At 37.2% G+C, this 144179-nt stretch overlaps 5 protein-coding genes and 1 long non-coding RNA gene across 7 annotated transcripts in view; 3 read left to right on the forward strand and 3 right to left on the reverse strand.

Moving 5' to 3' along the window:
* The window catches only part of LOC121389459 (T-box transcription factor TBX20-like), a 20635-nt gene extending 12934 nt beyond the window's left edge, over window positions 1-7701 (forward strand). Inside the window, exons 3-7 of one of the 2 annotated variants that reach the window (XM_041521095.1) lie at window positions 2469-2742; window positions 3112-3273; window positions 4176-4252; window positions 5712-5821; window positions 6241-7701. In XM_041521095.1, coding sequence (XP_041377029.1) covers window positions 2469-2742; window positions 3112-3273; window positions 4176-4252; window positions 5712-5821; window positions 6241-6545 — 928 coding nt within the window. In that variant the 3' untranslated portion in view covers window positions 6546-7701. The remainder of the gene's footprint in view (window positions 1-2468; window positions 2743-3111; window positions 3274-4175; window positions 4253-5711; window positions 5822-6240) is intronic. The other variant, XM_041521096.1, reaches the window with a different exon arrangement.
* Window positions 7702-18415: 10714 nt separating this feature from the next.
* Window positions 18416-20734, reverse strand: LOC121389106 (cAMP and cAMP-inhibited cGMP 3',5'-cyclic phosphodiesterase 10A-like). The gene has a single exon (XM_041520721.1). The coding sequence runs from the start codon at window positions 20732-20734 to the stop codon at window positions 18416-18418; it is 2319 nt and encodes a 772-aa protein (XP_041376655.1).
* Window positions 20735-38683: 17949 nt separating this feature from the next.
* LOC121388226 (zinc finger CCCH domain-containing protein 18-like) lies at window positions 38684-85315 on the reverse strand. The gene is made up of 20 exons (XM_041519493.1): window positions 85182-85315; window positions 67983-70172; window positions 64083-64133; window positions 60217-60358; window positions 59335-59414; window positions 58281-58367; window positions 56752-56897; window positions 55946-56057; window positions 55036-55103; window positions 54006-54134; window positions 53256-53357; window positions 51684-51773; window positions 50485-50571; window positions 48262-48315; window positions 47554-47610; window positions 46700-46873; window positions 45510-45736; window positions 44484-44737; window positions 41435-41564; window positions 38684-39200 (listed from the first exon to the last, which is right to left on the reverse strand). Exons 2-20 carry the CDS (start codon window positions 70149-70151, stop codon window positions 38917-38919), a joined length of 4443 nt encoding a protein of 1480 aa, XP_041375427.1. The 5' UTR covers window positions 70152-70172; window positions 85182-85315; the 3' UTR covers window positions 38684-38916.
* LOC121388227 lies at window positions 66044-80013 on the forward strand. The gene is made up of 3 exons (XR_005959954.1): window positions 66044-66294; window positions 66881-66882; window positions 79972-80013. It is a non-coding gene; the product is annotated as an uncharacterized LOC121388227 (long non-coding RNA).
* Window positions 85316-87795: 2480 nt separating the features above from the next.
* LOC121388645 (beta-catenin-like protein 1) lies at window positions 87796-118229 on the forward strand. Its single transcript, XM_041520078.1, has 16 exons — window positions 87796-87854; window positions 90275-90436; window positions 98320-98426; window positions 101070-101209; window positions 101556-101653; window positions 103394-103487; window positions 104516-104607; window positions 105549-105621; window positions 106792-106850; window positions 107613-107761; window positions 108684-108862; window positions 110121-110218; window positions 111608-111688; window positions 112588-112725; window positions 114577-114649; window positions 117084-118229. The coding sequence occupies exons 1-16, from the start codon at window positions 87825-87827 to the stop codon at window positions 117170-117172; spliced, it is 1662 nt and encodes a 553-aa protein (XP_041376012.1). The 5' UTR covers window positions 87796-87824; the 3' UTR covers window positions 117173-118229.
* An 11215-nt stretch (window positions 118230-129444) lies between these two features.
* LOC121388394 (cytochrome b-c1 complex subunit Rieske, mitochondrial-like) lies at window positions 129445-138141 on the reverse strand. Its single transcript, XM_041519702.1, has 4 exons — window positions 137863-138141; window positions 135507-135650; window positions 131514-131816; window positions 129445-129805 (listed from the first exon to the last, which is right to left on the reverse strand). Exons 1-4 carry the CDS (start codon window positions 138056-138058, stop codon window positions 129642-129644), a joined length of 807 nt encoding a protein of 268 aa, XP_041375636.1. The 5' UTR covers window positions 138059-138141; the 3' UTR covers window positions 129445-129641.
* Window positions 138142-144179: the final 6038 nt, after the last annotated feature.

The raw sequence follows: 144179 nt of genomic DNA on the forward strand, positions 1-144179 counted from the left end.
TACTAGGCCTTCTTCAAAATACATACATATTACGACAGTAATATATTTTTGCAAGTTAAATATGAACAGAATAAATATTATTGAAAAAAAAAAAATAAGAAAGAAGAAAGGAAACAGAAAAAAAGAGACGCAATAAAGTATTCGATGTGTTCTAGAATTAGACAGCAGGTTTGATAAAGGAAAACACAAAACAATGACAACACACAAACAAGGCATCACTTAAATCCGTAATAGTTATAGTGACTACTTTTGTAATATATTGTAAAAATTAATATGCTTATTAATTCTAATAATTAATAGTTTTACTGATTACTGTTGTCAGTTCTTGTAAATATTAATACACTTATTGATTGTAATCATAATATTCCGAATGCTTCTATCTAACCTATCTGTTAATAGTCTAATTGCTTCAAGTTAGATGTATTCATATTTTGTACAGTATTCTAAATATTAATATTCTGAATGCTACTAATAATTAATGCCAACTGTTTTTGGTTATTGAATATTTTTGGTATAGTTGTAATCATTAATATTTTAATTGATTTAATCATAATTACATTTGTGTGTTCTGATTATTCCAATCCATTAACGTTCTGTTTTGTTTTTAGCATTAAAATTCGCATTTATTAAAACTAGCTGTTTGTTTCATTAATTGTATTTTGCAATTTTTATTATTATTTTACTTATTATTCTTTTGGTTGCTAATAACGAGTATTCTTCTTAGTTCTAATAATCTATTTTATTCTAACCATGAATATTCTTACTTGTTCTGTAATATTTCAGTTTGTTTTAATCATTGATATTCAAATAAATTATTCAGATAGATTCTAATACTCTGCTTTATTCTAACTATTAATATTCTTACTGGTTCTGTAATAGTCTAATTTGTTTTAATAATTAATATTCAGATAAATTATTCAGATAGATTCTAATACTCTGCTTTATTCTAACTATTAATATTCTTACTGGTTCTGTAATAGTCTAATTTGTTTTAATAATTAATATTCAGATAAATTATTCAGATAGGTTGTACTAATCTACTTTATTCTAACCATTAATATTCCTACTGATTCTTTAATATTCTAATTTGATTTAATCATTAATATTCAGATAAATTATTTAGATCGCTTCTAACTATTTATATTTTGACTGATTAAAACCATAAATATTCTGATTTCTTCTAAACATTAAAAGTATCATAGATCATAACCACTGATATTCTAAACTATGTCTAATCAGTGTAACTCCGATTAACATAAACAGTAAAATCACAATTTATTCTATTTACTAGTTGCTAAGTACATTCTAATTCGTTCCAGCGATTTCTATTCTCATAGATTCTAAATACTAGTATTTATATTTTAATTATCCACAACTATTAATATCTTGGTTAATGCAAATGATTAATATATCATCGCTTTAACCATTAATATTAAGACTAATTTTAACATTAAAATTAGGCGCGGATTTAGGGGGTCTAATTGTTCCGAAACAATAGCCGATGTATTTTTTTTTTTTTTTGGTCCCAGAAATTCAGTTTTAGACATATTGTATATAAATAAACTGAAGTTATTTCTTTTTGGTAGTAGATTGTCATTTGGGTGTTTGAGGTGGATAATATATTGTCTTCGTCAAATGCATGTTTAATTGTTAACAGTGATGTCTTTAATACCAACAATAGCAGGGTTGTAGCTAGGACTTTTTGTGTGGGGGGGGGGGGGGGGGGGGGGCAACTGAGTAGATAATAGTCTAAAAATCCTTAAACGGTTAAGAAGAGAATTTTCTTTTAGTGTTTATAATTTTTTCCGGATTTTTTCTGAGGGGCAATCGCCCCGCCCCCTTACCCCCCCCCCCCCCCCCCCCCCCCACCCTCCCTAGCTACGGTCCTGCGATAGGCGGTTTTCGGCAATTTTCGCCTGCTGTTTAATAAATGCTAGCCAATCAGTCGTCCTTTTTGAAGTATGCAATAAAATAAAATTTAAAAATGCATTTAGTAGTAAAGTTTATAAAATTATCAGGAGCGGGGCGAGACGTAGCCCAGTGGAAAATTCTCGCTCGATGAGCGGTCGGTCTAGGATCAATCACCGTCGATGGGCCATTTGGGCTATTTCTCGTTCCAGCCAGTGCACCACGACTAGAATATCAAAGGCCGTGGTAGGTGTTATTCTGTCTGTGGGATGGTTTATATAAATGATTCCTTACTGCTAATGAAAAATTGTAGTGGGTTTCCTCTCTAAGACAGTATGTCAAATTTACCAAATGTTTGACATCCAATAGCCAATGATTAATAAATCAATGTGTTCTAGTGGTGTCGTTAAACAAAACATAAAATTATCTGGATTTCTGTAGGCATGAAATTCAAGGTATAATCTTTACATTTCACAAGAAACATTAAAACATATTTTGGTTAATTATACAACTTTGAGACTGCCCCTTTAATATGTACATGTATTATTTTTTTTTCTAAGGCGGATGTTCCCCACATTACGAGTTTCGTTCACTGGACTGGACGCCAAAGACCGCTATCTAGTGTTCATGGACGTGGTACCAGTGGACAACAAGCGCTACCGTTACGCCTATCATCGATCTTCGTGGCTGGTGGCGGGTAAAGCCGACCCGCCCCTCCAGTCCCGACTCTGTATGCACCCGGACTGTCCGTTCAACGGGGAACAACTACAGAAGCAGACGATATCGTTCGAAAAACTGAAACTGACCAATAACATTCTTGATAAGAATGGCCAGGTATGTGTTTTATTATAGATAACTGTATTAAATTGCCTTTTTAACGGCATTCATCATTTCATTAAAAAAGAGGTTTTTTTGTGTGTGTTTTTAAAAAAATTAATTAACAACATTTGATGTATATATATATATATATATTACTTTATTTTGTATAACCTTAAAATGTGTTCTGGGATTTTAGTGGCGTTTTTTTTTTTTTTTTTTAAATACATCTTTTTTGTTTGTTTGTTTGTTGTTTTGTTTTTTTGTTGTTGTTTTTTGTTTTGTTTTTTTGTGTGGAGTTTTTGTGGGGTTTTTGTGTTTTGTGTTTATTGTTGTTGTTGTTGTTGTTGTTTGGTATGATACAACAAAAAAACTTCCCCATTTTAGATTGTCTTGAACTCCATGCACAAATATCAGCCACGAATTCACCTGATGAAAGAAACGGAAGACCTTGTTCTGCCGCTGACCAGTCTAAACAACACTCAGGTCAAAACGTTCATCTTCCCAGAAACTGTGTTCATCGGCGTAACGGCATATCAGAACCAGTTGGTAAGTGAATCGGTGCAGTCCAATTCGTCCCCCCCCCCCCCCCCCTCTCTCTCTCTCTCTCTCTCTCTCTCTCTCTCTCTCTCTCTCTCTCTCTCTCTCTCTCTCTCTCTCTCTCAATATATCTATCTATATTTCTCTCAATATATATCTCTCTCTCTCCTATCTCTCTCAATCTCCCTCTCTCTATCTATCACTGTCTATCTCTCTCAATCTATCTCTTTCTCTCTCCTCTTTCTTTCTCAATATCTCTAACTCTCTCAATCTATCTTTCTCTCTCCCCCTCTCTCAATCTCCCTCCTCTCTCTCTCTCTCTCTCTCTCTCTCTCTCTCTCTCTCTCTCTCTCTCTCTCTCTCTCTCTCTCTCTCTCTCTCTCTCTCTCTCTCTCTCTCTCTCTCTCTCTCTCCGACTTTAAAATTAAGATTTTTTATTTTTTTTTTTTTTTTAAATGATTTAGTTTGAATCACATTAGCGTTATGTATCTATTAAAATTATCAACGTCGTTGACACTGTTTTCAGAACTGATTGTATCGTGATAAAATAATTTGCGGATTTTGTTTTGTTCTCCAGTATACTTGTAACGTCTAGAGCGAAGAGTGATAAATTTAAATATTTGCAATATTAAACTACATATACACCGTAGTGAATGATTTTCTGCGCGGGGAGGGAACTCTTTTTGGGTTGGGGGTATTTTTTTAAATTTAATTTAATTTTTATTTTTATAATATTTTTGACAAAACTGTTACTGCTGCGGTGTTAAGATGCCTGTTGAGACCTAGCTGGGAATATATCGAAACGGTAATCTTCAATGTCTTCTTGTGAAATAATGTCTATAGTAGTTAAAAATCACGTGTGGTCTTTCGAATCTGCCAGTGAAACTATTAAGGGTTATTTTATTTTCCAGATAACCAAGTTAAAGATTGACAGCAACCCGTTCGCCAAGGGATTCCGAGATTCTACGAGACTTACCGATTTCGATCAGTAAGTAAATATTGTAGATAACGTCTTCTTGCTTACCGTGCCTTTCGTGGCACTTGGCTTACACTGACAGTGTTTGTGAGTTACGCATCACATTGATTAGGGCACAGTTCCAGTCTATTGGTAAGGCTTGTTGTTTTTATCTTTTTTGCATCATATTGCGTGTAAATCGCAATAAATGTCAGCACTACCGATACGTTTGACCCCGACGACAGCCGCAAATCATTTCTGCTTAGACGGCTTCGGATGTCACGCGGGGTAGGGTAAAGGATGCGCATAGCATGGAGCAGGCACCGGTCTACAGCCAGGAGGGAACCAGTCGGCTGGCTATTCGGTGCAACTTCTGTTTGACGCTGTGGTACTTCCGGTAGACCACCACGTGAAAGCAACGTGCAAATATTTCAATGACTTTGAGAAATCTTTCAAGTTTGAGACATGTTTAAAACTTTTAAGACGCTATGTTATTAATTTGAGAAAGAAAATAGCAAAGCGTTTTATGTATATGGTCGAATTTGTATTAGATTTAAGGCTTGTGCAGGTATGTTTTAACGGAATAAACTTTGACATGTTAAAAAAAAAAATTCACTGAATTTTTGTTGGATTTGACTACATTCGAACATTAATTTTGATGCAGCGTATAATACTGTTACTTTTCTAGATATCTAAGCCATAGACCATGTTTACACAGATTTCTAATTGGCAAAATGTTTTTAGCATTTTACTACATTTTAACATTAATTTAGGTGCTTATTGTCCGTCCCACAGGGATCGCCTTTTTTCATACAAATTGTTTTAAAAATTGCACTCAAAAATATTTTGGGTTTTTTTTTTTTTTTTTTTTTTTTTTTTTTAAATACTTTTACTTTTCTTCTTACGTCAAACCAGGCTGAAATTATTTACAAAAACATTTTTGTATGTTGATGGGATGGACTATAGTATAATACTATTTCTGTCCGTCCCAGATCAGCTCACTGGCCATACCATTCATTTCATTTCAACTTATTTTCGTGCTTATATCCAATTAAGGTCCAAGCACGCTGTCCTGGGCACACACCTCAGCTATCTTGGCTGTCTGTTCAGGGGTCCGTTCCACGAAGCGATCTTAGCACTAAGATCACCTTAGTGCATAAGGTAGCTATGTACTTACGGTGATCTTAGGGCTAAGATCGCTTTGTGGAACGGGGCCTAGGACAGTGGGTTAGTTGTTAGTTGGTTAATGGTTAGTGAAAGAGAAGAGGGTGTAGTGGCCTTACACCTACCCATTGAGTTCTTAGGAACTCGCCATGCCAGAGACCGGACCCGGGACGGACGTGCCTGAAACCATTAAGGGTATATGGGCACGTAAATGTAGTTCTAAATCCAAGTCCCGGAGATCCAAGTTACTGACCATCTTTACACACATTTCAAATTGGCTGTTGTAGAAACTGAGCTTGATGTTTGTTTTTCTTTTTCCCATCAACAGAGATACAATGGAGGCATTGATACAAAACCATTCGTACGCGAGATCGCCCCTCAGAGCCCTCGTGGATCCGGACTACACCGAAGAGGCATCACATAGTAAGAAAGACACAAGTACATGTCATTTTTTAATTATTACTTTGCAAACCCATATACAAGCAGAGGGGCAATTGAGGGAAGGGTGTGAAGGGGTACTTGATTCTTAAAATGAACGTTTGCAAACAAACAAATAATTCAAATATGGTGATGCTCGTTTTGAGGTGAATATGATTTTTATATGAATTTTTACAACTTGGTGCTTAAAAGCTTAAACTCGTTTCTTTGGTACATTCTTAAATTATTATTCTTGTTTTTGATCATCAGTACGTCATCATCATCATCATCATTATCATGCTAGGGTATCGTAAAACATCCATTCTTACATTCATCATCATCATCAACATCATCATCATCATCATCATCATCACCACCATCATCACCATCACCATCATCATTATTATTATTATTATTATTATTATTATTATTATTTGCAGATCCGCAGCTGTTTCCGGTTCCTTTCCTATATCCATGGCAGTGTCAAGGATCGGCGTGGTCGCCTATTCACTCAGGGAGTCCGGACAAAATACACCACAGTTTCTTTGGGAGCATTCTCAATCACTCAAACCCAAACTTTGTGGGGGCCAATGACCCCCATTCCATGAGGACAATCCACGAGATGTTGTTACGAAGTGCTATGTACTACAACGCACTGCAGACGAGTTCTAAAGCCGTTAGTTCCCAGGGACTGAGGTACCACCCCTATCTGACGGCAGAGAAAGTCAGACCAGGAGATCCGTGAAATCTGGCAGATCACTATAAATAATTTAAGATTAAACCATACATATTATTCATCTTTGGGGAAAGTGGTGGTTGCTCGACTTGTACACCAGGGTGCTACATATCATGCAGCGCGTAGATGATGGTTTATATATTATTTATTACTTGTTCCCTGTCACGTGAGTGATTACGTCAGTTAAAGGGATCATATCACTTTTGCAGCCAACCAGCGAACTGTTGTAATTCGAGAGGAATGGTCGTTTAAAGAGACTACTACTAGTTCCACCAGTGGCAGATTATGCTTTAGGTAAGGGGAGTTTCCGAAATAATATGTAAATGTTTATAATTTGAAATTATAAATTTTACGTGAACATCAATTTAGATCTACGTGGTGGGATTGTTTAGTTTTTTCAGCCGGGGAGGGGGCGGGGTCCGTTCAACTGGGAAATCCCCCATAATCCGCCCCTGTCCACTGAAAAGACTTCCCCATTTCTTTATTTCATTTTGCTGGAATCAGAACTGATTTGACTGTTAGATTATATATAATTATGGTGTAAAAACTGGGTTGATTCCTGCTTCTAGAACTGAATACCATGTAGTGTGTTGCTTGTATACTATTACTAATATACTGAAGTTTAATTAGAGTTGCTCCCCTTTTCGGATTTCTCGAAATAAAGAGTGGTAACATTTTAAAACTCTGGGCCCAGTTTCACAAAACATCATAAATTAAACTATAATTCTTATTACTACTAACTAACATAATTTGAAGCATACACATTTCAGTTTTGTGTTGTCCTTAAAATGCTCCATCTTCTGTAATTATGCACTTTTCTGTGTGAAATGGATGCCAAAAACATACATTACGTATCACCGGTACAACTTCTAGTCGCAGATGTAAACTTACTGTGTTTTGTGAAAGGGATCACACATGGAGAAATTGTTAATTTTTTACAGAAAAAACAATGACATCACAGGGGTAGAATTGCTCGGCTGTAACTAATGGTGAGATACCTGAACATCACACATGTCTATCGTCTCGAGTCGCTGTCTGTAGTGACAACCGGCCTCGGTGGTGTCGTGGTTAAGCCATCGGACATACGACTGGTGCTCCAGGTTCGGATTTAGACCTTGGGGGCCCGGGGCACTTCAGGTTCGGGGGCCCCTCAACATAGAAATTAAATTACATGACAAAATAAAAAAATGAACTAATTTTATAATTATTAAATTTTTTAAAATAAAGGAAGTCCTTAGTCGGGGGGGGGGGGGGCCTCTGGCAGGGGGGCCTGGGGCAATTGCCCCCTTTGCCCCCTTATAAATCCGGCACTGACCGGCCTCCTATCAAGAGCGAGTTTTAACGACTCAATGGGTAGGTGTAAGACCACTACACCCTCTTCTCTCTCACTAAGGACTAATAACTAACCCACTGTCTTGGACAGACAGCCCAGATAGGCGAGGTGTGTGCCCAGGACAGCGTGCTTGAACCTAAATTCGATATAAGCATGAAAATAAGTTTAAATGAAATCAAATATAGTGACAGTGGTCAGTGGTGGACCTACGATTGACACAAATTCGGTCTCAAAACAAATCGGATCTCTCGAAGCGCTTTTCACCAAAATCTCATGGTGATTTTTCTTTCTTTTTTTTTCTTTTTTTTTTGAAAATGGGTTTGATGTTGCTCACGCAATTAAAATGAATACGTCAAATGTTTTTTTAACATTAATATGTATGTACATGTAATTTGGTCATGAATCGATAGCTACAGCTGAGTGAAATTTTAGTCCATATCAATGTTGTACGAATTCATATAAATCTATAAAATGTGTTTTAACCATAACTATGAAAATCGTATTTGTAAGGTTTTAACGTGTGAGCCATTGTTATATTGTTGACTTGTTGTACGGTACTGCGAAGGATGTCAGGTACTATTAATAACGTTCATTATTGTATATATGTGTGGCAACATATTTTGTAAAAATAAAATTAATAAAAGATAAATGACAGAAAATATGTCTGGTACATGTTGAAAATGTGATAAATGCGCTATTGTCCAGTTACTTTTGAAAAGTATGGACTTAATTCTTGAGAAAGAGAGAGAGAGAGAGAGAGAGAGAGAGAGAGAGAGAGAGAGAGAGAGAGAGAGAGAGAGAGAGAGAGACAGAGACAGACAGAGAGTGAGAGAGCGAGGCGAGAGAGAGGTGGGGGAGGGGAGGGAGATTGAGAGAGAGGGGGAGACAGAGAGTCCGATAGAGATAAAGGAGAGAGAGGGAGTTGGTGAGAGTGAAAGAGAGAGAAATAAAGATATAGAGTATGAAAAAATGAGAGAGAAAAAGGAGAGTAAGAGAAAAAGAAAGACTGGGGGAGACTTACACATATATTAGTGCTACTGAGTTCGCTTTGACACAATGTGTTTTGCGGTTTATATTAAAACTGTTATTAAAAAAAGTGTTCAGTGTTGATATTGTAAATAAAAAATACAAATATTTGACATACAGTTGTGTTGTGTGTTTTAATAAGTATTACTTTATTTGTGAACATGTGTTCGACCTCCATTGAATATGGATTTGTTTCTCTGAAACCGTAATTTATAGATCGGTGATCAGACGACCCTCCCCACTACCCAACCCCCGCAGTGCAATATTAAGCTATTCATTTAGGTGTCCAGGGAAAATGTACAAAACATTGGTCCGTTAGGTTCATATTCGAATACACACAGTGGCGGATCCATAAAATCCATTTAGGGGGGCCCCAATGACATGAGGCGGAATGCCAAGAGAGAACTTTGAAAATGAAAATTAAAGCCGCACACCCTAGTTCCATCCAGCGAAAATAAATTATAATTTGGTTAATCTACAAACCTGGAACACACTTAGATCACGTTTTTATCAAATGGAGTGAAAAAGCAGGTTTTATATCGATAAATACCATGGGAATCCCCATGTCCCAATTGCTTGAAATAATTTTGAAAGTTAGTATTCTGATGTCACCGGTAGAAGCACAACAATGCCTATGTCACGACAAATTTCACAGACTTGGGGTGCGTTCGTTTCACCTCTCCTGGACATGTTCCAACTGTTCTGTCCTGGTTGTATCCCCTCTCCAGATATCGTAAGACTTAGCAAAATTATTGGTTTTAAGGGTTTGTAACGTTTTGTATTGAGACACTTACTTGTCTGAACTTTATTGTTACTGAAAATGTTCACGAACTGTGAAGAAAAATCTCACAAATGAACAACAACAAATCGGATGTTGATTGCGCGAACCGTGCACGAGAAAACAAACCGAACCAAAATGATAACGGTCACGTGATATACCAACGTCTGTGACATTAAAAATAGATTGGACCTCGCTTGCTTAACGGTTTTTTCTCGACAACACGTTTTGTGAAAAAATTCAAAAAATGCATTTCGTGGTTTTACAAACATCAGGATTACCAAAAAGCACTTCAGGTGAATGGAAATGTGTATTCTAAATAATAAAATGTAAGTAAAGTGCAATTTTATTTGTGAAAAATGGGGTTTAATAGCGAAAAACAACGCCGTAATGGTTAACAAATAAACGTAACTAGGGTGTGTCCCTTTAATACATAATAAAATTATAACTCGTAAAATTTAGGGAGGGGGGGGGGGGGGGCCCTGATTGGGGGTTTTCTCGTTTCAACCAGTGCACCACAACTGGTCAAAGGCCGTGGTATGTGTTTTCCTGTCTGTAGGAAAGTGCATATAAATATCACTTGCTGCATTAGGAACAATGTAACGGGTTTCCTCTGACCATGTGTCAGAATTACCAAATGTTTCAAATCCAATAACCGATGATTAATTAATCAAGGTGCTCTAGCGGTGTCGTTAAACAAAACAAACTTTATTTATTTTTAATATATTTCAAATCGAACTCTGGGTTGCATGCCAATTTTATTAATTGTGCATGCATTTCAATTCAATTTCTACGTCAGAATAATAAATTCTGTGGGAAAAAAATACTATAACACTAAAAAGGAACCATAAGACTGCTATGTTAGGAAGTCCAATCGCTTGGTAACTACCGTGCAAAAAGAAAAATCAATATGGGTTGACCACAACACATTTAAGTTATTGACCCATAAGCCAGAGCACCGCCCCATTTTTTCTTTATATCATTTAATAATAAAATACAACAAATGACATCAAACTACATGTGCTGGGTTATTTAAATTATACATACGTCAGCCTACTTGTAATCACCTATGAAAGATTTGAAAAGGCCTTCCAGTATTTTATAAGAATTTTTTGACTGAAGACATATTTCCTAAACCGGACTATATTACACAACAGTGCACCACGACTGGTATATCAAAGTCATTGGTATGTGTTGTTTTGTCTGTAGGAGGGCGCATATAAAAGATCCCTTGCTACTACTTCCTCTCTAAGACTATAATATGTCAAATGACGAAATGTTTGACATTAAGTAGCCGATGATTAATAAATCAATGTGCTCTAGTGGTGTAGTTAAAGAAAATAAAGTTTATCTTTATATTACACAATATAAAGACACGGGGAATGGTGGGGTGGTGTGATAAGACTCAAGAATTTTAATTATTTTTAATGTTGATTTTTTTTTAAATTATTGTTTGCTTTTGGTTTCTGTTCGTTTTAATACTCTTTAATTTTACAACTACCTTTTAGAAATACATTCTCGTAATACGTCAAGATGTTTCACAAATCAGAAAATTTCAACTAACCACGAACAAAGGCATTTACTGGTGTTCAGATAAGTTTTGAAAATGTTTTTGTCTTTCGTTTTGTTTTGTTTCGTTTTGTATGTTTGGGTTTGTTTTGTTTTTTGTTGTTGTTGTTTGTTTTGGGGTTGTTGGGGTTTTTTGTGGGTTTTTTTTTTTTTTGTGGGGGGGTATGGGGGTTTGTTGTTTTTGTTGTTGTTTGCTGATGATTTGGGTTTTTAGTTTGTTTTATGTGTGGGTTTTCGGGGGGGGGGGGGGGGGGGGTGTATTGTTTTGTTTTATACACTCAAAAATAAGATTTACATGACAAGATATGGAGGAAAACAATTACATTTTCGTAAATGGAATTAAGTTTTACTACATGTATACGAGTCAGAATTACTAAATGTTTGACATCTGACTAAAATATAGCAGACCATGTAGATCATAAATTGCATCTTTCTTTCTTTTTTCTAGGAAGGGGGGTCATGAATTGCTCCTTTTTTTCTCTTCTGTTTTTTTTTTTCTCTTTTTTTTTGTGGGGGAATATTTAGGATCACTGGAGTATTAAAGGGACATTCCTGAGTTTGCTGCATTGTAAGATGTTTCCGACTAATAAAATATTTCTACGATTAAATTTACATCTACGATCTGTATATTCAATGTGTTTCTGGTCGTCTCAATATTTGTAAGAAGCCCAAACTGGATTTTGTTTTCAAATAATTTCGTAACAATATTAGGGGAAATACAATGAAATTTAACCTAGTACAAATATTAGAACGATCAGAAACACGTTTAATATACAGCCACTAATATTTTATGCAGAAAAATATATTTGATATATAATTACAGTCGTTAAAATGTCTCTGTTAGTCATAACATCTTAAAAAGTGCAGCAAACTCAGGAATGTCCCTTTAATAATATCTTTCACAGTATTGTGTGGTAAGCTCGTACAAACATTATAACCACGAAGTACGTATATACAAAAATAAATATTCCAAGCTAGAAACCTTAGTGCTGAATTTGGGACGATATACACTTAAACTTTTAATATTAAAATAGTAGGGTGTTTTTTTGTTGTTTTTTTTGTTTTTTTGGGGGGTGGGGTTGTGTTGTTTCGTTTTTCTTGTTCTTTTCTTTATGTCATAAGCGTACGAGACAGGGGAGCAGGGGGCGTGGAAGAAAACCTCCAATTCGGGCAAAAATTATACAGATATTCGGGAAATATATGCTAACCTGAGACATTTTTACCATGTATTTCCATCAAAATTAGTTGTAATCCATGTAAAAATGCGTAGTGATTCGTTTGCCGCCATAGATAGCTGTTTGGTAGTAATGCTAATATGAATAAATGTTATGCAAATTCAGGCATTTTCGTTTAATTCGGGTAAAAGCCAGCCTGCCCTCCCCCCTCCCCCTATTAAAATGGGAGCCCGTACGCCTATGCGTTATGTTTGGGGTTTTTTCGTTGCTGTTCTTTGTTTGTTTTGTTTTGTTTGTTTGCTTTGTTGGCTGGGTCTTTTTAATATACTTTTAAAACGTAAACAGCTGCCCTCTTTGAGAATACAGAACTGGAGATATGAAGAAGAATTTTTTTAATTTTTTTTATGACATCTTTTCAAAATCGAATTAGGGTATTGCGACAGCATGTACGAAAAAATATGCCCGAGAACATACGCCACCCACCCACACTTGAGTCCCCACTCCACGCCTGACGCCTACAACAAACAGAAACTCTCCGACTTGATAACAAACCTATACATCGTATACCGGTGCCGCCGGCGTGGAATTCCGGCCGAGTCTGCGAAATGGTTCGTGCAAGACTTTCTGGCTTGGCCTCGTTTATCTGTTAGCCTTCCGACTCAATTAGCCACTTGATACAGTGACAGTTTTATTCATTGCAGCTCACACGTATCACCTTCTCCCGAGAGTAGTTAGATTTCAGCCGCCGGTATACGAGACTCGACTTCGTACAATTCCGTTCGGAACACCTCGGCAGATTACGGAAGCGTCGCCATCAATCAACCATTTTGACACGTGCCTACGTTCACTGAATAATTTTTACACGCCCGTCTGTGATGGGACTTATTATGGTATGGCGTTGTCCGTCCGTCCGTCCGTCCGTCTGTTAACTTGCCCAGACCATATCTTGCATGCAGATGCATACAGGACCATCAAACCTCACATGTAAAAACGACTTGGGATGGTGTGTCACATACAATTAGTCTGCGATATAATACACTGTGATACAAATAACTCAAATAATTTGTCTTTATAAATGTGTCAACCTTTGAGTCATTAAAACTCGCTTAGGGTGGAAGCCGATTTGCATATGAAAGATCCCTTGCTGCCAATGGAAAAAAATAATGGTGTAATGGGGCATGCATGTGCCCCCCCCCCCCCCCCCCCCACACACGTGCGGAGTGCTACTGAAAATAGGATGACAATTGTTGTGCGGAACTAGTTGTCACAGTCGCTTCCCATTCTGTTTGAAACCAGCGATTTTAACCCCAGTAAATTTAGAGTTTGTTTCGTTTAACGACACTACTAGAGCATATTCAAATTTATTAATCATTGGCTAGTGGATGTCGAACATAGTTTAGTTATTCTGACACATTCATTACAGGAAATCCGCTACATTTTTCCATTAGAAGCTAAGTATCTTTTTATATGCATTTTCCTACAGACAAGACAGCACATACCACGACCTTTAATATACCGGTGGTGGAGTATTGGTCGGGATGGAAATCAAGCAGAAAATAAGACCACTGAAGAGATTCGACCCTTCCTTCTGAGCATATATGTTGCTTAAAACGTGGCATGTAGCAGTTTTAGTCACATGTGTTACTATTGTCATTGTGATTTGATTTGGTGGTATTCATCCTCTAGGGAAAAAAAAGAAAGAAAAGAGTTTTGTTTTGCTTAACGACACCACTAGAGCACACTGATTAATTAATCTAGTACTGGGTGTCAAACATTTGGTAATTCAGAGGAAAACCGCTACATTTGTTCTAATCATGATCAGTTGTGGTGCACTGGTTGGAACGGGAAAGCCCCCAATCAGTTGAATGGATCCACCGAGGTGGTTCGATCCTGTGACGCAAGCACCTCAAGCGAGCACTCAATCGACTGAGCTAAATCCCGACACACTTCAAAATTTTAGACAGAAATATCACCCATGTTCTGAGATGTCTGGGGCAGGATCTAGCTCAGTCGATAGAGCGCACGCCTGAGATATGTGGGTTGTAGGATCGAATCACCTTGATGGATACATTTTCTGATTGACCAACCAATACCTCACGATTGGTGTATCAAAGGCTCTGGTAAGTACTGTCTTGTCTACTGGGAAGTACATACATAAGATATCTTGCTGCTGGAAAAATGTAGTGAATTTCCTGTTAGAATAACCAAAATTTATGTTTGACATCCTATAGCCGATGATCAATAAATCAATGTGGTATAGGCCTAGTGGTTTCGTTACACAAAATAAGCTTTAACTTTTAACTTACGATTGGCAAAACTAACCATTTCATTTGTACTGGCCAAAGACACGATGGGGCACTGAGGAGGACTGAATTATAGATTTATATTATATTTAATATAAAACAGATTTTTTTTTTAAAAGAACTGTATAAGGTCGCAGTGAACCAATGCGTCGCCGATGCCGTTTTAAATAGTGTTATATATTTAATTAGTCTTGAACGCAGAGTTAATTCTTGTTACAAATATAATTCAGTCGTTGAGTACATGTATTTTTGTCGAGTGGACGCAAATGATCGCCAAATTTGTCCATTGGCGTCTTTGACATACGTAAGAGAATGGCTGTTTTTAGATTACTCGATTCTTTAATCGGAGAGATGACGGAGCTCTAAAAGCTTAAACAAGCCACGCCCACATTCTGTGTATGGGCGGAATACCGCGCTGTGTCGTCGTAACTCTTATTATTGTAGAAAATTGGTTTAATGTGAAATTAGCAGTCAGGGTTTCTGCCAGAGGGTAAAATGGGTATGGCGTCATACCCTTTTTTTTTTTTTAATTTAGATATTATTTTTTTAAAGTTAAGCTTTTGACAGAATTATTCTTATCATTACTGTATGATTTTCTTAACCCTAACCCTAAACTTAACCCATTTTCTTTCTGGGGGAGGTCCCCCATACCACCTGTTGAATGTGGTTGGTTTCAATTCTATAGCGCCATAACCAAAACAGAAACACTGGAAGTGATTTTATATAATACACTTTCCAATAGTCAAATTAGTGCATTACCTTGACCTTTGGAGTATCAGGCGTGGGCACCGGTTGAGAAAATTAAAAGTTAAAGTTTGTTTTGTTTAACAACAACACTAGAGCACATTGATTTATTAATCCATTGGCTATTGGATGTAAACATTTGGTCTTAGAGAGGAGGAAACCCGCTACATTTTTTCATTAGTAGTAAGGGATATTTTATATACACGACACCACTAGAGCACAGTGATTTATTAATAATCGGCTATTGGATTGTTTACATATAGGGAGAACACCTGCTACATTGTTCCATTAATAGCAAGATATCTTTTATATACACGATCCCACAGAGAGGGTAGCACATACCACGGCCTTTGATATACCAGTCGTGATGGACTGGCTGGAACGAGAAATAACCCAATGGGACGACAGACAGGGATCGATCCTAGACCGACCGCTCACCAGGCCAGCGTTTTACCACTGAGCTACGCCCCCCCCCCCCCACCCCCCACCCCACCCTCCCTCGTGGTTCATTCAGTGCGTTTAAAGTCTTAACTACAACCTTCCTGCAATAAGGCTTAAAACGGACTTCACTGAAGTCATTTCGCTCGAGTATCCGGTATATTTTATTGCAGTAAATGTTTACCATTACTCGGCAATTATTCCCGATCTTTTATAACCCTATCGTTTACGTGTCACAAGGCCGGCCCACCGAGCCTCGATTGTTGCCTCCTGGTGGTGTGTCGCCTCCCACACCGCCACCTGTGTGTGTGTGTGTGTGTCGCCCTGACCATTCTGGGATCCGCCCTGACACAAGGGCAACGTCTTCTGGGTCTGCTGATAGTTTAAAAACAGATAATAAAATAAAATGTACAAAATTTATATCTTTATGAGCTAACAGAAAAGTCTTCTGTTTAACTGCAGCCGTATAATTATATAAAGAGTATCCTATTCGCGAGCTGTGCAAATTACAGTGAATGCTATCATCCGCGAAAGTCGACATTTAACACGCCTCGATAACATCGGAGAATAAAAGATTTGCTTTTTTCTCCCCACCTGTTGGGTCTTCCATTTGGGGCAGTTCCGAGAGTTCCTTACAAGGTCGGGCTGCGCTAGTGCTACGTAATGATATGTTTATTGTTTACACCTTGCAATACGATAGACGGGTAATTTTCACCTTAACGGGGTGTGTGTAAAACATACGAGGACATTAATGGGGTCTCGGTCGTAAATTCTCTCCCTTGAAAACGGATCTCGCACGCAATAGGACCATCCGAACACTTCGCCGGTGTGGGCAGAACAGTCGACTTTTGTTTGATGACTTTTCGTCTCAAATTATAGGCGGATCAAATTGGCGTTTTACGACTTGCCACTCGGGGTGTGTGGCGTGATAGGAGTGTTATCGCCAGCGCTGCTTAGTCTATCGCAGTGTTTTGTTAAACTGGGGTGGGGGTCAGTTGTGGGTGGGGGGTCAGATGAGAGCGGGGGAAAGGGGCAGTGAAAAACAGGTGTTAGGTCAGAGACGTTTTTTGATCAGGAAAGTTAAAGTTTGTTTTATTTAACAACTGTTAGGTTAGGTAATTGTATTTACGTGCCTCCAGAGGCGTATCTAGGGGGCCAACCCCCTAAATTTTGCGAGTTATAATTTTATTATATATTAATTTTCATCCCCTCCAAACCTCCCCCAAAGTTCCCGTGGCATTCCGCCTCATGTCACTGGGCCTCCCCCCCCCCCCCACCCAATGGATTTTCTGGATCCGCCACTGGCCTCTGTCCAAAAAAAAAAAGGTTCAGGCACAGAACAGCTGTGAACATAGCCAGAGTACCCTGCCATTTGAGAACTAGACGGACATTTGGACGGTTATGACCGCTTTCTCAGCCAGAGATATCTCTATAACGAAAACACGGAATGGCTGCCTATCACAGGGTAAAAACCCCGCTCTAATACAACAATAATCCTAGGTTTGACACTAAATACCTTTACATTGATCATTTTCGAGTTCGCCGATAACAAATATTTCACATAGTAAACACTAATACATACACTACAGGAAGAAACCCGACAGCACCTACGTATTTAACCGGAACATTGTTCAAATAGTATTTATTTATCTTTATCACAAATTTACATTTCTAACGAAGTTCACCAGTTTATAATAGTATTTAGATTATTACTAAGGTAAGGATAAATGGCGGATGGCCGACAAATAGGAACCGGTCTGCTGTTTCGGTTAACGTTTTAAAATGAAACAAGCAGTTTGAGAGTACTGTTAAAGCAATACTGGTCCCTTGTCGGGGTTAATACATTTTCATTCCTCTTAAGTTCAAGGGCATGGCTCTCTTAAAAATGGCTAAATCGACATGAAAGTCAAACATGATTTGCAATAGTACATGTACATTGTAAAGCTATAAAGCTATATATAAAATTTCAGCTCAGTATCTTGAGCGAAAGAAGAAAAAAACCCGTCCGAAATACGATATGCAGGACAAGTGGAAGGACAGGAGGATGATAGACAGACAGACGTAAGGACGGTGGCGAAACCTATAGTCCCCAATGGTTGGACCAGTAAGTAGCCGAACAATAATCCCAGTTGTTAACGTAGTCAAACGGTTATAGCTACACACGTTAGAGTAGCATGTATAGAAACAGGAGTGCACCGAAGGTAAGCTCTTACTTTAATAATACGTTTACCGTTAAGTTGAAGAAAGGTCTCTAGCGTGGATAGTATAAGATGATATTGAGCAAGAACATTATTTTAGTTTTCATTGATATTCCATTGTTTTATGACCAGTTTTATAAAGCTGACACCTCTTGAACTAAATTCACATAGTATCGAAAAGCACACCAATTTCCTTTGACATTAGCATTACAGTATTGTTAATTCTTATTTTTTATAAAGATACATTTTCTGTCATTACGAATGATCAATTTAAGTCCAACATTGTTGGCTTGGGGTTGTTTTTTTTCCTCGTTCTTATTTCTTTTGATATATACTACGAATATGTTTAGTTTTAGCATCTCTCTCTCTGTCAGCATCGAGTTTCTGCCACCGACAAAGATTCGATTCAGTGTTCTGCAGTAAAGGTTTCGTACCAGGGAGTATGCGCGCCAGGACCGTGTACAATGGCTGACAGATGAACTTAATAAAACCAACTTGCTGCTTAGGCGTAACATCCCTGTTATTCCTGTCCATTATCTCTGCGGGTTGGAGTCCGCACTCCTTCTCCAGATCACCTTGCACGTAAAACTCCTCATAGATACGCATCACCATGGCTTCCTGCGTGTCCCAGGGCTTCGTCACCACGCTCAGATCTGCCGCGGTCATCATCAGGGACCGAAGTAGTCCTTTGCAATGATCGTTCCGTAGGTTAAACGAGTCCGAGTCAAACAGTGCGGACACCTCTTTCTGAATTTTGAAGTAAACAGAAAGGTCCGTGGCGATGATGGCATCTCGGATGATGAGCAGCATCTTCTTGTATTCGTGCGAGGGTAGAAATGAGAAGATCTCGTGACCCTCCAGCTGCAGAATGGTGACGGCGTGTTTGTAGTGGTGGTGCTCCATCACAGACGTTCCGTACAGGTCCGCCAGGGGCAGGTTGAATTCTTCATAGAAGACGTTGTTGTAGCCGCGGTGGTCCAGGTCGTGGCACACGCCGGCGATGACGAGAGCCATTGCCTCGCGAGTTCCGAAATGCTCTGGATTTGTCTTGATCATGCAGTACAGCCCGTGCGCCACGTTGAAGCCGTGCACCCAGTTATGGTACGCCAACGGCCGGTAATTTTTTCTCACTGTCATAATAAATCTGCACAATTTATTAAAATCAAAGATATCTTTTCCAAACAGTTCATGTATCATGAATATGAACAACTGGGGTAGCTGCTTTTCGTGTAAATGTGGGTTAAAATCGTACGTAAAATACAGTCTTGGGATCGATTCAACCGGTATATCTTTTTTCAGAATCTTGGCTTCCTCTTCCGGCGCGACGATGTGGTACTGAAGGACATCCATTGCTACTTTGTACTGCGTCTCCGACTGCTGCAGCTGGTTGTACAGTGTTGAATAATGCAGGGCCAGAGCACAGTACACTGCGTACGTCTTGAAGGCATCTTCGTCTGCGTGCGTGAAGTGATCGTTCGCCAAGCTGTTGATCATCTGCACCACCCCGACCACGCGGTATTTGCTGACGATCGGCATGCACAAGATATTCCTGGTGCGATAGCCGGTCTGTTTGTCGATCTCGGGGTTAAAACGAGGGTCCCTGTACGCGTCGGTGATGTTGACGATTTCTCCAGTTTTGTACACGTGGCCGGCGATGCCTTCGTCGCACCGAAAGCGAATTTGGTGTTTTTTGGACAAGATGTGTTTTCCATCTCTCTTCAAACCCTCGTCGAAGAAGTCCGCGTACAACTGTTTCTTCTCCTCATTCACCAGGAACATGGAACACCGATCGGCGTTCACCAGGTCCTTACTGAACTGTAAGATGTTCTCGACAAGTTTGTCAATGCTGATCATGTCATCGAACAGTTCTTTTGTGGTGTCCATGAGGAAATCGTTGAGCTTAGACTGAATAACGAAGACATTGTTTATTTTCGATTCGTGTAGAGATGCAACCATCCAACCAAGCAGCGAGTTACAAATCTGCTGATCCCGTTGACCAAACGACTCGTCAAATCCACCCCTGCACAGTTCTATGACACCGAGCAAGTCACCGGAGGGAAACACTAGTGGGACTGCGAGAACGCTGCGTACATCTCTCTCCGGACGTCCAACGCCCTTCGGATACCTGCCATCTTGAGGTAGGTTCTCAATAAGAAGCGTCTCACAGATGAAAGCGGCCTCGGCGGACACCGTCATTCCCTTCCCAATGGGGCCATAGAACTTAGTAACACCCCCAAATTCGTATTCAAACAAGTCTTTGTTATTGTGGCACGGAATATACAAGGCAAACCAGTCCACTTGCAATGCACTTGCTACGATTTCTGCGGCATTATAAAGAATTCCGCTTAGGTTTTCACTTTTGCTTTCTTTTAATATCGTCTCGGACTGGAGTCTGATTGATGGGAAGCTGTACTTGGAATACAGATCGCTGTATCTGTCGGCCGAAAATTCACGATTGGTCGCATCCAATATGTTTGACTGTTTTCGTTGAAGAAGCTGACGAAGATCGTTCGCGGTTCTAAGACTGAGAATAATTTCATCTAGTACCTTGGGATGATTTTGAACATAGGTTTTCACAGACGACGGTTCCAAATTATAGATATCAAGGTGTCCCACACCCAACATATTTTTCATTTTAGGTCCTTCAATAATATCGACACTTGCAAATGAACATGGTGCACAAAAGTCTGTCAGAAAATTCCGGGTTACATAATTCATTTCTGACGTCACATAATTGTTTAAGCTGGTGACGTCATCTTGACATTTTCACTAGTGACGATGAGTCATTGGCGTAGCCGGGATTTTATAATGGGGAGACCCACATTGCGGGGAGGGGGAGATGGGGGGACAACCACACTATTATGTTATGGAGCGATGGATAACAAATATATAAAAATGTTGGGGGGAAAACAAGAGGTGTGACGGGAGTGGCATTGCCCCCATCCCTCCCCCGGCTACGCAAATAAGAAAAGTGACTTTCCTTTTGATAATTTGTGTGTAGTATTTGACATACTAATGTTAAAACAAGTTACATTTTGGGGATAGCCATGTTATATTTGATCATTTACGATCGCAAAGTGAGCTTATTGGCGATGCGAAGTCAAGATGTTAAAACGGATATTAGGACCGTAAAACCAGCATTAACGTCCGCTGGTCAAACATAACATAGTTATCAAATATTTTAATTCGTTAGGGTCTAAATTGCCTTTCTCTCTTTTTTTTTTGTCTTTTTTTTTTTAATAGTGTTAAACGTTTGGACCTGTAAAGTGCACCGGCTCGAGCGTTACGTAACATTTGAATGACCCCAAATATGTAAATAGGCTATTGGGGGACATCCGGGGCGGGATTTAGCTCAATCGGTTGAGTGCTCGCAGGATCGAACCACCTCGGTGGATCCATTCAACTAATTGGGGTTTTCTCGTTCCAACCAGTGCACCTAATACATGATACATGTTGAAGTTTATTATTTATAACATAAAATATATGGCATTCCGCCCCATGTCATTGCCCCCCCCCCCCCCCCCCCCCCCCCAAAAAAAAAGAGGATTTTCTGGATCCACTACTGCCACACCAATCCACATTTATGAACACAACTCCAAGAAGAGTAATCGAATCACGGGTTTCCCACTGACAATGAACATTAAATATGAAAAATACCGACAGTATCTATACAGATAAGGTGTATCGAAAGACGTACTATTGACTCCTTAAATCATATTCATACTCACTCGTTGTTTACACACGTACGTGTGTTGACAATTTCAAGACATACGACTGGCTGGTCCTAGGTGATGACATCTTCATAAATCAAGGCTAATATTCGTTCCTCGTATTCAAGTTTAATAACTGAACTGCATAATATAATCAATTTAAAAATGTGTTCATGTTACATTATAAACCGGGATAATGACAACATCCTTCTCTCAATCAACGAGAGCGTACGACACTATTACTTAATCAGTCAATCAATTAATTTTATTTGCCATTGGCTAAAACTTACAAACACAATGCGTGATCATTTTATGCAACATTAATCACAATAAATGACTGGTACATTAACAATATTATAAATAATAATAAAAAATACCTACATATAATATACATATTATTAGGAGGAAACAAATAACAAATTTTATTTACGGTTATATGGCGTCAGGCATATGGTTAAGGACCACACAGATATTGAGAGAGGAAACCCTCTGTCGCCACTTCATGGGCTACTCTTTTCGATTAGCAGCAAGGGTTCTTTTATATGCACCATCCCACAGATATGGTAGTACATACCACGGCCTTTGATATACCAATCGTGGTGCATTGCCTGGAATGAGAAATAGCCCAATGGGCCCCCCGACGGGGATCGATCCCAGACCGATCGCGCATCGAGCGAGCGCTTTACCACTTGGCTATGTCCCGCCCACTAAGAGGAAACGAGTACTAGAATTATGATAACAACTCTTTGCGTCTTTGCATAGAATAGTAAATATATTTTGATAAACCTAGTGCTCACTTGTTTGATGTTAAGGATAAAAGCCTTACAAACTTATAATAAGACGGCCAAGCACAATAATATTTCTTTATGAAACGTAGTCTTATATCTCTGTAACAAGGACAAAGAAGTAAAACATGATATTCATCCTCAATGTTATTTGTATTACATAGCGTGCACAGTCGTTGTTCTCTTGGGATGTAGGGGCGGGACACAGCCCAGTGGTACAGCGCTCGCTCGATGCGCGGTCGGTGTGGGATCGATCCCCGTCGGTGGGCCCATTGGGCTATTTCTCGTTCCAGCCAGTGCACTACGACTGGTATATCAAAGGCCGTGGTATGTACCACCCTGTCTGTGGGATGGTGCATATAAAAGATCCCTTGCTGCTAATCGAAAAAGAGTAGTCCATGAAGTGGCGACAGCGGGTTTCCTCTCTCAATATCTGTGTGGTCCGTAACCATATGTCTGATGCCATATATCCGTAAATAAAATGTGTTGAGTGCTTCGTTAAATAAAACATTTCTTTCTTTTTGGGGGGGATGTTATTAAGTCTTCCATTTTCAGTGTTAATATCCAATATACCACATCTAATATTAAATAAAGCCATAAGATATTATATACAATAAATTGTATCTAGATATAATTCAAAACAATAATCTGTCTTAAACATACAATAGTTTTTTAAACGTAAAAATGTTGACATTTTGCAAATGAATGTTGTATATATTGGTCTCGTAACCTTTGTCTGATACATTCATGTGACACAGCTGATGCAGTCTCGGTTTTCCAGATAGGAATGGAGCCGAGTTCTTTTAGCAGATTTTTAACATGCATCGCCCAATTTTTACATTTTATAATAGTGTTAGAGTGTGTTCTCAATATTTTATACATATTGTAAACTAGAGAATTATTATTACGGATTATTTTAAACCAATACATTAATATTCTCTGCTTACATAAAACAGAAATTGGAAATCTCTGAAAGCACAACGCTGTTAGGTGTTCTTCGTTTTGCATTAAGAATATGCTTACAAAATTTAATTTCGACCTTTTCTACTTCAGCAATATTTTTATTAATTCCACACACTTCGGATTCATAGTTAGTACTGTTACAGGCTAGCGTTGGTTAACACTTGATACGCTAGCGTTGGTTAATACTTGATACGCTAGCGGTGGTTAACATTTGATACGCTAGCGGTGGTTAACATTTGATACGCCAGCGGTGGTACGCTAGCGTTGGTTAACACTTGATACCTTAGCGGTCAGGTGAGCACTAGCGTTACATAGCGTGTCGGTTTTCTTCTAGTAGCGTTAATAATATACGTTTTTATCAACATGCAGCGTATTCTCGGCGTATTTTATGTAGTATATTTACGTATAAATTTAACTGCGTATTCACCCCGAATAAAGACGACATACGTTAATGTATCCTTGACGTATCTCCCAACCAGTATCCCACGACTGATATATCAAAGGCCGTGGTGTGTACTGTTCTGTCTGTGGGAAAGTGCATATAAACTATCCCTTGCTACTAATGGAAATATGTCGCAGGTTTCCAGACGTATGTCAGAATTATGAGATGTCTGACATCCAATAACCGATGATTAACTAAATCAATGTGCTCTAGTTTTGTCGTTAAATAAAAACAAACTTTCACTTTTCCTAATCGTTGAATGTCCAGCTATATGACTTGCAGGTGAATTGTTTTTATCTGCACGTAGGATGCCTGGTGAGAAACAATTTGCGGGGTTTATCAAGTTGCGAAAACAGAAGCTATCAGCGAGGCTTTCAAGTGCTTGCTTTCCGAAAGTCTTCATCCTTAAAGTGTGACACCTGACCACGATTGCGGCTCTTGGAGTATTTCCGGTGCAGGTGTTGATCTGTCGATGGCAGAGTATCAGTGATGAAGAGAATGTGCAGCTATAACGGCATTGGTTAGGAGAGAGAGAGAGAGAGAGAGAGAGAGAGAGAGAGAGAGAGAGAGAGAGAGAGAGAGAGAGAGAGAGAGAGAGAGAGAGAGAGAGAGAGAGAGGAATGGAGAGAGGGAGAGACAGACAGACAGATACAGACAGAGAAAAAGAGAGACAGAGAAAGACAGACAGACAGACAGAGACATACAGAGAGAGAGGCACACAGAGACAGAGAGAGAGAGAGAGGGGGGAGGGAGGGAGAGGGAGGAATGGAGAGGGACAGACGGATACAGACACACACACACACACACACACACACAGAGAGAAAGAGAGAGGGGGAGAGAGAGAGAGCAACAAAAAAGTACCCTGTTAAGTTTTAATGTGCCCTTTTTGTCTACCTGGACAAGACCCTCTATTTTTATGCCCCGATTCTTTTAATGCTTAATGCCTCTTCTATATGTCACATAATACATGTTTGGATAAATTGAAAAATATCACCAAAAGCATCATCAATCTTGTAATTGTAGTTACCCCTTAACAGTATTGACAATCAGCTGTTATAAAGTCAATTATTTTATTCTGTGGAGTATCAGTCACATAGCTGAAACAGGGAGCCATTTGCATCTGAATGAGTAACTCGTGGTTGAACAAACCGTCGCTTGTTGTCGATTCTTAAGACGACACAATGCGCTCACAATCACCCTGCTTTGTCACAAGTGCAGAAGTTAGTCAAGTGGGAAATTTGCGGCTTAGCGCGGTTTCCTCTATGAATAATACAAATTGTTTTAGCGGTTTCTTTGGAACACTTTGCGACAGTTCATCATGTTCCAGTGTCGTTTGCTTAACCCTTGTGGTGTGAACCTTGGCGCTCGTCACTCGACTCGTGTTAATGGTCTGCCTTCCATCTGTTAGGACGATTTCCTTCTCATTTACTGCAAGATTACAAGAGGCTCTCATTTTTAATTTTTCAATGGCAGATGCAAATTCTCGATTGTTGTTCAGAAAATTGGAATGATGAAAGTTAAGGAGATGCTGCGGTTATTTTGTCAATAAATCAGTTAAGAAAAATGAAACACAATGCACGCGTCTTTGAAATGACAATTTGGAAGCCATCAGCTTAATTGTAAGAGCAGAAGCCAAGATGGTTACACACCATACAAGGAAAACGTTTTATGAGTTGTAAACAGTAAAAAAAAATAGCCAGTATCAAAAGTAAATATATAAAAACGAATAATTAGATTTTTATAAAAAAAACAAAAAAAAAACACCATTTTTAATAGATTTATATATGTATGTATATCCACCCACACCCCCACCGCACCCTACCCCACACCCACCCCCACACACACATAACCATAAATATTTCCTGGACCCGGTCCTGTATGATCTTAATTTGTACCATGACTCAAGAAAATTACATTACGCGGTAAAGGGTGGGTTTATTTGGGGTGGTCTTTCAATGTTGGATCCAATTCGGAAAAGAACAAAAAACTAAACTAAAACAAACCAAACAAAAAACCGTACAAAAAATCTCTCTCTCTCTCTCTCTCTCTCTCTCTCTCTCTCTCTCTCTCTCTCTCTCTCTCTCTCTCTCTCTCTCTCTCTCACACACACACACACACACACACACACACACACAGGGCATTTGTTTGTATGTCTTTATTTGTTTTTGTGTTTTTTTTTGTTTTGTCCAACAATATTGAAATTCTACTAAATAGGAGTGAATTCGGACGTCATACCTTAAAGCAATCGGCGCAAACAATTTCATTTTGCTGAACTTTCGACAATGTTAGCGTTTAGGATAGGTCTACAGATGATGATGTCAATCACACTGTAATTATTCCATCTGGATCTTGGACTGAAGTGCAAGGTTCGGTAGACTGTTCACTAACATGGTCTCCGCCCACATTAGACACGAGGAGCCGCATGCGACCATTAGACCTGTCACACCGTCGAGCAGACGATCATGGCAGACGTGTGGAAGGAGAAACACGTGATGAGCTCGTGATGAGGTGTTTAAAGTGTTGGAAGTGCCAATCGAAAACGGCATTCCAAGAGCATAAAGCCTAAAATATCAAACACCATAAAATGTTATCAAGCAGATATGTGTTAAACAATTTGTTTCCAGCGGCGGGCTGGTACCGATCATGATGATTAAATATGAGGTGGGAGGAGGGAACTAACTGATATATGCTCGACCGGCCTCGGTGGTGTCGTGGGTAAGCCATCGGACATAAGACTGGTAGGTACAGGGTTCGCAGCCTGGTACCGGCTCCAACCCAGAGCGAGTTTTTAATGACTCAATGGGTAGGTGTAAGACCACTACACACTACACACTACACAATCCACCGTACATACAGTCCAGATAGATGAGGTGTGTGCCCAGGGCAGCGTGCTTGAACCTTAATTGAAAATAAATTGAAATAAAATTATATGCTCGAGCAGATAATAAAGGAAAAATGGGTATCATTTATATTAATAATAATTATTAATATAAGAAGAACAACAAGAACAAACTACAACAACTTTCAATGTGTTATTAATTTAAGCAATTAAGTTTGGTACAACAACAACAAGAACATTCAATTTAATTTGTTATTAATTTAAAGAATTAAGTTTGGTGGGTTTTATTGTTTTAATACTCTGAAACTCAAAAATGTTTAGGTCTACTTGCAAACATGCCGACACACTTTAGGCTGTAATTTGTTTAAATCCCTAAAAAGCAATTAAAACGTAATTTACCTATTTAATTCATGAGTTAGCATGTTTTGTGGGCCATTATTTGGTTAGGCTAAAACTCTGCATTTGATTATAAAGTTTCGCTAAATTGTTATAAAAACACTTGGTTCAACCCATTCACGAAAAATATCAGTTAATCCACATAGAGAAAACGTTTTTAAAAAACCTATGGCTCCTAAGTCCCCATAAGTCATTTGGGGCTTTGGGTATAATATAATTCCGTTATATTTTATTGACGAAATCTTTGTTTAAATATTATGTTTCATGATACTTCAAAATACTTCAAAATACATCCCTTGCGCGTGCTGTAACCTCACCGTGGTGCAGGGGTGTAACATAGCACTTGTGTAAATCCCCTTGTTTTCTTCGAGATACAATTAAAATTTTGAATAAAAGTCAGTATCCGTCTGTGATATTTGTATTTTTGCACAGTTCTTTACACTGTGTTTTTATTTAAATCTTGAATTTTTATATTGATGTTGATCATCACTTTATTTGTTTGCATTACCATAGTCTGACACCCAATAGCCGATGTATTTTTCGTGCTGGGGTGTCGTTAAACATTCATTCATTCATTCATTCAAAATACATATTTAATATTATAGCAATAACGTTTTGTTTTGTGTGGATGAAACAGGATTAAAAACGTAAATATGTTTTAAAATCAAAGAAAAGGTAAAACTAATGTAAATTTGTATAAATATGTTTTGAATATTAAATATATAGGGGAAGAAAAAGCAACGCACAAAAAACAATTTGTGACTTAGTTTGTGTAGGCTTATTCTTTTCTTTCTTAAAACGACATCTGTATTTATTATTTAATAGTTTTAAAATATCTGATGAGAAAGTCATTGCAATAAAAGTGTTATTAAAGGGACATACCCTAGTTTTTAAACATAAAGAAATATGTTCGACTATTAGAGCCGTTTTTGACAATACTTTACTCAGATTTTATTGTTGAGATTATCCATTTCCGTACGTTCGAAGTGTTTTTGGTCATCCTGGTGTTTTTAATATCACAAAATGAATTTCTCATAGTTTTAAAAACGCACGTGCATGTGAGAAATAACAGTCATGGAGTCGACTAAAAGTCTATTTTTAGAGGGTATTTTACTATTTCAAACTCATAGACTCATGTTTCACTCAGTTGTAACTTTATCCAAATGTCTTACAGGTTTGTAGATTAACTAAACTTAGTGTGCATTTTCATGGGCTGACACTAGGGTTTGTCCCTTTAATGTAGCGAAAAGTATAAAAGTGTTAGTATCACTGGGTAATACTACAAAACATGTTTTTGTTTTGGCCGACTCAAATAAAAGTTCAAAATGTCATTTAAAAACTGAAATGTGAGGTTTTGTTGGCACTAATTGTCTATTGCTGAAAAACTTGGTGTATGTTTGTTGTTCTTGTTATTGTTGTTGTTGTTGTTTTCTTATTGTTGTGGGTTTCTTAAACGTTGTTTTGTTTGTTTGTTTGTTAGGGCGAGACACAGTCTAGTGGTAAAGTGCTCGCTTGATGCGCGGTCGGTCTAGGATCGATCCCCGTAGGTGGGCCCGTATATCAAAGGCCGTGGTATGTACTAGTCTGTCTGTGGGATGGTGCATATAAAAGATCCCTTGCTGGAACAATGTCAGTGGCGGATCCAGGAAAATCAATTTAGGGGGCCCAATGACATGAGGCGGAATGCCAAGGGAACTTTGAGGGAGGTTTGGAGGGGGATGAAAATTAATATATAATAAAATTATAACTGTCGCAAAATTTAGGGGGGCCCGGGCCCCTGCCCCCCCCCCCCCCCCTCCCAGATCCACCTCAGAGGCTCTGAATGTAGCGGGTTTCCTCTAAGACTATATGTCAAAATTACAAAATGGTTGATATCCAATAGCCGATGATTAACAAATCAATGAGCTCTAGTGGTGTCGTCAAACAAAATCAACTTTAACTTGTTTGGTTGGTTGGTTGGTTGGATTTCTTTTTTAATTATTATATTTTTGTTTTGGTTTATATACATGTGTGTTCTGTTCTGTCTAAACATGTAGATTCATCACGTATATTCCCGAGACCATCAAATACGGCACTTTTTTTTTTTTTAAATACGGTAATAAATAAATAAATAAATAAATAAATAAAAGCAAAGCAAAGCAAAGCAAAACCAAACCATTTAAAGGAAGGAAATGTTTTATTTCACGACGCACTCAACACATTTTATTTACGGTTATATGGCGTCAGACATATGGTTAAGGATCACACAGATATTGAGAGAGGAAACCCGCTGTCGCCACTTCATGGGCTACTCTTTTCGATTAGCAGCAAAGGATCTTTTATATGCACCATCCCACAGACAGGGTAGTACATACCACGGCCTTTGATATGCCAATCATGGTGCACTGGGTGGAACGAGCAAACCATTTGAATGTCCGCTGCAACGTTTAGCACATAGAGCAGCAGGATGATCGGTTAGATCACAAACTTGGATTTGGTAGCTTTTACATTTTGATATCAAGACTTGGGACTGATCCATAGACGAAACCAAATTGACCCTGGACTCCACCGCAGGTGCCCACACACTCCCCTGAATCCACCCTACGTCAGGTTTGAAGACATCAAGTATTGTTTCTCGTGTGTATCAGATAACAAATGCCAGGCAAACAACATATTTCCTAGTGTCAACGGGAATACATCTATCTTTGCTAATCTCTGTAGTGAAAGCATTGGGTCCCGGCCATTCGATACATGGCAGTTTGCGACGTCGTAATCCCTTGATCCCCTCTGTCGCAATTAAAGATGTGAAGGCGCTGCTCGCACAATAAAACACACAACTTAATAGCTACTCGTTATGTGTGATCTTGCGGAGACGAAGAGCTTATAAGAAGGAACATGTTTTCTAAAGAAGCTTATCCGACGATACTTCGGAGATGTCCAACTTCTCGTATCACTGTATGAACTTCTTACACATGGGAAGATCTAGGGGAGGCCCCAGCCACCCCACTAAATTTGCGACAGTTATATATTACTCTTCAAAAGAAGAAACGCAAAACCACATTGTCGTAACATTTGGAGAATTGATTTAATTATTGAATGGTGAGTCCGATAATTACCAAATGTTGCAGGATTGTTCACAATTCACTCTAGTCCATTGTGAGTAAGTGATAGGACACACCACCAAGGTCAAGGTCATCTGGAGTCAATACCGGGTGTGGCCTCCGCGTGTGTTGACAACTGCCTGGCACCGCCTGCCCATTGAAGCAACCAGAGTACGGATGATGTCCCGGGGGATGGTGGCCCACTCGGCCTGCAAGGCTGCTGCTAGCTCGGGCAGGGTCTGAGGCTGTGGTTGTCGCTGTCGGAGGCGTCGGTCCAACTCGTCCCATAGATGCTCAATTGGGTTCAAATCCGGTGATATCGATGGCCAAGGAAGGACATTAATGTTGTTGTTCTGTAGGAAAGCCGTTGTGAGACGTGCTGTGTGAGGCCTGGCGTTGTCATGTTGGAACACTGCGTTTGCGTTGGCCATAACTGGAACGATGTGTGGCCGGAGGATCTGGTCAATGTAGCCCTGTGCATTCAGGTTGCCCTGCACGTGGACCAGGTCAGTTCTGCCAGTGTGTGAGATGGCTGCCCACACCATGACATTACCCCCGCCGAATCTGTCCACTTCCTGCACGCAGTTTGCCGCATAACGTTCACCACGACGCCTATACACGCGACATCTTCCATCATGACGTCGGAGCAGAAATCGGGACTCGTCACTGAACCATACCTGTCTCCATCGCAGTTGAGGCCATTGTCGATGAATCTGGCACCACTGCAGTCGGAGTCGACGGTGTTGTGGTGTTAAGATGACACCTCGAACTGGACGTCTGGCACGAATTCCTACCTCACGTAGGCGGTTCCGTACGGTCTGGTCGGATATCCTGCGCAAACCTGGTATTGCTGCGGCTGTGGAGGTGGCAGTAGTCAATCGTTCCCGAAGGTGGCGTACCCGGATGTAGCGGTCCTGCCCGGGGGTAGTGACCCGTGGTCGACCGGATCTAGGGAGGTCACGTGTTGATCCATGTTGCTGGTAACGGTCCCACAGTCTGGAGATGGTGCTTGGGGACACATGGAATGCCCTGGCAACGGCCGTTCTGGATTCGCCTGCGTCTAGTCGGCAGATGGCATTGTTTCTCTGCGGTTCACTGAGACGTGGCATGTCCTGGATTGTCAACTGTCGGCCAGATACAGAGGCCAGGCAAGCGAACACCCTGCACTTTTATACTGTCGGTGTTCATGTTGCACGTGCAGACAACGCACGTGCAGTGGTGACATGGTTTGCACGTGGCTGCGTTTTTGCGAATATTCACATTTTGAAACTTTATTTTACAGTAGCTGCGTTTTATCGAATGTAACCGTGGGAATGTGTTTGGGACATGCAATGACCTTATATTCACAAAGCATGAACCGGTAGGAAACATAAAATCGGAGTTATAACCCATTTGTACCCTTTTGCGTTTCTTTTTTTGAAGAGTATATATTAATTTTCATTTTTTACGATCCCCCTCCAAACCTACCCCCAAATGTCCCTTGGCATTTCGGCTCATGTCATTAGCCCCCCCCCCCCCCCCCCCCCAAATGGATTTTCTGGATCCGCCACTGTTACCTGTCTGGGATATGTTCCGTGCACTTTCCTTAACCAACCAACCGTCTAGCTTTCTGGTGACGCTAAAGTTGGTGTGTCCAACGGCACTAATAAACGAATCTTGTAAAACTGGCAATCTGCTGCTCTTATGAAATGACAGAGTAAAGCATCATCGGCATTTCACTACTTTTCAACTTATTTTCGTGCTTATACCCAATTAAGGTTCAAGCACGCTGTCCTGGGCACACAACACAGCTATGTGGGCTGTCTGTCCAGGACAGTGGATTAGTTGTTAGTAGTTAGTTATGTACTTTCCAGGACAGGAAAACTCATACAAGCCTTTGACCAGCTGTGGTGCACTAGTTGGAACGAGAAAAAATGCAATCACTTGAATGAATCCACTGAGGTGGTTCGATCCTGCGACAACAAGTGACAAAGCATATTGAAATTACTACTGCAGACGTTTTCAGGATGCAAGAGACAACCAATCAATGCTGTATACATAAATAGAATACACTATATATGCATGTAGTTATCTGCTATAAAATGAAGCACAACAAGCGATATTTTATATGCACTTTCCCCCAAGGACAGAACAGCACATACCATGACCTTTGATATACCAGTTGTAGGGCACTGGGTGGGGTTATTTTAAATGATTATATAATAAAAACATACTCAACATTGCAGCTTTAACAATGAAAATTTTATTTTGCTTTGTTTTTTATTTTTTGTATTTTGTATTATTATTTTTATTATTATTATTATTATTATTTTATTCATTTACATAATTATTAATGTATGTACAACAAGATGGCTGAAAATAAACAGACAGAAGACATTTCCGATCAATATGAGCACTTTTATTCATGTGAAACAATACATTTGACTCTCTATCACTGCATATGAAACAATTGTTATTTTGCTCTGTGTGGTCAGGTGAAAATGCATGAACACACACAAAACAACAAATTCACTATGATACAAAGCTAATACATTCTTTCTTACTTACACTGTAGTAAGACTAGAAAAAAAGTTAATTTTATTTGCACTAGTTACAGTACGATATAAAAAATTTACACACAAAACAAAATGTCTATTATTCTATGGCAATACAGCGTTTATATCATACATTTCAAAAACCGAAAACAAAACATCTCAGTATAGAGTGATACAGAAATGAAAACCAAATATTGCTATGTTTATGGTGTGAAAATTTACAAGTGATGAAATAGGGCAGTACTTAGTGGGTTTAGGGGAGTTGGGAGGGTGGGGGGTGGGAAGCAGATGCCTCCTGACAAAATAAGGAAAAGTACCCTTTTCAGTTTAAATGTACCCTTTTTAGTTTAAATGTACCCTTTTTAGTTTAAATGTACCCTTTTTATATTTCTATACCGATTTTTCTTATTTCTGACCCACTCCAACATCCACTAGTTTTGGTTACGAACAGCCCTGAGAAAATGTAATAGTGATATTATAAATGGCCCTTACACATGTTCTTTGAAAACCTAGTCCATAAAATGTGGATGGACATGAAGACAAAAGTGATGAATATTTTGGAAATGGAACACGATGTAGTAGAAGTAGAACGCATGTATTACAGGGTGTATACCACCAAATCAAATCCCATAGACAATAGTAACATGTGTGGCTAAAACTCCTACCTGCAGCATATCAATCAACATAAACACCACAGATATAAACACTACCACCCTCACCCTTAAAGTGAATTAAAAAAAATTTGGGGCCAAGCTGCTCATTTCTGAGATAACGGGTAGTCTTGGACTACCCTTGTTACGTCCAAAATTTGAGTACTGGTTTTTTCCCCACAGGTACCCCATATATGTTTCAAGCACAAGGTTATTTGACACAGTGGTACTAGATGAAATAAAATTGTGTACATTTTTTGCCCAGATGAAACTTTTTTTTTTTTTTACAACCAACACTCACATTTATCACCAATCACAGGACTTGTGGTGTTCAAAAGTTTGGTGCACTTTGAACTTTGACCCAGCCAGAAGTTAATTGGTTTAGTACTACCTACAGGAGTTTCATAAAGAGTAACAACAAAAGACTAACAAAGAAGAGGTGTGTTTTGTTTAACGACACCACTAGAGTACATTGATTTATTAATCATCGGCTATTGGATGTCAAACATTTGACTAACAAAGAAAAACAGTATATATTCACATTTAATGAAATCTATCACAATGAATGTTTTTTATCAATTTGCAAAATTAAATAATTCTACGCAAATACATGAAATAAGAACACTGGTGCAAAATGTCTCATTCTGCAATAACAACATGTCTGAAGCTAAATAATTTTCATGAAAACAAAATGGGTATTATTTGGAAATTTTGTCTGATGCTGGTATTTTCAATTCGCTTATAAACTACAAATTATTAATATTTTGCTTATTTCTTATCTTTAAAAATTGAATCATATATCATATATTGTAAATGTAAAAGTACCTTGAAAAACACAATGTCACTAGTTAGAATAAACAAAATATTCAAAACTAATAGATACACAATATATGTGAAACAATAAACACGATTAAAAAATCTAAACTAATTGGAAACTAAAGTGGTGTTTTATGAAGAATTAAGCATCTGGGCTGTTGCTTATAAAACTTTTCGAGTCCAGACTCAATCTCTAATGACATCATGTGCATACAATTTGTATGGCGTTGTCATCACATATTACTGTCTCAGACTATTAGTCTAGACTCTTAAATGTTTTATAAGCACCAGACCTGGTCAAATTTGTAAAGTTCTGATCAAAGTAAACTTGAAATTTAATCTACATAAAAACAACAATCAGTCTAAGCCATTCTGAGCACTACTCCAGTATAAATTCCTGGGGTGGGTCGATGGATGGAGAGGGAACATTAGGTGATTTGTTTTATAGAAATGATGGGAGGCAACTTAACATTTATTTTATGGATAATGAATCATGAAGAATGCCAAATTAAATTTATTATTTCTAAGGTTTTGAAAAAAATATCTTACCCTACTCTATCCCTTGTTGAACCGTCTTGGTAACATATTTATAACTAATTACTAAGAAACCTAAATATTCTAAAACTTAAAAGCATACAAATTATTTTATTTTAGTTACAAAAGATATTATTTACACATAATTTATTGCTTTTGATACAATTTTCAAAACAAATAAGGTCACAAAAAATGTCTGCTATAACAAAATTAAGGCGAGCTGAAGATCACTATCCCCAATTAGTGCTAGGCGAGCAGACATTTTAAGTTTTAAATAAAATATATTCAAAATATTATTGCAAGGCGATTAATTTTCCACTCTCCAAAAACTTTCCTGGAGAGTGTGGAGTGGGAGTTATTTTGTTGGCAAAGACTGATATAAATGTGACTAAAGCAAAATAGTCTGCCTTTAAAAGTAGTCATTATATGCATTTAGGGCCAACCACCATACTAAAAATACCTTTCTCCCCACCCCTACAAAAAAACATGAATCTCCTGAAAATGCAATTATCTCCCCTTACTTTCAAAGTGGTGGGGGGTAAAATTGTTTAATTTTTTAAATGTTTAAAACTGCCCTGAATAAAAGCAAAACAAAATTTCAATATTTACCTGCTTGTGCAGTGTTAGAGACCACTGTTATTTTAATCTGACTAAATAATTTATTGTAATAATTTATATTTTGTTAAAAATATAACTGGGTTTTTGCTATTTTTAAAGTTCAATAGATAATTTGGCAAAAGGTTTTGCTCACCTAATCACTGGCTATTCGATGTCAAATATTTGTTCATTCAGACATGAAGTCTTTGAGGAAACCCGATACGTTTTTCCACTAGCAGCGAGGGATCTTCTGTGTGCCCCATCCCACAAACAGGACAGCACGTCATACCAAATGTAAAGAAGTACCAGCTTAACTTCCTCTCTTCAAGCCACTTCCTGTCTGGCTGTAGTCTTCATGTTCTTAATGATCTATCAGTGTTTAGTTGTTGACAAAAACCAGTTCACCACATTTTCACTTGATGGCAGGTGGAAAACATTCTGTTTTTATGAAACAATTTGTCAAACACTGGAGTATTATACTTATTTATAAATTTCATTCTCCAATTTTGTGTTCTTAAAAATACTTTTATTGTTTTTCATATTTTGAACAATTTAATAAATTGTATATTTATTTTATTACAAGCCATAAAAAATGTCTGTAATGTTTAAAGACACCACTAGAGCAAATTGATTTATTAATCATTGGCTATTGCATGTCAAATATTTGGTAATTGTGACATGTAGTCTTAGTGAATGCCCCCTGCATTTTTCCATTAGCAGCAAGAGGTTTTTTATATGCACTTTCCCACAGGCAGGACAACACATACCACGACACTTGATGTATCAGTCATGGGGCACTGGTCGGGATAAGAAAAAAACCAATCAGTGAATATGTGCAAGAAGCTATAGTAACCATAGGTGATTCCATGTAGTAAAAGGTATATCCCAGAGTTTAAATAGTGACAAGACAGTGTCTACAGCCAGTTAGTCGAGAAGTCGATCGGACGATATGAAGTGAGAGACAAGTTGTCTACAGTATCTGTAAGTTTTCCTGTCAACAGACTAATCTAGTAGCAAATCAGTCATGACCACATGATGCATTTTAAGTTTTGTATAAAACATAGTGTTGTAACTTTCAAGAAAGGAGTCGTTTGGGTGTTTTTTGTCAGTTTTAAACATAGATCAATCATTAAAATCAGCATCACTTCAAAGATTCAAGATTTGTTACTGTGTATTGAAGAGGTTCTACTGTTTAGGAGTCTTCGAGAGTTGAATTTCAGTTCCCCAACGTGACCGGTCTGTTTTTCTAGTTCATTGTCATTATATCCCCAACATTTTTAAATCTGCTTTCAAAGATTGTCTTCCTATCTCATGTAAACACTGGAATGCTCTAAATTATCAGTGTTAAACAGACGTAAACCAACTTCGCCAATCTCAGCGATTCAAGAAGTTCCCTTTCATAATTCTCATTCCCATGTCAGGACTCCTAGATCTTCCCTCATTTCATCGAGACTTTTAGAGTAGAAACCTTCAAATGGTTGAGAGACTGAGACCAATGTATTAACACTTACTAAACTACAATTAAGTTGGTTTGGTTTAAGGAAACTAATGGAGCATTGATTTATAAACTATCGGATATTAGATGTCAAACATTTGATAATTTAAAAATATAGTTGGAAACCCACTGCATTTTTGCATTAAGTAGCAAGGGACATTTTGTATGTACCATCCCACAGACAGGATATACGAGAAATAGCCCAACGGGTCCACCTACAGGGATTGATCCCAAACCAACTGTGCGACAGAAGATTACTTTACCAATGGGCTACATCCCATTATACTCGACTACAGCTGCATAACCCATTAAACAGCTAACAAGTCAGTGCCAAAAATGGCATACATTAAGCTACAAGGTACTTTTGAAAAAAAAAAAAAAGCTATATCCATAAAAAAAAAAGTTAAAAATAATCAAGATTGCGACTACTATGCAATGTTGCTGTGTGTCGAAAATGACTTGAAAATTCAAATATATTCCATTAAATTTGTTTAATAATAATCTAAAATTTCACCAACAAAGTGAAACAAAATAATGGAATAGCTCATAAAAGTTTCCAAAAAAAAAAAAAATACAGCAATTTTGAAGACAGGAATACTATAAAGGGAGGCAACTACTACTGTTTTCAGTATTATGATCTGAGATGAAATCTGCATTTTGAAAAATGACTATCCAGTATCCAGTTTTAGCTACAAGAACTATTTTTTCTAAATTAAGCATGCTATATTAAGGTGTTGTATTTTCATGGAATAAAGTAAAGGCTATATTTTTCTTAATAATAATTGAAAAAATTGTAGAAGGCACATTTTTAGTGTTGACTGACAAAGGCAGTGTTTTTATCTTTGTAAGTAACCAAGATAGATGGGAAACCATGAAACTAATGGTAATTTTTATTTGAAAAAAAATAATATATTAGGTTCAAAACAGCACAATTGAACTGGAAGTATTTCTTCCTAAAGACTGAAATATCTCAATTATTTTTTGCAATAGTGGATGATTTCTAATAAAATGCAATTCAGTATTTGGTATGGTCATTTTAAAAATAATTTTTCAAAATAGGACCAAGATACAAGTAGTTATGAATCCATTACTGGTAATAAAATAATGTGTCTTGGACTGTCAGATACTCCACAAAAAAGATGACGTCCCTTGAAAAAAAACTTCTTTTGTTTAACACCACCACTAGAGCACATTGATTTATTAATCATCGGCTATTGGATGTCAAATATTTGATAATTTTGACATATAGTCTTAGAGAAAACACGCTACATTTTTCCATTAGTAGCAAGAGATCTTTTATATGCACCATCCTACAGACAGGATAACACATACCATGGCCTTTGATATACCAGTCGTGATGCACTGGCTGGAACGAGAAATAGCCCAATAGCCCAAGCGACCGCAAATCACGTGAGCACTTTACCCATGGGCTACACATCCCGTCCCTCCACCTAAAAGAAGTGAATCTTGTAATAATGTTTAAAATTTAATTATGTAGCTTAAATCACTATTCACTGAAGTAGCATTTTTAGGTATAACCTACAATGCCTCTCAAGCATGCTATTTGTTGGGTTGACGTGCAATAATTTCTAATCATTTTAACTTGCATGTAGCTGTAATTATATGGAGGACATTTTCACAATATAACTCGACCATTTTCTATAAACTGTTACTGAATGTCACACAGTGAGAAGGCACCTTTACTTTCCAAAGTTTACCAGGGTAAGCACAACTCAAAAAGACATATTTAAAATAGAGGTTTTTTGTTTTTTTACCCCTGTTTAATATCAGGTCATTTTTAACTTTACAGGCATAAACATCAAAAGTACTTTTTCATAGGCAACAAATGGAAAATATGTTTAAAAATCCACTTTTATTAACCCTGTATCTACATAACAGTATTACTTCTTTCATTGCAGACCTGGATCTGATTTCAAAAAATTACTATGTACAGAGAAATCACATATGTACAACATCACGTCATTTTAGACTTTTTTCTTGCTATGGCATCCTCAACCGCCTTCAACTGTTTTAACAGTTCCTCCCTTCGGGAGAGTGTGCTTTTCTTAATTTTGGGTTTTTCCGGCACAGGTGGTGGAACGGGTCCTGGCACGGCAGGTTTCGTCGGTGTGGGAACCTTCGCCTGTGAGGATGGTTTCAGTGGAGCCTTCATCTGTGCAACAGGGACCTTCGGTCTTACTGGAGGTGACTTGGCTTTCTCTGATCTCACTACAGAGGTAGGCTTTGTTGGTTTATCACCTGAAAAAAAAGCACATATTACGTGTAAATCCGATACGTCGCAAAATTGTTTTCCTGCCTTATCAGATAACTTTTAAAAAAGAAAAGGAACATTTAAACATGGTTATTTGGTGTACAATGTATTAAATGGTTATTTTGACACCAGCTCGAAAGAGTGAGTGGAAACTGCCATCTAGGCTATTCCTACCGATAAAGTAGCAAGGGATCTTTTATATGCACATTTCAACAGACATCAGAGTACAAGGAATATTTTGGTTTTTAAATTTTGATTAGCTACAGTTTTTATCAAGTGAAAATTTATTAGCAACTACCATTTAACATTACAAAGTTGTCTAGTGATCTCTGACACTTACACAGCAAATCGCAACACAATACTAACAAAATGTTCCCTGGAGTACATAGCACAGCCTTTGTTTTATCAGTCAAGAGGCATTGTATCACTTTAAAAAACAAATTTAGTTCAAGTCCTCATCACTTTGTTCAATGGATCAGAAGATATTGCTACAAACTGCACAACCAAAATTCTGGAATTTAAGCATCATTTAAAAAATTTTAGTAGTGGGGCTAAAACTGCTACAGACTGAACAGATAAAATTCTGGAATTCAAACCATCATTTTTGAATGATTGAGTCAAGATCCAGGCATTGTATTAAGTCAAGGTCCAGGCACTGTATTAAGTCAAGGTCCAGGCACTGTATTAAGTCACGGTCCAGGCACTGTATTAAGTCACGGTCCAGGCATTGTATTAAGTCACGGTCCAGGCACTGTATTAAGTCAAGGTCCAGGCACTGTATTTAAGTCAAGGTCCAGGCACTGTATTAAGTCAAGGTCCAGGGCACTGTATTAAGTCACGGTCCAGGCATTATATTAAGTCAAGAAAGTTGAGAACGTTATTTCATTCTCCACAAAATACTTTTTAAAAAAACTACACCACTTAAATTTGCATCATTTGTGTGTTATTCAAATTTAAAATGCACAAACATTTATAAAGATCAGTACAAGATCAGTGATGTGAATGAATAAAAAAAAAAAAAGTAATACAGATAGCAGGGAATAATTTGTTGTGGTTCGCATCGCAGTTTGCTAGTCATTCTAGCTCACGTGTGAACCAATTTCGCACTATGGATCGCTGTTACTGCAAACCAAATAATATAATCGTTTTCGCAGTTGTAGCAAAATTACCATCGTGTTTTTTTCACTCTTTCAATTGGCAAAGTTCGGCTTGAATAATTCAATGTTAGAATGTCACATTCAGTATTCAATCGAAATTTCAATGACGTCACGTGTATTCGATAAAACTCGGAATTAATACCGGTAGTTGACTTTCTGTTCTAAAAATAACTTTTGTGCTGACGTCACTTGTGCAAACCATGGATCAAAATGGTTGTTAATTTGTCAACGGTAAACGCGTGGATTCGCAAAATTGACCCAAGGGAGAAGTGGATACATCCTCTAATACTTTCAATCAAGGTACACAAATCATTTGATTAAGGTACACATCAAATGATGATTTATTCACACTCCGCAGTATATGTTATTGCTTAGAATACATCCTGAAGACATACAGTAGATCACAAAATCTCTTGGGCTCTGAAGGGATTCATTGTGCTGTCCATAACTTACATGCTTGAGCCTACGTGGAAATTGCTAATTAAATTTACAAATGTGCTAATCAAATCACAAAATGATTAGCAGCAACTGCTAACCATTTGTTTCTGTACAAATTATTGCCTGGATAGGTTACCAAGGTTGGTAATTTATGGTAACCTGTACATCAGTTACCACACTGTGTGCTTATTTCAATGCCTGAAGTTCTGACCAGTTTCATCAGGGGATCTGAAAATACTGCTGTAGACTGAACAGGAAGCAAAGAAATGTTTTATTTAATAACGTACTCAACACATTTTATTTACGGTCATATGGCATCGGACATATGGCTAAGGACCACACAGATATTGAGAGAGGAAACCTGCTGTCGCCATTTCATAGGCTCCTCTTTTCGATTAGTAGCAAGGGATCTTTTATATGCACCATCCTACAGACAGGATAGTACATACCACAGCCTTTGTTTCACCAGTTGTGGAGCACTGGCTGGATCGAGAAATAGCCCAATGAGCCCACCAATGGGAATCAATCCTAGATTGATCTCACATCAAGCGAGTACTGTACCACCAAGCTATGTCCCGCTCCCACAGACTCTGAACAGATAAAAGTGTAGAAATCCATCAAGATACCTGCTACTGGCTTGTTGACCGCTGACACTGCCACCGACGGTGGACGTTTGGCCGGGGGTCCTGCCTGGTCACTTGCACGTCTCTTCAACCCGGGGAGGCCGGGAACACTGGGAGGGCCTTTCTCACTGCCCTACAAGACAAATATTGTTTGACATACACACCTGGAAATTAATTAAGCTCCACCTGCATTGGCTGAAACTAGAGATAGCCCAAAGGGCCCACCGATGGGGATCGATCCCAGACCGACTGCGCACTGTTCAAAAAAAACTTTTTGCGATTGTTTTGTCTGTCATTAACTGAACTCACAACAATTGTTTCATACTATTGATTAATCCAAAAGGATAGTAAACACCAATAGTTAGTCAGAAAAATTCCATGTTGTTAATATATCACTTTTTTCGATTTTGCTAAATTTTAAGATTGCCAATATTTTATGATTTACAATACTGTACATTTTCTTTCAAATCTACGGTTTGTGTCTTTTTCTCCAGTATTCATTAAATACACAGGCTACATTGCCAAGGTTTAAGCAGTCATTCACCAATTTGTCAAATGTGAATGAAACTTGAATTTGGCAAAACTATTTCTTTAATAATTCACCAAAGAGAGAAAGAAGACCTGCTTCCAGCATACAGTAAAGTTTGGTTTGTTTAACGACACCACTAGAGCACACTGATTTATTAATCATCAGCTATTGGATGTCAAACATTTGGTAATTTTGACATGTAGTGTTAGAGAACACCCACTACATTTTTCTATTAGCAACAAGGGACCTTTTATTTTGAATTTCATTGCTATTTATTTCCGTGCTTATATCCAATTAAGGTTCAAGCACATTGTCCTCGGCATACACCTCAGCTATCTGTCGAGGACAGTGGGTTAGTTGTTAATTGTTAGTGGTTAGTGAGAGAAGAGGTTGTAGTGGTCATACACCTACCTAATGAGTCATTAAAACTTGTTCTGGCTGTAGCTGGTTCCTATCAGACTTATGTTCGATGGCTTAACCACAACATCACCGAGGTCTTTTATATGCACTTTCGCACAGAGAGAACAGTACATACAATGGCCTTTAATATATCAGCACTTGTTGGACAGGGACATTTTTGATTGAATCTCAGAATTAGCTCCACTGAGGTGGTTCGATCCTATGATGCAAGCACTTCGGGGAGTACTGTACTGACTGAGCTAGATCCCGGCCCACTAGGACAGTCACTCCTATTAAAATGTAACAATGGATCTTTTTATGTGTACTTTCCCATGTACAGAATAATACATACCAGGAATGGAGCACTGGTTGGGATGGGGGAAAACCCCACAAAGAGTGATCAGGTTATTAGCAAGAGATCTTGTATGCTTTTACAGAGTACACATCATCAGTATTCTCACTGCTCCATTTAAGCAGGGCGGCCCACCCCGCTATTGCATTTTGCCGCCTTCCTTTTACGTTCTCCACCATCCTTTATTTTTCTGCGCCCCTCTTTATTTTCCAGCACCTATCTCCGCTATTTCCAAATGCACACTTTTTTCCACATAACAAAACAACAAAAAACAACTATCAGTCTGCACACTGGACATCAAATGAAACAAGCCACGCTGTGTACGAAAAAGCAACTGACGAATCATTTACGACAGTTACCGTACAATGTAATTTAACAGTATTTTTAACAGCCTCTGTTTTGTCCCATACCTGTATCCATTTGTATGTTTAATACAAACAAGAAAAGTTATATTTTATTTGAGCAAAGAATGAAAGAATGAATGAATGTTTGTTTAACGATTGAGCAAAGAAAACATTTTTATTTTTTACAGATTCGGCAATCTCCGATTGAAAAAAAAACCCTCACTTATTTGGCGCCAAATTTGTAACATGATCAGAACGATCATTCTGTCTTTTGTTTTCACTAACTGTCGTCTGATATTTTGTCCTCAATTGCAGATATAATTTGTTGTAACTGATGATTTTTACTTTGTCATTTCCGTCATTCTGTTTATTCAGCAGTTCTTTATAAAATATTATAAACTTTTCATTTTGGGGGGATATCACCGCTTATAAAAACAACGTAAAATAATTTATCTTGGGTGCCAAATAATATATACACCATCTGTACAAAAACGAAACTACTTTTTATCAGCTGGCGATAATATTTCATCACAGCGATCGATTCATTCGATGAAGGTGGAAATAACAAAAAATGTATCCGACATTAGGGGATCACTTTACAAACATCTTGAAAGCTTTATTGAAAATAACATTAAAACTTTGATCGGTTCAGCAAAACGGGAACTGCCCGTGAATGTCAGACCGATAACATCTTCGGCTCAATTAAAAGACCAGTCTGCTTGTATTTCATATAAACTTGCACTTTTTTGTAGGCAAAATAAGAAGTGTTTTTCCACAAAGTCAACCAACACACAACAATATGGTAACCAAGCTCCCCCCTCCCTTTTTTTTTTTTTTTTTTTTTGAAGGATGTGGTGCTGCGCAGCCGCCCTCCTTTTATTTTCACCCAGCAAGAACACTGCATCATATATTGCTACTACCGATATTCAAAGAGGTGAACACATCTATAGTCCGTCCTATCCTACAAAAATTTGTTTTTTTTAAATAATTTCAGTTTGGTTTGATGTAAGAAGAAAAGTAAATGTTTTGGAATGAACAAAAAACCCACTATTTTGTGTGTAATTTAGAAAACAATCGGCTCAGAAATAAATAATTTGTAGTAAATTCCATAGTACGAAAAAAAAGGCGTTCCCTGTGGGAAAGACTACAGGTGTATAAATTATGTCATATTTTTATCTTGAATGCTGTAACAGTGGCCTGAATAAAATATGCTCTTTAAAATATATTAAAAAAACACCAAAAAAACCCCAGCCAGTTAATATCACTACTACCGATATTCAGAGGTGAATACATCTAGATATATAAACACATGCCATATTTTTATCTTGAATGCTGTAATAGTTACCAAGGAGTGTTGATAAATAAAATGTTTAAAAAAAACAAAAAAACAAAAACAATAAAAAAACACAAGTTGATAAATATGTATACCTTACTGACGAGCAGTAACTTGATGCTCTGTTTCTGCCCGACGAGCTTCATGGGGTCTTTGGGTTTGACTGGAGTGGCCGGTGCCCTGCCTGACTGATGGCGGTACCCGGCCGAGGAGTTGTACAGTCGGCTGTCCGAGCTCTGGCGACCGCTGGGTCGGTGTTCCGTTTTCCTTGGTCTGTGTTCCGACTGGTGTTCAGGAGCGCGCGGCCGTCTCACCTCCTTCAACGGAGCCTTCGGCGGCTTCTTCTCATCTACAAACAATTAAATTTCTCCTTCATCTACAAACAATTAAATCTCTCCTTCATCTACAAACAATTCAATCTCTCCTTCATCTACAAACAATTCAATCTCTCCTTCAACTACAAACAATTCAATCTCTCCTTCAACTACAAACAATTAAATCTCTCCTTCATCTACAAACAATTCAATCTCTCCTTCATCTGCAAACAATTAAATCTTTCCTTCATCTATAAACAATTAAATTTCTTTTATCAATACAATTTAACGGCTACCGATTTATCTAGCCCTAAAAATATAATTTTGTTCTTTTTATTAAAGACAATTTGTCAGGAAATGTCACATTATCTGCAGGAATGACGGAGCACACACTTTATAATTCGGAATCAAAAATATCATTCGTAGTAAATGTTAAGACAGAGATGAATTTTACTTGTAGAATGCAGGAAATTGCATTTCTGGAAATCTAGGTTTCAAAATTTTACAGAGGAGAATATTTCCGAACCCCTGTAGGAACTTTTGCGTCCTCGATCTTTCTTGCATCCATATATAAAATCAACACACTGTTCTATGCATGTACTATGCAGTCACCTGGAACTTTCTTGCATCCATATATAAAATCAACACACTGTTCTATGCATGTACTATGCAGTCACCTGGAACTTTCTTGCATCCATATATAAAATCAACACACTGTTCTATGCATGTACTATGCAGTCACCTGGAACTTTCTTGCATGCATATATAAAATCAACACACTGTTCTATGCATGTACTATGCAGTCACCTGGAACTTTCTTCACCGCCGGTTCCCCGTTCTGTCCCTTCTGTAGATCTCGATACAGGTGGTCGGAGTCGGCACTGCCACTGGAAGTCGTTGAGCCAGAACTGCTGGACCGAGATGACACGCTGCTCATGCTGCGTGATCGCGAGCGGGAGAATGACGAAGAGGACGACCGACTGCGAGAACGAGACACACTGCTGGCGCTGGTGCTCACTGAGCGAGGACGCAATCTAGAGGTCAAAGAGGGTTTAAACAATATTTTATTACCGCCATGTTTGTCGTTCTGGAATCGGGGCCTCTCCCTTAATGTTTACAATACAAAGTTTAATTTGCAGCCAAGATGACAAAAATAATAACTTGATATTTACAAATAAAGAGAAACAAATGGAGAGCAAGAGAAAGAGAGAGAGCGAGGACGCAATCTAGAGGTCAAAGAGGGTTTAAACAATATTTTATTACCGCTATGTTTGTCATTCTGGAATCGGGGCCTCTCCCTTAATGTTTACAACACAAAGTGTTTAATTTGCAGCCAAGATGACAAAAATAATAACTTGATATTTACAAATAAAGAGAAACAAATGGAGAGCGAGAGAGAGAGAGAGAGAGAGAGAGAGAGAGAGAGAGAAGAGAGAGAGAGAGAGAGAGAGAGAGCATCCCTATAACAGATCAGTGCTTCTATAGTTTTAATTACTATTTGTGCATCCAGTTTTTATTCAAAGGATCGCTATAAATTTTGGATGGGTTCCTGTTTAACAGATGACTAAAACACCAGAAAATGTAACACAACAGACCTGGAAGTAAATTCAAACTTCCACATAATATTGGAAGCACTTTGTAACCCAAATTTCTCGTTCCAAACAGAACTCTACATGTGTAACAAAGGCCATGATACGTACTATCGTGTCTACAAAAGATCCCTTGCTGCTAATCGGAAAGAGTAGCCCATTTTGTGGAAGCAACAGGTTTCCTCTCAGATTATATTTGAGGTCATTAACCATATAACTGTACGTAACTAAAATGTGTTGAATGCATCATTAAATAGAACGTTTCTTTCTTTCTTTGCAACCTAAGTTAGTTTAGCAACAACAGAATGCCCATCAATTCGTATCAAAGCAATCTGTGTGCTTGGTGTGTAAACAGTATTAGAGAGAAGAAAGTGTGAGGCACTTATTTACAAAGAGTACATCACTTACTTATTAGCTAGCGGTGGTGGGACTTTCTCTGGCCGTCTTGCCCGGTTGTTTACATCTGTTGGTGCAGCTCGGGCCTGCTTCACAGGTGAATGGGTTAAAGCTGAAGGCAGAGGCTTATCCGGATACCTCTGTTTATGTTTTATTGTCAGACTAACGGCACTGCGTGGCTGCTCACTAGAAAAAAACACACAAAAAAGATTAACAGGTTATAATAACCCAGTGTGAAGACAGAAAATTATCCACTCACACTTCCTTGCTCAAGAGTTATCTACTGCATCAGACTTTAGGGGCTTAATTTACAAAGTGTTTTTGTCTTGCACTTGAAACTATATATATTTATAATATTTACAAAAACAGGCTTTGTAAATTCAGCCCAAGATCTTAAAACAGTTTGTTTCACCCACCCCAAACAAACTATTTTCTAGTATACTATTTGCATTCACCATATGAGCCAGTCTTTTCACTTTTACATAATAAGACCTTCATGCCAGTATTTTTTAAGTTCTATCAGTCTCTCTTTCTCTGCCCGTGTCTCTCTCTCTCTCTCTCTTTCTGTCTGTGTGTCTCCCTCTCAGTCTCTCTCTCCCTCCCTCCAGTTCTATCATGTCACTCCAACACATTCTTATTTTCCGAATGAAGATCCATCAAGACTCATCCACACCACTATGCATGCTTAAACTTTAACAGTTCAGGTCCATTTAATTTTTAACAATTAACACCAAATTTTCCATTCTGTATCTACCTGGTTATAGAATGCAATGCCTCTATGTACTATAACAGATCATTCGGTAATCTGAAACGATTACACAGATAAAAGTTGGATTCGTTGTCTAAGAGAGGAAAACGAAGCTTACACTGCTTTAGTGGGTGGTGGCTGCCGTTTGTCTGGAGGCCGGGCAGCTTTGACAGCACTGCAAGCAGAGAAATAACACAATATTAAACACAATCAACCCACAAAAGCTTTCTACTGTCAAAACAAAAACAATGTAACTTAATGATAACCACAAGACCAGTGGACCTGACCAACTAAATGGGCATTAAGTATATGATTCACTGGACATCTGGCTGATTCGATATACAATTGTGAAAAACTTTGAAAATATTTTCACCACATTAACTTTTTTTTTTTTTAAATACCTGCACCGAATAATCTGATATGTGCCATAAGTACACCTAGCAACTTCATATGGAGTATATTTATCAGCAATATCTAAAAATACTTGAATTCTGAATATACCTGATTAGGAAATGTTTTATTTAACGACGCACTCAACACATTTTATTTACGGTTATATGGCGTTGGACATATGGTTAAGGACCACACAGATATTTTCGATTAGCAGCAAGGGATCTTTTATATGCACCATCCCACAGACAGGATAACACATACCACAGCCTTTGATATACCAGTCGTGGTGCACTGGCTGGAGCGAGAAATAGGCCCACTGATGGGGATCGATCCCAAACCGACTGCGCATCAAGCAAGCGCTTTACCACTGGGTTACATCCCGCCCCATTACCTGATTAAGACAAGAAGCTACCGATGCTAAAAAAATACTTACTTGGGTTTTCCTGCAGGTGGAATCCTTTTTTCACCAGCTTTAGACGAAAATGAGCTAAAAATAGCAGAATTGAATCTTATAGATTACATGTCATTCAAATTGAAAAAAGATAACTGTAAATTCCACAGAATTATCTGCAATTGCCACAACCCAGTAGAGTTATTGAGTGCTCATGATCAATTTGGTATGATATACCTTAATTAAATTACATGCAAGTCTTTAAGATCCTGGGGCCTCATTTCACAAAACATAGCAAGTTTACATCTGTGACTAGCAGATGTGCCGGTGATATGTTTACACATATTTGGCATCTATTTCACGCAGAAAATTACATCACTGAAGAAGATGATTCATTTTAAGGACAAAAGAAAATGAAATATGTGTACTTCAAACTATATTAGTTGTACTGTTAACAGCAATAAGAATTGTGGTTTAGTTGTAGATTTATGTTTAGGTACAAAACTAGGCTTACGATGTTTTGTGAAATTGGGTGCTGAACATGCTACAGTTCTAACATTTGGAACTTCGTGTCATCAGAAAGCATTTGGAAATGTTCAACTCATCTGAATTTCTTAAAATGCTAAATGGTTACAATTACCAAAAAATTGGACATTAGCTAACTCTTGGCGTATATCGTAGCATGGAATACTGAGTGCCAGTTACGACTGTTATTGTAGCTGTACACTTAAAATGAACAAGCATTCTGAGAGTACTGCTAAAGCAATACATGTCCCCTATCAGGCCCAACAATTTTTCATATCTCCTAACTTCAAGGGTCATACTTCTGTGAAAAGTGGGTAAATCACCAAGAAGGTTAAACTTAATCTGTAACAGTACGTGAGAAAGCTAAATACAAAATTTCATCTCAATATCTTCAGGCATTGCAAAACAAAATTTCGGAAAACAAATTTTCACATCTCCTAAGTTCAAGGGCCACAACTCCCATCAAAAATGGATAAATTGCCATAGAAGTCAAAATTTATCTGTAACAGTTATAAAGCTATACACAAAATTTCAGCTCAATATGTCAAGGCATTTTTTAAAAAAACCCGGAGATAAAACCTATAGTCTCCTCTGGTTGGACCGGTAGGGGACTAGTACCAGACATTTAAGAAAATAACATTTTACTAAATTTAAACCCCGGCACTAAATTTACACTTCTTTTGCTAAGTAAAGCAGAAGCTTGCTTCTACCGACACCCCAGCATCATGACTTCTGAAGAAAGGAAGAGAATTCCACAAATGTCAAGCCTCATATCCAATGAAGATTCAGGCACGTTCATCCTGTACAGGACTTCTCACATGGTCAAAAGTTCTGCCCAGGACAACAGACCCAATACAGTCTGTTTGTGTCAAAAGGAAATCGATGAATTGGTATACAACTCCATAATGAATAAATAGCATTTTTTAAAAAGCAAGTTCAGTGTATAGAAAAAGGTTTGTTTACAAATTACCATCAAATTGCATAGGTTAAACCTTCTTTTCTAATACAGGTTATGAAGGCAACTGATGGAACAAGGTAAAACATGCCAAGTTCTATCTTTAATCTCTGTATACTGCATTATCGATTACTTCAGTGACAATGCAAGTGAAACAGCATACCTTGGCCAGGGCTACTAGAGTTGTTTTATAAATCCACTAGCCATGGGATCAGTGATTAAAATAATTTACTAGACACAATTAAAAATTCACCAGCCCTACTTTACTTTAAGTTAATACAATTTTACTAAATAGTAATAATCGGATATGTCAACTAAAGATTAAGATACAGCTTTAAAACAGGGGTGGCGTGGGGGCAGGATATTAATCTTTACAAAATAGACTTAACTGCAACATTTGACCAAAACAAATTCACTAGCTGTCGGTCATGGCAATAGTAGTTATTTATTTGCAAGCCCAACATTGAATATCACTAGCCATGGGAGTGGGGCTACCATAATCTAGAAGCCCTGCTTGGCTGACCTAGTTTTTTGTCTTCACCCCTGTATTAAAAATTAGATTTAATCTATATAGTTTGATGGTTATTTGTAAAGAAACTTATTTTTATTTACACTGAACTTTTTTCAAAAGATGATATTTGAGTTGGTACGAGTTGAAAACATAATAGTATGTTTTTATATGAATTTCAACTTGATTCATTATGGAGTTACTTGCCATTTCATCAGTTCTCTTTTGACGCAGACAGACTATAAACATGGCAGTACTCATGCTAACAGATACATACTTCACTTTGGGTTGCTGAGCAGGCTGCTTTTTCTGGTCAGATGAACCATGCTTGCCGAGTCTTGCAGTTCCGGATGGTGTGGGAGATCTATAGTGAAAACAATTCTTTTGTTACTCATAAAAAACAAAACACTTTTAATATAAAATGTAAAATTTAGCAACATTCTTAAATAGGCCTGTGAAAATTATCCAAGCGAATGAAACAATCTCTATTTTGCATAACCCCCTCTTTCTTTCACACATTAAATTTAGAACATGATTTACATGCTCGTAACAGGTTAAATTAAATGAAAGCGGTCACCTGAAAATTTGTTTCGAGAAATCCTTAAATGATTTATGCAATTTTTTAATTTTCAGAGGTCTGCTTAAATAAATATATAAATAAACAACACAAAAAAGATAAAATATTCAATTTCAAATAAACAAAGATTAACAGAAGCCCATCAATACAAATAAAAACAAACAAAATTTGTACAGAGAATTCTCGTATTTTAGTTTGGCCTCTTTGATGAGAAAATATTTTATTCAAATTTAAGTTCTGGGCTTAAAAATTAAAAGTGACATTTTAATTAAGTAATTACCGTTTCCTATTTATATTAATTTAAAACACTCCCAGTATTAACAAACATAAATATAAATTCTCTCCAAAAACGAAACACCAAATACATCTGCACGTGTTATGTATGGAACATCATACAGGGAGACCATTTTATTTGAATTTACGACCATGAGCCTAAAAATTAAAACTAAACTCACTTTTAAGCCCAAGAGCTAAATCACACCGATGGAGGGTTAAATACAAGAATTCCCCTGTAATAAGGCAATTTATGTCTGCTGTCATACAGCTAAATTACCGTAAATCCTTGAATATAGGCCTGCCTTGATTAGAGGTCGGATCTCTGAGCGTTGCAAAATAAACAGAAGGCTGCCTAGTTCTGCTATTCTATCTTTGTCAGATTAAAGTCCACATTATACTCGTCACTTTCATTGCATGACGTCACATTTTTAACCACATGGCAAAAACAGCAGGACAGGAAAATAATTTTGAGAAGATAAAAAATAGAAGCCTGCCTTGAAATAGAGGCTGGGTCTCACAGGGTCACGAACAAAAATAGAAGCCTAGGCTTTTATTCAAAGATTTATGGTATCCACCTCCACCCCGCCCTGTCCTGTTCTCCCTGGTGAGTTAATGTTAAATACCTGGAGCTGTACGACGAAGATCGACTGTATGACGACCGACTGCTGCGAGACGACACGGACGATGATCTGGATCGTGACGTGGAGTACGAACTGTAACACGAAAAATGTAACACAACTGTAACACGAGAACACGTAACACAACTGTAACACAACAACACATAACATGGTAAACTAACAATCTAATTGAATACATTTGTACTGGAGGTAGTAAAATCTGCATTTTACCATCCGCAGATTTTACAGGTCAAATTACATAACTTGAGCTAAGACCAGGAAAGATATTTTTTAATGATGTCATAAAGACAATTTATTTACTATTATATATGCATATTGCATACACAATTCATTAAATATTAAATCATTTGAAAGTCAGACATGAACATAATCTTCAATTAGACCTATGCTATCTGTTTGAACCCCTATGTTCGGATACAATGGAAACCAGTTAAATTATCCACAAGCACTCACCAGAGTAGAAACCAACACTCGCTTAACAATGGAAGTCCCTCAGACCAGTTAGATACATTCCAAAGTTAACATTTGTTTGTTTAATGACACTAGTCGAAATTTTGTATTATTAATTGTCAGCAATGGATGTTTTTGATAATTCGGACATATATAATCTTAGAGGAAATCTGTTACATTTTCCCCATTAGCAGCAGATAAGACAGGACAGCACATATGATGGCCTTTAATACACCAGTCATGGGGCATTGGCAGACAGGAAAAATATCCAATCAGAATGAATGAATAAAATGAATGGTTTAATTACACCCCAGTGTGTCAAACTAGGATTAAAATTCAATTGGAGAATGGGTCCACCGAGGTGGTTCGATGCTGAAACCAAAGCACCTTAGGTGAGCTCTATACAGACTGAGCTAGATTTTGCCCCAGATACATTCCACTGTGATTATGTTTTTACCATATCATCCAGAAATGTCGTCATATAGTTCCAACAAAAAATGGGAGGGGTTAACCTAGTGATTTCTCATGGTTATCCTGGACTATTTAAATGTAGTTTAAAGTTACAGCTATGTAACATAAGTCACTATGTATATTGTATGTATATAGAAGAGGGCCTCATAAGTTGTCAGACTTGTGCCCTATTCTTTTGTTCTTTGTACAATAAAGTATATTTTCAATCAATCAACCTTTTAGTTGACCAATCCCCCAGGTAGGGGAAATTTTTTTTCTTAATTTCTATCCATACTTGTTTTCCTGCACACAAAATTGGTTAGTATGTGAAGTAAACGTTACCTAGATGAACCTCTAGCATGTTAAGTAAACGTTACCTAGATGAACCTCTAGCATGTTAAGTAAACGTTACCTAGATGAACCTCTAGCATGTTAAGTAAACATTACCTAGATGAACCTCTAGCATGTTAAGTAAACGTTACCTAGATGAACCTCCAGCATGTTAAGTAAACGTTACCTAGATGAACCTCCAGCATGTTAAGTAAACGTTACCTAGATGAACCTCCAGCATGTTAAGTAAACGTTACCTAGATGAACCTCCAGCATGTTAAGTAAATGTTACCTAGATGAACCTCTAGCATGTTAAGTAAACGTTACCTAGATGAACCTCTAGAGGAGACACTGTACGATCGTCTTGACCGCCGCCTGCTGCGCGAATCACTTCTTGAGCCTCTGTATCTCGACACTGGCGACTTTGTCCTGCAGAGAAAACAATCAATGTTCAGGCAACTTTTTTTTTTCTTCAAAATTTTTATTAGCAACAGTTGGTGATCAGCTTAAAACTTGTGTATCAACTATTTAATGTTGAGAATAGTGTAGAAATCGTGATGCGATGGTGAACAAAATGTTCTCTGTGTAACATTTTAGAACTTGTGTAACAATCTCTGAAAATTCTTAACTAATAGTGACAAAATATTGAACATATTTTCTACAGGAACATTTAAAACATTTGCATATTTTTAGTGGAATGAAAGCTGCAACATTATACTTTATCATATCCAAATATATTCACAATGATAAAAAAAAAAAACACATTTCTTTATACGAGTATGTTATACATCAGTATCTCTCAAGACACTTTGTTTTAGATTTTCAGATGTATTTCCTTGAAAATTATTCAAAAGTGGCTAAGTTAAAGAAAATCTTATTAGCCAAAGGCTAAATGTTTTAGCCACTGTGTATGAAAATTAGCAATTAGCAAAATCTGGCAATGAACAGGGCGAGTCCTGGTTATGTTAAGGTATGCAATTTCTCCCTAATTAATTTGTCAAGTCCTGAGTTCCCCATCTCAACTTTGTTTTCTCTATTGTGTTTTTCAAAAACTAAAGTCTGATAAAGTGATCTGACCTCTGCCATGGGTCATGCCACTCGTCCGCCTGCCGACCCTTTGCCACATGTTTTGTGGGATGCGGCATCTCGGCTTTGTCATGATGCCACTTGTCATGCCGTCGCTCGTGTCTCTGTCTTGGGGGATATCTAAAAAAACAAATAGACCAATGTGAGCAGACTTGGTACTCATACATATTTTATGGTACTTCAGACCAAAATGTAGTACCTTGCTTGAAATAGGGTTTTGGTTTTTTTCAACATATATAATCATCTAAAATGTAGTTCTGAAGGTAAAAAAAAAAAGAAGGTTGTTTTGTTTAACGACAAAACACACATGTTTAGCACATTAATTAATCATCGGCTATTGGATGTCAAGCATTTGGTAATTCTGACAGTCTTCAGAGGAAACCCACTTTCTTTTTAACTAATGCAGCAATGAAACTTTTATATGCACTTTCCCAGACAGGAAAGCACATACCACAGCCTTTGTCCAGTTGTGGTGCACTGGTTGGAACGAGAAATAACCGAATCAGTTGAATGAATTCATCGAGGTGGTTCGATCTTCCGAGTGTAAAATCTTCTCTATACTTTAACACTCCACAATTCAAAACATTTAAAGTTCTATTAGTAGCTTAGTAGCTTGAAGTAAGAATTTTAATAGATTTACTGTATACAAAGTTTGCTTTGTTTAATGACACCACTAGAGCACACTGATTTATTAATGATCGGCTATTGGATGTCAAACATTTGGTAATTTTGACATAGTCTTAGAGACGAAACCCGCTACATTTTTCTATTAGTAGCAAGCAATCTGTTATGTTATATGCACCATCCCAGACAGGATAGCACATACCATAGCCTTTGATATACCAGTCATGGTGTACTGGCTGGAATGAGAAATAAACCACTGGGCCCACCGACGGGGATCGATCTGAAACCGACCACGCATCAAGCTACAGTATACAGACAATGAAATATAAATGTTAAATTCATTGAGGTAAAAAAAAAAAAAAAATAATAATAATAATCTAATTTATCTGTAACTTACACGGGTCGTTCAACTCTGTCCATATGTAAACTAAAAGGTCTTTCTTTAAAACCTGGTCGCTCTTCTTCCTATGGTTAAACAAAAATATAAAATGAATTACTTTTCTAAAGAATTGACCATATTTATATTTGAGTACATAATCATACAAAAGGGTGCATATTGTTTATTTTCCTATTTGCAGGAATAATTGTTATCCTATCATTAATTAAATCTAGTTGCATAAACGATCACAACTACATGTCTGAATGCTTCTGTTTGGTCTTAAATATGTTAGTTGTATTACTTGCGTAAACATCAATGAGACTTTAGGAATGTAGAATTTAATTCATAAATCTTCCCTTAAATTCAGAGCCCTCCCATATAAAACATAAAACACCAATAAATAGCAACTCATTTATTGTAAACACACTAGGCCGAATCGACTAAACACACTAGGCTGGACCGACTGACCGAGTATACATTAAATAACATAATAACACATACTGCTTCACATAGTAACTCTTTAAGTAATACTTCACCATAATGTAAAATAACAAAAACACCACTTGTCCTGTCGGTCTCCTAGGCTGTATGACACGTGCTACAAACTGCACGTGCAGCATTAACCACACCAAAGCGCCACCTATGGGAGCTACTCCCAAATCAAGGGGAAATAATTTTCATCTAATTCTCTAAGATCAACCGACATTTTGTTAAAGCAAATGTCAAATGATGATAAAAAGATAAAGAATGAAGAATTATAGTTTTTAAGATGGCAATTTTAATTTTTCCTTGATTGTTCAAAAACAAAAGTATGATAATTCGTCCAAAAACATTCTTTACACCAAGAAATACAACAAGAATAACAACTTAGGTTGTAGAATTTGATTATGAAGTAACAACAGTGTTAAAGCATATTAAAAATTTCTACCCTAAAGGGAGGGTACTCTGGTCCTCTTGTCCACCGCACTTCAAAATTCTCATACTGCCCTGGCTGCCACGTCGTCACTTGAGGTTTGCTGTAGTACTCATCGTCTTCAAAACTAAAAACAATTAAAACATTAAGCTTTTTTTTTAAAAGAGTAATGATGCCTTGCATGTTATACAATGAATAGTAAAAAAATCAATTAGTACGCACGAAAGATTTTTGTTTGTTTTGTTTAACGACACCACTAGAGCACATTGATTTATTAATCATCGGCTACTGGATGTCAAACATTAGGTAATTTTGACATATAGTCTTAGAGAGGAAACATGCTACATTTTTCCATTAGTAGCAAGGGATGTTTAATATGCACCATCCCACAGAGAGGATAGCATATACCACAGCCTTTGATACATCAGTCTTGGTGCACTGGCTGGAACGAGAAATAGCCCATTGGGCCCAACAAAGGGGATCAATCCCAAACCACCAAGCATCAAGTGGTAAAGCGCTTGCTTGGTGCACAGTTGGTTTGGGAATGATCCCCATCGGTGGACCCACTGGGCTATTTCTTGTTCCAGCCAGTTAACCACGACTGTTGTATCAAAGGCTATGGTATGTGCTATCCCGTCTGAGAGATGGTGAATATAAAAGAGCCATTGCTACTAATGGAAAAATGTAGTAGATTTCCTTTCTAAGATTAAGTAAAAATTACTAAATGTTTGGCATCCAATAGCTGATGATTAATAAATCAATGTGCTCTAGTGGTGAAATTAAACAAAACAAACTTAAAGATAATCTAGTAAACGACATACGCTTGTTGGTCGTAGTAAGGATCTTTTGTATATTTGCTCCTCTCATTCTCCTTGTTGAGCTCTCTCTCCTCGTCAAGGCTGAGGTTCAAACGCTTCTCTTCAAAATCCGTCTCTTGTTCCTTCTTCTCTTGAGCCTTCTTACGCAGCTGGAGGAGAAAACAAACAAAATAACATGTAACGACACCTCAATCACAAGCTACTAGGTTCCATAATAAGATATTAAACAAGCTTCCATTTCGTATCAAGTTTATGTCCCAAGTGAAATAATGTTCAATTGTTTTTCGAGCTTTAGCAAGTGACAATGAAAATTATTTCAAGATCATAAACATGATATGAAATGGTATGCCATGAAAATTATTTCAAAAAGAACATAAACATGATACAATATGGTCTGAGTTTAATATTCTATTTATTACCCATAATCGATTTTAATTTAGATCACTGATCTAGTTTAGCTGACCTTCCAGGAAAGTTGTAATGTGCCAATCAATGACATCATCGAATGATGTTCTAGTGGGACTAACATTTTGATATGCACAAGATATTTTAACTACACAGGTATTAAATAAGGAACCTTGTTTGGAGAATCACACAATATGACAAACTATCTTATACAGCCCGATACTGCCAAACCATTTGCTTGCTTCGTAATAAACTCAAATATAAATACAACTTCCAGACTCGGAATACAGAAGCAATCAAGTAACTGCCATACAATATTGGTTTTATTTGAGGTTTTAGTTGGGTGCTACAAATTAACAGCAATCTGGCGAATTTGATCAGAAAATCTGCAGCCTAATCTAAGTTACATTAAGTTAAGCAGATTAATTTTTATACAGCTATACACATAAAATGATACACATGTTTTAGTTAGCTTTTTGATAATTACTATTATATTGACATACATACATTCAACAAATTGAATCTCAAGTCGCATTTGGCAATTTGGAGAATGACAGCTAAAGACTGATTATCTTGTGCAGGTTATATACCATGGGGCGAATTTGCAAACAATGGTGTTTAAGTATTGTAAATGTATGTAGTTACACGCGTGTAAGACGTAACAAGCTTTGTAAATTTGGCCCCATACTTATAACCTTTACAGTAATATCTTAAGGCAGTTGGAAGGAAGGAAGGAAATGTTTCATTTAACGACGCCTTCAACACATTTTATTTACGGTTATATGGCATAGGACATATGGTTACGGACAACACAGATATTGAGGGAGGAAACCCGCAGTTGCCACTTCATGGACTATTCTTTTCAATTAGCAGCAAGGGATCTTTTATATGCACCATCCCATAGACAGGATAGCACATACCACAGCCGTTGATGTACCAGTCGTGGTGCAATGGCTGGAACGAGACCGTAAGACAGTTGGTGACTTAAGTTAACACGGCATAAATACAGTTTAAAAAGTTCTGCAGTCTTACGGTAGGTTATAAAAACTAATCCTGATTATATAAACACTGTATTTTGTCACTTTCTTTCTGCAGTTAATGATCACTTTGATGAGAAATTAGCAAACCTCTTTTGCGTGTCGCAGACCACGTTCCCACGCCGACTCGGTTGGTGGTAGTTCTGGTGGTGGAGGTGGCTCAGGCTCTTCAGGCATCTGACAAAAGACAGACAGAAAAACAATTACACAAGCTATCCTACCTGGTCAATACGTCACAGTATCATAGGTTAATTTTTCCAGTTTAATCAACCATTAGAAAGGTGCCAGAAAGCAATGCTAGAAAAACTGTCTAGCACACATCTCCTAAACGGTAATGCGCCCATTTCATTAGTCAATTGCTCTCATCATTTAGGAGATAAGCGGCTGTTGAAACCTGTAGATTACTTCATTCTCTAAGCAACAGTAGTACCTGATGTCATGTAATATGTAACGCTCCATGCATTCCTTTTAGTGACGTAACATATATCAGATGTAGTAAATTTTATAATAATTATACTAAAATTATAAGAATCAATGAACCAAAAAATATTTCTGGCACTTGTCCTTTTGTAGATGTTTTTTCAGACACTCATCTAAGAAAAGCCATCTACAAAAGGAGGAGTGCTAGAAATGTATTCTAGGGTACTGCAATATGACAATACCTGACTATAAGGAAAGAACATGAAGTGTACAAATCTAACTACTTGATGTTTATGTTCTTACAATCAGGGAATATTAAATTTAAATAAAATTATACTATTTCTAAACCAAAATTGAGTTTTTAGGACAAAATGTTCTCAAGTCCCAAAAGAATCCCATTTGTTTAAAAAAAAAAAAAACACCAATGCATTATATACCATTTTCCAAAATAAGCACTTTTTCTCAAAATATATCTGCCAACTTATTATAATATATATATTTTATTAGCAACTAATTAATTTCAGCAGCTGTTATTTTCAGCTTAATTTGTTAATTATTGTTCAATATTATGTTCACTGTCATTAATCAAAATTTTAAGGAAGAAGGAAAATGCCTTAATATTTTACATATATATCCAAAATACTTCACATTTTGGACAGTAAACACACAGTAAAAACATGTAGGAAAACAATGTGTATAAATACACATTAATTATGTCAATTACCTCAGATGCCCAAATTGGACCAAATGGTCCCATTGGACCAACTCTATGGAAGCCAGGCATTTCAATCAATCTGTAATTTCCTGCAGAAAAACAAAAATTTAATTTCAATATAACGAGGTAATAATAATAATAATAATAATAATAATAATAGATCTTTATTTCAGATCAGTGATCCACAGAACATAATTAAACATCACATACAAAACTGATTACATAATATACAGTAGCTCGTGCCAGTGATTTGATGTACACACTTGTACACCGCAGATGGGCAAGTACGTTGTTTGAGGCTGCTTCGATTCTGCTTTTTAGCAAATGTTGTTGAGCGAAGTAAAGAGCCCAAGTTTTTTTACTCGATGACTGACAAAGTCCGATCATCCATCGGTTTGCATTATTAAGATTTTAAGATACTGCACAAATTTCACCCATAATGTTTGTCTACATACCATTTTTTATGTAACAATTGTGACCAGAAACAAAATATTTCAGAATATTTACTTTGGGAGACAGTAGGTAAATTTAACTTTTTATTACTGAAAACAGGTTTTGTCAAAGTAATCCATATATTTAGTTTATACACATGTACTCAGAGATGAAGAGATGTAAAACCATATTACCCTTCTTGCTAGACTCCAAAGTCTGGCACCACTTCTTAAGGTTAAAGCAAGTTGTTTTTCTGTACTGTTTGTGGGGGTTTTAAAGTATGGTAAAAAAAAATTGTAACTTTTTATTTCAACATGCAAAAAAAGAAATTTGAATTAAAATTGCCAAGTTTATGTCAATACACACTAAATAAAATTATCATATCTGTGCCACGAAGATGTTAAATTTCAGATATAATACCTAACAATTCTTCCCCTCACCCCCCACCAAATTCCATACCTTTATCATTGATTCCTGGATGGAGGAATCGACAGTTGAGTCCCCATGTGCAGCTTCCTCGCAGGAAGAACCGACATATTGGTTTGGCCGACTGTCGCCTGAATCCTGGTTCTCGAATCTCCCCTTCCTCACAGTCTTCCTCCTGAAACAATCATTGATGTGTACATCAGTTCTCACAATGGAAAACTGCTATAAACAATCTAACAGTCTTCCTCCTAAAACAATCAGTGATGTGTACATCCATTCTCACAATGGAAAATTGCTATAAACCATCTAACAGTCTTCCTCCTGAAACAATCAGTGATGTGTACATCAATTCTCACAATGGAAAATTGCTACAAACCATTTAACAGTCTTCCTCCTGAAACAATCAGTGATGTGTACATCAATTCTCACAATGGAAAATTGCTATAAACCATCTAACAGTCTTCCTCCTGAAACTTTTAGTGATGTGGACATCAATTCTCACAATGAAAACTTGCTATAAACCATTACGGTGTTTGGCCGTTTCAACAAATTCAAGTAAACCAAGCCTCTGATAATTGAGAACTGGTGCAAATTAGGGGTGGGGGAAAGCCCTTTTTCTCCCAGTCTTGGACCGATTCGCGATCTCTGAGACCGATTTTTTTTTTTTTTATAACGTGTGTTTGCCGGTCCCACTTTTGTCATTCTTGTCTGTCTGAAGCACCCGTCTGTTTCTATTATTGGAACAAATTCCTGTCCATCAATTGGACCAGCCTGCACAGACATCGGTATCTTGTGCATGATTTAAAATATACTCTTCAAAAAAAGAAACGCAAAAGGGTACAAATGGGTTATAACTCCGATTTTATGTTTCCTACCGGTTCATGCTTTGTGAATATAAGGTCATTGCATGTCCCAAACACATTCCCACGGTTACATTCGATAAAACGCAGCTACTGTACAATAAAGTTCCAAAATGTGAATATTCGCAAAAACGCAGCCACGTGCAAACCATGTCACCACTGCACGTGCGTTGTCTGCACGTGCAACATGAACACCGACAGTATAAAAGTGCAGGGTGTTCGCTTGCCTGGCCTCTGTATCTGGCCGACAGTTGACAATCCAGGACATGCCACGTCTCAGTGAACCGCAGAGAAACAATGTCATCGGCCGACTAGACGCAGGCGAATCCAGAACGGCCGTTGCCAGGGCATTCCATGTGTCCCCAAGCACCATCTCCAGACTGTGGGACCGTTACCAGCAACATGGATCAACACGTGACCTCCCTAGATCCGGTCGACCACGGGTCACTACCCCCGGGCAGGACCGCTACATCCGGGTACGCCACCTTCGGGAACGATTGACTACTGCCACCTCCACCGCCGCAGCAATACCAGGTTTGCGCAGGATATCCGACCAGACCGTACGGAACCGCCTACGTGAGGTAGGAATTCGTGCCAGACGTCCAGTTCGAGGTGTCATCTTAACACCACAACACCGTCGACTCCGACTGCAGTGGTGCCAGATTCATCGACAATGGCCTCAACTGCGATGGAGACAGGTGTGGTTCAGTGACGAGTCCCGATTTCTGCTCCGACGTCATGATGGAAGATGTCGCGTGTATAGGCGTCGTGGTGAACGTTATGCGGCAAACTGCGTGCAGGAAGTGGACAGATTCGGCGGGGGTAGTGTCATGGTGTGGGCAGCCATCTCACACACTGGCAGAACTGACCTGGTCCACGTGCAGGGCAACCTGAATGCACAGGGCTACATTGACCAGATCCTCCGGCCACACATCGTTCCAGTTATGGCCAACGCCAACGCAGTGTTCCAACATGACAACGCCAGGCCTCACACAGCACGTCTCACAACGGCTTTCCTACAGAACAACAACATTAATGTCCTTCCTTGGCCATCGATATCACCGGATTTGAACCCAATTGAGCATCTATGGGATGAGTTGGACCGACGCCTCCGACAGCGACAACCACAGCCCCAGACCCTGCCCGAGCTGGCAGCAGCCTTGCAGGCCGAGTGGGCCACCATCCCCCGGGACGTCATCCGTACTCTGGTTGCTTCAATGGGCAGGCGGTGCCAGGCAGTTGTCAACACACGCGGAGGCCACACCCGGTATTGACTCCAGATGACCTTGACCTTGACCTTGGTGGTGTGTCCTATCACTTACTCACAATGGACTAGAGTGAATTGTGAACAATCCTGCAACATTTGGTAATTATCGGACTCACCATTCAATAATTAAATCAATTCTCCAAATGTTACGACAATGTGGTTTTGCGTTTCTTCTTTTGAAGAGTATATAATAATAGTAATAAATAAATAAATAGTGGTCAATATGACTGGTGTTTCATACGTCTGTAGTTTTAAAGTCTGCCATAAGTCGGTACTACAGTCTATCAGTCCACTGCAATTAGGCTCCACTATTGTCAAATCCGCTGAGATGGTCACAAGATTAAACAGAAATTAACAATTACACCATTCTTGGTGAGAAAGCTATCAAGGTATTATACTCCAATTAAAACAAAGGACCCAGAGTTTGCAACTGGTCACAATCAACACTTGCCAACACCTGTGCACGGAGCTCTGTCGGGTCGACTGTCTGAGTCCGAGGTAAGACTTTTGTGAAATACAAACTGCTTGAAGTAGCATAAAATATACTGAAATAATCTATAAATGTATTTATTGTTGACTGTTCAATGTAGTGTATCCAGTAATTATAAATCCTGACTTTAAAATTATAAAAAGGTTTCCACCTTTTTTTGTTACATGTGGGAGTGAGTAGAATATCGCTAGAGCCAGTAGAGGTCAAATGTCATCCAATCAGCGAGAATGTTATTAAATGTTTTGTCTAAACGTGTGTTAGTTCAAGCTGTCAGAACGCTTCAGTGGTGTCATTTTTAATTAACTTTCAGGACACAGTACTGAATACTTGCACTTTTTATACATATATGGGAGTTAAAATTTATAACTTTTATTCCTTTTTTTATATTATTTATTCCATTGTGTAAAATATATACAATTTGTTTTTTTGCTGTGATAAAAACAAAATTCTTGTTCTGATGTTTATCGTTTTGCGTTCATGATTCAAGATAAAAATACACAAACGCCACTATGATTTTTTTTTACAACACTATTTGGCAAATATCACCTTTTAATTGATTTTATAATTTTAATTTTTAATGTGTCTTTGTACCAGCCAGTAGCACTGGCCGACTGCAGCCACTCGACTTGTTGGAAAACCAAGATTACAAAGACAAACTGAAGGACTGTTTTCAGCAGTGGTATTCAAATAAAGTCACCAACCAGATTTCTGCAGTTGAAGATCTTGAATGTGAAGTTGACTTTTCAAACATTTTTGTTGAATTACAAACCAGCCACATGAAGCCGATCAGCGCCAGATGGCCGATTCACGTTCAGGAACTGGGATCACTAAAGCGAGACACGCTTGTGAGTGGGTTCTGTAAAACTGGTCTTCTAAAAAGCAGTACCGAGAAGCAGGTTGTTGTTATTTTGGAACATTAACAAAACAAACTTTGTTATTTACTCCGGAGCAGATTGTTATAATATTTGTTTAATGTTTTGCGATATTGACAGTACAAGTCTTATGAGCAAATGTACAGTGTTACCCTTGTCTTGCTTGTTTTTTTCAATGGATTTTTTTGGAATTATTCGCGTACATGTAATTTTTGAGGTTGCTAAAATATGTTCTAAATTTACTAAAATTTGAAAAATTGTTGATTGCAGTTAAGTTTTTGTTAAAAATTGGTAAACTGTCTGCATTGGACACGTATTGAACAGTTGTTCTTGGACCAGTTATTCATGGGCCATGTTGTTGTTTTCATCAAGGCGCTGTGAGAAAGTTTTGAAAACAAAGCCACACCTACCTCATCAATTTCTCCATCATCATTGTCATCGTCAGTGATTTCTCCCTCTTGCTGTAATACATAAAGTACAACCACTATTGTATATAAAGACCAACGGAAAAAAGAAATGTTTTATTTAATGATACACTCAATTATTATATCGCATCATTGGGGGGACTGATAAATTACTCCCCTCATAAGCTCCACGCGAGTGATTTGCGATATATAGAAAAGATCTTGAGTAAAGCTTGCATATACTGACACAAAGAAGTTTTGAATAGCTTCTAGATTATGGTAGCCCCACTCCCATGGCTAGTGACATTCAATGTTGGACTAGTAAATAACTACTATTGCCATGTGATTTTTTTGTGGGGAGTCAAATGTTGTGCACAGTTAAGTCTATTTTGTAAATATGAATATCCTGCCCCCCACCCCCCAACCCCCCAATGTTAGTATTTTTAAGTCTTATCTCCCTCTTTAGGTGACATATCTGATTATTACTAATATTTAGTAAAATTGTATCAACTTAAAGTAAAATAGGGCTAGTGAAATTTAATTGTGGCTAGTAATTTTTTTAAATCACTGATCCCATGGCTAGTGGATGTTATAAAAAATCTAGAAGCCATGCAGTATTCAAACATTAGGATCCCATTGGTTGTGGTTAAAGCAGCTTCTTTTCGAATAGCAGCTGTAGGTGCACTGAAAACACGAGATAAAATTAGGATGCGTTTATGCACACAAGTGCACCTCAGATGTAAACGACTGCCAGTTGCAAAGCACTGGTTGGTGGGTCTACTGACGGGGATCAATCCTAGAACAACTCAGGTGAGTACTTTAACACTGGGCGACGTCCCACCCAAAATAAAAACCAATGTCAAATACTCTACATATCAATTATTATGTATTTAAAGCTGCAACTTCTTGTACATTTTCAATATTTAACCATGTAGAATGCACCATCCACTAACTTTCTAATAATCACATGGTATTCTTCAGCATAAATCATACACAAATGAATTGTCTTCATTTTAACACATGGAAGTGGGGTGCTTTTCCTCTGTTTTGTTTCATAATGGATTAAAATAGATGGTAGCAGTCTTGTATGTGTATGAAAGCAGTTAAAGATAATCATTGATAGCAACAATAGAATTAATACAAGAACTCATGAGTTCGCCAATAGATTTTACCAATCACTCCTATTGGCCCTAATATCTACATGTACATGTAGCCAATGGGCTTTTTTGTTACCAACACATGAAAAACAAACCCAAACTCTAGCAGAGTTACACCAATTCTATCATCTAAAATGTAGGATTAAATAATTAGTTTACATATCAGAGCTTCTAGAATTTTTTTAATTCACTAGCCACGGGATCAGTGATTTTTTTAATTTACTAGCCACGATTAAAAATTAACCAGCCTTACTTTATTACTTTATTTAAAATAATAGTTATAATCAGATATGTTACCTAAAGAGGGAGATAGAGATTAAATACACTAACATTGGGGGTTGGGTTGTGGTCAAGATATTTAGATTTTCAAAATAGACTTAACTGCAACATTTGACTTTTTTTTTCACTAGCCGTGAGGCATGGTAATAGCATTTAGGCATATCATAAAATATTATTTGTTTCCAGTTACCTGACCGACCCTAATTTGAACCTGCCGACCCTAAAACTTTTTTTGTATATCCAAAAATGTTTTTTTAATATAACAACGACTTCCACGAAAACATTCCAAAACTATCACAAGCACTAATTTGGTGTCATTTAGGGGATAACCTGTGTTTTCCGATTTGCGGACGTATATCGGTGGTTTTACTGTCGCAAATTTAGTTTTATTGGCGACCCGTTAGTCACGAAATGTTTTCTTCTAACAATTGATTGATGGAGTTACTTCCCGTCAAATTGAAGTTGGGTAACTTTCGTGAGATATTGGGCGAAGTCGGAAAATAGTTTTCACAAATATATGCGATCTTTTCCGATTTACTCTACATCTAATGTAGCGAGGTGTTCCGATTAATAATAATAACTATATTTAATGATTTACTCCAGCGACAAACTGGCCGTGTAGAAATTTAGTGACCTTCTGATAAACTAGGGGAGGGAATGTTTACCAATACTGATGGAGTTTACTGCCAAATCAAATGATTAAATATGTCAGTAAGATCTCGATGCGTTTCGTTATTTTTTGTAAGTGGTCACTGGGAACTTCGCGGGTTTCCGCTAAAAACGTTCATGCTGACTAGAAAGAAATTGAACGCAATTTTTTTTTTCTTTCAATATTTCATTACAATGTTCTTGTTAATAATTCTAACATGATTTCAGTTTTACATCAACATTCTTCTGAAAGAGTAGCCTGTGTGGTGACAGCGGGTTTCCTCTAAAACAGTGTCAGAACTACCATGTGTTTGACGTCCAATAGCCGATGATATTAAAGATAAAAATCAATGTTCTCTAGTGGTGTCGTTAAATAAAACAAACTTTACTTTTCAACATTCGTTTGAGCATCCTGAGCATTTGTACTGCATTTCTATTCATTGGACCAATTGATTCCTTCAAACCAAGTGTGTACTTTAATACTGGATGCATACAGAATAAAACTAACATTTCAAATTATAAAATTGGTAAGTCTACCATTTCTTAATCTTAGATACATTAGGAAAGATAATATTCATAACATTTTTTTTTAATTGGTTATTGTTGGACAGATAAATATAGAACCCTTCTTTTCAGTTTTCATTAAAAGAAATTGTTATAACTTATTTACTGGTTTCTATCCAATTAAGGTTCAACCAAGTCTGTCCTGGACCAGTACAGAAGTTAAGTGTTAGTATGAGAGTAAACCTTCTGCCTATTATTAAACAGCAAGGGTCTTTTGTATGTACTCTCGCACAGATAGGTTAGCACCATGTTGCCCTATAAAATAAAAATGCCTTGCCTTTTATAAATTTATAAGTTGCCCATGTAAAAAGAAGCCTTTAAACACACCTATGTGGATAGTACTACATATTTCCTTTTTTTAATTAAGTTATGAAATAGATATAGAAAATAAAATGGCCAGGTGGTTTTTGTCCTTTTGAAAATTGTATAATGGAAAAAAAGCCCTTATATTTAAAACTGCACATAAAATATGCCCCACAAAACGTCACTTTACCATGCCTTACTTCATTTCTAGGGAAAACACTGTGATGAATGGTATTGTTGCATTTCTATACATGCAGAGGTTATTTTGGATGCCGGTAGTCAACACCTTTATTTAATATCCATAAATAAAACTATTTTCCAAAATAAAATGTTTTTCCTACTTACCTACCCTATATTTTTCCGGCATGTAATAGGAAACAAGTAAACAAAAATTTCCCGCCTTAATTTACTAGCCCAACATTGAATATCACTAGCCATGGGAGTGGGGCTACCATAATCTAGAAGCCCTGCATATACAGCGACAATTAATTTTGAATTTCCGACTATAACCATAAGTTTTGTTTAATGACACCATTAATCATCGGTTATTGGTTGTCAAACATTTGGTAATTATGACTGTAGTCATCAGAGGAAACCTGCTACATTTTTCCAAATGCAGCACGGGATATTTTATATACACTTTGACCAGTTGTGGTGCACTGGTGGGAACGAGAACAAACCCAATCCGTTGAATGAATTCACCGAGGTGGTTCGATCCTGCGACACAAGCACCTCAAGCTAGCACTCCACAGACTGAGCTAAATCCTGCTCCTTTTTTGTTACGAACACATGAAAACAAATCCAAACCCTAGCATAGTTTCATTAATTCAATCATCTAAACTAAAGGATTAATTAGAGTTTACAATTGATTTTGGATTTCCTAACCAGCAGATCCCAACCAATGTATTTTCCGACTACAAAAAGCAATCACTGGAACATTGCAAGAATTTCATACCTTTTCATCATCGCTTCCTTCCTTCTTTCCGTCAGCGTCATCTTCGTCGTCCTTGGAGATGTCATTGTGGTGGGCGTGCATGTCATCGGCAACATCCTCCTCATAGTCCAGCTCCACATGCTCTTCACTGAAACTTGTGTTTTCCTTCGCTCTCTTCATCCTCCCTTCATCGCCGCCACCATCGTGAGTCGTGCTCACCGCCACCGCTTCGTCTTGTGGCGAGCTGTCAACGGTCTTCTTTGTGCTGCTACTTCTATCATGTCTGTGTTCTTTCCTGTCTCTCGATATACTGCATCTGTCCAGCCTTGTGTGGAGGTGATGGTCTCTATTATGTACAGTGTCTGTGCTGGACGATATGTTTTCAGAAATGTCAAGATTCGTTTTTGCTGCCTGTGGACCTTCTGTATCGTGTCTCAATCCTATTTCTTTCCTCGTTTTTCTTTTCTTATGACTAATACTTACAGAATGTGTTGTGCTTAAAGTGTCTGAAACTCCCAATGAAGGCTCCAAGACAGTGCTCTCATATTTTCTCTGAAATTCACTTTCACCAGATTGTTTTTCACATTTAACACAACTCCCTGAATCGTCATTATTAGACTTGTTTTCCAATATTGAAGGATTGTCCCAAATTTCTTCAGTGTCGGAAATGGGTGAACTTGCTATATGTGATGGCCACTGAGAAATTGAGGAACTTTTGCTGTTTCTGCTGTCAAGAGGCAACTCCAATAAATTACCGCTGACATCTCCTCTAGAGTCCGGCGATGCTGCTACACAGTCATCTTTGTCAATGAGTGAGGACGGGTGTTCACTGTTTTGCTTTACACTACATGAATCACCACACGACAAGTCAGAAATATCCTGCACAGCAGGGGAATTAGCACTTTCCTGAATAACAGAAGCCTGATGATGAGTCAATGAAAGTCCACTTCTGATTGCATCCGTACCTTCAGGTCCTGCTGCAGAGGTAACTATATCATCGGCTTTAGAACCACTGAGCCTAGAATCAATGTTGCGACTGTTCAAAGATGATGTAGGGACTCCATCATCATCAGTAGTAGATGTCTCTCCTTCCTCATCAGAAGACACACCTTCAACTTGGGGAGATGCTACATGTTCATTTCCATCCTTTGATGACACTGAACCTTCAATCTGAGGTGATCCTGGGCCTTCATCATCCAGAGATGCTGGATCGACATCATCTGGAGACGCTGGACAGTCACCTTCCAGTGATGCCAGTTCCTCATCTTCTGGAGAAGCTGGGCCTTCATCATCAGGAGATGGTGCGCTTTCTTCTTCAAGAGATGCAATGTTCTCATATTGTGAAGAAAGGCCTTCACCCTCAGGAGTGGTTGGATCTTCACCCTCAGGAGAAGCTGGGCATTCGCCCTCAGAAGCTGGGCATTCGCCATCAGAAGCTGGGCATTCGCCCTCAGAAGAGGCTGGGTCTATGACCTCAGAAGAGGCTGGACATTGGCCCTCAGGAGAGGCTGGACATTGGCCTTCAGGAGAGGCAGGGCATTCGCCATCAGGAGAGGCAGGGCATTCGCCATCAGGAGATGCGGGGCATTCTTCATCAGGAGAGGCGGGGCATTCGCCCTCAGGAGAGGCAGGGCATGGACCATCAGAAAATGACTGTGCCAAATCTTCTGGATCACCACTGGGAGATGGTCCTTCATCCATATCCTTCTGGGGTCTGTCTGTGCAATGTGCATCTTCATGTGCTTTATTAGAAAATGATACGGATTCGTTTTCCTGGAAATGAGGTGGACTTGTATCTGGTGTAATAGTCTGCACTTCATTTTTTTCACTGCCCATTGGATGACTTTCAATACCAGTGGAATGTGAAGTATCATAAGAATGCCTGGAACATTCATCTTGACTTGGTGACCTTGCACCTTGATGGACTGAAGGGTCTGCCAAGTGACTTAAAGACACAGCTATCTCCGATGAGTCATCAACCTCTCCTTCCTCCATGCTTTCCTCTCCCTCCTCCAGATCACTGTAGGTTATACCAGAAGACCTGACACCATCTGGAGATACGGCTTGAGGTCCCATTGAAGTCTTATCTTCAACTTCTGCCAACTCAGAAATGGTTGGCTCCACAGCACAGTCAGAGGAGTCATCTTCTCTACTGCCTGGATCAGTTTCCATGCACTCTTCAGCCTCCATCAGGCCAGGATGACACAAAACCTGAAGAAGAAAAAAACAATAATAAAGCACTGCATTTCATTTTTCTTTTCTTTTTTTTTAATTTATAAAAATTCAGTGATAAAAAAGAAAATTAGTAGTTGGCAAACATCAAAACAAATTTTAATTCCCACAGCATGCACTCCTATCTGTATTTAGTTTACCACTATAGACGTGATACTTCCACTACCAATAGTTAATCCAGTGGCAACAAATGAATGGCTCACATATTACATATAACATACAGGATTTCTGCCAGATGGTAACAGGTATGGCACCATACCCAATTTTTTTTCCAGATTTTATTTTTTTAAGTTCACCGTCTGACAAAATTAATTATTCTTATCATTACTTAATGATTTTCTTAACTCTAACCCTGAACATAACCCATTTTCTTTCTGGAAGGCCCCCCATACCCTGTTAACTGTGGTTGCATTTAATTCCATAGCGCCATACCCAAAAATATCTTTTTGGCAGAAACACTGACAAAGTGAACAACAGTTACATAACTCAGGGAAGTCTACTTTTGAGTAACCCATTTTTTAACGTTTGACTTCACAGGGGACAATATTTCAAAATCTTAAGAAACTGTTCACAAGATTTTTACCTAAATAACCGATTGTTCGGTTACGTGAAGTATATCTGCATTCAACCGGTGGGTTACCTAATACTAACACACTGGTACTACGGTTCTGTACTACAATGGCATTCAAAAGGTGTTTTAAACAAACTGATTTTGCCACGAGATAATATTTTTCTATTTGAGTTTTTGATTATAACAGTTCACCACATAACCCATTGGCCATTCGCATAACCGACATGCAAACGGAATTTCTCATTCAGCCTGAACAGGATAAAGCTGATAATCTGTCATTAACTAAGGTCGACAACAGTCACTTTTCGCATCCTTACCGTAATTTCACTTGAAATCCATATTTCGTAAAATGTACATTTTTTTAATCACAAGATTTTCTTCAGGTGCATTAGTAATGTTCAAATACAAAAAATTTAATAGCAATTTTTCCAGCATTCTTAAAATGGAAACGTCATGTACCCAGTTTATGGTTATTGTAAGTGATGCAAAGTGACGTCATTGGAATACTAATGTCATTCAAATTCCAAATTAGCTATATTATTACAATGCTTCGACATTAAAATACTAACCGTGACCCCTGTCAAATTTCTATAACAAGCAGACGTTGTTAACAGGTCGGTATCCCCCCACCCCATAATTCTAGACAAAATATTAATTTTAAGTTTTAAAAGATGTCAGTAATAAAAAATACCTTTTGTCAAATATATCATATCATAAAATTACTATTATGGATATGTTTTATTTATGGTGTACGAAGCCAAAACAAAGAGTCCAAAAAGTGACTGTCAATGACTTTAGTTATTATCTCTATCCTGCAGACCATAAAAATTAAGAGTAAAATATACTTTACTTCACGTATTTAGCTGAATGTTTTACTTTTAAATATTATAAGTAATTAATAGTAATTAATTAAAACACTTGTGATGTCCCTCCATTACTGAAAAACACGATTTTTCCCTTTTTTGGCAAATGAATTTTTTTTTAAATACATATATGATATGGCCTGAAATATTAACAACTGATACAAAAATGTTTTAATCGCATAAATTTAGTCACCGTTACCAATTAAAAACCTTTCCCTCAATTAATGGTAATGCCACAATACATTCAAACAGCTGTGTGATAAAACAAAGTTCTTGAAATACATCATATCAGGGCTCTCAATGACTCGGGAGGTCAAATCAAATATGCGTAAAATAACAAATTTAAAACACTGGCAAAAGATTGAGTCTTGCCGACGCATCGAAATAAACCTATTTTTATTCAAGTTGTCCTGAAAAAGTTCTTAAATTTCGCTCTGAAAAATTACTAAATACAACAAAAAATATAGTTTCAATTGTGTGAAGGTATAATTTCCAAAATTATTTACCAACATTTTAGGAAAGTACAAAAATATATGCAACAGTTGGATGTAGTAAATATGAATTAGTAAATGCAGCCAAAATGTCTTGAATTAGAAATGTGGGTCGAACTTATCACAGATAAGGGCGCTCATGACAATACACCCCCATGTTCGATTGATCGCTAATTTTGAAGGAAACTAGAAAAATATTTTAGGGAGCCGTAACAACTTAATATCAGCAAACAAAATAAGAGCAAGCCTATCCATTTTCCATTTCGGTTCTCTTCAGGATAACTTTGGTTCACATAAACGTTATTAGCAGGATAGAGAAGTCGAAGTCACTGTAGTATTTTAGACCTAATCCGATTTAAAAAACTGTCATACAACTGATGTCAGTACACCAACTTGTTTAATCGCGTAGCTCACACAACACCATGTCCGTCGCTCGCCATATTTTTAATAATACCTTTTTTGGTGTTTTATAAAGGCAATTTTAGAATTAATTACTGAAAAAGGCTTCTTTAATCTCAGGGCAGCATGGCACTGATAAAGGCAAGATGGCACTAGACTATTGAGACATGGTGCCGCACCATGCTAAAACAAGCTAGGGAAAACATTAAGTCATGCACAGAACTTTTAGTTTTCTGCCAATATATTTGAGAAATGACAGAAAATACTAATTATAACTTTCATTTTAACATAACGACAACACAGTAATCGTCAGTTAATTAATACTAATATAGCATTTTTTTATGAAAATATTCAATAGCATGGTTCATACAGAAATTTCAAACCTAAATTTAGGGGCTTTGTAATGTCAATTTAAGTAAAATTTATGGACTAAAACTTTGCTGTCTACCATTTGCAATGACCTTCGAAATCGACAAAATAATGGGAGTGTTCACAAGTGGGCCGTCGGAATCAACAGAGAACTGTGCTACACATTTTCATAAACATAAATACATAGAATCCACATAGGCATAAATGTCCGATTCAGTTCAGATAATTTTAGAATTTAGTTTGCACTGAGACTAAGACTCTTGATTAGTAATAGTATTTTAAAAATATGTTTCATTTTAGAATGACCATCAAGCACTACCCAAAAGTTACGAATGAATTTTTTTTTTAACCGTCCCATCCATAACAGTAAAGAATAGCACCCACTTAAAATAATATTATTTTAATTAACTACAGTGTATTGCACATGTACTTGTAAGTTCTACGATATCAAATAGTATTCACAAAGGATTTAAATGATAACCTGAGAACAATAGTCTCTCAAAAATAATGAGATTTGAGTACTGAAAAATTAACATTGTGTTAATATGTTATATAATATCGGATCTAGATAATAACCAATGAGCTATGAGGAATTAAGAATTATCTGTCCCCGAGTGAATGACTGTTGTAAACCCAAGGTCAGAGTCTTTGGCGAGGGTTTTACAACATTCATTCACGAGGGACAGATAATTTGAAAGCAAGTTGGTTATTCTCTGTATCATTGTCAATTTCAAATGATTTATAATGTAAAAAAATGCCTCTGCAGTCTACAACAAAGCCATCAGTTATTACTTCATATAATCTTATGTGCATTACATGACATAATGTAATTGACGTCATGGCATAACAGTGTTCTTTTACAGCCAGATGTTTACAGTACAAAATAGTATGTCTCTAGAAATTTGCATTAGAAAAGAAAAAAAAAATTGTTACTAAAGCCGCTGATTATGAAAATATACCATCTTATGTTTATGAAACACATGAGTCAAACATTTTCTGTAAATTTTTTATCATAAAACGTATGTGTCACCTGACTCATGAATGGAAACATTTTATGTGTAGAGATCGAAAACATATTACCCTGTATATTTGATCCCATATGGGTAATAAACTATTATCTTATCATTTTTTGGAGATAATGCACACAAAATACCCCCAGTTAGTGGAAAACAAGTACAAGCATCTAGAAAGGTCACTCAGTATAACTTTAGTGATTAATCTTCATTTATAATATGGTAATTATTACACGTAAGTATAACCTCTTATGTCTTAACACTTGAGTTAACAAGCTAACATCTATGATTTTTATGTAAAACAGATTTTGAATGAAGTGTTATATATCGTATACTTGTAAGTAGATACCATAGACTTGCTGAACCAGGTCCATAGGAACGATATCTGGAGTGTGAGGGCACAATCTCTATTGTGGGGCCACAGTGTCTAGTGGGGGGAGGGAGCAAGTCAGATATTTTTCTTTATTTATTAAATATAGAGTACAGGCTGTCCAGGAATAAAAATACAGAAAACGTAGGACAAAAGTAGGAAAATAGAAGGAATGTGTTGGACAAAAGTAGGACTGAAACAATATGTAGCAACATTAATCATGCTCATACTGGAAAAACGAATGTGTTAAATCCAAAACACACATATTTTTTTATATCTTGGTCAGTTTGTCCTATATTTTCTGTTCTATCGAAAAAAAACATGAATCTTATGTAACAGTCACATTATACAGTTTTGAAATATCTCAAGGTATTGAGAAAAAAAAAGACAGAAGGATGGAGATAAAATCTATAGTCCCCTCTGGTTAGACAGAAATTAAATTTCGTTGCACATTGACTTTTAGTGTATAAATTTAATATGTTGAGATTATAATTATTATGGTGCAGCAAATTGGGAGATTTATCTTGCTGCAAATTTTTATTTTTTTTAAATTTCCATAATTGTCGACTTTTCGAATAACACATGAAAGCAACTGGAGAGTCCTATATGATTTTTGCGAGCCTCAGGCTCCCGGACTCAAAATTGCACACTGTTTACAAATTTTGTTAACTATAAACTGCTGTAAATAACGTTATTTTTTAAAACATGTTTCGTTTTAGATCAAATATTAACAGACCTGTCACTTCATGTCAACAAGCAAGCCGACTTCACTAGATGTAATTTTTCACGTAATGTTTTGTGTCTATCCTAAATAATAAAATGCTGGGTTTAAAAAAAATATATTATTTTCGAAGGGCACGGTGGCAAACCAGGTAAGGCACTGCAGCATTTTTCTTGCTGTTGACACTGTAAGATTTTCGGGGCATAACGGCAAGTAAGGAAGGCAACTATGGCAATTGTTGGTGCCATGGTGAAATTTGAACCCTGTAAAGTTACAATAGAAAAATGGTTCTATTCTTTAACGACACCAATAGAGCAAATTGATTTACTAATCATCGGCTATTGGATGTCAAACATTTAGAAAAACGGTTCTTTTGTTTAACGACACCAATAGAGCAAATTGATTTACTAATCATCGGCTATTGGATGTCAAACATTTCGTAATTTTTACTTGTAGTCATCAGAAAAAAACTAAATTTTTCCATTAGTAACAAGGGATCTTTTATATGCACTATCCCACAGACAGGAAAACACATACCACGGCCTTTGATATACCAGTTATGGTGCACTAGCTGGAACGAGACCCAACCTACCAACCAACCACCAACGGGGATCGATCCCAAACCAACTGCGCATCAAGCAAGCCCTTTACCACTGAGTTACCATCTGCCCCTAATATTACGATACCTTCAAATATAAGACTAGAGCTAGTCTCCATAAAGGTTACTACTCAATGTATGCATTTTTTTTATGGTGCCGCAAATTGGGAGATTTATCTTCTTGCAATTTTTTTTTCTTCCAAATTCCCATAATTGCTGACTTTTCTAATAACACATACAAGCAATCTGCGGCATTTTGAAACAAAAGAGTAGGAAAAATTAGGTATTTGGAAGAAGTAGGAAAAATAGGTTAAAGACCAAAAAGTAGGGTCGCTGGACAGCCCAAGTAGGAAAAAAAACCTGCGTACATTTTCATCAGGGGAGGGGGGCCTTGTGAACTGCCATAAAGACTGTTACAAGTCCCTGTGCTTGTTGACAAATGAAGTGACAGACCTGTACAACACGTGCTAAAACATCCAAGATATAGCATTATTTATAACAGTTAACAACATTTATAAATATATTATGTTACCAGGGCATAAAATTTGATTTTTTTCAGACAAACGATATGTCGTTCGTGTGGTTTTAGTGTTTGCACGAACGATTTTCTCCAGTGGTGCAGATACAAATGAGAAGGTTAACCGGCAACGGTAATGAAATGAGAATCTAAGACGGGCAATTTTCGTAGCTTTTCTCCAATTTCTTATCATAAATACTAAATTATTATCATTATTTGGTATGCTGGGACTAACTTGAAAACTGCCGTTTACATTTTAGCACACTATCCCATCGGTTCTGTTACAGGGGAGTACTTGTTGGTGCCAAACAACAGTTCGAACGAAACGGGGATATCCCGGAAGCTGTCTAAACGGAAAGACCCTAAGTTCTGCGAATCCTCGATCAATTCAACTGATGCTGCAACTCAGTGTTTCATCATTTTCTAATTTCCACTTCATTATTTTAAAGTCCCTTATTAAATGTACTATTTTCTTCGTTGTGTATGTCATATTTTAATAAATTGATTTAGCAAGGGTTGTACTTCGTTTTGATTACAATACATGTTTCAGAATTAATGCATATATTTCAACGTAACCACACAGGTGTTAAAAAGTAAATAAATATACAGAACTTCACATACGTTTTTTTCGCTTCCTATTTATTGCACAAGTTTATTGTATGCAAGAATATTGGCCCATAGTAGTATGGGCTTGCTCACAATAAACATGTGCAATATATAGGAAATAAAAATAACATATGTGAGGTTCTGTATTTATTACATACCTTTAAATAAATAAATAAATATATATATATATATATATCAACAATGTATCTTAAACCGCTGTTCAATGCTCCTTTCATGAGCTGTTTTAGCATAACGTACCAAAGTGCCAGACATTATGAATACAGTTCTTAATAAGTCGTGATGTCATTTGTAAATCAAAAGCCGATATGATGTAAAAAAAAAAAATGTAAAAAAAATGGGGATTCCCCAAATAAACGTTCCGGTCCAGATTGCAAATGTGCGATACAGAATATTTTATTGCATTGTTTTGATGCCTGTATGTCGTGGAGTGCCAATACACGTCAGTTTACATTTTTTGACGAGCGATTATAGTTTTTGCATGAACGATCCGTCGTTCTTGTCGATATTGGTTTTGCATAATCGACAAACGGTTACTTACACATTATTCTTGGATACCGCTGCAAATGTTGTGGTTTATAATTATTTATATTATATGATTATAAACCACAGCATGACATTTAGATATTTTTAACAAAACACTGGTGCCAAACACTACAAATGACAATCATATCCGGGCATTTCCGTTGCTGCTCACTTGATATGGAAACGAACATGTCCTTACTCTATGAATCAACTCGGAATATCTAAGCAGATAAATGGAATAACAGTGTAAATTTGACTTCATGTGTTCCAATCACAAACAATTAATATGATTCTGACGAGCTCAAAGGTGTTATTATTGCTTACTTTGAGGATAAAACTGGTATCTAAATGTAAATAAGCAATGAATAATAACGTTTAAGTCACAAAGAATATATTTATCAGTGTGCAATTTTGGTTCAAAAAATTTAAGTGTTATAAAAGTCTCCATTTGCAAATCTTTAGAGCCTGCCACCAACCCAGCGAGCCCTGTCGTGAGTTTCCAGTAGAAAAGAAGATACACTAAATGTTTTGCATGAAATCATGGACAAAATTGCTATTCAAGACTGTAGTTTCCTAGGATTTTGATATATATGTTGACCGTGTCATTTCAAAGATTCAATGTAATTCGTACAAATAACTATTACGAGCTATGCAGACTCATATGGTAGCCAAACTGGAGAGTCCTATATGATTTTTGCGAGCCTCAGGCTGCCGGACTCAAAATTGCACACTGTTTACAAATGTTGTCAACATAAACTGCTGTAAATAACGTTGTTTTTTTTAAACATGTTTTTAGATCCATATATAACAGACCTGTCACTTCATGTCAACAAGCAAGCCGACTTCACTAGATGTAATTTTTCATGTAATGTTTTGTGTCTATCCTAAATAATAAAATGCTGGGTTTAAAATAAAATATTATTTTCGAAGGGCACGGTGGCAAACCAGGTACGGCACTGCAGCATTTTTCTTGCTGTTGACGCTGTAAAATTTTCAGGGCAAGTAAGGAGCGCAACTATGGCAATTGTTGGTGCCATGGTGAAATCTGAACCCTGTAAAGTTACAATAGAAAAACGGTTCTGTATTTTAACAACACCAATAGAGCAAATTGATTTATTAATTATCGGCTATTGGATGTCAAACATTTCTTAAGTTTGACATGTAGACATCAGAAAAAAACCTACATTTTTTCCATTAGTAGCAAGGGATCTTTTATGTGCACCATCCCACAAACAGGAAAACACATACCACGGCCTTTGATGTACCAGTTGTGGTGAACTAGCTGGAACAAGAAACAACCCAATAGGCCCACCACCTTCCGCCACTAATATTACAATAGATACCCTCAAAAATAAGACGAGAGCTATCTCCATAAAGGTTACTACTCAATGTATGCATTTTTTTTAAATATAAAAAATTCATGTTGTATTACTTATTAGAAACATCAGGATGACCAGAAACACTTTGCCAATACACTGAGGTACCGGTTTGGCCTGATCCCATAATCATCATCCAGGGGTAACAGGTTGTTTCGCCCTTATTACTAGTTCACTTGAGTTGTTCTGAATATGGTCGATTTGTACCTCTAACAGAGTCGTTTCATTCCATGTTTCGTTTTGCCATAAATTTTATTTTGTTAATAAAGTACATTTATACATTGATGTATCCCCTATCCACTGATTTTTAGATTTCACACATTGCAGTCTATATTGCGTGTTTATAGTTACAGATAAAAATAATGTTATAATTTTGTTTATTTCCAATATCATTTACTCAAGCCATATACATGAAATATGAACAGGCCTTAGATAATATAGAGACAATATATTCACAACATTAATAATTTAATTTATGAACAGTCACACTGCATAGGCCTACTACTGTGCTGTGGATTCCCATTAAATATATTACATACTGTTATTTCGCCCAGCTTTAACCATCTGAGGTTCTAACGCCGAGTACGGTATATTGATTTCGTCCAGCTTCAGCTGACAGAAAGTAAACAGCTGATAAGCCATTAATATTCAAAGACAGAAAATTACCTAATGTTTGGTAATTAATAAGGCGTATCATAAAATATTGTTTGTTTCCGGTTACCCGACCGACCCTAATTTGAACCTGCCGACCATAAAACTTTTTTTGTATATCCAAAAATGTTTTTTTAATATAACAACGATTTCCACAAAAACATTCCAAAACTACCACAAGCACTAATTTTATGTTATTTAGAGGATAACCCTATTGTGTTTTCCGATTTGTGGACGTATATCGGTGGTTTTACTGTCGCAAATTTAGTTTTATTGGTGACCTGTTAGCCACGAAATGTTTTCTTCTAACAATTGATTGATGGAGTTACTTCCCTTCAAATTGAAGTTCGGTAACTTTTGTGAGATATCGGGCGAAGAGTCGGAAATTTTTTTTCACGAATATATGCGCTCTTTTCCAATTTACTCTACATCTAGGCCTAGTGTAGCGAGGTGTTTCGATTAATAATAATAATAATAATAACTATATTTAATGATTTACTCCTGCGACAAACTGGCCTTGTAGAAATTTAGTGACCTTCTGATAAACTAGGGGAGGGAATGTTTACCGATACTGATGGAGTTTACTGCCATGCCAAATCAAATGATTAAATATGTCAGCAAGATCTCGATGTGTTTCGTTATTTTTTGCAAGTGGTCACTGGAAACTTCGCAGGTTTCTTCTAAAAACAGTGTCAGAATGACCATGTGTTTGACGTCCAATAGCCGATGATATTAAAGGAAGGGACAATTAAAGCATTTGGCCTGGTATGCAAATTCAACGATATATAATGCACATTATTGCTTAATATCAACAAGTATAATCGTATAGTTAATTAATAAAACGGTTAAATGTGACGGTTATTATATACAACGGATGCAGCCATTTTGTACCATCTCACTGAGTATGCCCTCTGGCAAGCTGGTGGTTACGTAATACTGAACGCGTAACGTCAGGAATGAGCCTTAAAACTAGAGAAACACAATCTACCTGGTTTTTGCGGGATGATAAACAGTCATACATTGCAATGTTCTGTAATAATACACATCCCAGTAAGCCAGCAATAAGTATATTCAGCACTATATATATCTTATTTTTCAATACAAAATAAAATACCATTGTCAAAGTGGCTACACAAAAAGTCGAAATGTGTTGTACATGCATTAACCTACGTACTAAAATGATACACAGAGTGTTTTCTTAGTTAATTGGTCTATGCTGTTAGTTGCTTCTACCTGTGATTCCCGATTGGCAGGTGTGTATTTGATTGGTAACCAGACGAGCCAATTAATTGACGCTGTCTAGACACAAAAAAACATACCGGTATTGTGGAATATTACCTGTCGCCCCTAAAATGGTAATGGACATGGTTTATTAATGTAAATAGTTCTGTAAAACTATTGATTAAGTAGACTGTTCCATCTAAAAACCACAGAACTGACCAATTACGTAGTCCCAAAGAAAAGAAAATTATCACTTGGGTATCGTGGGTTGTCATTTTTGCTCCAACGTAGCATATCAATAGGCATAATAGTGTATATTTTCCCTTTGGATTATTTAACAGAGAAAAATACTATAAGCATAACCCCATTTTGTTCCGTTAATGCAACTTGAAATATATTTAGTTAAATAGTTTATCATATTATTACGTCATTTATGCTGTTTTACAAGTCAGGTTGATCAAAGAGAAGCACCTTGTCGAAAATTACTGCTTTTGTCAGAGTATGACAAATATTTTGAAAAGTCACTAGCCACAGGGCTAGTGGGTTTGTGAAAACCACTAGCCCACCAAGATAAAGCACTAGCCCAAATTCCTGATCAATTATAACTGGATTTTTATACAATTTTTTGTAACATTACACATTTACGAGTATAACAGTAAAATAAAACAAACACTTAAATCATGTTGTAACTTTCAGTTTTTTGTCGTGTTGTACATTTGGTTTTTTGTCAAGTGTGATCCATCGTCATTCGCGTTTTCGCGTTTGCCCTCCCCCAGGGGAAAAATAATTGAGCAAACTCATGGTTGTTATCTAAACCCACTATCAAAATAATTAAATTTAAATGAGGGTACGACAGTGTGACACACGGTAATAGATGGTTCAGTGTATTCGGTAGTGGGTTATACATTTAGGGCCCTACTATTTATGTCGCCAGGAACGGTGATGCCAATTGCTCAAATACTGGGCATTATCCCGTGTCAGACCGATATCAAAAGAATATAACGGCGACATCTAATCCGTTGTTAATTGATGAACAAAAAAGGTATCATCTTGGCAGCTGTGACGCATTATCCAGACCAATACATAAATAGGTCAAGCAGTCATTGCATGTGCGTTACCATTAAAGTAAATTGTTTTCCTGATTGCCGATAACCACATGTCAGCGAAGTGTAAAATTAGAAAACAACAGGTAAATAAAACAAACACTGAAATTCAAAGCATGACCGGGGTTTACTTGATTGAGATTAACCTGTCGTCGCAATTGGCGATTTCCAAGTTCTTAAGTGTGAGATTAACTACCATGTGACGTGTCCAACCAATCAAAACACGCATGTCATTAAACTTATTTCCTGTGCCAGAAACTTGAAAGGGAAAAGTAAACAATGCATGCTGTAACTGTGAGCATGTTACTGCAGTTTGCAGACCTAGTTCAAGTGGATTATCATTATATACTGATTGCGTTGTTGGTATTATTCGATGACAAACGTCACAATCAAATTTATTAAACGAAATTTCAGCCGAGAGAAAAAAATAAAAACACAAAAAACCCACGATCGAGCGATAAGGAGGGGGGTGGAAACCACTAGCCCGCAGGGCTAGTGGTTTTGTGGTTCTCACTAGCCCGAACTTAAAAACCACTAGCCACGGGTGTCGGGTTAGCGGATTTGTCGAACTCTGCTTTTGTTTACACTGTACATACAGGAGATGGTCAGGAGCTGATGTCACTTCGCCCCAAGCTATACCACCGGACGTCACAAAAATGAAACAAAATGGCTGCCCCCAGTTAGCAGGAGTAATCATGGGTTTTTTATTAATTCTAAAATTACATGTTTTTCATTTGCTAAAGTGTCAGTATGTGTTGGTGGTCCGAGTATGCATCTTTACAACACATAAGGCTCGTTTGAGTTGACCCTACCTTTAAAGATAAAAATCAATGTGCTCTTGTGGCATCGTTAAATAAAATAAACTTTACTTTTCAACATTCATTTGAGCATCCTGAGCATTTGTACTGCATTTCTATTCATTGGACCAATTGATTGCTTCAAACCAAGTGTGTACTTTAATACTGGATGCATACAGAATAAAACTAACATTTCAAATTATAAAATTGGTAAGTCTACCATTTCTTAGATACACTAGGAAAGATAATATTCATAACATTTTTTTTAAATGTTATTGTTGGACAGATAAATATAGAACCCTTCTTTTCAGTTTTCATTAAAAGAAATTGTTATAACTTATTTACTGGTTTCTATCCAATTAAGGTTCAACCAAGTCTGTCCTGGACCAGTACAGAAGTTAAGTGTTAGTATGAGAGTAAACCTTCTGCCTATTATTAAACAGCAAGGGGTCTTTTGTATGTACTCTCGCACAGATAGGTTAGCACCATGTTGACCTCAAAATCAAAATGCCTTGCCTTTTATAAATTTATAAGTTGCCCATGTAAAAAGAAGCCTTTAAACACCTATGTGGATAGTACTACATATTTCCTTTTTTAAATTAAGTTATAAAATAGATATAGAAAATAAAATGGCCATACAGTTTTTTTGTCCTTTTGAAAATTGTATAATGGAAAAAAAAGCCTTTATATTTAAAACTGCACATAAAATATGCCTCTAAAACGTCACTTTACCATGCCTTACTTCATTTCTAGGGAAAACACTGTGATGAATGGTATTGTTGGTTTGCATAATGCATTTCTATACATGCAGAGGTTATTTTGGATACCGGTAGTCAACACCTTTATTTAATATCCATAAATAAAATGTTTTTTCCTACCTACCTACCCTATATTTTTCCAGCATGTAATAGGAAACAAGTAATAAACAGAAGAAAAAGGGAAAAAAAGACATTTAGGGCGAATTAACCCTGGGTGAATATGACTAAGGACAAAACAATGCAAGGTTCGAAATGGTTTGACTTTTAGGGTGAAACCACCCAGAGTCTCATCCAGGACCAGGCCCTGTGCTTATAAACCTTAAAGTCTAGACTTAATGAAGTCCAGACTTTAACGTCATGGCAACGCCATTCAAATAGCATTATGTTAAAGTCTAGACTAAGTTTTATAAGCACGGGCCCAGGGCCCATAGTTTTAAGCACTCTTTGTGCTAAGAAATCATAAAAAATATTATAATATAACATTATATTATGTTACGATATCACTACAGCACACACGCCATAGTAACTTCATAGCTTACAGTGATTTTATGATTTCATAGCGCTAAGATTGCTTTGGAAATATCATATGCGATGATATCCCATCATATGGGCCCTAAAGTTGAACCAGTATTTACTAAGCTATTTCCTGATATTACCCAACAACTGTCATATATGAAACTTTTTGTAACACAAAAGTGGTACTGATACATAAGCTGAAAAGGATCACTGCAAACTATTGCTGTGCTATGGTAGTATCACCAAGGGTTTCTAGACGTTTCGTACCCAAACCCGTTCATACCATACCGTTTCGTAACCACTAGCATACCAGTTCGTATCGTAACCAATTAAATAATGTCATACATTACACCTAACATTTTTTTTTAAAATACACAATTATGTTATATTACAAACATATTGTAACATTTAGCAAAAATTTGTTGTAATAATCACCCAGTATCTTTTATAAGCATTAAATGAGCAATTATGTGCTGTGCATCACTGAAGCATGCCGTTTCGTAACCAAAAAGCATACCTTTTCGTAGCCAAAGAGCAATTCTTTTGTCTTGTAATTTGGTGTCGATTCCACATGCAGCGATGCTGTTTATTTTTATATATAACCGTTCCGAGATATCGATAGGAATATTTCGCAAGACCGATCCTCTCTTCGTACGTATATATGCTCAAAACAAAAACAGTCATACAAGCACACGTACTTACATGCGCACACGCATGCACATATAACAAAAATATAATAAGATCTGATATCCAATGTTTTTGGAATGTGGACTTTTTTTAGGTCAAATAATGCCTACATTGTCCGATATAATACATTTTTGATAGAAGAATACAACTTTTTGTTTTAATTTAGGCAAGAGCTCCACCCGTTCCCCCCATCATTTATAATAGTTTAGGGTTAGGGTTAGGGTTAGGGATAGAGTTAGGGTTAGGGATAGAGTTAGGGCCCCATGCCCCACTTTTCTATATATACCCCATCAAAAAATCCCTCTTTAGATCGATAACTAATGGGGGGAACGGGCGGTACACTTTCTTTAATTTATCCATTTGCTTTAACACATATTTAGTATCTGTCGCAACACGTCCAATCTGCTTTTTGCTTAGTCCGAACGGAGTAGAAAGTAATGTGTTTGAAATTTATCAACAAATAAGCTGACTTTGCTTGACAGGATTCTTCGTGACAATTTCTAATTGCTAATTATTAAAATGCAGTTGGCTTGGATTTTTGTTGTTTTGTTTTTCATTAAATAACATTAACAAATGTGCGTACGAACTGGTATGCCGATGTTCCTCTGGTTACGAACTGGTATGCCCTTTGGGTACAAACTGGTATGCTTTTGGGTACGAACCGGTATGGTGGTATGAAACGGTATGGTTACGAAACGACCTGATACCGTCACCAACTGACCAAGTGACTTGAAGTGTGGATTTTGCAGCAGTGGCAGTAGGCCTATGCAACGGCAATAAAACATGTGACCATGATAAATAGAATCCGTAAGTCTTACCCGATTAATTAACCAATAAAGAAAACCATACACGTAAAACTGAGTAGTCTGCTAAGTGATGGTGTCTAAGTTCGTGTTTTCTAGTCACAAATATGAAATAAACGCATTTACAAAAAAATCAAGCTGCTCGTAGATGCCGCCATTACTTCATTTTGATTGGTTGGATCGTTATTTATGGTTAACCGGAAGTTAACGAATAACGACAAATTCGTCCCCAATATTTAACGACCACAGACAATTCGTCCATAAGATAGTGTACAGCCATAGGCTGGCAGGTACAAATTTCGACGGACGGTACCGATACTTAACGGCTCATTAAGGAGGAGTACGGTACTTTTATCAATTAATCATTGTTCTCAGCGTCCTAAGCAAATAGCCAAGACAGCTGAGGTGAGTGTTTAGCACCGCGAATTTCAACCAAACAAGCATGAGTCAAGCTCATTAAATAAAAAAAAGTATCACGCAATGAACTGGGTGGATCAGTCATTTTAAAGGTGCTTTATATCGGGTGTTTATTGTGTTTTAAAGTTATTAAAGTCAAATAGTTTTTAAAAAGAAGAAAGAATAAAAAAAAAGAAAAAAAAGAAAAAGAAAGAAAGAACGAAAGAAATCGAAAAATAAAATGAAATGCACTATCTTATCGCATCACATCTTCACATATAGGCCTATACCATATAGTGCTCAGCGCAAGGTATCACATCTCATCACATTGCAGTGATCATAGAACATCTAATATAAGGTAATGTGTTCGCATTATGTGTGGTCAGTCTAGGATCCTCGACGGTAGGCCCATTGGGCTATTTCTCGTTCTAGCCAGTGCACCACAATTGGTTTATCAAAGGCCGTGGTATGTGCTATGCTGTCTGGATGTGAATATAAAAGATTCATCGTTATTAATGAACAAATGTAGCGGATTTCTATATGTCAGAATTACCAAATGTTTGACAAATAAAAATGATATCTAATCACATCTCACATCGCATCACAAGATATCACAGTTCAAAATAATGTAATGGAAATGTTTTTTACGATATTACACTCACTTGAAGAAAGGCGGGAAGAAAAGCTACTCCAACAAAGTGAAAAGCTCAAAAGAATGAAATCTCACCCATTGCATTCAGGCCTAAGAGATCCTATTAAGAATAGACTCAAGAGAAAGAGTATAAAACACATTTCCAAAATATTTCAGACATAATATGCAAACTCCTTGCCACCACCAGACCAAGATGAAGAATCACTCCAGGACCACGAAGACTAAAAAACTGAAGTTTACCACCATCATGGACCTGTCTGGAGCCGGTAACAAGGAGGAACACACAGAGGCAGAACTCAAAGCCCTTACTCCCGAGGTATTGGACAGGGACTGCCACACGGAATTCTGGATCCATGTCTGCTGAAAATGTTGTAAAAAAAAAAGTTGGGGATGTCTTTATCTATATGTCGATGGCAGTTTTTCATTTAAATCCAGCGCAACTAGATATCTCTCCACCAACTTCAGAGCTGAGGCATGAGCACTGCTTGAAGCTGCCAAAATACTAAATGCAAAACACAATCCCTTGCTCAACATTGGTTTTTTTTTACAGACTGAAGATCTCTGCTTCAGAGTCTTCAGGGCTGTGGGGGTGAATAGATTATGTTGGCTATAAAGAAGGAACTTGAAGACCTTAGCACAATAACAAACGTGATCCTTGAATGTATACCAGTGAGAAGCAGACTCCAGCAGATATCCAATCCCACACAATACTCAGAAGTAAAAACTATGATAAAGAAGAACGTTAACACCATCTGGAAGGCAAGAATGGAAGTGGAAAAAGAGAAGGATTACCTTGAAACCCTGGACAGGACACAGCAAGTAAACATCTTTAGAGTAAGAACTGGATATTGCTGCCTACTCTCCCACCTCTATAGACTCAAACTTGCCCACTCTGATGAATGTCCATGTGGCACATGATTCTCAAACACCGAACACATCCGTCAGTACTGCCCATCATATAATACTCTGAGACAAGAAACTTGGCGTTATCCTGTGGACCTCAAAAAGAAACATGTTACATTGGGGACCGGCGACGTCCCTTCGACGGACAGCAGACTTCCTGGTGAGAACAGCACTGGAAGTCTGAGCAAGGCTGTGGGATCGCAGAAGAAGAAGAGGTTTATCAAAGGCCGTGGTATTTGATGTGCTGTTTGTGGGATGTGAATGTAAAATATCCCTTGCTACTAATAAAGAAATGTAGCGGATTTCTGTAAGTCAGAATGACCAAATGTTTGACATCCAATAGCCGATGATTAATAAATCAATGTGTTAGTGCTGTCGCTAAACAAAATAAACAAACAAAAACTACATCTAATCACATCGCATCACAAGATATCACGGTTAAAAATAATAGTTTAGTTTTTATGAAGCCTACATAGCTATTTATATTTTGTATTTATCAATACAGCTTGGTCTTATTAAATCAACGTTAAGCTCCTGTGGTTCCGATGCATTTTCTTGTCAAAGAAGATATATCAATAAATCACACTGAACAAACGTGCGGTGAAGAAATCATCTCATATCACGTGAACGACATTAATGGATGAAATGTCTGGGGTCATAATATCTTGTGGCGGGATCTTGTAGGGGAAAAGCCTGTTTTGTTAGAAATGGATGTTGAGGAACTTTTAGCTTATCAGGTATACTAGTGATGTAAACAAGTCAGAAATAAGATGAACTGAGATGGATATTATTATTCAACATGTTTTCTGGTAGTATTGACAGCTAGATCGGCTGTTATACACAGAGTTATAGTCATTTTGTTCCGTGATCGATGCTATGTTATGGCATTAATTGTCTCCCTTGAACACTTGAGGAAAGCATGATCAGTGAATTTAATACATGCCAATCTTTATTGCAACCTTTGTATGTCTTAGTTAAAGCAGAATTTCCCAGTAAGACCAAACATACCAGTATAAAAACTAATTATAATAATAACAATAGAGATTTAATACATATAATCTGCATTTATAAGCATGCCAAAAATAAAATTATGCACACAGAAAGAAAGAAAGAAATGTTTTATTTAACGAAGCACTCAACACATTTTATTTACGGTTATATAGCGTCAGACATATGGTTAAGGACCACGCAGATTTTGTGAGGAAACCCGCTGTCGCCACTACATGGGCTACTCTTTCTGATTAGCAGCAAGGGATTTTTTGAGCTGCCCACAAGCAGGATAGCACAAACTATGGCCTTTGTTGAACCAGTTATGGATCACTGGTCAGTGTAAGTGGTTTACACCAACCCATTGAGCCTTGTGGAGCACTCACTCAGGGTTTGGAGTCTGTATTTGGATTAAAAATCCCATGCCTCGACTGGGATCCGAACCCAGTACCTACCAGCCTGTAGACTGATGGCCTAACCACGACACATCCAAGGCCGGTTGTTATGCACACAGTGACACAGCCACAGGACTCGGGACTGTATAGCTGACATGTCCTCCAGCCATGATCTACATATTTACTTCACAGCAAGAAATGGATATATGTCATAAAAGCGGAAAATGGAACAACCAAATGGTCACCAGCTGCTGTGTCAAAAATACACTTTTGTTTTTCTAAATTTATTGCCCGAGACCATTATTATCTAGTTGAATTACGACATTAAACAGTTACATGTTGTTAACCAGTACTAACGGTGTTCAAAGAAACCTGATGCCCCTATGCGAATTGAAGCCCAACAGTATTTTGTGGTGATGTAGAAGAAAGCATGTGAACACATGACTCGAACAACAGTCTTAGCTCTAGGTTTTTTTATCAAACTTGGCTGTTTGTTGCATCAGTGTTATGGATTGCTGTTACTGTTTCAGAGCACAGGTTCCTTTAATTTTTAAAGTATTTATTCTGTTACCTCAAGAAAATACAGTTTGGCTTCGATTCGCATAGAGGCGTCGGGTTTCTTTGTTTACCATTGGTACTGGTTTTTAAAAAACATGTAACTATATTGTAAGTATAATGTGATTCAACTGGAGAATAATTAGGAAAAAAAATGTATTTTTGACACAATAGCTGGTGACCATTTGGTTGTTCCATTTTCCGCTTTTATCACATCCATCCATCTCTATCTGTGTTGTAAGTAGTCCACAGCTAGAGGACACTCGAGCTAACACAAACAGTAAGCCTATACGCACATATGCACGCACACACACTATAACAGTATAATAATATTAATTGGGTAAAAAAAAATCTAAAAGCATCACAGTTTCAACTAGATTTGTACGAAGTTTCAGAATATAAGTCAGGGCTTCTAGATTATGGTAGTTCCACTCCCATGGCTAGTAATATTCAATGTTGGGCTAGTAAATAACTACTATTGCCATGCCCGATGGCTAGTGAACAAAAAGTTGTCGAATGCTGCATTTAAGTCCATTTTGTAAATATGAATATCCTGACCCCATCCTCACCCCCAATCTTGTGTTTTTAAGTTCTATATATCTCTTTAGGTGATATCTGATTATTACTAGTATTAGTAAATTTGCATTAACTTAAAGTAGGGCTAGGGAATTTTTAATCATGGCTAGTGCAAGTTTATAATGACTGATCCCATGGCTAGTGGATTTTATAAAAATTCTAGAAGCCGAGTATACGTAAATATATTTGACCAGTGCTGGTATATATTTATAAGCTGATTGTAAATTGCATTTGCCACTTTTGTGGTTGGTGAGACAAATAGGCCTACATGAAGGATTCCTGTTTTATTCAATATTAATCTTATTTTTAGTTTTTTAATTGATGCAATGGATATTTAGGATTAATTAAACCTTCCAAATAATCAGTTAAAGTTTGTTTTGTTTAACAAGATCACTAGAGGACATTCATGTATTAATCATCGGCTGTTGGATGTCAAACATTTGGTAATTTTGACATATAATCTTAGAGAAGAAACTCGCTACATTTTTCCATTAGTAGCAAGAGATCTTTTATATGCACCACCCCACAGACAGGATAGCACAATCCACAGCCTTTGATATACCAGTCATGATGCACTGGCTTCCAAATAATCTGTTATATTTAACCTGTTTGTAAAACATTTTGATGTAACAAACTATTTTCAGCCTGATAAACCAAGTACAAAGAGGAAGAATGCTGACCGAGAGAAAGAACACGGTGGTAGCGCTAAACACAGGCGGAGGTGGGACAAAACCGAGGAGCCCTCCGTTGACCTGACACAGGAGGACAAGGACAAAATCCTACAGATGGTGGAGGAAGAACCTGAGGTACGGTTCAAGCTTGCCATCCTGGTAGCGCCTCAAGTCCAAAATGTTGGACTCGAGCGCTCTAGGGTCAAACTAAATCCAGACCTGAGTACCCGACACTTACACTAGATGATAATGGGACTAAGGAATAAAGTAAACTAGTGTTATGCATCTTAATTCCAGCACTGAATATGGATGCCAAATCATGCCTTGTATTGCATTCCAAACATTTTCATAACCCTAAAATGTAACCGACTGCAAGCACATGGCATAGTGACGTAAAAATATATAATTAAATGAGAGTCCTCTTCTTTGCATGGGTATTTGAGTCCTATGAATGGACTCGAGTCTTGCTAGACTCAACCAGTGCCTGAGTACTCATGGAGACCCTAATCCTGGGCCCTGTTCCATAAGTTTGTTTGGTTTGTTTAACGACACCACTAGAAAACATTGATTAATTAATCATCGGCCATTAGATGTCAAACATTTGGTAATTCTGACACAAGATCATCAGAGGAAACCTGCTACATTTTTCCTAATGGAGCAAGGGATCTTTTATCAGCCATTCCAGGAAAAGTGTTACAATTAAAACTGACTAACTGTGAAAAAATTAACTCAATGGGATAGGTAAGAAAGCACTATTTTCAGTAAGGACTATCAATGTAGAACCCAATTCTTGAAAATTACACACCTAATAGTCATAGTTTACGAAATACCTTGTTTTGACTATGACATATACCTTATCACGTTACGGAGGTTAATAAAAAGTGAATAACAATGCCATTTTTATTCAAATAAAGTTATGAAAATATTGAAGTTGGATTTCCCTTTACTGGATGTCATACTTTTAAGAAACCATAAACTCTGTATGGTATATTTATCCATGTTTTAATAGAAACGGGATAGGATACATTATGTTTTCATTTGTATAAAGTGTAATATTTTACTTCTCTTTCGTTTTGAAAATAAGAAATAATGGGTCCTTTCAAACAACAAAGCATATTTGTTCGCTGATTTCAGTGTGTGATGTGTCATGTGGATTGTTATAACATGAATTTGTCTTTACCAAAATATTTATACAATCCATTTGAAGTGAAACACATTTCGTTACGGACGTTAAAGAAAAGTTCATTTTATTACGGACGTCAGTAAAATTATATAATAAATAAAAACCTACAACATGAAACCGGTATTATAGTAATGCAGACACAAATTATATATTGTTCTACATTTTATTTCAAAACAAACAATATCCATTGTGTATAATGGGCTGTTACGTATGTTATCGTCGAAATGTATTATTCCGTTTACTTGTGTAACCAGTAACTTGTCAAAACAGTACATACGTGTATTCCAATAAATAGTAATTGCAAACATTTTAAAACAAATGTAACAAACAGATTTAACAAAGAACCTGATAAAATAGTTAACATTGTCATTGTAGATAATAAACAAATCATCATTTTCTTTTTAGGTCTGTCTACAAGCTAAATAAACGACCAATCCTCTCAATCTCCTGCATTTCGAGTTTAAAACATCTCTTAGTTTTCCCCGAGTGCACTGGGTGGTTGTTCCAGCTGTAGCAGGATTTTATCATTGGCTACCCATATCTGGTCTGTAATTGGAGGCCATTTAAAAAAGGTTTTCGTACTTCCCACATCTTGTCATGAATTCTATTAAACACGTGGAGTCATTTTCGTCAGTTTCAGTTATTACTCCAATGTACCATCTTCCATCGTAAACAGCAGCAACCCATTGATCAACTGTATGTGTTATAGCTTCTTCGACAACCAACGCATTTGACTGTTCATCAGCTGTATGTGTTATGGTCTCTTCGACAACTGACGTATTTGATTGTTTGTCTTTTTCTTTTGAGTCCTGGATTGATGCTTTTGTCTGTTTTGTCTTTAACTGATGAACTGTCCATCCCTCACAAGGTGTAGAGTTTGGGTCTCTAATGCACGACTGACAATTGCAAGAGAGCTCTCGAACGCACAGCGATGTGTTTGATACAGGTACCACTGCGTGTAGCTTCAGTGTACCATGAATTACCATTGGCGTGAGCCTCTTCTCCATAGCTTTTGCTGCTGCGTCATATTCATCATGTGAGTAAAGGAAATATTTCACCTTGCTTCCGTTTTCCTCATTTGACAGACCCCATGCATAAAAATCTTGGGCTCCTTGAATGCTACATTTTCCTTGCTTTACAGCCATATCTGCTGATCATTTCACACTGCCACCCAACCCGTCACATGGCCCTTTGCCATGACCAGATTCCAAATAATTCCATCTTGCTTCCAATCCGTACTCAAGAAAATGGTATTGTAGGATCTGGAAAATAAATTTGTTTCTATACTGACTTGTTGGTGAATCTGTTAGATAATGTACAGTTGCGATTTGCGGGTACTCTTTCTTCAGAATAGGTAATAATTTTCTTAGAACTGCATACACTGCTGTCGAGTTATGGTGCATCAGATCTGAAAGTGCAACAAAGCTTTGCAATTTCTTGCTATGGTCATCTGGAAAGTAAACTACAATAGTATGTAGCGTGACCATCGTGCTGTTCCAGTATGCTGACTGAATTTCCTCTACTGACGAACAAAGAAAATTCTCCGCAAAATCCATCTATACAAGTACATGTCCTGCTTGAAGATTCATTCGTAATCGTTTCATCTCTGCATACTGTATTTGTACACGTTTTACGTGCTGTCTAAATGTTGATAATTCTGACATAAATGTTTCTTTGAATTTCGTTTTTGATACTGTTTCTTCTACCTCTTTCCATCTCAGCTTTTCTCCATCTTTTACTTTCTTCCAATTTATAAACTTGACGGATTCTGAACATTTCGCATCAATTTCACACGCGATATGTTCGTCATCATATGCCTTGATGAATACATCTGGGATTTTGGAAGACTGAATCCCAGATTGCCTCAAACTCCGTAATTTCAGAGCCATGTTCTGGTGACGAGGGCACAGACATGTTCTTCTTGCTGAAAAGTTAGCATGTAGTATATATGTTGGTTTCATTTGGTAAAAAACAGACTTTGATATTTTTACATCCGGATTTTCCAATTGGAATTTGGCATGAATGTTGTGTAGATAGTCTGTCAAAAGCCGCTTCTGATTTGCAACCCCACGAGTACGTTTAACATCCCTTTTTCCAGGCAGAAGAACGCTGTTGTCTTCACGCTCCAAAAATGCAATTACAGTCTCCAGCAGCTGTACTTTTATTGTTCTCCGTGTACGTTTTGGCAACAAATATTTCATGCTTTTTCGTCTGCTTATTCCAACGGCCTTACTAAATGTTGACAAAACACCTGTACTTCTTTACCACTGCGCACGCAATATTATAAGTCTTTCTGTTCTTTGTCATGTTCGCCTTGATATCTGCTATTATTGCATTAGACATAAGCAACCGACTTCTTACTAATTTGTATCCCTTTGGATCTAAACCAGATTTTTTCATTTGGAATTTTGTTCTTCTGTGTGGTGTCAGGGTGTTTTCTTCAATTGATGAACAATCCGCTAAAAACGAGTTATCACTTGTACACCTTTCATTTCTGCGGATTCTTTCAAGTTTCTTCTGTAAACGTTTCTTGTCTCTATTCAAACATTTTATTTTCATCCTAAGGTCTTCATTTTCTCTGTAAGATCTACGTAAAGCTCGTTTGTATGTCTTTCTTAATCCAGCAGACACACTGTTCTTTAATATCGGCATTTGTACTATTAGTTTACCAGTTATGTCCTGTGTTGAAATTTTGCTTCTAGTACATGAACTAGGGTATTGACTGCCACTATCTAAATTATGTTCCATGACATTCTTCTGGTTGTTTTCCTTTTCTTTTTTATTTATGTAATATTTTTTAACCCGTATATTTGTTTCTTTTCTTTGTTTCTTCAAAGCAGCCAAACTCAGTTGTGCAACGGGTACATAGCGGTTTCTGCGTCTCTGTCTTTCTCTTTCGTAAAATATGTTTCTGTCTCAGTTGTGTAACGGGTACATAGCGGTTTCTGCGTCTCTGTCTTTCTCTTTCGTAAAATATGTTTCTGTTTTCAAATATTTGTTTTTCTCTCCATCTTTTCTGACGTTCAGCGTTCGACAATGGCATCTGTAATATAAAACATGTATATTTTTCGCAATACGCGTATATGCATCATTGTTTCAATCACACAGACTAAAAACAAATATTGAAATTATTTGTTGAACATTTTAGCCCATAATATTAAATTATTTTATTAACGTCTTTTATATGCACTTTCCCCATAAACAGGACAGTACATACCATGGCCTTTGACATAGCAGTGGTGGTGCACTGGTTGGAATGGGAAAAAGCCCAATGATAGACATCCACTGAAGAGGTTCGATCCTGCGAACGTGGCACCTCAAGCGAGCGCTCAACCGACTGAGCTAGATCCCGCCCCACTTAGTTCATAGGAATACATACAATCCAGACTGGTCTAAAGGCCACCTATAATATATATATATATATATATATATATATATATATATATATATATATACATATATACCTGCCCATAACAGCCGCAATATTAATCCGCCCAATGCTTTTCCTTCTTTATTTTATCTGTATACATGGTATAGCAACCACCTTTCCATGACAACCAATCTTGCCGGTTCCTTTAAATGGCCATTATTTACTGATTCGACTGTACATGGATATGTATATATTTTTTTTCTAGATCAGGATATGTGCTAGTAATTATTCTGTACTTTTAAAATAAAGTCGTATTATAATTAATAGCCTATTAAATTATTTATCACTAACAACATGGAGAAGTAAAATATTAACGTCCGTAACGAACCAATGTCATCAAACACCAATTAAACAACAACACCAATTCACCACCGTGCATAAAAGATTATTAAATCGTTCAAAGTTTGGAAAAGAAATATATATATATATTTCATAAAATACATTAGTAAACAAACTGAAAATCAATGTACTTACGATTTCTTGAAGGTAATATATCTCATGGTATCTCACACACTCGCCCAAACTATACTTTCAAATTGTCGTCTGCTCGAGTTGATATTACAACGGTGTCGACCCATTTGGTTGTGGCATAATAAAAGTTCCGATTTCGAAGCAGGGTACGTTAGAAAGTTTTCGTTACGGACATTAGTTGTTATGGACATTAATGAGTTCACATATAATCATGTTTATTTTACAATATATTTTGTTTCTTGAATATCTTATTATTTTCCAAAATACAATTTAGTCTGTTACTTTAAATGTAGGTGAATAATTCATAAAATAATGCACCGTTTGAAGATAGTGCACGTTATGGACGTTAATGTTTTATATGCGACAGAGTTGTTTTACTCGGGTAACGGACTCTAATTTCTACTATTTTGTCTAGATGACCCAAGTCTTTGGGGTTTTTTAAAAATACAATGCATCGTGAGGTGAAATAGACAGATGTGATGTTTCAATTAATATGACGTTCAGATATTTTGCCGTGTCACTTTATTGTTACGGACGTTAATGCAATTTTGGCGACAATAAACATGGCGCCCATACATATGTAAAATATAGACTTAATGAAAAGATTCATTCATTTTGTGACAAACAGTATTCATCGTAAAAATATTTAGCAACTGCGGGCTTTGTCACAAATGCATATTACTTTTATTTTGATCATAATGCTAGAATATAAATAAGCGACATGGCAAAAGTGGCATTTTTAGACACTTAACCCGTAAGCCATTTAGTTTTATGTGAATCGATCAAACTTAACATGGAGTGTTTATCGAAACGAAGTCGGTATCTTATAAAAAATACAACAACTGAGTTATTTATTCTAATTCCTCTTATTGTTAATTGCTGGCGACACCTTTTTACGGTAATTGCAACACTTTTCCTGGAATGGCTGTTATATGCACTTTCCGACAGACAGGATAGCACATACCACAGCCGTTGATATACCAGTCATGGTACATTGGCTGGAATGAGAAATAACCCAGTGGGCACACCGATGGGGACTGATCCCAGATTGACCGTGTACCAAGCGAGAAAGTGTTCTTAGCACTACGATAGCTTTGTGGAACGGGCCCTAGTCTGTTTGTCCATTTTAGTGTTAAAGTTATAAGAGGAAACCCACCTGTTTTACATGGCTGCTAGTACTATGCCGATTAAAATGTCTTCATGGAAAACTAGTTAGACATTTTACTGGTAGGCCTACATACATATATATATACATGTGTGTATAATATGTACATGTGGCTCCTTGCTAATAATGAAGTTTCTTAAACATACTTTTTCTTGTCCACTGGACTGAATTAGCCAGCTTTTGCATGGTGCTAGAAAAATCTGTCTAGCACCCCAATGCCGGACGATTTCTACATACACATGACGTCATAACTCATGTTTTACATAGGATAATAAACGAGTTACCAGTTATTATCAAATTTATGTCCCGAGTGAAATAATTTTCATGAGGGACATAAATTTTATAATAACTGGTACCGAGTTTGTTATTCTATTTATTACCTCAGCAATTTTTTCTCTCTAAAAGCCTTTATTTTTGATGCACATACACGAAGGCTAATCTGTATAAAAACTATGTAAACCACTTTACGCAGTGTTCTGAGAATTGCTGTAACTTTGTAATTTAATCACGTTCATAGATAATTTTCAAAAACAAAAGTTTTCTTTATTCTGCTACAAAATCTATAAGGAATTGCATTAAAATGACATTTTGTTATAAATTTAACACCAAAAACAGAGAAATGTAAACGCAAACTCTTTAAAGTACATGACGTCATTTTGTGTTTGCCAAATCGTGATGATGTCATATTTAGTACCGACAAGGCCATTGGTTTGTAAGCGTCAAATTGTCCAATAGTATTGTTCGTTAGACCAATACAGAATATTTCTCACTGAGAAAATATGGAAAATATTTTCCCTGTTATGAGTGACCGCTGGGGTAATAAAATGATTGACATCATAACTCATGTTTTTCAGAATTCTGTTTGCCATTTAACATTGTATCATTGTTTTTAAAATATTTAAACAAATTAATATTTTCAACTTTATATTTATTGGTAAGTTGTTACATTTTTATGTTGTTGCATAATGTGGACTATATTTTTCCGAGTATGATCAAAGGAGTTTGTAGGTGAAATTTTATGAATCGTTCTACAATGAACAAACCATAGCTTACAAAATTAGTGTTTTGTTACTGTAATTAAATGGGCAAGAAAAAGAATTAATTACCTTTGTAATGTATAGATAAGGCAATTCCAACCCTCGGGTTGGAATTGTCTTGTCTATACCCCACAACGGTGATAGATTCTATTAGTACATGCGCCACTAGTCTGTGTTAATATACTAACAAGGAATACTACAAACGTACTACTAGAAATTAATAGATGAATGTGGACAAACCCAAATATTCATACATTAATGATTAGATTTGTGGAAAGACTGTTCCTTTATTAGTTTAATGATCATGATCATAGAGCTTGGTGCATGTACAGACATTTCCTTTCTGTTTCCATGCTAATGCTGGTGCATAGCTTCTGTACTCTGACTTCAGTGGACTTGGTTTGAGTTTGGAGTTTTCCTTCTCCTAGGAGAGTTTCCTTACTAGGATTCTGAGCCTCTCCAGCCCAGTTTTGAATTTAGAGTTTGCTTCTCCTAGACAGTTGTCTTTTTTGACTCACATCCTCTGTCTGTCCAGTCCATATTAGTCTAGTCTCTATCCTTTGACCAGTCCAGCTTGGGTGACCCTACCAGGAGCTGATGCTCCAGCTGGCATAGCTCTCCGAGTCACTGAGACATGCAAGCTACCTCACCATGTCAAGGAATGGACCATGAGATAGGTATTATTAGTTTGTAAATGCCTGTGTATAACCACTGTTTGGTGTTTTATTTTAGACTGACACTCTTGATGAGACAAATATGAAGAAATTATTGCTGCAGTTTGAAAAGAAAGTGTATAAAAATCAAGAAATGAGAATCAAGTTTCCAGATCATCCCGAGAAGTGAGTGCTAGAAGTATTAATTTTTTTAATATACCTCAAGCGTGTCGAGCATTTTGATGTACATTCTACAATGCACCAAAGTTTGTTTTGTTTAACGACACCACTAGAGCACATTGATTTATTAATCATCGGCTATTGGATATCAAACATTTGGTAATTTTGACATAGAGTCCAGGGCTTCTAGAATTTTTATAAAATCCACTAGCCATGTGATCAGTGATTAAAATATTTTTACTAGCCACAATTAAAAATTCACTAGCCCTACTTTACTTTAAGTTAATACATTTTTACTAAATAATAGTAATAATCAGATATGTCACCTAAAAAGGTAGATAGAACTTAAAAGCACTAATATTGGGTGGGTTGGGTTGGGGCAGAATATTCATATTTACAAAATTGACTTACCTGCAACATTTTACTTATTTGTTTTTACTAGCCGTCGGGCATGGCAATAGTAGTTATTTACTAGCCCAACATTGAATATCACTAGCCATGGGAGCGGGGCTATCATAATCTATAAGCTCTGCTAGCCGTCGGGCATGGCAGTAGTAGTTATTTACTAGCCTAACATTGAATTTCACTAGCCACGAGAGTGGGGCTATCATAATCTATAAGCTCTGCTAGCTGTCGGGCATGGCAGTAGTAGTTATTTACTAGCCCAACATTGAATATCACTAGCCATGGGAGTGGGGCTATCATAATCTATAAGCTCTGCTAGCCGTCGGGCATGGCAGTAGTAGTTATTTACTAGCCCAACATTGAATTTCACTAGCCACGAGAGTGGGGCTATCATAATCTAGAAGCCCTGATATGGTCTTAGAGAGGAAACCTGCTACATGTTTTCATTAGTACCAAGGGATCTTTTATATGCACCATCCTATAAACAGGATAGTACATACCACAGCCCTTGAAATATCAGTCGTGATGCACTGGCTAGAGCGAGAAATAGCCTAATGGGCCCACCGATGGGGATCAATCCTAGACCGACCGCGCATCAAACAAGCACTTTACCATTGGGCTACGACCCGCCCTTACAAAAGTCACTGTAAGCTTATTTTCCATGTAGTTTATTGCCAAAATTACTGGAGGTCTCATAGTCTCACATTGTTTAGAGCAAAAACAGAAATTGGGTTAAATGGAACTGTTACAGTAGTTATTCAAAATCCTAGTCATTACAATCATATTTTATTAATTTAGAAAAATATTTATTTTCTCACCTTGATATCCAAGTACTGTATCGGGGCAGGGGTGGGGGTGGGGGGGGGGGGGTGGGGCCACTTGGGCGGTTGCCCTGGGTGCAAAATTCTGGACTGGTGGAAGGGACTTGGGGAGTGCTAACGGTCTACTGGTTAGGGGGTGCAATACTTGCCTTGCCCCGGGCGCTGGCAACCCACGCTACGCCACTGCTGTATCAACCACAAATTATATGATATATTATCTTTTGAGGCATAAAAAACACCCCAGCAACCAGTTAATATACACTGAACAACAAAAGAGATGCAAATATTAAAAATAAAATTCCTGATGCGATTAATTCAGTAAACAGAGTACTTATCAAAATGGAGCTAATAATTGATATTATTAATAAACACAAAAACTAATTGGATTTCATACTTAATAATTTAAAGTACAATTAAAAAAAGTAAAGTTGGTTTTATTTAACGACGCCACTAGAGCACATTGATTTTTTATCTTATCATCGGCTATTGGACGTCAAACATATGGTCATTCTGACACTGTTTTGTAGAGGAAACCGGCTGTCGCCACATAAGCTACTCTTTTACAACAGGCAGCAAGGGATCTTTTATTTGTGCTTCCCACAGGCAGGATAGCACAAACCATGGCCTTTGTTGAACCAGTTATGGATTACTGGTTGGTGCAAGTGGTTTACACGTACCCACTGAGCCTTGCGGAGCACTCACTCAGGGTTTGGAGTCGGTATTTGGATTAAAAATCCCATGCCTCAACTGGGATCCGAACCCGTACTGAATCATGACCAGAGTAGTCTCCCTTTGTGTATCTCAACGTTAATTACCCTTAATTGACTGTTCTAAAGATTATAAAATAGGATCATAGAGTGGTATATCTAACACAGTGCACCGAACCGATAAGTGTGTAAAACAAATAGAGGTGTGAAACCCCTTGCAGCCATTAGAGCTAGTGTGGATTGCCTGACTAGTCTTAACTGGTCGCGATTAATAAAGGCAGGAGATTTGTTGTTTTAGCAGTAACCAGTTAAATGAAGCGAATTTCCTTTATTCTTGACACCTTGTTTTGGATTTTGACTGTCTGGATCCAGAAGCTGAATATCCGGACTAATGAATACATTTGCAAAGTAGCCGTTTCGTTTTGTCGCTTATCTGTCCGGAAAGTGGGGTTTCCAGATAATCCGGATTAACGAGGTTCGACTGTATTTACGTTTTTCTTTTGTTATTCAGTATATTTTCCGGGAATATTTTCCTTTTAACATTTTGATTAAACTAGCAACATTTGCTGATCAAACTGTTGCTTAGCATTCTGAATTGTGTATTGACCTCAGAAACTTGCATAGTGAATCACTATGCAATACTGAACGAAATGCTCACTGTATTTTTGTAGTATTTTAACCTGTAATTTTGAAATGACATGTTTTTGCTTTGACAGATTCATGGAATCCGAGGTGGAGGTGAATGATGTAATAAGTTCCATGCACGTGATTGCCACGGTGCCCGAGCTGTACCACGTACTGGTGGACCTCAACACTGTACACTCGCTGTTGCAGCTACTCACTCACGAAAACACAGGTCTATACTTCTCTTATGTCATTACTCACACAATATGACGCCCAATAGCCAATGTTTATTTTTGTGCAGGGGTGTCATTAAACATTCATTGATTCATTTATTACTCGCACAACCTGAAACATGATATATTAGGAAATTACACATTAAAATGAAGACAAAGACAGTGCATTTTGGCGTCATTATTTTGTTTACAGACATAATATATATTGTATAATATTTTGATGTTATTGTACTTCATATCTATGTTTTGTAAAAGGCATAATTTTAAAATTACAATATTGTTTTCAAAGGCAGATAGTTACAAATGTTAGTTGTTTTTGAATGTTTTGTTATGTTGTTTTGACAGATATATCGATTGCAGTGGTTGATCTCATACAGGAGTTGACGGATGTTGACACACTCAACGAAAGTGAAGAGGGAGCAACAGCACTCATTGATGGATTGGTCAGTTTATTAGTAGAGATTGATGGATTGGTCAGTTTATTAGTAGACATTGATGGATTGGTCAGTTTATTAGTAGACATTGATGGATTGGTCAGTTTATTAGTAGACATTTGGGGTGGGACATAACCCAGTGGTACAGCGCTCACTTGATGCGCAGTCGGTCCAGGATCGATCCCCGTCGGTGGACCCATTGGGCTGTTCTCGTTCCAGCCAGTGCTCCACAGCTGGTGTAACAAAGACCGTGGTATGTACTATCCTGTCTGTGGGATGGTGCATATAAAAGATCCCTTGCTGGTAATCGAAAAGAGTAGTCCATGAAGTGGTGACAGCAGGTTTCCTCTCTCAATATCTGTGTGGTCCTAAATCATATGTCTGACTTCATATAACCATTAAATAAAATGTGTTGAGTGCGTCGTTAAATAAAAATTTCTTTTCGTATAACCATTAAATAAAATGTGTTGAGTGCATCGTTAAATAAAACATTTCCTTCTTACTGTCTCAGGATCAATTGGTAGAGTGAATAACTGAAATGCTTTGGTCAAGGGATCAAATTACTGCGTGGACCCATTCTTTAATTGTTTGTTTTCCTATCCCAACCAATGCTCCACGACTGGTATACAGGCTTGCAAGCGGGCCCTTATTTTCCTAATTTTCCTTATGTTTTTGACAGCAGCCCTAATATTCCTTATTAAAGCTTCAAAATCCTAAAAAGCCCTAATGTTTTGGTGAAAATCCTAAATTTTGAAATTTTGAAATATTTTGATAAACGCAACATAAAATAAGTGTTGGAATTAATTAAATCTAGCCTTAGTATACTTTCAGATAATGAATATGTTGAATTAATGTATTTCTCAGAAGACATCTTGGTGGTTATCAGCATCATATTCAGCATGGATTTGCACCATATCAGATTACTTTAATCTGGTTGTATTGATATGCTGAATATCGCTGTTGATGACCATTGGCATGATCTTCTGAGTTGGTAATTAGCTTTTGTATTTATGTTCTCCCTGGAGGTGAGTACAGAATGTTTTTCTTTTATATTGATTATTGAATTTCAGTCCTTATTTTTGTCAAAAAATTCCTAAAAATAGCCCTTATTTTTAAAGAATTTTGCACTAAAAAAAGCCCTTATTTTTCACAAAATCTTGCTTGAAAGCCTGGGTATATCAAATGCTGTGATGTGTGCTGTCCTGTCTGTGAAAAAGTGCACATAAAAGATAACTTTCTGTTAATGGAAAAACTGTAGCAGGTTTCCTCAGAAGACTGCTTGTCAGAATTACCAAGTGTTTGACATTCAGTAGACGACAATTAATTAATCAATGTTCTCTTTTGATGTCATTAAACTAACTTTAACCTAACTTTGTCAGTGGTGAAAATAAGTGTTGTGAACTAATAAATTACCTCAAGCAGGGATGTGAGAGCTATGTGGAAATATGTAAAAACAAAAACATGATGTTCAATACTGTTGACCACACAAGGTTCATTTCCGTGTTTTTACGGTCTCAAATTTATGTGTGCCTTATATTTTAAGTTATAACCAGTTTAGATTTGTTAGCATTGAATGCAATTTTTGGTAGTTCCAGGGGTTGCAAACAACAATTTTCCTTCAGGGGCCCTTGAGCGGCCCCTGGACACCGGCCGCAGTAAGCTTTTTTGTTCCAGCCCCTCTCACATCCCTGCTGAAGGAAAAGAGACCATTTTATTTGCAACCCTAATGATGTGTTAATTTTCTTTCAGCTTGAGGGTCAAGTTGTCGCCATTCTCATGTCAAATATAGAAAGACTTGATGAATCAATAAAAGAAGAAGCAGATGGTGTACACAATACTTTAGGTCAGTTTGATCTTTGTTTTTTTTAAATGTCAAATGAAAAGTAACTCCACGCTCCTCATAACACTTTTTAAAGAATCACGTGATATTCATTCCGTCCTCCGTTCCCCGAAAATTACACAATTGTTGAATTTTTCCTTTCTCACTTATTGATGAATATGTAGCATAATTTTATAATTGATAATTTATTGCCCAATACATTCTGGGAATGGGAACTATTTTAATGTGCAATTAAGGTCCAAGCACACCCATCTCAGGCTTAGCCTCTGACATTGCCAGACTAAGTCTGAGATAGGAGGGAAGTAAAAACTGGTCCACTAGCTATTATATATTTCATTTATTTGACTCAACAAGTGTATGAGCACATTTATGTATAAAATATTGAATTTCATTTTACTTACCCATTTCTCCTAAAACACAAATATATTATTATTAATATGACTGATATTATACCAAAGGCCATGGTATGTGTTATCCTGTCTGTAGGTGCATATAAAAGATCCTTTACTGCTAATGGAAAAATGTACCGGGTTTCCTCTCTAAGACTATATGTCAGAATTATAAATTGTTTGACATCCAATAGCCAATGATTAAATCAATGTGCTCTAGTGGTGTTGTTAAACAAAACAAACTTTAACTTTATTATTAATGTTATTAATATATTTATAATTGATGGTTGGAGAAATGTATTGCCGTTGATGTATTTAGTAATGATTTTGTTATGCAACTGAACTAATACTTTAAATTTGTAAATTAATTAACCGGCCTGGGTGGTGTTGTGGTGCAGCCATCAGACATAAGGCTGGTAGGTACTGGGTTCGCGGCCACTACACACCCTTCTCGCTCACTAACAACTAACCCACTGTCCTGAACAGACAGCCCAGATAGCTGAAGTGTGTGGTCAGGACAGCATGCATGAACCATAATTGGATATAAGCACGAAAATAAATTAAAATTAATTAATGAATGTAAATTAAAAGTAATTAATGAATGTAAATTAATTAATTCTTTCTGTTGTTTAAATCTTCCAGCAATCATAGAGAATATTTTAGAGTTCCGCCCAGAAGTTGCAGCTGAAATAGCTCAGCAGGCTCTCCTAGCTTGGCTCTTCAAAAGAATTAAGGTGATTTTAAAATGGTTCAGCCCTTAGAAAAATGTTTCAGCCTTGATCCCCATCATAAAGGGAGACTGCTCCCATTTCACACTGGATTTTTGGTGCGTGCGTGTGTGGGTGGGTTGGTGTGGGATCTAGTCAGTAGAGCGCTCATCTCAGATGGTTGGGTCATAGGATCAAATCTTCTTGGTGAACAAATGGTGGGTTTTTTCATCCCAACACTGGTGTAGGAAGTGGTGTGGGGAGCAAGTGGGTGACATGCCCCCCCCCCCCCCCACTTTTCAGATATTTTGCTTTATATTTGCTTTGTAATAGTGTAAAAGTGTGTAAATATAAAAGTGTGCCCCCCCCCCCCCCCCCCCCCCCCCCACTTTTTTGTACCTTCCTATGCCACTGACCCAATCAGTTCCCCACAACTGGTATATATCAAGGTCGTGGTATGTACTGTTGTGTCTGTTGCAAAATGCACATAAATATCCCTTGTTGCTACTGGGAAGATGTAGCCGGTTTCATCTGAAGACTGTACATATGTGAATTACCAGTAGAAGATAATTAATGAATCAATGTGCTCTAGTGGTTTCGTTAAACTAAACAAGCTTTAACTTTACTGATTTTTAAATATGATTTTTAAAATATTTTTTTACATTTTTTAAATTATTAATAAAAAAAATTATGGTGTTGCTTCTTCCTCTTATTTATCATCCATACACAGTCTGCAGATTCCGACATTTTCATTTTCTACACTGGAAAAGATGTTCATTTTTCCTCATGATTCCAAAATTTAATATATCTTGAAATTTTCACTTTGGCAAATATTATTTGTCGAAACTGTCCATATGCATTTTAATTATTTTTACTTCTTCCATGATAAAGGTACATGTGTTTTTAATTTTTTGTCTATTTGATAAAGGCCTATTTGATATATATTCTTCTGTTGTTTTTGTTTTTAGGCCAAGATGCCCTTTGATGCGAACAAACTGTACTCTAGTGAAATCCTAGGAATCCTTTTACAGAATTCAGATGGTGAGTCACATTTCACTAACTCTCTAATATTTAGTGAGTATCCAGGGTTTGCTGGGGTGGGACGTAACCTAGTGGTAAAGCATTTTATTGATGCACAGTCGGTTTGAGATTGATCCCCGTCGGTAGACCCACTGGGCTATTTCTCGTTCCAGCCAGTGCACTGCGATTGGTATATCAAATGCTGTGGTATGTACTGTCCTGTCTGGTGCATATAAAAGATCCCTTGCTACTTATGGAAAAATATAATGGGTTTCCTCTATACGACTGTATGTCAACATTGCCAAATGTTTAACTTCCAATAGCCAATGAGTAATAAATTAATGTGCTCTAGTGGTGTTGTTAAACAAAACAAAAATTTTCAGTGTTTGCTGGTTGTGCAGCGTTGTAGTTTATGTGGAAATAAAATTTTATTGTGTCTCTTTTTTTCTGTTTCCTTTATTATTTTTTCTTTTTTTCAATAATATTTATTTCTGTTCATATTTAAATTGCAAAAATATATTACTGTCGTAACATGTATGTATTTTGGAGGCCTAGTAAGTTGTATAACTTGTGCCTAATCCATTTGTTCTTTAAAAAGCAATAAAATGTTTCAATCCATGTGGAAATCTATATTGGTTTTAATGCATGTTTGATGATTTTGCAGGGTGTAGTATATTAGTTTCGGTACTAGCTTCATGATTTTGCACATTTGTAGTAGATGTGGAAATCTATATTGATTTCAGTTCTTGGTTAATAATTTTGCAGGGTTGTAGATGAACACTACTTTGAAATAAAATATAGAGAGGATAACTAGTTAATGACATCAGATATCGGCTTTATCCTGTGAAGGTAAGAATGGGAAATTTTGCTAGGCACTGCCGAGCGGAATTTCTCATTTGACCTAAACAGGATAAAGCCGATATCTGACGTTATTAACTACATGTAGTTATCATCTTTATCTTGCAGACCATAAAAATTAAGCGGAAAAGCTATAATTTCTCTTATTTCAGTTACAATGTACATCGTACGGTTATCTAGAGGTGAAATGAGTGATTTTGTTATGTAGCTATGCGTGTGACGTCAAAAGTCATATCCAGCTACTATATGTATATGACTTTGCTTTATTCGTCATCATAATCTGTCAATAGAAATAGTGTTTGCAGAATAAATATATAGATTTTGTTATTACAGAAAACCGACAGCTGTTAGGAGAACAAGATGGAATAGATGTTTTGCTACAACAGTTGGCTGTGAGTATTTCAGACTCACAGGTTGATACTGATAGCAGGTTAACAGAGATTGGTTTTCAGTTCACCATGTCAAGAGATTAACATCACTTATTGTGAAGAGAATATTGGGAGAAGTGAGATAAGTTTATGATCTTTTTAAAGCTACATATAATGCACATGTAGCAACTATTAGCAGGGTTTGTACTGCAGTGCATTCGGTATATCAAAGGCTGTGATATGTGCTGTCCTATCTGTGGGATGGTGCATGCATATAAAAGATCCCCTGCTACTAATGGAAAAATGTAGCTGGTTTCCTCTCTAAATCAATGTCCTCTAGTGGTGTCATTAAACAAACAAATGTTAACTTGTAACTTTCATGGGCATTTACTTATTTTATTATGACAGAGTTATAGGCCCTTGTACTTAGAAGATATGAAAATTTATTGGGCCTGGTAGGAGACATGTATTGTTCTTGTTTTAAATGTGTTCTGTATTGACGTGTCACAGTTCATATATTACTCTAGAAGTACATTTAAAGTACTTGCTTTAATTGTGTTCTGTATTGATGTGTCACAGGGCATGTATTGGTCTAGCAGTACATTTAAAGTGCTTGTTTTAATTGTGTTCTGTATTGACGTGTCACAGTTCATGTATTGATCTAGCAGTACATTTAAAGAGCTTGTTTTAAATGTGTTTTGTATTGACGTGTCACAGGGCATGTATTGGTCTAGCAGTACATTTAGACTGCTTATTTTAATTGTGTTCTGTATTGACTTGTCACAGGCCTACAAGCGCCATGATCCGAGCGGAAAAGATGAGGTTGAGTACATGGAGAATCTGTTTAACGCACTCTGCTCCGCCCTCATGTTCTCCACCAACAGAAACAAGTTTCTCAGGGGAGAAGGTCTGCAGCTGATGAATTTGATGTTAAGGTATGTTAGTATCATTTAAAGGTGCATTATCATATTTGTAGGGGCCAGGATATAGCCCAGTGATCAAGCGCTCACTTGATGCACAGTCGGTTTTGGATCGATCCCCGTCGGTGGGCCTATGGGGCTATTTCTCGTTCCTGCCAGTGTACCCCGACTGGTGCGTATAAAAGATACCTTACTGCTAATGAAAAAAATGTAGCGGGTTTCCTCTCTATAACTGTGTCAGAATGACCATATATTTGACATCCAATAGCCGGTGATTAATAAACAAAACAAACTTCTTTTTTTCAAGACATCTATCGTATATTAATGAATTTGTGGGATTTAGCTCAATCGGTAGATTGCTTGTCAGAGCTTGCATTAATTTCATGGAGGTTTTTTTTTCTTCTTGTTATCTTTATTGCACCTCCTTCTCGTTCGAACCTGCAACATTTTAGTCAGAAATTAGAATAAAAATAATCATAATGTTAGTTGATAAAATTGAACTTCTATTTTGATATAGCAGTAGTTTATTAGTCTCCTACCGGTCCAGCCAGAGGGGACTATAGGATGGGTTTTTTTCAGAATGTCTTGAGACATTGAGCTGTGTATAGCTTTATCATGTACTGTTACAGATCAAGTTTGACTTTCATTGTGATTTACCCATTTTTGAAGGAGTTATGGCCCTTGAACTTAGGAGATGTGAGAAAAACAAATTAGGGACTTTTTTTTTTTTTTTTTCAGAAGGCCTTGAGGTATTGATCTGAAATTTTGTATATAACTTTATCAAGTACTGTTACTGATCAAGTTTAACTTTCATTGTGATTTACCCACTTTTCTCAGAGGTATGGCCCTTAAATTTAGGAGATAAGAAACATTGTTGGGTTCGGTGCGGGACATGTATTGCTTTAGCAGTACTCTCAGAATGCTTGTTTAATTACAGAGAAAAGAAGTTGTCCCGAAACAGTGCAATAAAGGTGTTGAACCATGCCATGCTTGGTCCAGAAGGGGCAGACAACTGTCAGAAGTTTATCGACATCCTCGGTTTGAGGACAGTCTTCCCACTGTTTATGAAGACACCCAAACATGCCAAGGCAGGACCAGCACCTGATGAACTGGAAGGTTTGTTTGTGTTTCGTTTTTTGTTTAATGACACTAGTAGAGCACATTGATTTATTAATCATCAGCTATTGGATGTCAAACATTTGATCATTTTGACATATAGTCTTAGAGCAGAAACCGATTCGCTGATTCACACAGTTTGCAGATGGTTTTTTTGTTCATACCCCGATGAACGTAAAAGAATTAACAGACAATCCTTAAAGCCGCACACCCTACTTCCATCCAGCGAAAATAAATTATAATTTGGTTAATCTACAAACCTGTAACACACTTAGATCACGTTTTCATCAAATGGAGTGAAAAAGCAGGTTTTATATTGATAAATACCATGGGAATCCCCATGTCCCAATTGCTTGAAATAATTTTGAAAGTTAGTATTCTGATGTCACCGGTAGATGTCGCTCGAAGCACAACAATGCCTACGTAACGACAAATTTCCACAGACTTGGGGTGCGTTCCTTTCACCTCTCCTGGACATGTTCCAACTGTTCTGTCCTGGTTGTATTCCCTCTCCAGATATCATAAGACTTAGCAAAATTATTGGTTTTAAGGGTTTGTAACGTTTTGTATTGAGACACTTACTTGTCTGAACTTCATTGTTACTGAAAATGTTCACGAACTGTGAAGACATATCTCACAAATGAACAACAAGCACATGACAACAAATCGGAAGTTGATTGCACGAACCGTGCACGAGAAAACAAACCGAACCAAAATGATAACGGTCACATGGTATACCAACGTCTGTGACGTTTACACAGGAAGATTCCCTCTAAAAATAGATTGGACCTCGCTTGCTTAATGTTTTTTTCTCGACAGCACGCGTCTTATTAAGAAATGCAAAAAATGCATTTCGTAGTTTTACAAACATCAGGATTACCAAAAAGCACTTCAGGTGAATGGAAATGTGTATTCTAAATAATAAAATGTAAGTAAAGTGCAATTTTATTTGTGAAAAATGGGGTTTAATAGCGAAAAACAACGCCGTAATGGTTGACAACTAGCCGTAACTAGGGTGTGTCCCTTTAAGTAAAACCACAGTGTAAAGATCCATGGTATGTGCTTCCTACTTGTGAGAATGTGTGTGTGTTGCATGTATGCATTCACGGAATATTTGTAGTGTAGGGCACACATTAAGTCAATACTTTTCTTAAAGAACCACACTTTCTATATCTGTTCGGACTAAGAATATTTGCACATATGGGAAAACAGACAGACATACATGCTATATTCCAATTGATAATGCTTTCTTTTGTAGAACACACATGTTCCATTGTTGCTTCAATGCTGAGGAATTGTACAGGACAGCAAAGAACAAGACTGTTGAATAAATTCACAGAAAACGATCACGAAAAGGTGAGAATAACACCAGGACAAATATACTTAATAAGATGAGTTGTTTTCCTTTACCAAGACCAAATGTAACTTCGTGTTCAGCCTGTCAAGGTCACCATGAGAAATAATAAACAAATGAAAGTGATTTTCATTAGCATCACTCAAATTCAAGAACTTTTCAAATCTATATGAACCTCAAGTGATTTCAAATTCCATGCAATTTAGCGGAACTAATTATACTAGGGACGTTTTCGTAATAATACATCGTCTGGATATATCATCTGTTTATGGCAAATTATGTAATTTTTTGTAACATTAGTTTACAAAATTGCCTTTGTTTGATTCAACAGAATGCATATTTTAAAATAATTGTTGTAATATTATACTGGTGAACCTAATGGATTGAAAGTCCATTCTTTAGTGTCAACGCTTAAGATGTCCATGTTTTGATCGTGTATTGTTTTCGCCGAGTGGTCTTCCATTTTGAGCAATATTACGGTTTGAAAATATTTCCGAACACCTTTTATGGAAGACGATATATTTATTAAGTGGTTTGCACATATTTTCTCAGTTGGAATAGTTTGTAAAACAATTTTTTTGTTTCAAACGTAATATTTATGGCTTTCTCGGCCATTAAAAGTCATTTAAGAGTGATGTAAGGGGAAGTAACTGTGTTTGTGTACACATTTGTCCTGATATGCATTTAAAACATTTGCTCTTCTTCATTTGATATCCGGGCAGATATTAACAGTATTATCATCTTGTATTGCATGTATTGCACCTGCTAGATCATGGGATTCCTTTCTTTGTTCTGTTGACTACACTCATTTCACATCTTTGTTAAATTGGCAGCAGTTTACATATCACTAAATGGTATCTTTAATTCTGATTAAACAAATGATGTATTTTCAACCCTCTCAAAAGTAACATATTAAATCTTGGAAAGGCAAAATATGTGTGCAGTTTTCTGTCATCTGCCATTTTGCTTGTTTATGGAATACTCTTCAAGAGGGATGGGTCGATATGATGTAATCTAACGACGTCATGACATGCACTAAGATATAATGCACTCATCATGACGTCAGATTAATTATGTCACATACTTAGGAGGCTTCCACCCCTCTTGAATTGCATTCCACAAAAAAGCAAAATGACAGACAGTGAAAAAATTGCATGTGTTTTGTCCTAGGAGATCTTAAAGTCAATATAGGTGATATAGTTTCAGTCTATGTGGAATCCATGTCAATGTAATGTGTTTTTTATGATTTATGTTTGGACAAAAAGTGGTAATGGTAACTGAAGGTAAGAGAGTAATTTATCGTAGTTGTTAACAATTTGGTTTGGACTTCAGTTGAATCTGTCTTTGAGAATCGTAATTAAAATGTGTTGAGTTTTTCTTTTTGTTTGTAGGTGGAAAGATTACTGGAGCTTCACTTCAAATACCTGGACAAAGTTCGGCAGTGCGACGATGAGATTGAGAAAGATAAAAATGTGAGTTTAACAACTGGAGACAAATTAATCTCAGCTACATAATTTGTAGTATATATTTTAGTTCATTATAATTACACTCCCCCCCCCCCCCCACCCCCCACCCCCTCCCACCCCCAATGGAGAAATCAAACAAGTCTGTGTATTATGAATAAAACATTAAAAAAATATTTAGGAAGCATTTGTTTGAAATACTCAATTAATATTATATTTATATATACATGTAGTTCACTTAGGGATAACTATGTTGTATTTGACCATTAATACTGGTTTTACTATCACAAGGAGCGGGATTTAGCTCAGTTGGTTGAGTGCTCGCTTGAGGTGCTTGCGTCACAGGATCGAACCACTTTGGTGGATCCATTTAACTGATTCATATTTTATTGTTCCAACCAGTGCACCACAACTGTGGAAAAGTGCATATAAAAAATCCCTTGCTGCATTAGGAAAAAAATTGAGGGTTTCCTCTGATGACTACGTATCAGAATTACCAATCGTTTGAAATAGCCAAAGATTAATTGATTAATGTGCTCTAGTGGTGTTGTTAAAAAAAAAAATCTGTTTCAGATGATAACGTATGTCTTTAAGCAGCTGTTACTATCAACATTACAAACAGACCGCTTTGTTCCAGAGACTACATTAGTCTGGTAAAACTAATGTAGTAAGACTCTTGACTCGCAAGTACTGTTTGTGTCTCATAATAATTCATTGCAGAATTAGATGATAACTTAGGCCTTCAAGCAGCTGTTACTGTTGACATTATAAAGACAGAAGTACTGGTCTCATAATAAGTAATCACAGAATTATAAACCCAGAAGTACTGTTGTGTTCCAGCGAGTGCGCCAGTCCGGTCAGACTATCGATGAAGACAGAAGTATAATTAATTTACTGTTGTGTTCCAGAGAATGCGCCAGTCCGGTCAGACTATCGATGAAGAAATGGAGGATGAGTTCTACCTCAAGCGACTCGACCTCGGTCTGTTCACGCTGCAACTCATCGACTACGTCATGCTGGAGATCTGCACATCGGGGGCGCCGTCTGTGAGTTTTTAAATGTTTTTATATACTTGTCTTTGACAGGCCATATTATGGTATCATGTTGTCCATTCGTCCATACATCTGTCCAGAGGCTTGCATAATACATTATTTTTATTCCTAATATATGATATTGGCGATACCGAAACACATGAGGATTGTAAGACTCCATCATATGTGGTCATGGGATCGAAAAAGTACACCCTCGGTGGTGAAAATTTCGACCTGGGACGAGGTTTGCCGAGTCCCATGGTCTAAATTTTCACCACCGAGGGTGTACTTTTTATATCGGTAAATAAATCATTTTCTCTCTATCGGTAAATAAATCATTATTTTACACGAACAGACAAAGATAGCTGAACAAGTAACTTTTTTATTTGACCATTTTATCATAAATAAACTGCACTATCGTATTTACCGTGTTTGTTTCATGTGTTAAAATTTAACACTACAAATTAACAAGATAGCTTTTAAAATGAAGGTTTTAATAACAAAATATTAATGTGTCTAATGACCTCACGTCATATATTACCAACGACGTCATGTTAAGCGCAAGAGCGTGATATCCCATGTAAGATAGAAATTTCTTACATGGCTTTTTTTCATGGGATAGCTCTGTTCCATATACTGTATAATACTTTATTTTTGCGTGGAATTTATTTTCGCGTTTTTCGCGTGTGAATGAAATTCGTGAAAATATATTCCACGCGAAAATAAACTTTTTATAAAGGCAGACAATTTTTTTTTTTAAATATGTAGTCTCCACAAAACACAAAAGCTGTTTAAAACTTTAAATCAAGAACACGATTGTAAGTACATACATGATAATAAAACAATACTAACACTAAAAAGCTTTATGCTGTTTTCCTTCGCATGTGCTAGCAATCAGTTCATCGGACAGAGTATACACGTGTTCAACGACAGAAGTAAACATGCATTATCACAGTATATTAAAAATGTGGAAGTGGAAAATCCGGACTGGGCTATGTTCAGATGTTTCACAATTTTATTAGTAGCTTGTGCCTTAAAATTTCGTTTCGTTTGTTTTCGGTTTTTGTTTTTATAACAATTATAAGGACAATAAAGTATTGATTGGTTAAAGCAGGAAAACTATTGTTTTATGTGTATAGCACTCGTGTGTACATGTAGGATTAGTTCTACAGATTAGCGTAACAACCGGCAAAACTAAGTTCCATTTTTAAAACAAAATTATTGACATCTGTACGTTTTTTAATTGATGGGGGTTGGGAGATTCGCGAAAATAAATGTTCGCGAATTGACCCATTTTCATTAAATCGCGAAAATTTGATCCCGCGAAAATAAAGTATTCTACAGTACCTAAGAATGAGAAAAAATAATCTCTTTATCATATAATCTCAAGCTTGGTTTTGTAAACTGTATACGCAGCTTTAATTCCAGTCGGCCATTACGCCATATTCAAATTACCTCAAACTTGTATGATGTCATTTTGGACATCTTTACATAAAAATAAACTAATACTTAATGTTTTTGTTTTCTGAACGCTGGACAGCTTTTACTGTAAAGTTGCTATTAAAATGATTTTGTTTGATGACTATGTCAATTATGGAGTGTCATTGTAGCACATTTGCTTAAATATGAATAAATGTAGTGTCGTGACCTCTATTAATTTACATCTAATTTGCAAAGCTATCAAATTTTAAAAGTATGTGATCTGAAAAATATCACATAGGCCTACTTTGATTATAATGGAAAAGATAGATATTATATGATAAAGGTCTTTACACTCGGCCAGTGCTAACATTTTCCTTAGGAGAGTGATTACAAGCAGGAGAAGTGTATACACGTGTTAGATGAATTGTTTTTAATTTGTTACAGCTGCGACAGAGAGTAATGCAGATTTTAAACATGAGGGGAGGCTCAATCAAGGCCATAAGAAATATCATGAGAGGTGAGTAAATGTATAAACCACGACAAAACAGTTTAGCAGTTTGGTACTACTGCATTGTAGTTTAAAAGTAAGCTGTATTCGATGACGTGACAGTTTCGCATATCATTTTGTACTGAAAAACCTCCTGTTTCTTACACTGATAAATGATGCATCGTTTAAATCCTGTGTGATTTCCCTTTCAAGTCACAAGTTTTCTTTTATTTAAACACATTTATCAAATTGGTGAACTTTTATATTGATCTCTGCTGCTATTAGAGCCAGTAGATCATGGAGACAATACAATTATCAAACAATTACAACTAAACTGATCATTTCCTTCTTCACTGAATAGTATTTCTTTTCATACATAACCTGACGTCTGATACTTTTCCCCCTGAAGTCTTAACCACATTGTTAACAAAAACAACAGATTATTCTCCTACCTTTAATTACAAATAAATTTTACCCACATTTTTTCCTAACATAAATTGTGAAAAAACCCGTCACAATGATACAAATTACACCCACTAGATGATAAACATGTCACCTATCTCAAGTTCGCTAAAATCTCCTAGGACAAAAAGCATGCAATTTTTTGCCGTCTGCCATTTTACTTTTTTTTATGGAATAATCTTTCAGAGGGGTGGAAACTTCCGATGTCTGTGACATAATTAATATGACGTAATCACGTTTGCCGTTATATCATAACACGTTATGACGTTGTTATTTTCAGTAACTCATTTCAAGTCAGTTTCACTTATACAGTACATTACAAAGACTTAGCCAATATAAGTTTTATTTTCAAGAGAAGCATCATTACTCTTCCACTATGTAACAACTTAATAAAGTGACCCATCCTTCAAATTATATGGTGGAGAAAAATGTAGTAGTACACACCTTAAGTTACTATTTGTTGTGTATTTTAGAAGAGTGGTCATTTCTTCGCTTTGGTCTCCTAAACACAGTCCAACATTTTAGAAATGTACGTTATCCACAAATGGCAGAATTTCAAATCATATATAGTCCATTTGCATGAAAAGGGAACAGATGAATTGGCATATAACTCTATAATGAATAAAGTTAAAACTCATTTTTAAATATATTATTAAGTTTTAAACCTATACCAACTCCAATAACATTTTTGTAAAAAATATTCAATATAAATACAAATGTTTCTTTACAAATTATCAAATTGCATAGGCTAAATCTTATTTCACAATGCAGGTATGAAGACAACTGATGGAACAGCCAACGTAGAGAACACGCGGTTCTACCTTTAGTCTCAGTGTACTGCATTAGCGATTATTTCGATAGCAATGCAGCTACGGCTGTTCTAGCATTTTGTCTTCACCCCTGTATTAAAAATTAGATTAATCTACATAATTTGATGGCAATTTGTTAAGAAACTTTTTTATTTACACAGGAAGTTTTAGTAAAAAAATATTTTGAGTTGGTATGGGTTTAAAACTCAGTGACATGTTTTGATATAAGATTTAACATTGTTATGAGTTATATGCCAATTCATCGGTTCCCTTTACAAACAGACTATAGGTATCTTATTGAAAGGTTGTGGGTTAGTATTTGTGTCCGTCTTGATCGATTGCAGTTATTTCTTCTCATAAAATTGAATTTCATTTAACTGTTGTAATATGTCATATATTTTTAAAATAATAAATGATTTTTACTTTTTATTATGTAGTAAATGTTGCAGAAAATGACTGGTGGTGTGTGACCTTAAATTAAAATTAAAATTAAAAAAAACAAAAAACCCAACATTAAATTCAAATTTATTTTAGCCACATAGAGACGACCATCTTCATAAATCAAGGCTAATATTCGTTCCTCGTATTCAGCCTTGATACATGTCGTCAAGAAATCGTGCCACAAAATGCTTAAATTTCATTGGATGCGATGAGATCTGATTGCAACGAATCGCAACGCTCCTTATAGATTCCCTTATTATTGTAAACAAAGATGGCAGCATCACGTCCGTGGAAACGTGTCGTGTTTGTTACGATATGTTAAAAAAAAAGGTTTCGGCAGTTAATTTTTGATATTGCTTTCAAGATTGTCACATGTTACCGATTCTGTGATTGGTCAGCGATGTCATCATGTAAGGGACATAATCGGTGTTACAAATTTTCTTCCAATAGAGGGTGCTAGTAGTGGATATCAGTAATCTTGACTACATGTATCAAGGCTGAATACAAGGAACGAATATTAGCCTTGATTTATGAAGATGAGAGACGACATGAGATACCATTTATCTTAAAAGTTGTTACAAAATTTAACCAACGAGCAAAGGCGATACCAATACGTTTATAAACAAATAAGATAAATACTTATGTCATTGGATGGTATGGCTGTGGCAACTGGGTCATCACTAGAGCAACCAATCACAAATAGCAAAAGTTAAAATGAATTAAAATGTAGTTGTATTATTTTTAATTTTCAGAATACGCTGGTAACATTGGTGATGCAAAAGACCCCGAATCACGAGAAGCCGAACAGAACAGAATAATACAGCTAGTGGACAAGTTCTAGAGACAACAAACTGTGCTGCTGTGTTTTTAATTCAGGTTCATCAAGAATGCAACCACCGATGCAGGTGTAACAACATTGCCAGTTACAGTGACATATTGGTGGTCCTCGTGCAGTTCTTATTAAGCCAACATAAATCTATGTCGTGATGCTCAAAAAACAAAGAAGAAACAAGACTCATTGTTGTTCACTGTGAACATGTCAACGTAAAGATCAGTCTCTATTATCAATTCAGAGATAAGAAAAGAAGAAAAATTGTGAGCCGTTTGTATTAGCAACCTTTTAGATACCAGTATTTTATATAAGAACATAGGTTGTGTACCATCTGTATATATTTTAAGAATCATATGTTAAACATTATTACTTCCATGATGTTCGGTAAACTTTTCAAATTTTCAGGTTTGACTGTCAAGTGCCATTAATTTCATGCTATTCCGTTCATGACAAGAAAATGTAAATAACAGCTGCATGGTTTACATAACTGGTAGAACATCTCTGCGATAGTAATGCATTATGCAGACTAATATACCGTTATGTAGAATAATATTAAGTGGATGAACCAGGAGCCAAGTTTACAAAACATCGTTAAGTTTATATCTGCGACTTAAGGATGTACCGGTCATACATCTGCATGTGTTTGGCATATCTTTCACGCATAACATTACATCATTACGGAAGCTGGAGTATTTGTAGGACAAAAGGAAATCAAATATGTGTGTTGAACTATAATAGTAATAAGAATTGTGGTTTAATCGTAGATTTTTGTTTACGTGCAAAACTAGGCTTTACAATGTTTTGTGAAATCAGGCCCAGATGCCATCAAAAATGGTTTGATTTCTTACCTCAAATGAAGTCTTTTTCATTCAAATTAATATTGAAAGTGAATGAGTTAGGTTGTAGTTGTCATTTGGTTTCAAGTGTACAATTCACATACTTGTAGTTGAAAAATGCAAGACATTTCATGGACAATGTTTGTTCAACTTCATGTCAAGGATTATCCTGTATACACACTAAGAACGACTGTGTAAAAACTATCCTGTAAATAAACTGTTGAAAACTATGTAATTGTAGTTAGAGATTTTTTTTTTTCTATGTTGAATTTAATGACCAAAAGTGGAGTTTCTGGTGCATGGTTTTTTTGTCTACAAAAAACCAAATCAATTCTATGGTTGTCAGTAGCATAGGAGAGATTTAGCTCAGTGGGTTGAGTGCTCGCTTGAGGTGCTTGCATTGCAGGGTCAAACTACCTCTGTGGATCCATTCCAACCAGTGCACCACAACTGGTCAAAGGTCATGGTATGTGCTTTCTTGTCTGTGGAGAAGTGCATATAAAAGGTCCCTAGCAGCGACGAGGAGTCAGAATTATCAAATGTTTGACATCCAATAGCCGATGATTAATTAATGAATGTGCTCTAGTGGTGTTGTTAAACAAAACAAACGTCTTCCCTTTACCTACGATGATCAGCTGGGAATCATTTTCAGGACCAGGACCCAGATTAGCACAGACGTGGAGCAGCTATTGTACTGAGGATTAAGGTAGGCCATTAATTTTCTTTTGTTTTCTTTATACTGTAGTTATTTCGCAGTTGTGTTGTATGCATTTAAGCTACATACGCCTTATAGCCGTTGTTACATTTCTTGTATTTTTCTGTTATCCCTTGAATTTTATATACGCTGTGATAGACCGCAAAGTACTTTTCAGCTTATCCACACAATACTGTTCTTACGCATTTAGTCGCACTAAAATAAATCAAACCAACAATGGAAGCCACTAATTCCGGATCCAAAGTCAGACAAGGTAGCGGGCCTAGCCCAACCATACCAGAGAGCATTAATGAAACGAGTAGAAATTGAAACTGAGATAGCGACCGATAGTGTAGTAACGGACTCCCCTAGATCGCCAACCCCCACGACTACCGCTGCGGCCGCAGCAAGGACCACTGAACCACGCAGCACCGACGTGGAGGTGTCTAGCGTTGGGGCAGGCAACAACCATATCGACCCGGACGTTGAGTTCATCTCTTCCCACCCCCAAATTAGGGCCAACGATATCGCCATCAAACTAGCGCTAAAATCGGCTAGCACAAACAACACCTCCACCCCACGGATCGCAGTCAAGGGGAAGGCCCCCCCTTAACCTTAGTCAAGAGATGGACCCAGACACAGAGAAAAGCGATAGGGAGCTAGACGTTAACCCAGACATCCCGGTAGATAACAGATACCAAGCGCTAGCCAGAAAGAAAAAAACTAAGTCGTTCCACTAAACATAACAAAAACTCCAAAAGCGATAGTATTAAAGGACTCCGTCAAGTCCTCTTTAATGGAAAAAACCCAACTTTCTACCAATACATCTACTGGCAGCAAGTTGTCACCGAGAGATTGGGGGACACTGGTATCATTTACCACACCCGAATCAACAATGGCGACACTTTTGTTAGGGGAGACGAGGAAACACTTATTGCTCTTGATTCAATGTATGAACTGTATGACTTAGATTAGATTTAGAAAGTACGTCAGTGGTCCACCTCGTACCAGTTAGCGTGGCCCTGGGGACAACCGCCACGGCTGCTGGCCCGAGACTGGTCACAACTACGCAGGCCCTAAACCAACCATTTAAACAAACTAGGGAAAGCAGCCAAACTATCCACTCGGCCATTAAGGCAAACTTGGTTACAAAACCCCCCATACAGGCCTCCCAACCAGACAAAGGGGAAACTAACAACAGCCCGTCAACCAACAAGGCTACACGAGAGGACCACATCAAAGCCACGACGTCCGCCGTAAAGCACCTCAACGAGACTGCTCAAGCAAAACGGACCGGCGTCTCCAAAGCCAACGCTCCCACCAGTAAACCAGGTAACGCAAAACATCAGTCTAGCTTGAGTACTGCGAAAAAGGCCCCCGCCTTCCTCGTCACCCCCTTTAAGACTGTCGTCACCAAAAAAACGTAAATACAGGAGCCCAGTCAAACAAATTAAATATCCAACTTCCGCAAACTTTATTAAAACCAAAACTAAAAAACCCACTCAACCAATCAAAAGAACAAAAACAGATAAATCAGCTGAAGCGCCCAAAAAGGTAATGGTCACCAAACCCACTAACACTTCCAACCCCCCCCCCCCCCCCCCGTTGTAGGTACCCCCACCATCTCCACCCCCACCCCAGCTGCCACCCCTCAAGGAACTGGACCATTTTACAAACAGGTACCTACCAGGACCACTGGCACCTTGAATGGCCAGCCACAACCCACCAGCCAAACCCCAACTCCCGCCACTACCACCACCACCACCCCCCAGCTAACACAACCCCTCCACCCGCTAACCAATGGCTAGCCAAAATGCACACATTGCCATCTCAGGACTCGGCGTTAGCCACCCTCAAAACCAACAACCCCAAACTTGGTGTCACAGACTCCACTACTTGGTCAAACGGATACGTACTTATCACCGCCCACATCAACGCCGACGAACACATCATCATTCAAGGTCGTCGTTACCCACTAGTTCCATTTGAAAGGAAATCTAGTAAGTGCCATCACTGTCAGCAATGGGGCCACGGTGCAGCCAAGTGCCGCAACCATAGAGACCTCCCCACATGCCACCGTTGCGGCCAGAAACATCCTAAAAGCTCCAAAAAACTCCCCCTGCACCAACCCGATTCAATGCCCCAACTGCCTTAGCCGTCACATGGCACATGACACAAAGTGCCACCATTACCAAAAAGCGCTTAGGCAACTTAACAATCGCAAAAACCAGGTTAATAAAACAACGGAAACTAGACCAGTCTTTGTTAAACCAGCAACAGTTACCAAAAACATAACGTATGCTGATAAACTTAAATCTAGTGATCAAAACCAAGTTAAAGAACTTAAGTCGATAATTGAAACTCTAGTGCAAGAATTGTCTAATATTAAATCTAGCTTAAAAATCACAAAAAACTAAAATTAATTTAGTCATTAAACAGAACTTAACTACGGGACCGCGTCATGGGAGATACGTCTCCATACGCCCCCATTATTAAATCAAACATAGGAAATAAGGGCCTTAGCGTTCTCCAATGGAACGCTAAAGGCCTCCATTCAATGGGACATGGTGCTGAACTCGTTCAACTCATTAGCACTAGCAACATCAAGCCAGATATAATTTGCCTACAAGAAACATGGCTAGGAATCGGCACTAAAAATAATAAAATAAAAAAAACGACTAAAGTATTTAAAATTCCAGGATATACAAGTTATTATAAAAATAGAGAAAATAGTACCAGAATTGGAATAGCCACTCTAATTAAAAATACCATACCGCATACCGAAATTAAATATGATTCTATTAATAAAAACTTAGAAGTCCTAGGACTTACTATACAAAACGATAAAATGCCTATCGATATCATCAATGTTTATAGCCCACCGGGAACAGCCCATAGTCAACTAACGTTAAGAGATTACAATAAACTCATAAACTCAAACAATAGCACACTGTGGAGAGGTTTGCACTCCGACGCACAGGGAGACATACTAGAGGAATTCATCAATACACACAATCTAGTATGTCTCAACGATGACAGTACTACTTTTATACATGACTATCTGGGCACATCCGCCATCGACCTAACTATCACCTCTAACAATATAGGTGCAAATCCCAATGGGAGGTGTTAGAAGCTCTCATAGCGACCACCTCCCTATTCTAACCAGCTATAAATGTAATACTACTTGTACAGAAGAAGAAAAATTTATACCTAAGTTTAAATTTAATAAAGCTAACTGGGCTGGCTTTACAAGCGACTGTAGCAAAATTAAGTTAGAAAAGAGCCTAAACATTGACGACGCCACTAATAAACTTACTAATAAAATAACAGAAATAGCTGAAAAGAATATTCCTAAAACTAAACCCTTCAATAAAAATAGACCAGTTAACTGGTGGACAGACGAAATTAAATCCAAATGCGGCTTTAGGAACAGGATGCGTAAACTTTATAAAAAAAACCCCAGGGAAACAAGACTATCACACTAAATATAAAATAGCCAAAAACGAAGTAGGTAAGCTTATCACCAATGCTAAACAAGCCAGCTGGCATAAATTTTGCGGTGAAATTAACAATAGAACATCTATTAGAGAAATGTGGATAAAAATTAAGGCTATTCAAGGACAATTCAATTCCACAGTCCTTCAAAAACATAAAAAAGCAACTACTAATAAACAAAAGGCCGACCTTCTCAGTAAAACTTTCAGTAAAAACAGTAGCAACGAAAATCTTCCTAAATTTGTTTTTGAGAAACTTAAGAAAGATAACTCTCTACCAACTAATGATACAAAAACAGCAAATCACCCAACTACTGATAATTTAGAATTTAATAAACCGATAACAATGTTAGAATTAAAAACAGCTCTTAAAGCTAAAAAAAAAAGTACTGCCACCGGGCCTGACCAAATAAGTTACACATTACTCAAGCATATGCCGGATGTAGCCCTAAAGGTAGTGTTATCGCTCTTTAACCGAATCTGGAGGGAGGGTCAAATGCCCACTGCGTGGAGAATGCTTTAGTCTCCCTAAAGCGGGAAAAGACCATTCCCTCCCAGGGAGTTATAGACCGATAACACTCACGTCCCACATGTGCAAAACCTTAGAAACTATTATCAATAAACGACTTAAAAATAACCTAATAACTAATGTACAGAGCGGATTTAGAACTAAACATTCAACAATAGATCAAATAGTTACATTACAAAATAGTATTAATGATGCATTTCGAAAATCTCATAAGGTTTTAACAATATTCATAGATATTGAAAAAGCTTTTGATATGGTATGGCGTCAAGGTCTACTAAATAAACTACAGAGTAACGGTATTAAAGGTAATAGGTTTAATTTTATCAACAATTTCATCCATAATAGATCAATCTCAGTTAGAGTGAACGGTCACTATTCAGATAGAACCAAAATAATTAATGGCATACCACAAGGTTCGGTCCTCTCACCAACCGTATTCAACATTTTTATTAATGACATAACTAAAGCACTTAATGCTAAAGGAAAAACAAAAACGACCACGCCATTAAACACAGCACTATTTGCCGATGATTGCGCCATCTGGCGCACAGGCACTAATTTATTTCACCTAATGCAAGCTGATATGAATAGACTTAACAAATGGGCCCTGGACTGAGGTATTAAACTATCAGAAACTAAAACTGTCTATATGCTTTTTAATAAAGTCAATAAATCAGATAATCACCAACTTAAATCAGGTGATAAAATAATTCCAAGAGTCAAAAAATTTAAATTTCTAGGTGTAACTTTTGACTCAAAACTAACCTTTAGTGACCATATCAATGACATAGTCAGGAACTCAAAAAATACTCTAAACTTGTTAAGAGCCATCTCACGTACCAGTTGGGGAGCGCAAACAGAGGCAATGCTTATGGTTTACAAAGCATGCATACTCTCCAGAATCGATTATGGAGCCCAAGCCTACAGTTGCGCCGCCCCCAAACTGTTACATAAATTAGATGTTATTCAAAACCAAGCTCTTAGAATCATAGCTAAAGTTCCATCAAATACCAGCGGACAGAGCTTAGAAGTTGAGTTTAACATTATGCCACTGAAATATCGTCGCAATCTTCAACATCTTAATTATCATCTAAAAATCCACTCTCTTAAACTAGATCACCCAGTTCAGGAACTCACTCCTATCATAGCTAAACCAGGACTAGTATTCAAAACCAATCAAAATCTTAATGATTCTTTTGCCACTAAAGCTAGTAAAATAGAAATAGAAGTAGGTATAAATAACACGCCAGTGGCACTATACCATATCAATCAGCCAGTCGAGTGCCACACACCATATCTAATTAAACAAGCTACGGATTCAACTCCCATTTCCACCATTTAAGAAAATCCTGTTCGAAGCCGCAGCCAACGAAAATTACCCTGAGCACATCCATATCTACACGGATGGCTAAAAAAATCCAGATAACGGTAGGGTTGGCTTCGCAGTAGTTGAAGAAAAAATATTTAAACACTCTAAATTAGTTAAATACGCCAGGCTGTCAGATAACCTATCAGTCTATACAGCAGAACTGACAGCCATCTATGAAGCCCTAATCTGGATTAAAACTAAACAATACTCTAAAAGCGTTATTTTTTCAGATAGTCTTAGCTCTATCCAATCACTTCAAACTAATAAATCTACCAGGCCAGATATCCTCGCAGCCATCCACAATAAACTTCATGAACTAAACCAGCTTAATTTAATAGTAGTATTCGAATGGGTCCCAGCTCACGTAGGTATAATTGGCAATGAAACAGCTGACTATGGAGCCAAAACTGCACTTTCAATCACTAGCAAAATTACAGCACTACCTTTAGGAATATCAGAACTAATGTCAAAAGCAAGAAAACACTACATTAATCAATGGCAGGCCAACTGGGACCTAACAACCAATACATGGCACTATAACATCAAACCACTAGTCAACTCTATCCGACCTAAACACGTAAACACTTAAATGTGGATAAAATAATTACTAAATTGCGCATAGGTAAATCTTCGCAGCTCAACAGCTGCTCTTTCACCAATAAAAACCCTGACTGTGAGTGTGGCACCCGGAAAGACATGAAACACTATCTCCTGGATTGCACGCTACACAACAGCCAGAGAAAACTAATGATAGAATCAATAACCGAAGCCAACCACAATAAACCAATTACACCTAAGTTTTTACCTAACCCTGATAAATATCTAAAACATAAAACCTTCAAAGCAGTATATCAATTCGTCCAGTCCACCAAACCAAAACTATAAGTGTCACGTACTGCCCGCCTTGCCAGCGTTCGGTCGACGCGAACCACCAACCCGACTAATCGCAGGCAGGATGGGAAACCGTAGCACACTCACTCCTGACAGTCATAAAGTTAAAAACTAAAATTAGAAAATGATCGCAATCACCCGCCTGTACGTCTCCCGGAGGGAAGAGCGACCTTCTGCACTCGACCGACATGCACTCCAATCCGGGGGACCAACGGAGGGAAGGTGGCGATCTATAATTAAGATAAGTAATTAATACGCTGCTTAACTCGTGACACCCGTGACTCCCTGGATGGAACATCCACCCTACGCACTCGAACAGACCACGTATTCCAACCCGGGGAGAGAACGGTGAAACGACAAAAGTAAAAGCATATACCTAGCCAAATTAGCTGGCACAAATTCAGCAATAAATTAACAATTACTCAAAACCACCCGCCTGTACATCTCTCGGACGGAAGAGCGACCTTAAGCACTCGACCAAACAAGCACTCCAACCCGGGGATCAACGGCGGGATGGTAGCGAATGATTTAATAACCGCTAGATATGACAATGCTTGAATCGTGACATCTGTGACCCCCTTGGTGGAACATCCACCCTACGCACTCGAACAGACCACGTATTCCAACCCGGGGGAGAACGGTGAAACGACAAAAGTAAAAGCATATACTCGACCAAATTAGCTGGCATAAATTTAGCAATATAAATTAACAATTACTCAAAACCACCCGCCTGTATCCCTTGGATGGAAGAGCGACCCTAAGCACTCGACCAGGCACTCCATCCTGGGGATTAACGGCGGGACGGTAGCGAGTGATTAATAACCACTAGATATGCCAATGCCATCCAGACCTAACCACGATAACCATATTATTCTACTGTAAATATGTTCATGTTCTGAAGCTCGTGATTGACAACTGGCATACACCACCCGGCTAACGACACATTATTAATTTTCTTTAATTATCATTATTATTATTTATTTATTTTTTCGTGTTTTTTTTTCTTCTTTTTTTTCGTGTTTTTTTTTTTCTTTCTGTCTTTCTCACTAAGACAGGATCGAAGTCGCAGTAACCCAATTGGCTAATTAACCAGCCAATCAACATCGTTAGATAATCAACCAAGAGAGGACACCACTAATTATTATCGCCTATTTTTTGCAGCACTCTCATTGGTCCAATCCAGCCAATCACGGATCAAGAACCCCACTACACCTAACTGTAAATAAACTGCACGAATTTGTCTTTGCACCCGCACCATGTCTTTTTTTTTTTTATTTTTATTATTACTGATGCATTCCATCCTAGCTAACTAAGGTAAGTCAACTAGGGTTCCAGAAGCAAAGACATGCAGGAAAACCGATACCCAACTATCCAGATAGCCTGAAGACAAACCAAGTAATAAGCCTACTAAAATCCTATATTTAGGGGGCGGGAATCAAAATTCTTCAAACTAAATACCTAGATTGGTGCATATATGTATACATTTGCTACTTGCCACCGTTAGTTTCGTTTATTGCATTGGTAATACAAAAAATTACTCTCCTACCTTTAATTGCCCTTTAGATTTAGCTCCAAAAAATTGTTAACAGACACACCTTTAATTGCCGTCGCAAATACCAAAAACACTACAAATATACAGATTCCACACACGAGACTGCAACGATGTCGCCTAAATTATCTTTGCTGAGATTGCATAGGGAAAAATACATGCAGTTTTATGCCGTCTGCCATCTTGCTTTTTTATGGAATACTCTTCAAGAGGGGTGAAAGCCTCCAAAGTATGTGACACAATTACTATGAAATCGATGATCTCTAGTGGTATCATTAAAATAATAATAATAATAGTAATAATAAAAAATAATAATATGACGTCATCACGTTTGCTTTTATATCATAACATGTTATGACGTTGTTAGATTAAGTCCTATCCTTTCACCCGTCTTGAAGAATATTCCATAAAAAGTTAAAATGGCAGCTGATACAAAATTACATGCTTTTTTCCCTATGCGCTCTCAGCGAAGTCAATATAGCTGACATGGTTATCATCTGGTATGTGGAATCTGTGTCATTGTAATGGTTTTTTCAAGATTTGCTCTTTGGACAAACTTTGAAGGAAATCCCGCGCAAAGGTAGGAGTCGTAGTTGTTAACAATGGTTCGAAGTAGGAACTCCCCCTCCGTCATTGTATTCAATGATATACAAGGGGAGGGGGATGGGTGGTCCTGAACCCTTGTCACTAGAATAGGGGGACAATTAGTACAACCTTAATACAAAACTAGGATTCCCAGTTCCACTACATCAGTACACAGGGTGGTTTTTTCAAGATTTCGCCCCCATTTAATGGACATGTACTTTAAGGAACCGGGAGGAACATCAATAACCCGGGGGACAATTAAAGAATAGGCTTCCCCACAACCCCCAATTTTGCTGGTAGTAGTTTGGTGAACAATTTGGTTCGGACAAAAATATCGTAAGCTAGTTTAACTCCCCTCCGTCATTGAAGAGCTATTCAATGAACGATACAAGGACGGAAAGGGGATGGGAGGTCATGAATGACCGTTGAACTAACTTGTTTTACAATAGGGACGTAAGCACAATTAGGTACAACCTTAAAACTACAAAATTAGGATTCACACACTGACTACACGCTCACTGCATCAGTACACAGGGGCATCGACGGATGATAACAATGGCACTCGCACCCATTTAATGGCCCAGCACGTACCAAAATAAGTAACCGGACCAAACCAAAATACCGTTCGCAGTACACAATTGCAATCCACCCGGGGGCCATCGTTTCTGAACAAAAGAAATGTAAATCGTAGATTTACGTCCACCCACATTTACCCCAATACTTGTTGCACGTAAACGTAACTTACGGCACTTGGTGATGCCTAGACCAGTGAATATGGGTCATGGCCCTTTATAAGGGCCCTATGGGCAACCTAGGGAGACACCACAGCATCGTAAAGGTCTAAAATTAACGAGCTACTCTCGATTCACTAATATCAAAACATATATTAGCTCGGCCATTTACCTTTCGACCGACCGTTCAAAATTGCGCCAAATTCCCTCAATCAAAATTGCACACCCTTTTCTCTTTGGCATTTAACTGCTCCATTCTAATTCCATAGCACCACCCCCACCCCCACCCACCTGCTACCGATTTGATTGGGCTGCTGGTGCTCCCTTGCATCTGCCAGGGCAGGTGGTCCCTCCTCTCCCCTCCCCCCACCTTTCCTGTCATGGACGGAGGAGCCGGCCAAGGCCGGCTCTTGTGCCCACGACAGGCGTGCGCTACAACAGCTTGTTCTGAATGTGCACGTAAAACCCTATGACATGACATGGGAATCGCTTGGTATTGTGCATAGCCTTACAGACCACCGACAATTAAAAATGCACCATTTAGGGGTTATGCAAAACCAATTTTTGTAACACTTCCTTTCTACATAACCTGTCAAACCCTATAAATGATGTCCTAAATTAATTTGTGCCTATAAAAGATCCCTTGCTGCGTTAGGAAAAATGTAGCGGATTTCCTCCGATGACTACATGCGTCAGAATTACCCAATCTAATAGCCGTTGCCAATATCAAAAACAACTGGCAAATTTTATTTTAATTTGGTAAAATAGTTTCATGTAATAATTGATATTTTGTTTAAAAATTACTGGGTTTCTGCACTTTTTAAAGTTTAATAGATAATTTGGCGAAATCTTTTTCTCACACCGAGCTAGCCCGGTGTCTTGCTTTTAGAACGGGATGTTTGGTCAGTTGAATGGGCAGGATGTAGCTTCATGTTTGCTCTCACCTAGATCCAACCAGTGCACCACAACTGGTCAAAGGCCGTGGTATGTGCTTTCCTGTCTGTGGGATGGTGCATATAAAAGATCCTGAATAAAATACTTTCTTTGTGAAAATTGATTTTAACTAAAAAAAAAAAAAATTAAAAAGAAAAAAAAGGTGAAATTGAATAAAAAGCTGAGAAATCATATCCCCGTCTCATGGTGGATTCACTGGATAATCTATGCATCCCAATTGGAGCTTGGTTCTTGTAAATCATTAGCTCATTACCTGCGTAGTTACTGTACCCGTATCACGACTCGGGGCTAGGCCTGGCACTCGCCAAATTCGCCAGTTGCTAATTTGAAAAACAATTGGCAAATTTTATTTTAATTTGGTGAAATAATAATTTTAGCACATACCACGGCCTTTGATATACTGCCTGGAACGAGAAATAGCCCAATGGGCCCACCAACGTAGATCAATCGTAGACCGACAGCACCTCAGGCGAACATTTTACCACTGGGATACATCAAGCCATCATCGTTAAAACGATGCATTTTAGAAAAACTTTATATATGTCTTTGCTTCTTGAAAAAATTTAATACTTCTATTTGGAACAACAGTTACTGTATTATAAAATCACCTGTTAGGCATCAATACAAATTACAAACATGCACCATTTGGTCTAAGTTAGATTTATTCTTCTTTAACAACTCTATTGACAATTGTTTCACACCTCCCATGATTTCGATAGTCCATCAACAGTTCAGGTTTCTTAGTGAACCCTAGTAAAACCTTGTTATAAAAAATCCTGCAGTGATGTTCAGCACACAATAATATAATATATTATTAACAGATGAAATAAAGTCAGGTTTTCGTTAACCAACTACAAGAACATTTTCATCAAGGAACGAATATTCTGGCACCTCCAGATTGAGGGGGGCGGGGCCTTTCCTGATTCGACCAGAACCATCATAATGAGATCCATGGCACGGACAGTAGTATCCACCAAAGTCACCTGCATTGGCAATCGGAACACAACCTGTAAACACAACAGAAAATATACATCAAGAAACATAGGGAAATATAACCAGTATAACCCACGAGATTCATAATTTCACGTGCACAATGAATGACGTAATTTTTGTAAGCGACGTCATAACAATGCAGCTTCCCCAGTCTTACATGTTGCTATGTGTAATCCCTTTCAAAAATGCTGTAATTTCTTTAATGACGTCAGTTCGTCATCTCCTAGTTACTTTGAAATGATTTGACATGGTCTAGCTTGTTATTCATAAAAATAACATAATGGATAATATAGAAATTATTACACTCTCATGGGAATTGTACCTATTTTACGGAACTTGCTTTTGCTTGGGTAATACAACAGGGCTAGCTCTGGCACTCAACAAATTCGCCAATTGTGAATTTCGAAAGCAGTTGACGAATTTTATTTTCAGTTGGCGAAATAATTCTGACATTTTTTAGAAAATAACTTGATTTCTGCAATTTTTAAAGTTTAATGGACACTTTGGCGTTTTGCTAACCCAATCATGTACAAGAAAACACTTGTTTCGTAAAATCTACTACAAATCTTGATATAATCTCTATCATGGATATATATATGTAAAACATAGATCTTTGAATTCACTGACCTAAAATGTTTTAATAGACCCTAAAAATATGTTTCTATGTTAAATGGGAGTGGAGATATATAGAGAAAATATTTGAAAATGATGGCCATTTTGAAATCAAAATGGCCGACTTGACAGTGGTTAGAAAAAATGCTACCAATGGATTTCTGGTTCAGGTAGGTCATGGGAACATATGACCAAAATGTTATTAACTTGAGCAAAAAAAATGCCACCTTCAAAAAATGAACATAACTCCCTAGGACTAACAATGGCAGGAACAAAGATATTGTGTTGGTCAGAACCTAGTAATTATTGTTAGCTGTTATCTAGTTTTTTCTCTTAATTTCTGCATTTTAACCTACTGTACCTCGATGGTAGCTTGTTCTAACTAAGCAGGGCACATGTCTGAAAACTGCATGTTGCAGGTGGAACCCCTTTTTTGATGTTAACACTTTTAATGTTTGATTACGGTTGGGAGGGTCCAAATTTCTTTGCAATCTGGCTTCAGATAACCATGTCACCAAAACGTAAACCGTGTATTCTGCAATGTGGTCAAACCCTGCCATATCTGAATGATAGCATATCCACAAGACATAGCGAGATGCCTGCAAGTGAGCCATTTTGTCATCCATTAACTGCAAGAGTGTTTCCATACCAACAATCGCACACACAAGGATAAACAGTAAAGAAAATGTGTAACCGAAAAGAAATAAAATATGTTATATTTAACTAGTTGGACCAGTGCTGTATATAGCAGATATCTGTTATTAATATCTGCTGTCAAATTCATTTGTCAAGTTAAGTTTTTAAATACAACCCACTTTTGGCATACTACCGGTATGTAAAATGCAATGAATAGTCGCACACTCCATTCTATTTACATGTCCAGCAATTTCCACCTCGGGATCCTTGTATTTGGTATTAAGAGTTTTTATTGATGAAAATAAAATGATGCATTTTAGACATATTGTGTTAACGGACCAGGAAGTGTGGTCTTTTCTTCATTTGTTGGTAAATGTGACATCACTGGTTTGCGCGTGCTCGCGAGATTTAGAAATATTGTGACGTGTGCAACTACTGATTACTCTACAACATACAAACTAAACTGTTTCTCACCTAAGTGTGTGCACACTCCAATAAGGATCAGCCATTCAGGTTTCTGCGTTCGGTCGCTGTCGTGCTCTGCATGACGCAGTTCACTCATGCTGACTTTACTCTCCAACTCGATCTCATCGGGCGTTCGGTGGCGGACAAACAGGGGCTTGCCTCTCCACTTAAACGTTATGTTCTTTCCCTCGGGGATCTCGGACAGCTTGATTTCAATCTTGGCCAACGCAAGAACATCAGCTGACGCATTCATACTGGAAACAAACTCGTACACTACTTCCTTGGCGGCATATGTCCCAGTGATGCTTCCTCCTGTTAAAAACAATGCACAGATATATATAGAGCATGCTGATTCATTAACCATCGGCTATCGGATTGCAAACATATGTAAATACTTGTAGAGAGAAAACCTGCTCCATTTTTCCATTAACTAGAAGCATGCAATTTTTTATGTGCACCATCCACACACAGGATAGCACATACCACAAATTTTTATATACCAGTCATGGTGCACTGGTTGAAAAAAAGATCAAATGATGGGAATCAATTCTAGACCGGCTGCACATCAGGAAAACACTTTACCACTGGGCAACGTCCTGCCCCATAGGGAGAAGTCAATTCTCTTACATCTTCAGTGCTAGTTTAGGGACTCAATTACTTCGTTTTTCACAAGATGCAAGGTTTCTAGAATTTTGATAAAATCCACTAGCCATGGGATCAATGATTTACCGTAAATTTTTTACTAACCACAATTAAAAATTCACTAGCCCTACTTTAGTTTAAGTTTATAAAATTTTACTAAATAATAGTAATAATTAGGAGAGGGAGATAAAGAGGGAGATAGAGCTTAAAAACACTAAGATTGGGGGTTGGGGTGGGGGGCAGGATATTCATATTTACAAAATAAGACTTAACTGCAACATTTGACAAAGAAAAATTCACTAGCCATTGGGCATGGCATTAGTAGTTATTTACTAGCCCAACATTGAATATCACTAGCCATGGGAGTGGGGCTACCATAATCTAGAAGCCCTGTCTGGCATGACAATAGTAGTTATTTACTAGCCCAACATTGAATATCACTAGCCATGGGAGTGGGGCTACCATAATCTAGAAGCCCTGAGATGATAACATATAACATTCACTCCCACAACCCGACATAAAAGTAAAACCAGTTTTTTAAAGTTAAAGTTAGTTCAAAAGAGAACATATCTGTCGACCACAAAAGGTAGAACATCAGCATGCAAATTAGACAACTGTAAACAAGACTGCTCACTATACCAGTACCAAAATTAACAAGCTGCTAATGTGTTTGCCTTTTCAATACTCAAATTTTGAATTTTGGCAAGGTCACTTAAAACAAAAAAAAGAGAGAATAATTTAGTACTGGTCAGATAAAGTACATGCCCATGGAAAATAAAAATAAAATTAAATAATGTAACAAAAGTCAAATTTGTCCATAGTTCTACAGACATTGGAATAAGTCGATAATGGTAATTCAGGTTACCATTTGTCAAGAAAGTCTAGAACAGTACTTCGTTCTCCCCAAAATATACTAAACAAGAACTACACAAACTAAATTTTGATCATTTGAGTGTTATTTACATACACATACAGTATTAGTACAGTGAGAATAGTGATATATATATTTATTATATTATATTTAGTGAAATATCTTAAAATATCAGTGGAATAAAAGTGTTATCAGTCACTCTTAAATGTGTTATCGTCACTGTAGAAAGTGTTATGCTGCTGGCATTTTAAAAATAAAGGTGAATTGCCAAAAGTTATATAATAAATAGAAAATTTCATATTTTTTGTCAAAGAAAAAGAAAGAAATGTTTTATTTAATGATACACTCAACACATTATTTTACGGTTATATGGCGTCAGACATATGGTCAAGGACCACACAGATTTTGAGAGAAAGCCCGCTGTCGCCACTACATGGACTACCCTTCCGATTAGCAGCAAGGGATCTTTTATTTGCGCTTCCCACAGGCAGGATAGCACAAACCATGGCCTTTGTTGAACCAGTTATGGATCACTGGTCGGTGCAAGTGGTTTACACTTACCCATTGAGCCTTGCGGAGCACTCACACAGGGTTTGGAGTCGGTATGGTGGATTAAAAATCCCATGCCTCGACTGGGATCCGAACCCAGTACATACCAGCCTGTAGACCGATGGCCTACCACGATGCCGGTGTATTTTTTGTCAAATGTGATCTCATGAAGTTTGCAATCATATCTCACGAGTCACGCTTGCGCAATATTTGACAAAAAACATGAAATATCACATATATATATATATATATGAATTAGGAGTGCAATGCTACAGTCAAAACTGTATTGCAATATAGTTGATATTATTTAAATTTAATATTTATGGGTTGTTTTTTTAATGAAAACAGAAGGCATAACTTTTTAATGATCTTTATTAGTTTCAGCTGTTAGGCTAAATGTTTTCGGCCATTTTGTTATTTTTTTTAACACAATACTAGTCTACTAGAACACCAGTGTGACAGTGTCAAACTATTTATAAATTATCACATTCGGAAATCCTTATTATCGGGCTTTTCCGTTGCTGCTCGCTTGACATGGAAATGTACGTATTGAGTCGCAATGTTTCGGCAGATCGACCGAACCAGAGCCGATGTATTTTGAACGATCGGTTGAAGTATTCCGAGTTCAGTGAAAAACAGTGAAGTGCGATTCTCATTTGTTGGTTTATTTGTTTGAAGATGATAGCCGTAGCCGTATTCCAACGTAAATGAACAATGAATGATAATGTGTAAGTAACAAAACATTTATTTGTAACTGGTTATTTTCATTGGACTTTTAACACCTTTTGTTTAGAAATTAGAACCAAGTATAACCGACCTATCACTTCGTCTGCCAACAAGTAAGCCGACAACGCTTGACGTGATTGTTACATTTCCTGTCATCACCAATTAATAAAATGAGGTGGTTTTTGTTTGTTTGCTCATTTCAAGTCAAATAAGATACAAGGAAAAAAATAGCGTATAAAAATCGCGATAGGCAAAACTGTACTGCGGTTCGTATCGAGCTGATCAATTATCGCGGTATACCGGTTTATCGTTGCAGCACTAATATGAATGAAGAAATATTGGATTTGAATGATGAATTGATCAGTGTGTCTGTGAAGGGATTTTATAACATTAAATAATGAATATATAAACGTTATGAGGTTACCAGGTCTGTACTTCGTGGTAACCTGTAAATGGGTTACCAGACACATTGCTTACTTCAGTGCCTGGTTCTAACCCATAGTATTTCCCCCAGCTTGTCTTAGCATGGTGCTGAGCTATGCCTCAATCGTCTTGCTCCATATTGCTTTAATACATGCTTCCCTGAGATCAAACAAGCCTTTTTGAATAATTAATTCTAAAATTGCCCTTCTAAAGCACTCAGAATATGCACTAATATATATTTTGTCATTAATTTATTAAAGTAAGCACATTAATTACGTTTATTTTTATTTCAACAATTTTTCTGTCTTTAATGCAAAAAAAAAAAGGTGCCCCAAAAGTGTTTAGTTGCCTTGTCTAATTTTTAGTCAAAACACAAAAAAGAAAGAAATGTTTTTATTTAACGATGCACTCAACACATTTTATTTACGATTATATGGCGACAGACATATGGTTAAGGACCACAGAGATTTTGAGAGGAAACCTGCTGTCGCCACTACATGGGCTACTCTTTCCGATTAGCAGCAAGGGATCTTTTATCTGCGCTTCCCACAGGCGGGATAGCACAAACCATGGTCTTTGTTGAACCAGTTATGGATCATTGGTCGGTGCAAGTGGTTTACACCTACCCATTGAGCCTTGCGGAGCACTCACTCAGGGTTTGGAGTCGGTATCTGGATTAAAAATCCCATGCCTCGACTGGGATCCGAACCAGCCTGTTGACCGATGGCCTAACCACGACGCCACCGTAGTGAAAACATAAAGCCAACAGTAAAGCTGCCTGCAATGATTACCTCCCACCATTAAATACGTGAAGGCTTTCCTGGCCATTGCGGTCTCTTGAGACGGTTTGCTGGCATCCTTCACTGTATTTCTGCGGTAAAAGTCGAAGTCTGGAACTTGAATATCAGTGTGTGCAAAGCGCACCTGTTGGGTAGCTGTAATGACAAATAATAATATATTTTTACTGATTTTTTCTAACAAGAGAAAAAACTACATACTGTACGAATACAAACATGGCACTGCTTGCAGGTACATGTATGTCAGGGATTCTATAATGTTTGTAAAATCCACTAGCCATGGGATCAGTGATTTAAAAAAGTTACTGGCCACGATTAAAAAATCACCAACCCTACTTTACTTTAAATTAATACAATTTTACTAAATAATAGTAATAATCAGATTTGGGGTGGGGGCAGGATATTCATATTTGCAAAATAGACTTAACACAGGGCTAGCTCTGGCAGTCACCAAATTCGCCAATTGCGAATTACAACAAAAATTGGCAAATTTTATTTTAATTTGGCAAAATAATTTCATGAAATAATTGATATTTTGTTATAAAATAACTGGGTTTCTGCAGTTTTTGAAGTTTAGTAGACAATTTGGCGAAATATTTTGCTGACCCAGAGCCAGCCCTGTTTAACAGCAACATTTGACAACAAAGTTTCACTAGTCGTCGGGCATGGCAATAGTAGTTATTTACTAGCCCAACATTGAATATCACTAGCCACGGGAGTGGGGCTACCATAATCTAGAAGCCCTGTATGTGATGGAAAGATTTTCTTATTTTTCTGTCAGTTGGTTTAAGACGTCTACTACAGCTTGAATGGTTCTAAATGTGTGTGTCCAGTTTATTGCTGCTCCATTTAAGTGGGCCGGGCTGTCCCGCTATTGCATTCTGCCACCCTGCTTTCATGTTTTGCCACATGTTCTGCTGTGCCCCCCCCCCCCCCCCCATTGTTTTTCTGCATTTCTCTTTATTTTACTATATTTTACAACACCCAGCTCTGCTATTTCAAAATGCAGACATTTTTCACACACTGATTTTTTTTTTATCAGTCTGCACACTGGAAACAAGCTGCTGTGTGTACGGAAACGCAACTGACGAAAACATCAGTGAATGCCTGACCAACAACATCTCCGGTTCAACAAATGCTACATAAATGATAAAAGATAAGTCGGTTTGTATTTCGTACCAAATACTGAGGAACAAAATAAGGAGTATGTCTTTACACAAAGTCGACCAGGGTTAGCTTTGACACTTGCCAAATTCGCCAATTTTAAAAACAATTAGCACATTTTATTTGGGCAAATACTGAGGAACAAAATAAGGAGTATGTCTTTACACAAAGTCGACCAGGGTTAGCTTTGACACTTGCCAAATTCGCCAATTTTAAAAACAATTAGCACATTTTATTTTGGTAAAATAATTTAATGGTTAATTGATATTTAATTAACATTTTGTTACAAAATAACTGGATATCTATAAAATTTTGAAATTTAATTGATAATTTGGGGGAATTTTCTCTTTTTTTTTTTTTTTGGAAGAGTATGGTGTTGCGCGGCCGTCGTCCTTTAATTTTCACCCAGCGAGAATACTGAAAGTCATTTCATACCATAAAACAGATGTGATATTACCCTGGTAGTGCCTTTTATAAAATAACATTACATTTCAAACCCTATAAATGCAAACATCAACTGCAACTGACTTTTTTTTTTCTTTTCTTTATTGACTTTATAAACCATTTAATTTTGTGAATTAACATATGTGAAATCGATGTCTAAAAACACTGTTTTGGTCCTTGTTTCTTTTGTGTGTGACTATTTGCAAATTGTAACTGAAGAAAAGAAACAAGTAAACATTTTGAAAAGAAGGCCTAATAAATAAATTAAAAAATTCTTGATCTATTATCTTGGTTCGTGGTTTTTGACAGTTACATTAATTACCAGGTCATTGCTACATAATCAATGTAGGTGACAACCCGTAGAAGTTGGCATGCAGTTAGTAAATACCAAATGAGGGTCTGGTCAACTCAGGTAAAATGGAAATAACCTGTTCTGAATTTCCAACAGCTGTAGCGAGAAATAGCCCAATGAGCCCACCGACGGCGATCGTCACTGGGGTGAGTTGGTAACATGTTAGGGACTATTGACTACACTAACTGGTTGAGTGGACCTGTAAATGGAAAGAACTGACCTAGTCTCATCCATTTGTACGATAATAGGGTATATGCGGAAACACATCATAATTCATATATGTTTATAACTTAAAAATCTCTGGATTATGCGTTTCCTACCGCAATAACATTACATACGTCGTATGAAATAAATACAATATAATCGACGAATCAAACAATTCAAACTCACACGCCAAGCCAGAAGTGACACGGAGTTGGGTCTTGGCCGTCCGTTTTGACATTGAGAAATCCGTCTTCATTATGGGTGGACGGGCGGTTATAGACTCCGACTGGAGGATCACTCCCTGCACGGTCGCCTTTAATGAATTCGGGACAACCTGGTAAATCGCCGACATCACCTGCGCCTTTGGAATTGCGGATATCATCTTGTAAAGTTTTCGAAATAATAACAAGAACGTGATTCGACCTACTGGTCGTGTTTCTTCTTTTCTTGTTCACGTTCTACGTATTTTCCGCCCTGCGATGAAGAGATCCGCTTTATGAGTGCAAAATTCCACCTTCAACAAATAACTCTACGACATTCGTTCGAGTCAGGGAATGAAAGAAAATTTGGATCAACATGAATAAAGTGTTAAAAACTGACCCACATAATCTTAAAACAGATCAACTTTTTAAGTTAGATAGAAGAAATAAAATGAAAATCAAACATGCAAAAAGAAAAACCCGGATAACTAGGATAACTAGGCCTGTTTGAAAAGGCTAAGTAAAATTAATTATATATTGTATAAGTTGCCCAGGTAATTAAAAGTTAAGGTTTGTTTTATTTAACGACACCACTAGAGCACATTGATTAATCATCGGCTATTGGATGTCGAACATCTAATTGGTAATTCTGACAAGTATATCGACCTGCCGTAGTCACCTAGTCTTCAACGAAAACCCGCTAAATTTGTTTTGGAACAGGGAAGGGGTGAACACTTTTCCTCAGTTTGTTGGAAATGCCGTATTTGAACACCTGAAATACATTTTTAGTTTAGGAGAATATGCCTCCGATTCCCCCTAACAGGTCCAGGTCGTTTGAGACATTGAAGTTCCTTCTCACCGGGCCATCAGACTGACAGTGGTACCACCACTTTCAAATCGCATTCACAGTTTGATTTTACAAAATATCGGGGGTTTTTTGGTACAATGTTGCTGAATGACCATGTTTGTTATTATGTTCCTGAAATAGGACAGAATGCCCAAATGCACCCTAAAACAAATTTAACGCACGTTGTGGCACGTTGTCCGACCAGATTTTGGCGAATGCACGTGAAACTCGGGGGAAAAGATTGGGTTAGTGATAGGTATTTAAAGCTGCAATGCTCGCAATGATGCCTCATTTCCATTTCCATTTCGACGTAGACGAGTTACAAGATACAAGACTAAGCCTACCGAATCGAAACATTACAATAGGCTGCCTCCAGTTAGGTGAATCGCAGTCAGCAGTCGCACGCCACATGAATGTCCATCAGAGCACCATTTCACGTCTCTGGGAAAGGTACCAGCCGTTTCAATCAGATGAGGACCGGCCCAGAAGTAGAAGATCTCGCATAACAACTGCAGCACAAGCTCGCTACATCCGGATTCTGCACTTGCGTGCACTTCCGAACTGCCACAGCAACGAAGACTGCTGGACGCATACCTGGTTTGAGAAGGGCGTCTGCACAAACCATACGGAACCAACTTCGAGAAGCTGGTTTACGGGCTAGGAGACCGTATGTTGGCCCCGTCCTGCGACGTCAACATCGACATTTACGTGTTCGCTGGTGCACGAATGTACAGGAGTCGAACTTGGGGAAACTGGCGGTGAGTATGGCTCAGCGACGAGTCGCGGTTCCTACTACAGCGACGTGGTGAACGACAACGTGTTTACAGACGCTGCAATGAACGTTTTGCCAACAACTGCGTCGCCCATGTTGACAGATTCGGTGGAGGGAGTGTCATGATGTGGGGAGCCATCTCATACACCGGCAGAAGTGAACTTGCGTTCGTACAAGGCAACCTGACAGCTGTACGCTACCGGGATGAAATTCTTCGCCGTCACATGCTTCCCATTTTGGATCGACAGAGAGAACTCTTTCAGCAGGACAATGCCAGGCCGCATACGGCACGTGTAACAATGGATTTCCTACAGAATGAAAACATTAATGTGCTGCCATGGTCATCAAGATCGCCAGATCTCAACCCCATTGAACATATATGGGACGAACTGGACAGACGTGTACGCCAACATGACCCGGAGCCTCAGACGCTTCCGCAACTGTCACATGCACTGCAGGAAGAATGGGCTAGGATTCCACATGCCCGGATTCAGAGACGCATTCAGTCTATGCCAAGGAGATGTCGCACAGTGATTGCTGCTGCTGGTGGCCATACAAGGTACTGATTTCAGCCCCCTCGTGCGGCGCTGTTTGGTGACGAAAACGCCTCTACTGCCGTCATCCATAGCAAGAACATTGTCACATACTCATGTCAAATTTGACTGTGATACGATCATAAATAACGAAATTATGCCACTTTGTATTAAAGAGATAATTCCATGAATATTTCGTCTATGCGTTTCTTTTTTTTGACAGAGTATATATTAAAAGTTGGGGTACTAACTTTGAACCCATGGGGCATGGACGTACGGACTCCCATTTTTATATATGGAGAGGCCCATTTTCGCCCGAATTAAACTAAAATGCCACAGTCTGAATAACATTTATTCATATTATACTATATTAAAAAAAAACTTGGGAGAAAATTTAGCATTGTACTTTAAAAGCAAGCTACATTCAGTGACATTAGTTATGCATTTTATTTTGTATGGAAAATTTCCTGTTATTTATAATGATTAATGATGCATGAGTTAAATCCAGTGTCTGATTTCATTTTGAAAGTCACAAGTTTCTTCTTTTTAAACAGCACAAGTTTCTTCTTTTTAAACAGCAAATTGCTAAACATTTTTGTCTTAGTATAGCATTACTACCAAACAGCTATGTTAGGGTTGCCAAAAAATCATTATGCATTTTCACATGGATTACAACTAATATTTGAGCCTATTTCACTAAATATCGTAAACTTACGTTTACGTGCAAAACTACTCTTACGATGTTTAGTGAAACTGGGTCCAGTTCATTTTCCCCGAATGTAGCCTATCCATCGTTTCTGCCCGGGTCTACCAGGATTTACAAAAAGAGGAAAAAAAATAAAAAATAAATAAAAGGAGAGATTTATTATTTTATAAATTAGTACCAGTATTACAATATAATTTGCGGTTAAATGAAGTTGGACATGATTAATGATCAAACAGATAGAAAGAAAAACCGCTTGAACCAGATGAGAAAATCGGAGTTAATGACGGGGATAGATCCTAGATCGATCGCGCCTTTGCACGCACAGGGCATCATTAAAGGTTAAAAAAAAAAAACCCAAAAACTCCCAACAAAAAAAATGAAAAAAAGAAAAAAAGAAAAGCTGTCTGGATCGGTTTAAAGACAACGCATATTTCATGTTGTCTGCTGCGGGATCTGTAGTTCGCGCCAACTCAAGACACATTTTTGTCACGTTCGAAAGAAAAAAAAGAAGTTTGTTTTGTTTAACGAAATCACTTGTCACGTTTAATTCAGTGCGTCTTTTTTTCTCTTTTTTTTGACGGATACCATACTCGCCAGACCCAGACCCAGACCCAGGCACTACAGTAGGGGTCCGTGGTTAAAATCTCCATCGAAGTTGATTTATCTGTTACACACATGTAAGGGAAACGGAATTAAGTTGTGTTGAAAATAGGTGATATGGATTTATTTTTTTAATAATTAATGTTATATGGGATATAGATTTGTTTATTTGGTAATATTTTGGGTATTGTAATTTGGTAAATATATTTTGTAATTAGTGTAGATTAAGTTGGGTATTAATTAAGCATTGGCTGAATTATTATTATATTAAAGTTAAATTATTTAAGATTGTTATTTTGAGAAGTCCTGAGTAGACTATATTAAAGGGGAAGTACTACATATAATGGCCAAGGCCGGCTCTTGTGCCCATGACAGGCGTGCGCTACAACAGCTTATTCTGAATGTGCACGTAAAACCCTATGACTTGACCTGACCTGACATATCTAGGTGGTCGGGCTGCTGGCGCTCCCTTAGGCGTGCGCTACAACAGCTTGTTCTGAATGTGCACGTAAAACCCCATGATATGACATGACATATCTAGGTTTTACTTGGGAGATAGCCAAAGGTACCACGCATGCCTAACTTCTGTTCGAGTAGACCATGTCTTTTGTTCTGTTAGGTTTGGTAACAGTGGTTTAATGGTTGTGTTAGGTTTTGTAATAGTGGCTTAATGATTGTGTGGTTTTGTATTAGCGATTTTGTTCGCAGCAGAAAGGTACTATGTTTGCCTGAGCTACGTCTTGTTTATTAGGTTGTATGGAGTTTTGAGGTGTTAATTGTTAAATTTGGGGTAGGATGAAAGGTTTGAAGCAATCTTATTCTTAATCAATGTTTTGTTATTTTATGTCAAGTGTAAATAAAAGTTGACGTAGTTAATTTTGTGTTTTCATTTCGTCTTCTGCACTAGACCTTAGTAAAACTCTTCATCACAGACAGCTACTTTGAAAGCCAGATCAGATAAATCGAATCTGGGAAACTAATAAACGGATTTAAGATACACAGAGAGATCTAGGGATTCCCGTTACACACACAAAACAAACACCCGAAAGTCGTGTAATACATTTTATTTGACATACGATCAACGTTTGGTCATAAGTGTTCAATATCGTATCCAGAGGAAGACGTTTTGCCAGCTGTAGACAAGTAATTTAGAAGAAAATATTTTATAATATTAGTCCAGAAACCACAAATATATTTCGTACAAACAAAACACAATATTTTAGTTTTTTCTGTGGAATCATTTCAAATGGAACTGTCTCTGATGTAACACATGTAATAGTTACAAAAATGTCCATGTTAAACCCATTTTCCTTGAATTATTGTTTCACAAACAACAGTACTTCTAATTGATTTTATTTAGTATACGATCTGTACTTTGTAACTAGGATACAGCTAAATATAAGTATTGCTTGCACGAACTAAATTAATATTCTGAAATTGTACGAAAATAAGTATATTCGTTGGAAAAAACCTGCCTGCATTGATTAATATTCATAAAGCAATAACTGTATTCTTGGCCTTATCTTAGTTTAGAATATGGGATTGGATTGGCTAGGACAAATGTAATGACCTGTTTCCAGCCTTCTGATCGGTTCAGCCAAGTAAATCAACTACACCCACAAAGGCAACATCTCCAGATCTTACTGACTCTACTTTGGCCTGAATGTATTAACAGTCTGACATGGGTCAACATGTCTTTGATCAGGAACATTCTGCCTGTTTTGCCAGATTGGTACGGTTTTGCCAGTTACTGAAAATCACCTTGACACCAATTATGATTAGGAGCAATTAGTAAAAAAAAACAATAACAAAAGTTTAACTTTATAGAAGTTTTCATTTATTAGTAACAAATTAAAAAGTATATTTCATGTCTGTGTATATGTAATGAAAAGTGTTGTGTGTGTGTGTAAGAAAAATAACATTTGAGTATCTATGACCAAATCTGATTTTTTTTTTTTAAATGGCAAGAAATTATTAATTCAAGGACAGAAAAATTCTTCTTCTTATTTATTTTATATATATATATTTTTTTTATCAAAATATCACATTGAGGGAAAAAAACAACACCACACTATTAGTTGTGTAAGGCATCTGCAAGACATGCTGGTAAAAACTACAAAATATGTGGTTACATATCAAAATAGTTATACAGCTTTAGGCCTAATTGCATATTAAGTGTTTGTACGTATCTGCCAAGCAGGTTAACAATGACAATTTACAAACCTTTCACTAACAAATGAATACGAACAATAATTTATTCTGAGGTTTGACAACAAACTGTATATACAAACAACACTTTACTATAACATTTCATTACATTACATACAACTAAAATACAATACAAGTTTTTCAAAATACAACTGACTTTTACGTAACCATTTTCATTAGTGTTGTCCACTTGTAATGGTATACCTGTAAAGGGAATACCTCAAACAAAATGTACGATGTGCACTGCACACAACTATTACGTTCCATACACATACATGTTAATACAAACTTGTACACTAGTCAGGCTGGAAGACTTTTAGTAACAGTATTTTTAACAAAACAAATATGAACTCAAAGCATTCATTTAAAAAACTTCATAATTTTTTTTTATATATAGTCGAGTATATTATAAATTACTTGTATATAAATACATTTATACATAAACAGTTTTCTATTTAAATTATTTCAATTTCATAATGGAACAAATAAAATAACATCATAATTTTAATTTATGATCAAGAAGAGATGTTCCTTAATTAAATATAATTACTTATAATGCTAATTTATGATCAAGAAGAGATGTTCCTTAATTAAATATAATTACTTATAATGCTAATTTGTTGTAGAATTGTTCTTT

Source organism: Gigantopelta aegis, chromosome 14 (genome assembly GCF_016097555.1).
Source record: "Gigantopelta aegis isolate Gae_Host chromosome 14, Gae_host_genome, whole genome shotgun sequence".
NCBI classification, from domain to species: domain Eukaryota; kingdom Metazoa; phylum Mollusca; class Gastropoda; order Neomphalida; family Peltospiridae; genus Gigantopelta; species Gigantopelta aegis.

Coding starts and splice junctions, on each gene's coding strand:
- LOC121389106 (XM_041520721.1), bottom strand. CDS start 20,734: ATGAAAAATATGTTGGGTGTGGGACACCTTGATATCTATAATTTGGAA.
- LOC121388226 (XM_041519493.1), bottom strand. CDS start 70,151: ATGGAGGCTGAAGAGTGCATGGAAACTGATCCAGGCAGTAGAGAAGAT. Junction 54,135..55,035: donor GACAGAGTTGAACGACCCGT/GTAAGTTACAGA, acceptor TTGTTTTTTTAG/ATATCCCCCAAGACAGAGAC. Junction 51,774..53,255: donor TCCTCTAGAGGTTCATCTAG/GTAACGTTTACT, acceptor TTCGTGTTACAG/TTCGTACTCCACGTCACGAT.
- LOC121388645 (XM_041520078.1), top strand. CDS start 87,825: ATGGATGTTGAGGAACTTTTAGCTTATCAG. Junction 101,654..103,393: donor CAGCACTCATTGATGGATTG/GTCAGTTTATTA, acceptor ATTTTCTTTCAG/CTTGAGGGTCAAGTTGTCGC. Junction 105,622..106,791: donor CCTTTTACAGAATTCAGATG/GTGAGTCACATT, acceptor TTGTTATTACAG/AAAACCGACAGCTGTTAGGA.
- LOC121388394 (XM_041519702.1), bottom strand. CDS start 138,058: ATGATATCCGCAATTCCAAAGGCGCAGGTGATGTCGGCGATTTACCAG. Junction 135,651..137,862: donor TGTCACTTCTGGCTTGGCGT/GTGAGTTTGAAT, acceptor TTGTCATTACAG/CTACCCAACAGGTGCGCTTT. Junction 129,806..131,513: donor TGGAGTGTGCACACACTTAG/GTGAGAAACAGT, acceptor TTGTGTTTACAG/GTTGTGTTCCGATTGCCAAT.